This window comes from Diadema setosum, chromosome 12 (assembly GCF_964275005.1).
Source record: "Diadema setosum chromosome 12, eeDiaSeto1, whole genome shotgun sequence".
NCBI lineage: Eukaryota > Metazoa > Echinodermata > Echinoidea > Diadematoida > Diadematidae > Diadema > Diadema setosum.
This window is the reverse complement of record NC_092696.1, coordinates 16807646-16951824: the sequence shown is the minus strand read 5'-3', so window position 1 is coordinate 16951824 and position 144179 is coordinate 16807646. Positions and strand designations below refer to the sequence as shown.

The 144179-nt window shown below is 38.3% G+C and overlaps 3 protein-coding genes, 1 non-coding gene and 1 pseudogene across 4 annotated transcripts; 2 read left to right on the top strand and 3 right to left on the bottom strand.

Annotated features, from left to right (window-relative positions):
* Positions 1-27387: 27387 nt before the first annotated feature.
* LOC140235764 (KICSTOR complex protein ITFG2-like) lies at positions 27388-44518 on the bottom strand. The gene is made up of 14 exons (XM_072315772.1): positions 44403-44518; positions 42289-42384; positions 41639-41680; positions 39457-39543; positions 38434-38569; positions 37677-37765; positions 36266-36328; positions 35456-35595; positions 34234-34328; positions 32537-32602; positions 31476-31564; positions 30418-30535; positions 28938-29108; positions 27388-27687 (listed from the first exon to the last, which is right to left on the bottom strand). The coding sequence occupies exons 1-14, from the start codon at positions 44496-44498 to the stop codon at positions 27614-27616; spliced, it is 1362 nt and encodes a 453-aa protein (XP_072171873.1). The 5' UTR covers positions 44499-44518; the 3' UTR covers positions 27388-27613.
* Positions 44519-44883: 365 nt separating this feature from the next.
* Positions 44884-86125, top strand: LOC140236140 (cytosolic non-specific dipeptidase-like). Its single transcript, XM_072316110.1, has 13 exons — positions 44884-44980; positions 54139-54262; positions 56251-56421; positions 57935-58090; positions 59422-59502; positions 60243-60316; positions 61197-61271; positions 63295-63439; positions 66005-66104; positions 66958-67129; positions 73521-73606; positions 74106-74272; positions 83768-86125. The coding sequence occupies exons 1-13, from the start codon at positions 44949-44951 to the stop codon at positions 83813-83815; spliced, it is 1431 nt and encodes a 476-aa protein (XP_072172211.1). The 5' UTR covers positions 44884-44948; the 3' UTR covers positions 83816-86125.
* Trnas-aga (transfer RNA serine (anticodon AGA)) lies at positions 65796-65868 on the top strand. The gene has a single exon. It is a non-coding gene; the product is annotated as a tRNA-Ser (tRNA).
* Positions 86126-90859: 4734 nt separating the features above from the next.
* Positions 90860-109402, bottom strand: LOC140235763 (galactose-3-O-sulfotransferase 2-like; annotated as a pseudogene).
* Positions 109403-112486: 3084 nt separating this feature from the next.
* Positions 112487-133142, bottom strand: LOC140235762 (galactose-3-O-sulfotransferase 3-like). Its single transcript, XM_072315771.1, has 5 exons — positions 132773-133142; positions 131780-131923; positions 114896-114959; positions 114499-114502; positions 112487-113608 (listed from the first exon to the last, which is right to left on the bottom strand). Exons 1-5 carry the CDS (start codon positions 133140-133142, stop codon positions 112487-112489), a joined length of 1704 nt encoding a protein of 567 aa, XP_072171872.1.
* Positions 133143-144179: the final 11037 nt, after the last annotated feature.

Sequence of the window (144179 nt, the reverse complement as noted above, 5' to 3'; positions counted from 1 at the left end):
TCGTATCCGGACAAGTCGGGACCGGGGCTCCTCCGGATAAGGGATTTGGCCGGATACGGGAGACTCAATGCTTTATACATGTACATATACATACACATGTACTGATGTAGCCCATTGTAGTACCACATGTAGTAATGTGTATACTGCAACCTTTTCATTGTTACACTCAGTAACAGACCCCAAAATAGAGGTGTATGCTCATGTTGGAAGTAATATGTAATTCATGTGTGTTTGTGTAGGAGTTCTCAAGGAGTTGGGAATCCCCCTTTCCTCCCGTAATTATTAAAAAAAAAAATCACGGCGAGATTGCGTACGTATGATAGATAGATCCGGATAAAGGGAGGCCGGATAAGAGAGGTTCAACTGTACTTTGTGTATGTTATATCTTGTCGTCAAATACCGGTATGCCGAGACAGTTTCTTTTTGGATTCACTTTAAAAGCTTCTTCCAATAATGACTTGAGTGTGCGATGCGGACAGCCTTCATTTGACTCATGAACATTACAGCACTGTTGTGTACATTTATCTGTATATAGCGAGACATATGACTGATGATAGAACTATTTTCTTTGTGTTTATACTAATCAAGTTTGTATGCATGTTATGGGAGGTCTTTTTTTCTTTTTGTAGATGTTATGTTAACCTGTTCATTACGGGCACCTGGTGAGCTGTGTATTACGTCTATGAGGATTTCAGAATTTAGTACGGAAGGGGTTAAGAAACAAGAATATAACATGTATCAGGAATGTTGCAACAATCTCCAGTCAAACTGATCTCTACTGCCCTCTACAAGGTACCTTCATGAATGGACTTGACAAATGGACATCACACTCGCCCATTGATACACATTTCAATAGGCACAGCATTCAATTCAATTAATGGTGACTTTTTTCTTTTTGATTTGGTAAGACCTTCCTCAGCAGAAAGTAATCAAACATCAATCAAAATGATATTTTCTTCGATAATTATGTTTCAGTTTTAATTCATCGCCCCAAGAATTAGAATATGATTTTGACATAGAAAAAAAATTGCAAAGTCCATCTTCTGAATATCTTACTCAAAACCAATTTAATAATGTCTGTCACAAGGGCGTTGCCCACGGAAGAATACCATGAACTACGACACAATGCACGGTGGCTCCCTTGAATACTTTTCAACTAAATCATTTTAATTTTGTAATTTATCTTGTCAATCAGAAAACAAGGCAAGGAAAAAAACAAAAATGAACAAAACAAGTATTTCCGAATATCGGAGGTCTCTTACACTACTGAAGCCCGCACACACTACAAAAGCTATACAGTTAACCCAGCCCAAAACCCAGTAATTAATTGGCACAATACTTCAAACCGCGCGCGGAACGTTCCTGTAGTACAGCTGGGGTAGAGCCCTACGACGGCTGAGTGCGAGGTCGGCGAGGTTGGCGAGGTTGGCGAGGTCGTCGCGGACGCGGTGCGTCCGGCGAGATGCAGTACTCTGCAGAGTCCCCCTGTGAGGGTACCAGTCCAACCACGGCGTCTACCGGAGTGCGTCACACCGGCCTTATGGGAAGCGGGGTCAGTGACGTCCGGGACGTTGATGTGGCGTTCGGAGGTCATATACCAGCGGAGACATGGGCTGCCGGTCCGGCGGCGTCACCTTTCACGTCAGATGCGTCCGGAACTGGCGTCTCCTATGCGGCTGTACGAATACAATTAATTTCATCATAAAACCTATCCCACTATCATCAACTATATGTGTGCCGGATCATGAATACTAACCACGGGGCTTCTGGCTAACGGCAGTCATTTTATAATGCTCACTTCTCACCATTACTGTGAGACGTACAGCCGTCTACATATAACAGTGTTATCTTTTTATCCTCACCTCTTTATCCACCTATGAACACACACACACACACACACAAAATGATTATTTTATCAGTTCATGTGCCATAACCCACATATTACAACCAGACAAAAAATCGAGTACAAGACCACTACTACGGAATCCAATGCAAGTGCCTTACTCGACATACAGCCTTATTATTCTCCTATACAAAACAATAAACTGGAATGTAGTGCGTCTCTTAGCACCGCGCACTTTGTATACAAATAATAATATCCCTCTGCGCATTTCCTATACCATTTTGATGCTTTATTAACCACAGCATAATCATTAACAATGTATCACTAACAGTGCCCTCCATTACTCATAAATTTATATTCAATTAACTGAACACACACACACAAAAAAAAACATCTGACAACTACATTCAGGACAATTCTACAACACTCTGTTTTTCATCCCTAACTGTTCAGTACATTTGGCTTGTATACTTAATTCTTACCCATTAATACTAACTGAATGTATTTTTGCACGGGAGTGCTTACTCTAAACCACAAACATTAATTAATGAATTAATAAACTGTGTCAACACTTACGGATATATTGAAGCTTGTTCGTGTTGGTCCGGGGTGCACAGTGGGAAGCCTTGTGATGAGACTAGCCTGCCAGCCTGAATTGCTTGCCAGTGGGAAGTCCTCGGCTCCTCTCTATGTCTCTCTCCCTCTCTCTCTCTCGTGCACAGCTCTGCCCCGTCCGCACGGAAGAGCGCTACTAGCTCCACCACTCTTTTCAAATTATCTGATGTAGACTGCCCAGATTTAGTGTTTGGACCTTCCACAACACCTCGGTCAGCTTACCGCGCCAAAATTTCGTCCAATCCCCAGACCAAATTTCCCCATATCCTAGCAACCCAATAACATTTAAATCAGTGCCTTAGCATTTTACCTCGCACCTACTGCTTCCCCGGTGCACGCCATTCCAGCCTGCTCGACACAGGTGTGCCGCTCGCACAAACAAAATACCAATCCCGTGGAGTCAAAACACGAGTGACAATGTCAAGGAGTACAGTATGATAATACTACTTTGAGGTTACTCTTAAATAATCTCATAATGCAAACATTCTTGGCAGGTCTATATGAAACCTGGCTTTCCCATGATTCAAGCCTTCCATTTGCTCTCGACGGATATGATTTTGTGGTTAACAACAAGCAAAATGGTCGGCAGGAGGATCAGTTGTAGATGGTGTTAATGCAATGCGTGACCACACTGCCTCAAATTATAAAGCGAGTTTGGGAGTGTTCACATTGAAATGCATATGCTGCATAAATTATAGTCATGGACAAGTCCAGCACTCACTGCAGAGTTGCATGGCCACTGCGAACATGGTATTAGTTTTGGGCTGGGGAACTGGGCTTGAAGGCAGCCTGAGAGATGGGATTGAACGTCAGAAGAAGGAAGGCATGCTTGACCGCAGATGTGTGGAAGATTCAATTATGTAGAAGGCAAATTATAGGAAGTAGCTATAGGTGCTTCATTGTAGATTGCCGGCCATGTTCATCCACTGTAGAATCAGGAATCAGGAATAGATTAAGAATATTTCTGTTGGTAACCAAACCATCATGTGTGTCCTGTCACTTTCATTTGGCCTGGCTAAGTTCCCTAGATTTTCCAAATCGAAATGATTTTCAAACTTTAACATATGAACAACTATAAATTAGTTAAACTGAGTAGAGTTTCAGCATTTATAGTGATAGTGATTTAATTTCAACCACAGTATATCCTAGATGTAGTTGTTTGTTTGTTAGTACATGTGTGTGTGTGTGTGTTTATGTGCATAATTGTCGGGTGTAACTCGATGCCTAGGCTACTGAAAATGTGTCAGAGCGATGCGAATGGGGTCGCGCACACATTTCATAGCCCACTGTGTTGACACACGTACAGCTGCGGTAATCTCACGGGGGAAAAAAATAAAAAAGTGAAGGAAAAAATTGCTATTACAGAAAGGCACATTTAGAAAGAAATGAAAACGAATGAGGAAAGAAGAAGAGAAAAATATGCAGGCGATACAATGCTAACATAAACGTAAATATTGTTTTTCTGACATAATACTGTTCTGTATTTTTTTTTCTCCTTGTACTGTAATACAACCCCTCCCCCTCCCCCAGGCGGAGGGGCTATGTCACATCAGACCTGAGGGCGTTTCATCAATTTAGTTAGCGCTAACAAGTTGTCAGTCTCTGACAATATTAGCAAAATCCTTGGTTTTGACTGGCTGAGATGCTCTGGTCACTGATTGTTATAATGCTTATTGTCAGAGACTGACAACTAGTCAGCGCTGACTAAATTGATGAAACACCCCCAGTACATCATCCGCGTGGGCCTACCTGAAAACGTAAGAGGGTAAATTTCATCATCAGGTGCGGTCCACTGCAACCCATTTCAATTCAATAAGTTATTCGTTCTTCAACATAATACAAATGAATTCATTATTATGGGTGAGTACATAGTTATTATAAACGAATACAAACTACATTTTATGAATTAAGGCATGAACTTATTTTGTCACGCAACGAAGAAACAAAACTTATGTCACTCTATGGCAAATTAATTACATGCATCAAACGAAGAACATATAGGGGCTCACTAATTGCTTGATGTGTGCTTCTCAAAGTACAACTTTTCTAAAGAAATAGACTAAAAAAAGACTGGAGCGAGGAAAGAGAAAGAAAACAAATTTCGAAATTACTGTTTTGCACAAAGACTAAAGGAATGAAAACAATTACTATACAACACAACACACCACATAGACAGACGAGCATGGACAATACTTCGACAAGATGCCTATACTTCAGAATAAATATAGATATAGGGAAAGAGATACAGACTGAGCAATACGCGCGATACATAAAAAAAGGAGAACAAGAAGAACAACAACACGAGCAAAAATAAAAAATAAAGAGAAAAAAGCTATTACGATTTTTCGTATGACATCTGTTTGTTTGAGTTTGTCTGATTTATTTTCTTCAATATAATTTTATACATGCGAATCTTTATGGGCAAAAAAAAAAATGCACTTCTAGTTTATTTCTTGATTCTTCGTTATATTGGAGCCAATACGTGAATACACCGTATACTCAACATGTTTGGACCTAGACTATATATATATATATATATATATATATATATATATATATATACATATATATGTAACGAGATGAAAAAAGCGGTTCCGAATAGGATGGGTATTCAACGGGAATAATAAGGAATTAGAGGGTCAGGAAGTAGATAGGGCAAAACACAGGGTAAATGAATAAAGGGTATAAAAGGGAAGGAATCAGGTTCAGAGAGCGGGCTACGGGCAAGGCAGGACATTGTAGGGATCAGACAAAGGGAATAAAGAAGGACATTTGATAGACAGCAGGTGATTTTTAAGGGAATAATGTACCAGCACCACAAATTCACTTCATCTTCTTCTTAGTCATGACACCACAAGATAGATAACAGACGTATATCTCAAGAAGATAAAGAAAGAATTGTAGAAACATTTGAGAATCATAACCATGACTACCTATAGAACTGGCCGACACACTCAGAATAGCGTTCAGATAAGTTGTGGCCACATGTACTATCTTCTATTTGAATTAAAGAGATCACAAAATTGAAATACCAAACATGTCATCTTTTGCTACCCAAAAACTGAATGCAGCAATAATGAATTAGATTGAACGATCGAGGTGCAAAATTGGCCCAGAAAACCTGAACGTGTAGTTTCTGCGTAGAAATTACCAAAGAAATTCTAATCGCTTTAGGGGCACTTTTTTATATCATGCGATTGATATAATTTTGAGGGATCTTATGTGAGGAGGATCCCGTGTGAAGCCGAGATTTGTACAAACGCTGAAAAATTTATAAACGTTATGACGGGAAAGGATACAAATGCTGTCAGGAAATGCACAAATCATCGGTATTACCACTAGTACAATACTATTATGTCTATCAAAACTGCTCATGAACCTTTACCTTTACCAAAACCACAGGTGGCGCTCTATTTGCGGATGATACATTTTTAGAAGTCTATGCACCGAGTTACACTTTTAGACCAAGTTACACTTTAAGACCGTAACACACGCATCTAAAAGATCCCGCTTCATTCATTCATCGCAAAGAGCAGGCTGCATAACCCGGTGAAGTGGTCTGCGTCACATACAACTGGACCTCATGGAAGACCAGCTACATAATGAATATGGGCTAATTAAGCTTACATAATCTATACCTGTGGATGTTGATTTTTCCATTCGTTTAAGAGCAATATACAGTGTTGTCTTACATGCCATCTGTAATTAAGAGAGGAACCAACTGCCAAAGTAGGCCTACCCCCATATCCACTTTTAACCTTTGCTGCGTTCGACATGAACATCCCCTCCCTTAGTTTGTATAATGGTTTCCATTGTGGTAAAAAGATGTCGACTTTTGTTGAAAAAATGAAAAAAAAAGAAGAAGAAACAAATAGGAACAAATAAGGCAGAACAGCCTAGACCATGACCTCCGATTTTTATTTGTGTCATATGTACGTAGCAATACCACGCGGATCACAATATACATCAGCCATAACTAGAAAAAAAACAACAACAAAGAACAATGCTTTCATGGTTCGTTTCTCACTGGCGACGCCGCACCAGTGTGCGCCGCACGCCCGCAACACTCGGTGCCAACGGAAAGAGACTCCTGTGTGCTTGTGTGTGTGTTTGTGTGCGTATGTGCGTGTGTTTGTAAACAGTACACAAGCTATAAGTCATTTCAATGTTGAAAATATTCTCCACGCCCCAACCCCACGTCATAATGATATAACGAGTTGGCGGTGGAAGTTGTCGAAAGATTGCATGATGCGTATGAATTATTGCAGGCCCGGCGATGAATCATTGGTCGGGGAAGGGGTAGCTGAATTAAGAGAAAATACTTGACATGCACAACTAGATCATCCTCCTGCGTATGCGTTCTCTACAGGTAAGTGCCCACTTAGCCAATCAGCGGTGTCAGGTTTGGCGCATTGCGACATGCTTTTGGCGAGTTAAAGGTGCATAGTCACGGTAGTGTAGAGGGCGCTGTTGATATATATCGCCGTGCCTGATTGGTTGCAACTAATATTCTCTAAGCATCCCTTACGCCATCATGACGTAATGGAATGAGTAAGCGCTTTTTAAAGCGCTTACTCATTCCAGTACACAGTATGCTTAAGTATAATGTGTATTATTTGTTCCAACTAATTTACATTGGATCTGAGACGGACCAGTTTGCAAATTGAGATTACAGACGTAAGACGCAAACTCGAGAGGGCTATTAGGATTTTGATTCTGAGAGAGTGATTTTCCGGGATTTTGAATAGCAGTTGATTGTCGTGAAAGGTAAGATTTTATTCCGGTTGTCTCACTTCATAAAATCAACATTTTATATTGCTTTCTTTGTGTTTTGCTGTATATTTTGTTTCACGCTATCCGTCTTTCTCTGTATATCGTAGCTGATTGATATTGCACTCGTTGCACTATAGAACTCTATGTTTTCTTGGATTTTTCTTATGAGGTGCATGTTGTGTAGTTAAGTGCTTGCTTGAGACATTTGCAATGGGATTCTAAGGTACATCATATCAAAAGAACTACAATCTAAACACATCAGGGATAGAGTCCGAGAAAAAAAAAAATCAGTTACTGAAAAGAGACGTACCACTTGACGGCAAGGTAGCAATATATTGCCTTCTATACTCTTCGTCATCAATCTGGAATGACATTGCTCGCTTTTAGTATATTATATCGGGGCAATTCCACAATAATACCATGACACTATCAAATGGAAATAACACAGACGATGTAAAACCTGATAACAAATTTTGCTTGTGTATCTATGCTTATAATGAACAACTTTGAAAAGAAAAGAAAGAAGAAAACCTCGCAATGGTAATTGTGTCATGTACAGTTCACTACCACTGTAACACCGTGACGCAAAATTGACATACCCGGGGTTTTGTGCACCTTGTTTACTGATGAAACATGCCAAACTCTGTGAAGTTAATGAACATTTTAAAGAGTGGATATATTCATGGATGTGCAAGAGACTCACATATAATACCACAGTGAAATTTGATTTAAAAAAAAAAATCTATTGACAGGGAAACTATGACAAAGATTATGAATAGCTACACCGTGACTGTAACACCGTGATTTCAGAAATGTGCGTAGATAGAAAACATAATTATGTAGAATCTTGTCATACTTAAACCCATAATATTTCTCCTTTAGTGGTGTGAGATTTAGTGACCATTTGCAAATAGTTACGACGTCATAGTAAAACACTTTCACATAAAACAAAAACATCAAAATAATTTTTAACAGATTAAGAAAAACAACAAAATAGAATGAAACTGAAGCAACGTATACGCCATGACATGTCATAATGTTTGTTCACACGACAGACAGGTACAATATATGTACACTGCTCTTTAATTAAATATATACTGTAGGTTTTAGGCAAAACTCCCTCTGTCATCTTTGAAAGCTTGTTACATATTTCTGAGTGAAATTTTAGGGTTTATAATAGTTAAAAATACACACAAACTTGAAACTTTCATTTAGATCTACCTTTGATCATGAAGCAAGGTGATCCCATTTAGCAATTTCAGTAATTAGAAAACATGCAGTCATAATCACACACATCGTTCTTTTTGTAAGATGCACTGCTCAATATAGGAATTATCATGATAATGAAAATTACTATTCATATACACATAAACTACACTGAGTGTGGCTCTTTTAATAACATGTTGTAACATTTCGTATACGACACCGCGCACAGGCCAAAAGGGTAGAATTCCAGGGAGATCAACTTTGTGTGGATCGATACATAGATGTTAGCTTCTCGGTATGCCCTCAGTAATTCATTAGGTTACCAAGACAGCTGCAGCAAGACTTCATGAGGTTTATCGTTTTGGGAACACACTGAAACAGCGCGGTTAACACCCAGAGCATGACAAATGACCAGTCTGTGATACCTTGTCACATTGTACGAGTATACTAACATCAGTTTGCATAAAAATTGCCACAGCAGTCCGTGGCATTCACCATTAGACTGTGGCAGCAATTCAAAAGATAAAAAAAAAGGAAAAAAAAATTGATGGCAGAATCAAACATCAACTTCTTCTTGAAAGACAGAAAGATAGAGGACTTTTTACAAACAAATTGAAAAAAAATTCTGATGATTCCATACAATACTCCCCCTTTACATTGTCTGGAGAAAAATAAAGTCAACATCGTAGCCATAATTGCAGTTTGTAGAGTAAAGAAAACATTTTGGACAAAACTTAAATTTTCTTCTATTCGAGTCTACAAAAGAAGAATTACACCACACGATAAAAGAGTTTATTACGATAAAAGAAAATATGAAATATAGGGTATTAACTCAACTGACACTGTTGCCTTAATTAAAAGATCAAAACCTTCAGAAATGTTTGCTCGTGTATTTAATCTAGTAGTGGAGGTGGCACACTGTGAGTGGACTGCTGTCATTTTAACGCTTTCCTTTGAGTGTCGATTGGCAAAGCAAAACCTATTGAGCGTTGTACACACGGCTCAAGATTTTTGGCGCAATAAGGGTTTAAACTGAATAATGACGTCAAAATCAGATGGCCACTTCAATAGTTAGTCAATTGGTAATCTGGTATGTGTTCAGTGCTATTGCAATGATGCAAGTCCCAGTGTTGCAGTCAAGATGTTACTGTTACTTCAACACTGTGAAACATTAAATAAATTCAATTAAAAAAAATGAGTAACTATTATTTGTGTCTTTGTATCCATTAGCTATATGGGATCATGATCTGGATTACAAAATAATTTTTTTTTTTTGCTTGTGATTTCAAACAACTCTTGAAAAACATAAGTTTTTACTGCAACACCATGACATTATTGATCAGGGTACATGAAGTGTTCGCTGAAGCACAAAATAGAAAATCTTGAACTTTGATCAATTCATAATGATGTTCAACCCTAACACTATGAAAACAAATGAAAAGTTTTCACCTCCTTTTTCACTTTGTAATGCTACATCCATTTAACTTTATTTAACATTTTTGAAATATCTATCACAAGTCTAATTATGCTGATTTAATGTGCATAATTTATTTAGCAAAGTTAATCATGTAATTTTCCAGCAAGATGGTCAGTTTTGAAAAATTCAGTCCTTAAGCCATCAGCTTAATTATTTGCCACTTTCATCCTTGCATGTAATGTTAATAATGGTATAAGCTATCAAGACCTAATTAGACATAATTATGTAGGCTTTTCTCTACAATGCCTATTAGAGTAACAAGTGGGCATTATCTGTGTTGTAGGTCCTACACAAAAATAATTATAGATCTATATATGTACATCACACGTAATCATTTGTGAAATGTGCCGTTGGGTATGTTAATGAGAGAATCACTACTTCTTTTACCTATAAAAGGACAGTAGAAAAGATCAGTACTCTAGTATACATTGACCGTCTTAATTATCCGTATAAGTGTAACATGGTTTCACAAAAAAGTATGCATAATCATGATACATGCATGTATGAAAGTACTGAACGCAATACCTCCGGACTACCTTTTTTAATTTGATGTAAATCATACATTTGAACATTATTTTTAAAAATTTTTTTTTTAATCAAACTACCAAAAATATCTGCACAGATCTCACATAAGCTAGTTGGCTCTTTACTGCAGGTGAGTTTCTTGTACCCTCCATTTACCTTTTTCTCAAGCTGGAAAGCTAATAAAAATTGTAAATATGGAAAAAACTTTCACATGAGCAGCTTGACATGCATCACAGTTTTATATTCATTGCAAAGCGCATTAAATGTCCACAGTTTTCAAGTATAAACATGGCACACACTAAAAATATACCGACACTTGAAACCTAACGGGTACTGACATGTTATGATGATACAGTCTAGATAGTGGCAACAGGTAAAGACAGTACACTTAAGATATAACCAGTTTCAAAAGTAGGTTCACAGGTGAATACACAAACAAAATGGATCTCAACACACCATGCCAGACAGTGCAGATATTTCTATTTGTGAAATATAAAAGCAATTACCCCAACCCTAAGGGTGCTTTGACATTACATCTATGAACTCTATTGTTCATTTAGGTGTTACCGAAATTCTTTGAATTCCATATCTGTCTGTATGAGAATTCTTCAATACGACTACAGGCTGTGATTTGTGTCTCATGCAAGGGCATACAGTTGTGACTCTCTGCTCACTTAGAAAAACCTCTTCCACTTCTTTCTCAAGCCTAATGTATTGTGATTCATTCACCGAGGCGGTATAACAAACTCGCATACCAGGCACTCACAAAGGATTGAGACGATTTATTGTGATCATGTATACAGACCTCCCCCACCTTTCTGACTGAAAATATGGACTATTTATGGCTCATAAGAAGGAAAGAATTAGAGTAGTTCCCATCAGAGTGCAAAACAAAATTTTCAAGAAAAGTAGGAAACTCCTTAAAAAAAAATATCTGGGAATGCCAGCATTTTCCCATGTTCTTAAATGAACATTATTTGCATGCACACACAATACTCATACACAGACACACACACACACACACACAAACAAATATGTATTAGTTGTCTATTTTATTTCCTATATTTTTCCTTGTTTTCTCTCTTTTCTCTCTCCTTTTTTCTATCTTTCTTTGTCTTTCCTTGCTCTTCTTTTGTTTCTCTTTCTTTCCCCATTTTTCCAATGTGCTCCTTTCATCTCTTTCTTCCCATCTTTTCCACTTCTGTTTCTTTTCTTTCTCTTTAATCTTTGTGCTTGCTTCCTAAAAAGTAGACGTAGACCTCTTGTTTGTTTGTATAGAGAATTGTTTGCCACCTTTTCATTAAACTGGTGCGATGTCAATATTGTAATAGTCAAGATCTACAAATTTCTGATAATAACGGCTGTCTGGGACCAGACCTTGTGAGCTAATGAAAACCAATCATTTTACCGAAACTGTCCCTGAATAACAACTTGCATGTATTCAATTTCATTTGCAACTTGCATGTAGTGGTGCATGCAACCTACATGGTGTATAATTATACCTACAACTACATGTACATCCAATTCCTAACTTCAAGGAGTCTGAATGACACTCTTTATAATACGGTCTAAAAGTTGTAATGCTTGAAGACATGGTTACTAAAATTAGCTACTCTATCATGCCTTTTAAAATATGGAAATATCTCTTTATAACACACACTGAAATTGTGAATAACTCAATAACAATGTAAACTTTTGTACAATGTTCAATTTCTAACACAGTTCAAAAACTGAACCCAGCATAAATACTTAAATGTCTTTTATATTATCCAACAAGTTATAAATTTTAAGATGCTCTCATAAAGAAAATTTATGATTGCTATAGAAATCAATAGAAACAAACAGAATCAACTGGTATCAAACTCTCCAGTTCCTCACATGCGCACAGACATACAAATGTGTAAATATCACACACACACACACACACACACATACTTTCTCCAATTGGTTTAAAAGGTCAAGTCATGACAGAAGCAGTCAAAGTGAACTTTATACAAGAGAACATGTATGATAGGCCTATAAGCTGAACATAATCCCTAATTCTACAGATCACACATTTGTGGAAACAAAAATCTACAAATTATCAGAAATTCATTTTGACTTTTGCTGGTAAGTTAAAAGGTCTGTAGACTCGAGACCTATATTTTGAGGGAAAAGAAGAAAGAGAGAGAGAATGAAAGAGAAGTGGAAAAGCCCAAAGGAAGCAGTACATCATACCTCAAGTGTTATCTATTGATGACTGGCAAGTAAATTTGAGTTTTTGTTATTTATAATGCCACCACATTATCATAGTGCCTTTTCTCTTATTTCTTATCTTGAAAACCAGGATCTGACTTTCATCCTGTAAAGTTACGGTCATCTGCACTGACATCATCCACTTATCTCCTGAAGTACTTCGCGTTTGGTTACAAAACCGTTTTTCACTGCACAAACGGTAAGTGTAATGGTGTGACTCCGTCTCTCTTTTATAGGCTGCTAGATTGTCATATCATATGTAACCCTTACTGCTGTGCGCAAAGCTATGTAATAGTGTGCAGGGCGGGGAAAAAAATCATTACCGGTAGGTTGAGATGTGATAAGTTTTCGGCTTTTAACATGTCTTTCAGCACTGTACGATGCTTTCTAGCCATGATAGTAGTTGTTTCCTTTACTTTCTATTGTGTATTTGATTACAATGATAAATCATCAGCAAAAACTAGATCATTGATGGAACTCTATGGTCCCTGATGTAATATCAATGTCCATGATCCTCAATGAGGTCTTGCGCTCGCTTGAGTATAGTATCGCAAGTTCACCTCCCCCTTATGCATTCTTGCAGACTACTACCTGAAAACATTGCAAAATTGATCGGGGGGTGGGGTAGCTTTGAGGGCTTCACTATGGACGGATTGTCCTAGCGCATGTTATTCCATCACACTGGTAAAATACAAATGTACCTGGTAAGTACACATACAAAATTTGAGTGTGCATTAAAAAAAAATGAAAAAAAAAATTATGTCAAATCAACCAAATTCATTGAAATTCCCCAACCAACCCCGGAACTTCTAAATAACCTTGAAAGCTAGTGCATTCACTAATGTTTTTACGCAGAATATTTTCAGTTTAAACCAATATTAATTTTGTCCTCCTTTTTGAAATAGGACTTTTGTATATAAATTGTCATTCTTGTAATAGTGCACTTGGTTTGGTGGCAAATTTGAAGTGTTTTCAAGAAGACAAAGAAAACGTGTTGCCTCCTGCCCCAATCTGACATGAACAAAGTTGAAACTACAATCACTGTTTAACTAATACTCACAGCACAAATTAACTTAGCTTACCTCTTCTGGTTCTAGAAAGTTAGAAGATTCAGAAAGATTTCTTAAATTTGTGACCCCCATCTGCCACAAACTTGGGACTACAGTCAATATAGTCTAAAATATGCATAGCACTCAACTACTTTATGATTATGAGAGATTTGTAAGATTATCTAATTTGGAGTCCCCCCTCCCCCCGGGCCCATTTTGTGCAAACATATATATTACAATGCATCGCCCAAGCAATAACACCTCAGATCCCAGATCCCCCTTTGGATGCTATCTGCCAAGTTCAATGAAAATTCATCATGTTTCAAGAAGAAGATGAAAACGTCTTGACACCACTCGTCTATGATGCATGTACTAACTCGTGGTATTAACTTACCGGTAGCTTTATCACTTATGTGCATCCCCCCCCCCCCCAATATTAATGCCCAATAGTTGTTGACTGTGCACAGGCATTTAATAGTGAAAGGAAGCAAACTTATGCTATTGATGTACATAATTTGTTTTTAAAGTATCTCTTCATGAAATGTGTTTTAGAATTTTTTTGTTGACCATGCATCACAAAACCACAGAAAAGTTGCATGCACTGATTTTGTGTTAGGACTGAAAATAGGTGAAATGGGTCAACCCTGCCAGTCTTGAATTTTTGATATTTTCTCAAAGAGCAAGCCTTCTCCAGTATACTAAAGTTGGGATGATCAAACGAACAGGAAACTGTGTTTTTGCAGTTTTTCTCAACACATTTTGGTAGAACATACTGATTAAATACTCTGGTACGTATCTTCTTTTCATCTCTTAACAAACCCTGTCCATACTCTTCACTTTCAACTCTAATAACCTTGGAAAGGGTAATCTAATGCTTCTGATCTGAAAGTTGCCATTCATCATCTTCAGAATGTGTTAATAAAGCATGCTTGATTTCAGCTTAATCTGATCATCACTTTTTTGTTGTTGCCCCAGTAGATTACATCCTGTTTGTGGTTCTATTCATTGCACAGCTAGCATGGCTTGATAAAGATTTAGCACTTGAATAAACCCTTTACATCAGAGCCTCTTTTCTCATTTCACACTTTCCAGAGCATGTGCTTTCTTTCCAATATTTAGATAGGTTAGAAAAGTCAAGTTGAATTGAGTTATACATGTACATCAATTTAAAGTTTAGGATCTGGTCTTTCAGAATCTGCTCTTTTAAAAGGGCATAATTTACCATTTGCAGATGAAACAAAAACCCAGGATTAGAGCTTCAAAATAGTTCTAAAATGTGAGTTAGAGATAGAAACGACCAATGTAAAGATTTGATCCAGTATAATCGATGCTAAGTATTTTTAGATACACAAAATGTGAACAATAGTTAAAATAAAAATGTTTCCAGACTAAACCGTATACAGTTATTGTTTATTAGGAAAAATAGTTATGTCTCCTTATATTCTAGGCTTCATTGTAAGAATTTTACATGCTATGATTGTGAGACAACTGACCTACACATATGCATCAAATGTGATATCTTGAACATTTTTTTAAATCACTGCTCCCAAAGGTAAACCAGACCTTTAACTAAAAATCTATGTCTGGCGACTTTTTGTTTGTTTGTAATGCAGGAGCATTTTGTTCATTTATTATATATTTAATATTTATTTATATATCTGCAGTAGCTGTTTATTGCTTTCTGTGTGTGCGTGTGTTCCTTAATGTTCACTGTATGATGATAGTTTGTGTCTAATAGAGTGAATTCTGTAGTTCCTCTGAGTTTGCAGTTGTGCATGGCTCAGATCAAGGGACCGAAAATGTTACATTTGAACTAAAAAATTGAAACTAACATACAGACTTCAGTAACATCATTTTTGTAATCTCCAAACATTGGGTCATCATATTGGGTCAATTAGCTAAGATTGGAGTCTGCTTCTCACCAATTTACTCATTAAGTAAGTTTTATGATATAAAAACTTGTTTAGATCGATGCAGAAACTAGTTCATAATGTGCAATTTTCATAGTGAATTGAAAGGTGTGTTCCGTACATAACCTGTCACATACATAACTCGGTGTCCACTTTCAAGACCAATTTTGAAGGACACAACAGGTTTAAAATTTATAATTTAGGTTATAAGTGGTTTGCACTTAGGCATTAGCTGCCTGGTATTTGACTTTTGTGAGAAAATATTATGTTGACATAATAATATACAATTGTTATGTACATAACCCTGGACACCAAAAAATTTAGTATATAAATTAACTGTAAAAATATTAAAAAGTTCACTTCATGTTGCAGTGAATTCAATTTGAAGTAAAGATACTATATACATAAACATATGAATGGGAATATCATAAAGAATATGAACTGTTTTCCACAAGTTTTTTTCACTTACCAACTTCAAAAGATTGGTGGACACCAAAAGTTATGTATGTGACATACAAATTGCCTCAAGGCTGTTGGAAATTCAGAAGTGATGTAAAAAAATTAACATGAGAATTCTGTAATATGATACTTAATTTTCATTGAAAGTTTGAAATCAGTTCATATTTCAAAATGTAAAAGTAAAAATTATGGTGTCAAAAAAATCTATGTTCTGCATGTAACACAAAAAATCATGAAAAATGGGCAATTTTTTAACCATAAAAATGCTGTAAAATACCTAAATTCGGAGCAATGAACCTGAAACCTTGTCTGGAGCTACTATAATATATGCTTGCAAAAGTGAAAAGGGTACTTCAAGTCCTGGTCACATTGCATTAGTTTAATTTAGAATTTTCAAAGCACACTTTTGCACATGTGCAGGGTACCCTTGATCTGAGCCATGCACAGCTCCTAGTATCTTTTTTTCTTGACTATCCATTTGATGTTATATGCAATGACTTGTTATCTCTTGTCCAGGTGTGTCCATGATGAATGTGTAACAAAATTCAATTTCCATATCATGTTTCTATACACAATTAGGACAAACAAAGAAATGAAACAAAAATAAACTGGTTCTAGAGAAAAAGATTTTAAAGATTCTTTAATTTTGTTGGCCCTGGGGGACACCAAAGGGGGGCACACTGCGCATGTTGAACAAATTGAGACCTTCTCCCCTTTAGGATGCTACCTGCCAAGGTTGGTGACAAATCATCATGGGTTTTTGAAGAAGAAGATGAAAATGGACAAATTTTACGCACAACGGACAACGCACATCGGACGACGGCAGACGGACGTCGGACGACGGCAGACGGACCAAACGGACGGCAGACGACGGCAGATGGACATCGGACGGTGAGTGATTACAATACATGTTGAGCCTTTGGTGCGGGTGAGCTTATAAAATACTTCTTGCATAATGAACACTGAATAACATTAATATAACTTTCTACAAGAAAATAAACAAATACATACACTTACTTAAGCTTTACCATCAATTTGATCATACATAAAGGTATGATACAATAAACATGTACCTAAATTAGAATGCAGTAATCATGGTACTGAAGATTTACACCATCATGAACAAGCCCGGTATGTACTTATAAATAAAACAAAAATAATCATTCATGAGAGTTAAACAAGAATTGCTTAATATGTAATGAGACATAATACCTTGTCCCTCAGTGACAATGTAAACATTGTCTTTCCGGAAGAGTAACATTTTAGGGTTAGATTTAAATGCATGTGACTAAGGGTGTTATATGGATATTGCATTTAGAAAGATGTATTACATTTCTGTTAAAAAAATCTTCAATCTTGAATGGATATTACTTGTACGTGCAACAGCAATTACACATAAGTTGGGTGTTATATAGGGTGAATACACATGTGATATTAAATTTGGCTTAAAATTTAGACCTATTACATTTGGGTACTAGTACATTAACGTTGGATTATCACATGGTTAAGCTGTATTGCATTAATATGAATGTTTCCTGTAGATCCAGATTAAGATGTACACTTGTACCTAGGCTACAATTTTGTTATGGTTGACATGATTATCAGATTTCAGATAAAAATGTATACCACTTTTATTATGCTTTAATAATGGTAGGCTTACACTATTTACATTCAACACTGCATATCAGCCTATACCCCAAACTCTCTTCTCATTGACCTTTCTTCATGCTTTGTAATAATGCATGGCATGTGGTCCATGTTGTGTTGGAGGGTCACTTTAAATGACTGCCATAGAAAGTTAATTGTCCTCTACGAGCTCTGGATGGTTGCCTTACAGATTGTGAGTTCAATGCCTTCACTGTGCTCAGCACTACCTCAAAAATCCTCATTAGACAGCTAGAATAGGAGGGTATTTGTCTGTTTGAAATTGCCACTACTGAGCTCTAAACTCTTTGTATTTCCAGCTTCCATGTGCTTCTAATATATAATAAGTCTTCATTGCCTTCAACAAAAAGTAATTCTTGAACTCACTTGTTTGTATAGCCTGGAACTGATGGTACTCTTTTTCATGCAAAAACTGTCAATTTTCACTTGTCTCATAACTGCACCGAGAACAGAAAATGCAAGGCAATCAAAGAGATGGTCTAGCGGTGATATCCAGGGAAGACTCAATTGTCTGATATCGGGTAAATTTGGCAGTAAAAGTAAATTTTTGTTGTCTCCACAAACATGTATTGGCATCAAATTGAAAATGCGGCATTGAATCTCTGTAATACATGATTGCAGAATTTCACTTCATTGTTAAAGGCTGATAGAATTGTTTAAAATAATGAGAACCATGAGAGCGAGTTTGCCACTAACAGTTGGGTCAATCCATGTCAATAAATGATCCAATGCTTGTCACCCGACCCCCTCCAATTTTCTTTAAAATTGCACCAAATGTTCCCCAAAGTGTCTGACGGAAAATCCCAAAATCTTTTGCCTCAAGGTCAATTGGTTGCGAAGACACAGCCTCACATAGCAACCAATGCACATTCCCAAATATCATGTAAAAGAGAATTAGGCATTTTTTATTGACTGTTGTACCATGGATTTCTATGCAGCAGTGCTCATTATCTGAAAATTGAGAGAACTTTATAGACTTTGAAAAAAAAAAACTGACTGTGATGCAAAAGAGTAATTTAATTCCATTTGTTGCTTTGATATACATTGTACATCTCCAGCCTGTCAATGAATTCCTGTGCACCTACTGGAGTATCTTGCTTTGGTACTTAGAAACAAACATTGCATCGTCAGCACTATCACAAGCCCTTGCATTACAAGGTAAGTAAACTGACTTGCTCGAAACACAAGTCACATCACAAGATTACACTCTTGCAGTTACTCACAGAATTTAATTGAGAAAGACATAATTCTGATTTTTTTTTTCAATGAATTCAATGTAAGGTCTAAAATGTCCTAATTGCTTAAAAAAAAATTAAATGAAGCCAACACTGTACAGTGCACTCCCGTTATAACGAAATGCTCGGGACCGGCAGTTTTCTTTCGTTATAACGAAATTTCGTTGTAACCGAACAAATACAATATATAATGAAAACAAGGAAACCACGTATATATATCATATTTTGTTTGCTGAATACTCATCATACACTGGAAAGCTATGTGAAATGTCATGGGATAACTGTATTACAATAATAAACGCAAGTTCCTCTCAGAAACTGTGCATGACACAAGGAGCGAACACACAGTGGTGTGAAGCGTTCACCCATGCAGAGACGCTATATTATGCCTGTTCCGCTACGTATTTTCGAAAGCAATTCGCATTTCGTTATAACGGAGCACATTTCTTTTGTTTTTCTTTGTGTGTGGCGCTCGAAAAAGATTTCGTTATAACGGAAATTTCGCTATAACCGTGTTCGTTATAAGCGAACTTTGTACCATAGACTTCAATGGTGATAATTTTGGGACCAGAAGATTTACTTCGTTAAAACGAAATTTCGTTATAACCGTGTTCGTTGAAACGGGAGTGCACTGTAGTGCCCTTAACTTTATGGTCACTGCCTATCAGTTATTAAACCTCATTCCTTCTCTCCCACATGCTACTTCCAAATATAATAGTGTAATTTACAATAACACTATAGTGGACGAAAGAATGTTTTATCAATTGAGTAGTTTTGGGAGAAACATTGAAAAGATGATAATACAGATATTTTCTGACAGATTTATGCACGCTTGCTCTTTCTTATCTGAAGGACATTGTAGGTGATAAATTTCGAATTTCCGCAAAACATTTAGGTACATGTTGAAACTTGGGTACATGAATACTGCATCACGGGATTGCCTTGTATCTCATGGTGGTTCAAAAAATGTTGCTGTATTCGCTCTAAGTACGCATTTTCCTGTTCTTTTATTGAAAAAGCGATTCGCACATTACCCTCATTTCACACATAGAATGTCTGTGTCAACTGATATGTTATCAATCAAAATGTTGCAACTTGGTTTCCTTCACTTCTCCCTTTTAATACTCACAATACACATTATTTTGCATTTTGGCCCATGGATTGGAGTCCTTACTTGTCTGTAATAAATATGTTGTTTGCATCTCATTAAGTGAACTAAAACAACACTTGCCATTCACATGTTCTTTGACATTATAATTCTACTAGATTTTGCTGAAACCTTAAACACATTCACAGTCATTATTGATAGCAGTCTTCAAAATATAGGCTTACCAATAGGATATTCTGATCATTCTCTATATTTGTTTGACGAAAAAAAAGTTTGCTGACAAAGTGCAATTAATTCTATCAATCTTTTTAATAATCTTTACAGATCTGAACGTGAACATCCCAGTGACACCCGTTGTATCCCAGCTCCAGGACATATTATGCATGCAGCTTTTTGATGGCGACAATGACTTTGTTGATACAGTAGAATACATTTTAGCAAGTTTCAATGAAAGCATACGGTTCTTTGTTAACCATGTGAAGGCACTAGAAGACATTACTGGAAAATCATCCCCTCATTACTGGCCTAAATGCAGTTGCTATGAACCTAGAATGATAATCTTCATGAAGCTTCACAAAAAATGTAAAATTACTAAGGGGTACCTCTTGAAGTACTTTGGTAAAAATACCAAGCATGTTGGAAATGGGAATGTTCACAACGGCATGAACGGCAACAAGAAAAAGACAGGCTATCTTTGTGTTGTCTTCTACACGCCATGGGTAAACATAGAAGAGCTAGAACAGAAACATCCTGAATTATTCCACAGCCTGGAAAATTCAAAACGTCATTTGTTCCATCAATTGACGGAGATGGGAAACTGTCAAACTTACCAAGAATTGCAGGATCGTATGAAGAATGCTTTGAAAAACAACAGTACAGCAAAGATGTACATTGGATATACCAAAGAAATGGGACCCTATCTATGTACCACAGAACCCAAGAGACCTGATTGGGACGACATCAAACATCTGTACTCGAAATTGTTCACATTTTATTACATTGGTGTGAATAGGGAGACTGAAAGAGAGTTGACTGATTGGGCAAACAGTGATCCTGCTTTCGAGGGAAGGCTTTTTAATAAGATCAGTGGAAAGAAAAATGGAAGAGGCATACTCTATGCCTTGGTATATCTCGAACGTCCCGTACCCCACACAGAGGTGATTGCTTCAGAAGAATAAACCTCCACAATTCTGGTCACTCACTTGGTCACTCTTAGTAAAAAAGTAGTCATGAATTTGGCTCTATGGTCTAACATGCCTGAAAGAGAATTTTAGTGTCCAGTTGAACAGATTGACCAGTGTTAAAGATGTTAGTGAAGTCACTGTTTTCCCATATCTATTCAAGGTAAACCTTTCAGAGGTACCCAAAAATGTCCCTTTATACCTTCATGTCCTGGTACAAAATATTCATTATACCTAGTATGCAAATACAATGTACAATTGTGTAAGTGTATAATATGTTCTTCAGAAAAGTCATTGCTACACTATGTTGCACGACAATCTTATTTCCATAAAGTTCCATCATGGAAATGATAGAATAGACATTGCTATACAACAGCTGTAGAGTAAAAAGGTGCACATTTAGAGGCAACCCTTTGGAAGGTACCCAAAGCTTTAAAAGCTTCTTCCATTAATGACTCGAGTGTGGGATGCGTACAGCCTTCATTCGACTCATGAACATTACAGCAATGTTGTGTATCTGTAGGGTTGGACCTACTACTAATCGACCGCCTAATGTTTATTTGCTTGATAAGAATATTTAACACAGAAATTCACCTAAAAAACTTGACCTACGTGATTGAGAAAATCCAGCTCTATCAAATGCCGTTGTTCCCTTTTCGATTCGAATTTTCAGTGCAGAAATATCGCCGACGAACTTGCGTGGCCTCGTTTCAGCTCCCCGCGGTAAATCGCGTTTTTAGGATCGACCGCTGATTTTGCATTGACAATGCACGCAAACCGAGTTGTATTGAACACCGTGTTGTACGAAGCTTTTTAGAAGCCTTTTAGAAACTTCCATAGACATTACATTGTGCTGTCATTACGATTCGGTGAAAATATTCATTCGAAATTTTGTCCTTGATTAAAACCATTAATGAACAGTGAATTATCGCGTTTTCCCACACCATCCTAATCTACATTCAAAGCCAATCCATTTTTATGTGCTTTGCGCGCAGAGAAGTGCGTACTAAGTGTTCAGTGCGCGAATTATACGCGGTCGGTTTCAATAAGGGTGGTCGATATGTAGTAGGGCTACTATATATAGTGTGACATATGACTGATGATAAACTATTTACTTTTATGTATGTTATATCTGCCCCCCCCCCCCCCCCCCCCACGGAAGAAAGCAGTAACTGCATAGCTGCTGAGCTGAGATAAATGCGATTTTGTGTTTTTTGCAGATTCTTTAAAAACACAGAAACATTCAAAAATAATTTTGTGGTATGATTATGCACCATACCTAGTTGTCTAACAATACCTAGGAAAAAATGATGTTTCCGTTATTTTTTAAATGTTATTTAGGAAAATGCAGTTACTGCGGTGGCTCACCCTTGATTCTGGGTAGTTTCCCCACGGTAAAAAGCAGTAACTGCAGACAGCCAGGAGTCTGCTGTTTTCCCCATGGAAAAAAGCAGTAACTGCACATGTCACATGACCATAGGAGGAGAATTGTTACCACCACCAGGTTATAAAGTTCTTCTACTTTCTGGTTAGTCTAGATCTATAAGATCTAGGACCTATCGCTAGACCTAGACTAGGTCTTGTAGATTGAATGGCATTCTGTGTAAAAATAAGGTAGACACCTCTCTATGTGCCGTACCCTAATTGAACTTTGGAGTGCCCGGGCTGGCCCCTGACACATGACCCTGGACTAGACAATAAAGTCAAGTCTCTTCGTCTTAGATCCTAGTCGAACTCTGACGTTACACTTAAGCTAGACTACAGATCTATGCCCAATGTTAGTGCTAGACCTAGATCTATTACGTTAGATTAGGCCTACTGACATTTTGTCTAACACTAAACAGTTAACAATAGATTAGAATCTAGATCTACTCTGTAACTTTAGATCTGGTAGACCTATTTTAAACTTTAGGGCCTACATCTAACATTAGACTAACGTTAGTGCATTAATACTAGTGCTCATCTCCCTTCAATATATTTTCAGCTCACCTAGATTTTCTGGTTCTGGCCAAAGCCATGGCTACCATGACTTTTCCTCTGCAATTCATGATAGATTTACAGGCATGCCTGGACCGCAGAAACTGTGTGACAGCATGGTTAGCACTGGCATGATCACTCAGACTGTACCAGACCTGCAATACTGTGCATGCAAGTGATGACTGTGATGTGATGCAATGTTTAGCTAGTTACAGTACTGTATGCTGCAGAATTTATGCGCATGCAGCTGCTGCACGCGTATTCTGCACTCTGAGCGCGCATAGTCTGCCAGGTTTGCTAGTCTCCAGAAAGAAGCTTTTTCTACAACTTGTCATATGATTCCCTGCGGGCAGAGTCAAGTTACTGGTGAAACAATCTTTTTATATCTACTCTCCTAAATTATGGGAGAAACTGCTGTTTACATTGTTAAAAAAAAAATTAGTAGAAAAAATAAATGGTATTAGGGAAAAAAATAAACAGGAAGGACTATACAGAGTCTGAATGATAAAGACTAAATTGTTAGTTACTGCTTTCTTCCGTGGGCTTTGTTAGTTACTGCTTTTTTCCGTGGGGAAACTTGCAAAGTTGAATCAACTGGATGCAGTTACTGCTTTTTGCAAAAGTGAAAAATTGTATTTTTGGTCACTTTCATTTTTCTTTTTGCAAAACTGACCTATTAACATTGGAGAGCCAAGGGCGCCGGAAGCGGGGGGGCAGGGGTGGCACTTGCCCCCCCAAACAAAATGTTGGGGGGGCAAAACGAGTTTTTGCCCCCCCCAAAGTGCCCCCTGTAACAAATAATTAATCACTTATTTAAAGACCAAAATGAACAATAAAGGCATATTTCTTGTCTAAATGTTGTAATTTCATGACTGAAAATGCAAAATTTTCGCCCCTAACGGGGCGAAAATTATAATACACTAACAACATACATTATTGTATCTATACACTAATAGTAACTTAATTATGAGTAAAGTGTATAGATGGTAGCCTCGTGTCCTCGAGTGTGCCCGCTGAAACATACCTTAAGTAAATCTTACATTTTTCATTTTCTTCTTTGCTTTCCAGCAGTATAAGAATATTTTTTATTGTTCGAACGAGCTTTTAATGAGTACATTTCAGATAAATGGCAAAGTGAAAGTGGCTCGCTCGTTCTGCCCGTACTTATAGTAAAATGAAAAGTTTTCATAAGTTATTATCATAGTCCTTCGCAGTGATTCCTTTTACTATGTTTAATTCCTCAGAAATTTAATTCAAAATGCTCTATAAAAGCGACTTTTATACTCTGTTTTTACAAAAATTCCCTACCGCGGGAGGGGGTATCCCCCTCCCACACCCTCCCCCCGCTCGGTCGCTTCGCTCCCTCACCGAGGATCTCACACCATCACATTATTATGTACTCCCATATGTTATAATCATAGTCCTTCTAACTGATTTTTTCAATATGTTAATTCCCTAGAAATTTGCTTTTAAATGCTCTATAAACGCGACTTTTATACTCTGTTTTTACAAAAAGTCCCTACCGTGGGAGGGGGTTTTCCCCCTCCCACACCCTCCCTCCTCTCGGTCGCTTCGCTCCCTCGCCGAGGATCTCACACCATCACATTATTATGTACTCCCGTATGTAATAATCATAATCCTTCGCACTGATTATTTTTTACTATGTTTAATTCCTTAATTTTTTTTTAAATGGTCTATAAACGCGACTCTGTTTTACAAAAGCTCCCTACAGTGTTTGTGTGTGTGTGTGTGTGTGTGTGTGTGTGTGTAGGAGGGGGTATCCCCTTTCCACACCCCCCCCCCCCCCCCCCCCCCCCCCCCGCTCGCTCGCTTCGCTCCCGCGCCGAGGATCTCACATCGTCACATAATGTGCCCCCGTCGAGATTTTGCCCCCCCAAAACCAGAAGTGTTCCGGCGCGCTTGTGGAGAGCATTGGGTAAACTATTCATTTTTGCAAAAAAGTAAACATTCATGAAAATGTCAGTTACTGCTTTTTTCCGTGGGGGGCAGATATCCTGATGATAAACTATTTATTTTGTGTATGTTATATCTTGATGACAAACTATTTACTTTGTGTATGTTATATCTTGATGATAATCTATTTACTTTGTGTATGTTATATCTTTATGATAAACTATTTACTTTGTGTATGTTATATCTTGATGATAAACTATTTACTTTGTGTATGTTATATCTTGTCGTCAAATACCGGTATGCCGAGACAGTTTCTTTTTGGATTCACTTTAAAAGCTTCTTCCAATAATGACTTGAATGTGCGATGCAGACAGCCTTCATTTGACTCATGAACATTACATCACTGTTGTGTACATGTATCTGTATATAGTGAGACATATGACTGATGATAGAACTATTTTCTTTGTGTTTATACTAATCAAGTTTGTATGCATGTTATGGGAGGTCTTTTTTTCTTTTTGTAGATGTTACGTTAACCTGTTCATTACGGGCACCTGGTGAGCTGTGTATTACGTCTATGAGGATTTCAGAATTCAGTATGGAAGGGGTTAAGAAACAAGAATATAACATGTATCTGGAATATTGCAACAATCTCCAGTCAAACTGATCTCTACTGCCCTCTACAAGGTACCTTCATGAATGGACTTGACAAATGGACATCACACTCGCCCATTGATACGCATTTCAATAGGCACAGCATTCAATTCAATTAATGATGACTTTTTTTTTTTTTGATTTGGTAAGACCTTCCTCAGCAGAAAGTAATCAAACATCAATCAAAATGATATTTTCTTCGATAATTATGTTTCAGTTTTAATTCATCGCCACAAGAATTAGAATATGATTTTGACAAAGAAAACCAATTGCAAAGTCCATCTTCTGAATATCTTACTCAAAACCAATTCAATAATGTTGTCAAGGAGTATGATAATTCTACTTTGAGGTTACTCTTAAATAATTCCATATGCAAAAAATTCTCGGCAGGTCTATCTGAAACCTGGCTTTCCCATGATTCAGGCCTTCCATTTGCTCTCGACGGATAGGATTTTGTGGTTAACAACAAGCAAAATGGTCGGCAGGAGGATCAGTTGTAGACGGTTTTAATGCAATGCGTGACCACACTGCCTCAAATTATAAAGCGGGTGTAGGAGTGTTCACATTGAAATGCAGGCTGCATACGTAAGTCACGGACAAGTCCAGCACTCACTGCGGAGTTGCATGGCCACTGTGAACACGGTATTAGCTTTGGGCTTGCGAACTGCGCTTGAAGGCAGCCTGAGAGATGGGATTGAACCTAGGAAGAAGTATGAAGGCATGCTTGACCGAAGATGCTGTGTGGAAGATTTAATCATGTAGAAGGCAAATTATAGGAAGTACATGTAGCTAGGTGCTTCATTGTAGATTGCCATGTTCACCCACTGTAGAATCAGGAATAAATTGTCAATACAACGTAGTTGTGGTGGTAACCAAACTATCATGTGTGTCCTGTCACTTTCATTTGGCCTGGCTAAGTTCCCTAGATTTTTTTAATGATTTTCAGACTTTAACATTTGAACAACTATATATTAGTTAAACTGAGTACAGAGTTTCAGCATTTATAGTGATAGTGATTAAATTTCAACCACACTATATTCTAGATGTAGCTGGGTGTTTGTGTGTATATTTGTATGTGTGTGTGTGTGTGTGTGTGTACGTGTGGGTGTGTATGTGTGTGTGTGTTTATGTGCATAATTCGTCGGCCTCATGCCAAAAGGGCCTTAACACCATAGACTTTGTACACTGTTATGGCCCTTTTGGCATGAGGCCGACGAATTGATCTTCTCTGTTCCCCATATTGTAATCCACCAGTAAAATTCATCCAATCAGTGATTATCACAAACTTTTTTTTACTCACTTGGATACAAACATGCACTTCGGAACGATCGTCCTGAAGCAATGCTTCGCTACTTTACAAGTCAAACTCAATAGCCATTAAGAATGACTGCATGCCTTCTGCACCATGTAAACATGCACTCCACTCGGTGATATTACACAAGTCATGTACTTGTCTCCAAAGCAGAAGATAGCTAACATGAGCGTAGTATAGAAAGGTAACACACTTCCCTGGTTACTGTATACACCACAGCGAGTCAAATTTTTTCGCAAATTGGGACTTACCAACAATTTTGCGAGAAGTGATTTTTGTGATTGTCGAGAACAGTACTGAATGGAGAAATGCATGCATGCACATGGCATTCATGTTGGGATCAGAGTTAATACTTTCCCATGTTTTTACATGCCCGAATAGCACTCAACTCGCAAAATTCCCCATGAAAAAACCTCCTGAAATATTCAGCAGATACAGTACATTTGTGGAGATGTTTTCATCTGCTCCGTCCAACTCAGGATACGGCAGGCTCTCTTTTACCACCGTATATCAAGCGTCGAAACAGCTCCCTCTTCTCAGCTTCTGTGTCTAGGCAGAGGAAAAAAAAAACAGGTTGAAACGAAAAGAAAAATATCAGCTGTGCAACACCATATCATTGCATTTCTTTTCAACAAAAAACTGGCCAAAGGAGAAAAAAGAAAGAAAGAAAGAAAAAAAAGACACTGGTGTACAGCAGCTCTTTTATACATCAATGGTTATTTTTTCTTTCTTTTTTTTTTTTTGAATTGACAAGCGGTTACAGTTTATTGCAGACACAACAGGGCTTCAGAAGTAAATAGCAGATCAAGAATTGTAGATATGTTAAAGTCTCATCTATCGTTGGATGGATGACTTCGAATTTGGTGGCATTTTCATCATGTAATAGCCAATGGATGTAGTGGTCTGTGATGTCACAATGAATCATAAGAAATCTTTCCCATGTGTTGAAAAGATAATATCCAAACAGTTTTATCAACAATAGTCTGCTCTAAGGCTCCCAGACTTCATGTAAGGCCACAAAAACTCCAAAAAGGTTATTTTTTGGTAGCCCGATCAGACAAATTTGTCTTCGTAATTATTCAAAATTAAATGAAAGTTACTTAAATTTGGGCGACCAAAATTTGAAATTCACAGATACAGGCTGTACAGTGCACTCCCATAACAATCAAGGTTATTTTACAAATTAAATGCCAGTTACAATGACATAAGAAAATCAGGCCCCAACATTATCACCTCAATATTTTTAATTTTGTATTTCTTTGGTTAAAACATAATTTTCATTGGACTGCTGGTCCCAAGGACTTCGTTATAATGGAACTGACTGTAGTAGTGCCTCAAACAGGCCACAATACAAAGAGTTTAGTGTTGACGCCTGATTAGCTGGTACGATGTTTATTCAGGAGTGTTTTATGTTTGAAACTGAACACAAGACTGAAGAACATATCATTTACATGTGAGACCTGGCACTGCTTTATCCTCACACAGTTGGGTGTCTTTGAGGCTTGTGAAATTTTTTAGACACTAGGTTTTTTTTTTTTCATGATGCTTTATATCCCAAAATGTACATACAAACAAACAAACAAAACAAGCCTCAAAATCCTACTGAGTAGAAGTTACAGAGCCTAATACTGGATTAAGTTGAGGGAAACCTGCAATCTTGTTGAGACAGTAAAAGATGGTCATGAGTCACGCTTATTTAGCATTTCACTGTTGAGCTCTGCTGCTAAAAAGGTGTTGGAGGCATTTATGGACAAGAAGACAGAAATTCTGAAACTCTTGAGATACATCTGCTCACTCACCTACACCCAGCTCGGACAGCCTCTGTTGCAGCTCTTCATTTAGTGATGCGACGTTGACGAGATTTGCGGACGGAATTCGCGGTAGCTGAACATTCCAGAATATGTAGATCTTGTTGTGGAATGTGGCGTACACTAGGCATGGTGTGTTGATTCCATTGGTACTGTACAGGCCTGCATAAAATGTTACAGGAAAGATGGAATGATCAGTGACGACAATACAAAACGACAGTGGAACTAATCCCTCTATATAAGATATTATAATCTCTCATCAAAGGAGAATGAAAGCTAAAAGTACATGTTGATTGAGTGAATGGAACAATACATTACTAGGAGATAGTCCCTGTGGTATGGAAAATGTTCCCGGATTATTAAAAGAGCATTGCAGAAAAGGAGTAGAAATGAAGGGGTCGGTGCAATATAGTGCTAACCCACACTTTTGTCAAAATCGAGTTACATGCATTTTCATAATCCTTATCCTTCACTCTAACCTCCATGAAAATATCATATTTGAATTCAACCAATAAGATGGTAAAACTGTATGCATTCATGTTTTATCAATGTACAATGTATGGACTTTCCAAAGATTCAACAGCGATTATCTCAAAATGACTATTGTGTGGGTTAGCACTATATTGCACCGACCCCTTCAAATGTATTGTGTGAAAAATGCCTTGCTATCATGAGCTGTTGCACCGACAAGTGCATGCCATTAGGTATTGTATTGTTATGCTTTTAATGTCAGCTAACTTCATTGTTCTTTACATCACAGTGAGGAAAGAAAAAACATCAATGGGTGGAGCCTGGTACATGAGTGCAGGAAAAAAAATATATAAATGCAATGAATAATTAAATCAACCATTAAAAATTCCTGACCTACTTACATCAGCAGACATCATCATACAAACAGGACCTGAATTGGAGGTTGGGGGCCTTTAACCCCTTGAGGATGAGCTAATTTTGCTACAACACATGTTTTCCATATTTGCTCGTGTATTCTCAGGGTTAGTCTTCAGTGGGTTCAATCTTTGCCTGCTACAACATATATTGAGCAACCGAATGAGCTGATGGTCTCCCAACTTAGCATATTTTGCTCAAGGACAACCTTCCATAAACTGATTAACTGATAGCAATATGCCAGGGTACATTGAAAGCATCACAGCAATAGCTTTGTTATAAAATTGACAATCACAGCAAATTTAAAGCTTGTACATTTCTCTATAACTTTGCTCTGCTGCATTTTTGGCATAAAGGCTTCTGATCAAAAGTTTATACGCTGTGAAAGACAGAAATGCTTAATGTTACTCAAAAGCATTAATTATGCATTGCAGTTTCAGAATAATGCATCACATGAAGAGTTAACCCGTTGAAGACGAGTCCTGAGTATACTCGGGCAGGTGTCTATGGGAAATGCATGTTGCAGCAAAATCAGCCCATCCTCAACGGGTTAAGAAATCGTCTAAAATTTTTTGGCTGCACTCACCTGCCGTGAATGCACACACGCTCTCCTTCAGATGGAAGCGGACAGACTGCTGGGTGTGGTCAATGATGTATGTCTGACCGTCCCAGGCGCAGGCTACCACCTCATCCCAGCCGTCACACTGTCAATTCCACCAAACAAAGAGGGGTTTCACATGAGGAAAAATTGTCTTGAGAATAATTCCATTCAATTCAAGTGATCTTTTTTTTTTTGGTGAGATAGTGAGAAACCTCTCATGAAATATGAAAGAGCATGTAATTCCATGAGGATTTCAATGTTTATTTGACAGAAATTGATTTTGAAATGGCCGAGATATCAAAAACAGAGTGATCCTAATAAAGTGTGGGACTCACATCTTATTACGATCATTTTGTTTTACTTTGTTTTTGGATGTTTCAGCTATTCCAAACCCGATTTTCATCAAATAAACTTTGAATTCCTCTTAAAATGGTATGCTCTGTACTATATCATAAGTGTTTTCTTGGTATCTCGCAAAAAGGTTAAAGCCCAATTTTCATTTCCACCAATACTGTACCATCCCTTAAAGGAATGATACACAGGTAGCAAGGAATAAAATGTACACGTCAGTAGTCATTTCAAAGTGAGGCATTATTCATACCAACATATTTGCTGTATACATTCTGTAAAAAAAAATTGGAGCGACCATAACCCACTTAATGTTTCTAGTGAGAACATTGAATTTAATACCAAATCACAAATTTAGATATATGTAACTACTGTGTACACCCTTTCGTGAGAACAATTATATTTTGCGATTTGAGACTTGAAAGACAATTTCTTAAATGACTGAATTCAAGATGGCCAGCCACTGTGAAGGAAAGAGAAATAATAAGTAAAGTAACAAATTCTCTCCTTAAATATAATATACAGCGCATTTGTGTGAATGGAGGCAACATTTTCTCAATCTAATCTCTATGCATGATATAACAAGCAACCCATAAAATATAATTTTATGTAATACACATGGAATATCCTCAACAATGAAGAATGCTAGAAACATGCTCTGAGTGAGTTATCAGTGAGTTGGAGTTTCAGCTTACCATGATGTCCAACTTGGTCAGTGCAAACAGCTGATGGTCAACAAGGAGTGACCACAGGCTCTTGTCCTTTTCAATCAGCATGAGAGTTCCTGAAATGAGAACAGTTTGTAAAGCACAACATCCAATTTATAAGATGTAATCACAGAGAAATACATAAGTCTTTTTTCTAATCAATTTGAATGTCCACGATGGAAAATACATCAGATGTTTCATGTCCATTGTAACACAGAAATGAACTGAGTAATTCCATAGCTGGGAATCTTTCAATAATGATGATGATGATGATAATAATAATAATAATAATAATAATAATAATAATAATAATAATAATAATAATAATAATAATAGTAATAACAATAACAATAATAATAATAATAATAATAATAATAATAATAATAATAATAATAATAATAATAATAATAATAATAACAATAATAATAATAATAATGATAATAACACATCATAAAACTTAATATAATGCACCAAATCCCCTTTGTACAGTGCTGAACATGCAAGCATACTATCAATCTAGATGTCATTTATCAAGGCAAAACATTGAACAATATGTATTTACTAAAATGCAATGAAAAAAACAAACAAACCCTAACCCCTCCTAAAATTCTCCCTCTATATCTTCCCTCCCCTGACCTCTCTCAAAGGAATGTTTATCCAGTATTAACATGTCTCATCCTTCCCATCCTCAATTCCAATAGTCCTCTGCTCACATCAAAATCTGGGATATCAAACGAAAAGAAGAAAAAACCATGCAAAAAAACAACAAGCAATCTACGGAAATGCCATAAGAAATACCCAAAATTAGCGCATGCATAAAGATTTTCACCAATTTTCGCAAAGAGCCAAAATCTGTGAAAGTAAAATGCACACACAGTGGTTTTTTTTTTTCTTTTTTTCCCCTACACAACGCATTGAATGAAAGTGGCAATTCCTGAAAGTTTTATGGCAGGGAAAAGAGCATTTTGCCACTATACTCAAAAGTTTCATACTGCAAAATGTTTCTGGTCTTACAGTAAACACACTTACACACATGCAATGTTTCTTACCATCCAGTGTACACATGGCAAACCTATCCGGCTCTGGCTCAGTCTCTCCCCCTCCTTCCTTTTCACCTGATTTAGTGTAACAGACAAAACATCAAGCATTTTATAGAGCAAATCACAATATTTCTCAGATAACTAGAAACTTATCAATTATTGGCCATTTCCCTTTTCAAGTATAAACTGGAACACATGAATATGCTTCACTAGACAAAAGTCCATTTCACATGATAGCTGTCCCATACGAACAACAATATATGACCCGCTACAACAAAAGGATCCTAAAGTCGCTGATGGCTGAGCCGAGAAAATCGAGCTTGAAGTTGCATCATCAAAATTGGTCAATACAATCGGATTTCTGTTTTTGGCATAATTTTGTAGTCTAATGTTTTGTCCATCATCTGCCGAAATTTTGAAGCTAAATGATTAAAGGAAAGGCAAGAAATCAGCGTTTTTCTGGGCCATGGTTTTCCGACTTCCAACGTAACAGAAACGTGTCCGAAGATTTGGATTTAACGCCACAGCTAGACTCCGCCCCTAGCAACGAGGGAGTGATCTTATTGGTCAGTGCGTGGCATCCTGATTACTGATTGGTTGTGCGTAGACCGCTGGCGCTAAGCTTGAATGAACATCAAGGAGGTCGCTAGGAGCATACCTTCTATTGTTGAGCAGCGAAAACTGTCTCGCCTCCCCTTGATCATGATAGCGTGGGAAGGAAAACTTTGAAGGCGTTTTTCTCGAAACTCTGATTTCCTTAGCCACTTGACATGCGCTAATAAAATCATCGATATCTCCAAAACCGAGTGCTTTTATGAGTTGTGCTATACATGATACAAGTAGAAGAGTAAGGGAATAATGTCATGCCATTTTCAGAAAATTGTCCTACCCCGACTTTTTGTAGCGGGTCACATATATCTATCCAACACTTAGATTTGTCCTGAATCTAGTATCACTTGAGCTTGATGTTTCATTGTTAAAGCTGTTAATACAAATAAAAATTATCACTGTCTGTGAAACCATGAGAATGTTAGTCATCTGTAGTTTTTAAATTTAAAGGGTTATCAAAAGTTCTGGACTTCCGAACTTTTGGAACAATGCAACACATTTTTTTTTTCTGTGATAATGTCATTTCTTAACTGGGTTTAAGTTGAAATAGGATCATTTCCTCTTTTGAGATAGTCTTCTTCATATTCAGAAATGTTCACTCGACTAAAATGATGTGAACACATAATCAAGCTATTTTGCTAACAGTTATTTCATTTTTGTCGTAAAGTGCAATCTATTACACTATTTATAAGTCATGATGTGGCTGGTCTTAGGAAAAATTTCAACATTGTCACTGTTCCCAGGACTCAGAAAACTTTAGCTGCCTTAAAGTGGGAATAGACTATAAAAATTATTATTTCAAAATGCTGCTGCTTTATACAAGTCTTTTAATATTCTCTCAGGGGGAAAAACAAAATTGGCTGTCAAAGCAAATCATCACAGTGCCCCTCTGTGGCAAAAGATGTAAAGCTAAATGCAATCCCATAGATCGGAAAACCTTGACAATCAGTGGTTGTGCCACAACACTGGATAACAGCTCTCGCTGTCGCTACGCTGATTGCTGCAATGTCTGCCCATGAGGGCATTGCAAGTGACAGGAATCGTCTTGACAGAAGAAACCTACGGATGGCCTGCAAAGTCTGGCCAGAGGGATGTACCTTTGGACAGTCCCGCCACTATCTCCGTCGACACGTTCTTGTTCCGTGCACGTCTGTTCGTTATTGGGTGCATGGTTACGTAGACATTCTCCTCACTTTACACCAGGGACGAAATGAGAGACATGAAAAAAACAACACAGATCATGAGTACAACAGTAATATCCAGGTGAAAGAAAAAGTGTGATATTAAGCACACAAAATGTTAATTGTAATACAAATTAAAAAGAAAAAGAAAGAAAAAAGTAGTTTTGGGAAATAAAATAAGACACTTGGTGGTCCAGTGCTTATACTGAAGCATTGCAATTCTCCTTTCTGGTTTTACTGTACACCTGAGGCTAACTTTTTTGAAAAATTTGACCTTCGGGGATAGCAGCAGGTCCCTTGGGCAACATTTTCCTAATTTTGCCCCACCGTAGGGGCCCCAATGAAGGCACCACCACCATTTTTACAAAACTATAACCATCTCTACCCATTGCAAGTCTGGTCAAAGTCCAGCCACCAGCAGTCAAGAAGAAGATGAAATATACATAAGTTTAAGCAAGATAGATGCAGGATGGTGAGCAAATAGATCACTTGAACAATTGTTTTGGCTAGGACGAGCTAAAAAATAGAATACAAGTATGAACACTTTGTATACTGTATATGACAGGTTAACTAATACCCTTCTCTCCCAGCAAAAAGAAAACAGATACAAATACATTCTTCACAAAGTCCAGTCTCAAAAGGTCATGGCAATGAAACATATTATCTGGTTTATTTTTTGCATATTTTGCAAATCACAATTGGGCCGCAAATTAACTGCACATAAAAATATCATGAAGAAACAGGCATAAGTGCACTACACAATAATCTCAAAGTCAAATTAGAAAAAACAGATCTCATGAAAATGTAATGTGACCTCCTCATTTGCAAACATATATGTATGCAAAAGATTTTACAGTAGTGGGATATCACATGTCAGAGAAGTGCCACTTACATTTTAAACCATTGCTCAATAAGACTAATTCCTTAACCCAATGAGGACAGTTTGATTTTGCTACAGCACGTATTTCCCGTGCATAGACGCTTGCCTGAGTATACTAGGGACTCGTCCTCACGGGTTAATACTAAATGTCCATTTTTAAAGTATAATGTATGATAGGTGGTTAACACTAGAGGTCTACACCCCAACAGTATAGATACACATATAACATCTCTTTTGTTCCTGCACTCATCAACATACCCTCCAGGGGTGGTTGCATAATAGTCCTCTCCCCCAGACACCAGCCATGCACATCTCAGCTCAGCATAGTTGCAGCCTGGCTGGGAGACTACCAATTTGGGCGCCCCATCAAGATGGCGGCTGAGAGAGAGTGATCCCACCTGTGGAAGTTGAGATAAGGGGAGAGAATAAGTTATGCAAGCCTCAGGTATTGATGTGTTGATTTGACTTGAAGCCCCTTTCATACTGGCTATTAAACTAACTGACAATGCAGACAAACTCCTAGCGCAGTGCAAGTATGAACAGCCCAAATGGTTGTTCCATACTGCCGTTTCCACTACCAAAGGTAAGTGGATTATCTGTGGACCCATCATAATTACTTCCAGCATTTGACAGGTTTTTTGTTTTTGTTTTTGTTTGTTTTTTTTGGGGATAACTCATTGTTGATGTACAATCACACAAAAAAAGGTTGAATTTTGCATGTACATCTGCTGTTAAAAAAAGTCCAAAATCCCAACTCATATGAAGCATTATGTGAAGAAGAAAGCAATTAAATTTATGTCACCCAAGCAAGATAAAACTTTAAATGAATACAATGTTACATAAAATCAGATGAAGAATTAGACCCTACTGTAGGCTAAGGCATTTGGGAAGTTTGAATGGCAAACTGACAACTCTTACTGACAGCCACGACTGTACAAGGAAGGTGGCTTCAAGCTTTTTTGTTTCTCTTCCAAGTGGGATCCAAAGTTCATAAAATTAAACACTTGTCATCCCAAGCTTCATGACTGATGTAAACTTTGCAAAGGACTTTTCTGATTTGCCTCTCACCTGTCCCCCGAGGTGCCACTTTTGGAGGAGGACGAAGCTTCCCTCACCGGGTGTCAAAGAATCCTGATATGTGAAAACAGGGAGAAAATGTAGTAAAAACAACTGTTGATCATGTTGCAAAGTCACCCCTTATTTATAAATTGTTGGGGACTACCCTGATGAGACCCCTGGGTCCTGTCTTATAAAACTTGTGATAGAAATCAATCAATCACAAATCTCTTGAAAGCTGCAATCAATCGCAACCTGTGATTGATTGATTGCAGTTCTCTGTCTTAATTTCAAAACATAACTTTTTTATTAGATGGATTTGCATTCAATCGTAAAGTTGTGATTGATTTGAATCAATCACAAGTGTTTATAAGATAGGGCCCTGGTCTTTTGTAGTTTCTATGTTTTATGTAAATTGTGGTTTAATATCATTATTATGTTAGGTATTGCATGTTCGTACATCAGTACACTCAAATTCTCTGTCTTCTGTTTGATATTTACAAAGTGTAATGTATTTTTTTTTTTTTAATGAAACAGAATAAAGTCTAAGTTCAAGCTCAAGTTCATAAATCCATTGTGTGAAAAAGCACTTCAGACATATTTTTCTCACTATAACAATTAATGTCTGTGACAATACTGCCTCATCAAAGGCATGCATTAATGGCATTCAATAGTTCATCACTCTTGCCATCATTAATTTTCCACCTCTCTTTCTAAAGACAAGGTAGAGTGACTCTACATCAGTAGGAGGGAAAGTGTAGGAGAAAATCATACTGTTTTGATTTTGCATGTGTCCGTGGAGAAAATTATATGAAGAAATTCTGATATGGCTCAGATCCACCAGAAAAAAATGATTGGCAGACTGCAAGAGGTTGCTGTGCTCCTTGTGTCCCTTCTCCTACAGCAAATATTCCAAGTTTTACTGGTCTACCCTTACCATGTCAATGATTGTTCAAATGCACTTGTTTGGGTATAAATTCTCTTCATTTTTATATTTGATTCAGATGCAAGATGCCAGTCAACAGAAGTCTACTAGAAAATGACCAGAGAAAATCCTCAACTTTAATGTACATCAATTTAGACTGAGGTACAGTTGAATTAATACATTGTATCCATCTGAAGCAGAATTTTCTTTGACTGAGCAAATTTTATGGACATATGCAATGTCAATTTTGGTGAGGTTGACTGTATTTGTCAAAGAAAACAAAATTCATTCAAAAAATCAAGCATGTTCAACGAGTCCGTATCAAATTTGGTTCATAGGAAAGCAGCAATGATTCATGCTATCAAATGGTATGGAATCCTGCAGAGGTCCTTGAGCATTCTTGCAGAGGATTGAATGCCAATAATATCTCTGGTACATCTTCAGTCTTCAGCCTCTAGAACTATCAGAGAACAGCGCCCTCACATGCCAGGCACTCACTTCAGTCGTGGATTGCTTCTCTTCCCACCGGTAGGCTTGGACCACCCTGTCTGTGTAGCCAATCACGAGCTCCAGCTTGCCATCATTGTCTACAACAAAGAAAATATTGGATGCATAGTAAACAATTACAGCAACAGAACAAGAAACAGATCTACACCATACTGCCCTACTTTGGCAAAAGGAAGCAAGTGGCATACCATCCGAATTTGATATTGATGTTTTCATAATTCACATAATGAGCTCTTCTTCCAGGCCAAATTTCATGCAGAAACACTCATCCTACTAAGAGATTTGCGAGATAAGACATCATGATAATCCATTGACGTCGGTGTACATGACAGACACATTTTGCTCTTTTATGAGAAATGTGACTTCTGTCACTTGCTTCCTTTTGCCAAAGTAGGGCAGCATACAGCTTCTCAACATTTTCCAAAGCACGGCCCACATTGGCTCCTACAGACTTCTTTTGAGGCCCAGTTAAGTCAAATATTAATATTTTCAATTTCATTTCTGGCTGACATCAAGGTCCACCTGTGAGAGCTTTGCGGCCCACCAGTGGGTCTTGACCCACTGGTCAAGAAGCGCAGCATTTGTACATGACAGCGAAGTGCTTCCTTACAATATCATGATGGAAATAAATCACACTGACCAAAAACAATATCCAAGTTACATACATGGAACGTTACACCACATTTATAAATTAAGAACAGTTTGTGCAATGAAAACATGTATCTGATTGTAAGAATCAATCACTAACCAATGTCGGCAACCAGCAGGACTCGTGCGTTCGCCGGCAAATGCTGCGTGTGGAAAGGCGTCAGCGTGGTAGGTTTGGCAGGTTTTGCTGGCTCCGTTTCTGCATCCTTCTCGCTCTGTTCCTGGGCACCCTCTGGCTGCAGAGGAAATGACAAGCAAAACATCAATTTTTTTCTTTTTTTTTTTTTTAAAGAGAGAGAGAATGTCCCTGAAGAACACTCTTCAACACTTTTGCCTTGTTACCCTACACAGGGGAAGACAGTTTGTAAGGACTACGTACAATGTGACGACTATAGAAGATATATATCCAAGTATTTTACGTGATGATGCCATCTGTATTCTGAACCTCTATCCTTTCATTTCTGAACAGTTGCCATTTGGATGTCGATATACTTTACACCTTCCTGGTCTTTGTAAAAAAGTGATGACAAGCCAAATAACCTTTTAAACAACACTGAAGTACCTTTTGTTACACACATAGATTTCTATTACTGAGTTTCAGGTAGATGATATGATATAGTAGAATTTTTGGACCCCAGTCAACTTCCAGCGTGATCACGCTTTCTCACTTTCAATTTTCTGAACAATTTTTTTTTTTATAAATGATCCTCTTTCCATCTAAATCTGAAGTTTAGAACACAATTCTGCACAAGTACAGTGGTGCGCACTGTTCCAGCAACATTAGATCATGGGAATCGTTTAAAGATCTAAAATTAGTTTGGTCTGTTTCATGATATCTGGTAATTCTTTCTAATCATTTGTTTTGTCCTATGAGTTTGTGAGAGAGACAGACAGCATGTACACAACAGACCTTTGACTTCAAAGCCGTATGTCCCAAAATACTATTCTTCTAGTAAGGTGGATTTCCTACCAAGTCATTTAGTCAGTAGGAGCATCCAAATTTGATGGGATTTAATATATTCTAAGCCTGTGAACCTCCTCTTTCAAACTCTTATCTCAACCACATTTTGTGTGTATGTGTGTGTGTGTGTGTGTTTTTCTGGTGTCTGTATGGAATCATCACCTTTGCTGCTTGCTGCTCATCCTTGGCTTTTGAATCCACAGAGAAAAGATAACAGAGCCCCTCGGCACACAAAACCACAGCGACATTCTGCAAAGAATCACGCCAACCAAATATATAATGTTAGCAATCAATCAATTAATGTTTGCAGGAAGATACAAATGTGCCAAGTGCAACAAAACATGGTGGTACCCGTATTACTTCTCAATAAGTGTAGTCTACACTGTGTAAGTCTCCAGGATTATTTAGGGGGTAGAAATCAAGTTCCTGCTAAATTTTCGCTTTTCAACATCTTTAAATTCCGTAGAGGTTATCTATGGTACTTTCAATAGTAAACCAGTCTATCAGGTTGCAAGAATTGAGTTCACTTCCACAGAGTGGTTACTATACCACTTACTTAAAGGGATCGTATAGTTTTGGTTGAGACCTAATTTCAGGTTTCTAACATTTATTGGTGAGATAATGAAAAACCTCTTATGAAATATGAAAGAGCATGTAATTCCATGAGGAATTCAATGTTTATTTGATGAAAATTGGTTTTGAAATGGCTGAGATAGAAATACAGAGCGATTCTAATAAGTGTGGGACCCACAATTTATCACGATCGCTTTGTATTCACTTTGTTTTTGGATGTTTCAGTCATTCCAAACCCGATTTTAATCAAATAAACTTTGAATTCCTCTTAAAATGGTATGCTCTGTACTATTTCATAAGCGTTTTCCTGGTATCTTGCAAAAAGTTAAAAGCCCAATTGTCATCTCCAATGCTGTACCATCCCTTTAATCTTGAACTTTAAAAAAAAAAAAAAAAAAAGTCTGAAGTGCAATGACCTGTGAACATTTCAGTGCATTTGACCTGCCAAAAAGTCTGAAAAGTGGGTTTTGAGCTGAGCAATACAAAAAAAAAAAAAAAAAAAAAAAAAAAATCAGAAATCAGATTAAACTCTGAACCCTCACATCCCTGCATGTCTACACACCCACTCCCAACTATCTCAGTTTGGGTTTCTTCATTGTCCACCAATGACGTACAAATGCGAAAGGGTGTATCAAAGCCCTACAGAATTTATAGAATAGTCAACAATAATTCCAGAGTCTGAATTCGACATAAAATAAAACCCAAAACAAAATATTGTTTAATAACCCATTGAGGACGAGTTCTGGGTATACTCGGGCAAGTGCCCATGGGATATGCATTGTTGTAGCAAAATCAGCCCATCCTAACCCCGCGTTCACATTGGTCCCCGCGACGCGGGGACAGCCACAAGAGATCGTATCTTTTTTACGACTGACCGTTCACATTGGTATCTTATCTGTCCCCGAGCTGTGGGGGCATTTTGGGGCTTGGAGCGAGCTCTGTTACTTGAATCCAGGCATAGCGCATGCGCACATTTGATGACCACAGCTGGACGCTATCAATTGCGCCCCAAGGTCACTCTCCCCTCCAAATCTTGTCCCCGTACCCGACTTGTTTCGCGGGGACAAGGGGACAAGTCCCAGCGAGCATTCACATTATGGTTTTTGAGGAGAAAGTCCCACAGCTCGGGACTTTCCCCGCGGCGCGGGGACCAATGTGAACGCGGGGTCAACTGGTTACTGCGAATTACGACGTACCAAGTCTGGGGTTAATTTGATAATCCCTTCACAGTGCTTGCCCCAGACTTTTAAATCCCCACCCCACTTTTTCATTTCCACACACAGGAAATAGAAATGTAGTAGCCTTTATTAACAGAACTGACACTTAATCCCAAAAGCCACTTTTGTCAAATGTAGCTTCCTTATGTGATATGTTTCTATCCATGAACAATCCATGATCTCAAATTATCTTTCCCCTTTAAAGCCAAGATTTTCCTTTTTCAGCATTTGACTTTAATTTTTAAAATCAGGGTCCCGTTTCTTCTTCACTGTAAGGCCCCACGCAGGTACACCCTTTAATATTGCAATCTCTGGGTACATACATTTGTAGCTGAGCTACAAAATGTTATATATACTGGTATATTGATTATGGGAATTAAAGTTGTGTACTATATGATCTCGTCAATCACTTTATACTTTTGACAGTAAAATACTGTGAAACAACTCATTAAATTGGCAAACCGTGTCAGGGAGTTCCTTGGTAGAGCCTTCCAATATATTGCAAGCAAAATCAAAATGTATGAAGATGAATTTTGAGTCACCCTTCAGCTCACCTTTTTGATGTTGCAGACATCTGCAATCTCTGTGCATACAATCTGAGGAAAATAATCACAGGACAAAGGCAACATTAATTAGTTCATCTGTCTCGCTCATTTTGGTATAATTATTGCGAATCAATTTCATATCACTTGAGAAGATTTGAAAGAAACGTCTTTACCACGGATTCAAAATGAATGATCTCAGATTGAAGAAAATGTACACTGTAATAATGTATCTGTATTCATACCAGAGTCCACTGACAAATTTTCAATTTGTTCAATACACACTGAGGTGCTTCCAATTTCTTCAAAGCAGAATGATCTTTATAAAAATATTTTAATACTTCTACTTCAGTAGTTTTCTGTGAATTAGAATAGCTTTCATAAAAAAGTTTAACCTATGCCATTTCTGTTTTGTTTTTTCTATTAATATGGGTCAATCATTTTCAGACCACCTTCTTCATATTATTATTGATTAGGCCTACATTTATTTTGATAATTTCTTTTGACCTAGTCATTACCATATTTCCAAGTGAAATGAAACAACAAGCTGTTCAATTTTTTTTCTTTTGAATACTCATAAACGTAGTTAAACTCAAGATCTTGTGAAATATAAACAAAAAAGGGGGGGGGGGGGGAAGGATTCATTTTGCTCAACAACATACCATTCCCAGGTTTGATGCCACTGCCAAGGGTGTTGTGCATTCTCCTTTGTATACCCACAAGTCTCCATCTACACTCCCCACAAGGAGTTCATGCAGCTGAAATACAGAAAAAGAACTCACAACAAAATATTTGATTCACACTTTTAATTAGATTATACATGCACAGCTTTTACTTGTAATTTAGTAATACTGTCACTGAGAATTGAGAGTTCATTGACTAATAGTGTTTCTATTTGACATGAATTTCATCTTATGAAAATTCCCCCATCCCCCCCCCCCAAAAAAACAAACAAACAAACAAACAAAGGCCAAAGGGGCAGACATAGCCAAACAAATTTCAGACATGCATACAATCTATCAAACTCATGGTAGGTGCCACATTTTTAAAAGTGGGGGGGGGGGGGCCTTCGGGGCACTTCAGACTTCAGCCAACAAGAAGAAAAAAAAATTGTCATGGCAAAAAACAAAAACAAAAACAAAAACAAAGCCTTACTGTGCTTAAACTTTAAGGTTTCTATTATTTTTGTCTAGTGTCAAGTTACTCACTTCCAGGGTATTAACATGGGTAAAATAAGCATTATCACGAAATAGGTCCCCACTCCATGCATTCACCGCCATTCATTTCGTCATAGCCGTAGACTTCTTTCAACCTCCATAGACTTTGCACTTAGTGGAAATGCACACGCAGAACGAGAGGGGACCAATATCACAATTTGGCCGTTACATAAAAGTGAGGGCCCAAAGTGGGGAAAGAGTTCCTTATGTCCCCCCACTAGTTTGCGCAGGATGGGTAGATTAAGTATCATTTTTTTGTTTTGTTTTTTTTTTTTTTTTTTGCTGGTGGTAAACTTAAAATAACAGTTATAGGAAGTCTCCCCATAAATGGCATAACCTTTGTTTATTGTTGCTAAATGTTGGTGAAATGGAATAGTAATTTGTTTATTTTGTGCAAGTTGGTGGGGGGGGGGGGACATAAGGAACTCTTTCCCAAAGTGGTAACACCTTATGTATTCCTTTGTTGTATGGTGCCCCCCCCCCAAAAAAAAAAGAAAAAGAAAAAAAAAAAAGATGTGTGTGTGTGTGTGTGGGGGGGGGGGGTGGTGGTGGTATTTTATTGTACGAGAAACAAAAAGGCAATTTATACTGCAAAGTTTATTCAAGTGTGAATAAAACCTGAAACCCGAGGGCCGAAGGCACGGGAGGGTGGGGGGGGGGGTTGCATGTTGGCGTTGTGTGGGGACGAGTGTGCGCATGTGTGTATGTTGTCTCGCAAACTGTTAAATGGCCTTGTTTGTTTTGTTTGTTTTTTTTTCTTAGAGAAACAGTGAAATATGCCCCGTTTGTGTTTTAAGCAAATGAGGTCTTATGTTCCCGTTTTGCGGGCTTGTGCGAGAATATGTTTTTTATTAAAAAAACGGATTTTGTTTCCTTGGTTTAGAGAGTTACAATGTAAAATTTGATATTAGTGTGCACAATGGTGGTGATATTGCATTTTGTCTTTATGAAGTGAAAGATTGACGTTTATAAATTATTGTGTACAATGTTTGTTTAAAAAGCAGTTTGTCTTTGTATGATGTTTTGTTTTGTTTCTGTGAACATTACTGTTTCTATGATATGAAATGGTACGAAATTCGAATAAAGAATTATAAAAAAAAAAAAGTGGGGGCAGCTTGTTGATGCATGGTGTATGACTATGACTTATAATATCTTAGACGTGCACTCGCTCCCAGTCTTCAGATGGCAGAGAGTCCGAGGTCAATGAATATACATCAAGTAGGTCAGGCACGCACACAACTCACAAGACATGAAACAGACCCTGGGATGCTTGCCTTCAAAGAATCCCCACAGCACGTTTGTCTGGTTGTGTTTACCAATCTTTTTCGTTCTTGGAACCCATGATTTAGCCTAAACAGCTGGACTGCATGCAATACCAATGCCAATGGTTCACAAGGCATGGTATCGGGGCCGGGCCCGGGTAGTTGGCCGATCCCCAGCAGGAGGAGGCGAGAGGTTCCCCGTCTCCAGTGCAGTGCACTTGCAGTCCGTTGGAGTATGACACGATCTGGCAACTTGTAGAAGTGGCAAGAGAGGGGAAGGCATTATCACTAACTTACCGAATCATTATCGACATCTCCTAGAACCAGCGCCTTGGCAAATATATTGCCGGAGAATTCCAGTTCAATTTTTTCGACAAATACGACCGACCTCATGTCGACAACCAGTCACAAATTACCCGCCCTTCATCTCATGCGCGCAGGGCACTGTTGATGTGAACTCGAAAGCCTAATCTAGATATCTATGATAAGCAACAAGAGAAATATGCGATTTATTATTACATCCGCTGGCCATACCCCCATGTTTACGTACAGAAGTTCAGTCATGGTATCAACGACAATGACATAGTGAATATTTGATATGACTGTGTGTATAGATCTCAGATCTATTTCAAAGAAAAGCGTCGTTTATTATTTTTTTTTTATTCATTTAGACTGTTGTATAGAGTGGCTTGTCATAAGTGCTCCCTGCATGTAGACGTGACATGTGACACAAGGCAAACACATTGAGAAAGAAGTCACCTGACTATACCAGTGGTGTACGCACGCCCTTTCTCTCTCTCCCTCTCGATCGGTAGCGGCTAAATTAACTAACTCCAACCAAATATGGCTGACGAATTCTTGGACCGTCTGTTTGCGTGAGTATCGATATCATAGACCCGTTTCAAGAGAAGGTTTGGAGTTTAATACACGAGAGTTGTAATTTTTATGTGGACAACGATAAATGAACTGCCTCGATCTCAACAACGATCGCTACGCTGCACTGCGCACCACTATAGCGGTATACCCACGCTAACACTCTCCAGCTCCACTCTGCGGTCCGCCACCGGCCCGCCCCAGCCGCTGCGGCCAGCGCGACGATCTCCTCTCAAGTCCGCACATGCACACGTGCCACCATATGCTAAAAAATATGTATAGACCTACCTATATATTGTTGATACGCCTCCACTACCTGCAAGGATAGGTTATGCCTCACTTCTGCCCGAAACGTATTTGATTCCATCTTTCCAGCCCCTTAGCCTTACATTGCCATTGGCAGTCTTGACCACCAGCTCAAATACATGATACCAGACGCTTCAATTGACCCATACAAATATTCCTTCTATCCACGTACTGTACTACTGTACTGTATGGATCTGGAACCACCTACATGTACCAACAAACCAAGCAATGCTGTCACTGCGCACCTACTGTTGCTGTTGACACCTTCCAGAAGGCTGCCCTACCAATCATCGGAAGGTTGCAGCCTCCTGTAGGGTCCAGAATGCTGTATTCTGTAAGCCTGGCAGTCTGATTTTTATTTGCACGCACATGACATTTTATTGTAAATAGCTACATCTGTATAGTAGCACTTTCAAGCACTGTCGGCCAATGTCGTCATCGCACAGCCCATCCCAGTTTAGCTTTGATGAGCTGCTACAGGGATTATCTTTCAAGGTTCAAGGTTCAAGATTGTGTTTGTTTGACTTCTCTTTGATGCACAGTTTACACGGTTCCTCTTAGACTTTAGTTCCTCTTTTTTAATTTATATTTTTCTCCTTTTTTCAACTCAAAGATCCTTTTTTAATATCTAGACCACTTTGTTTATTTCTGATGACTTCAGAGCTCTGTCAAAGTTCAATATTTCTTAAGTTTTTCTCTTCCATTTCAGGGCTACACTGTTTTCATGAAGTAATTGCCTTCTCTCCCACATTTAATATTCCACAGGAGTCTTTTTGAGGGCTAGATACAGTGTATATGCGTTTAATAATTATTCTTTTTTCTCAAACAGCTTTGTTCCTACACAAGATTCCTCAGTCAGGATCCACCCCTCCCCCCTTCTTTTTTAATTTTCAATTCAGCATTCCATAGTTTGCATTTATTTGCCATCAATCTCCCTGGCTTTGCCTACTCTTCATTGCCACGCTTCATTGTGTAAACATTGCTTGGAAATTCATATTTTCATCTCTTTGCTCTCTTATCTACATAATTTTTCAACCTTCTCTTTTCCCCACAAGCTCCTCAATCCCTTTCTCCTCCCACCAACTTCTACTTCCCCCCACCCCCCCCCCCCCGGGGGGGGGGGGGGGGAGTGTTTTACAAAGAATTTAAGTCAATCTTAACTTTTAACATCAACTTAAAATTATGGTAGGCAGTGTGTGACTTCAATAATATTCAAACTTTTGTATTGAAAAAGAGTCCAAAATTTTTATTCTTATAAGAATAAACATTTTGGACTCTTTTTCATACAGGCATTGATTAACAAAATAAAGCGAGGGACATTTTAAGTTGTTTTTTTTTTTTTGTCTATAAACTTTGATAACAATTTGAAGTGGATTCTGAAAACTTTAGATGAACCTGAGAAGAGAAACCAATGGCCTGTCATAATTTCAAGTCGACTTCAATTCTGTGTTAAACAGCCCCCTGATTCTCAATCTATTCTTCCTTGCCGCTGTCCCTGTCTTAATTGTATTCTATCCTCCCATCTCCCCCAGTGCAACCTCAACCATAAGATCACTTCATGACATGCATACATGACTGCTGAATTTATTCCAAATTCATGTCTGTGAATCCCAACTCAAAGGGCAATGAATTCATCATATCACTATCAGATGTTTGTCTCTTGGCTGTGCAGTGTGCACACTACTTTCCATCTTGTACCGATCTCCATGGTCATTGTGTGCATGTGCACTATCCACACTGTATCAACTGCTCTGCATACCCAGTATGTGAATTCTGCATACGTGTATTTCTTTTCCTTCCTCTCTGTATTGATATTATTAGGGCAATTCCATGAGATTGGTGTCATGGGGTGAAAAAATAAATTGTTACGTTGAAACTTGCCACCTATTTTATTTTGTTCAGTATACGTCTGGGCATGTGGAACAGCCATTTCTTACACTAATATACCTCCAGAATGGCAGATATTACACTTTAAAGTCAAATTACATTTTCATTGAGAATTACATTGAAAATGTACTTGAATGTTTGAGTTGAATCCATAGAATATAAAAGAATGGTATGTAATTGATTTGTTGATTTTTATGATGTATTGGGTATCAGTTACTAGTTGTCAGTGAGGAAAAAATGATCCGTATTCCCATGAATTGGTAGAATGCATACTGCCAAACTGCTAAAACTAATGTAACGTGAGTAACGAAAATACTCAAATAGTTTCATATCTTAATATTCCCTTGGATTTAAAAAGTGCCAATGGAAATTCTCTTCATACTGCCTCTACCTAATATGAAAAATGGTGAAAGAGTTGTGTCCATGCAGTTGTATTATAATGAGAGAGGTTCAAAAATTGTAACGTGAGTAACAATGTAACGTGAGTAACAAGGGTGTAACGTGAGTAACGACAAAAAAATCACGAAATACAAATATATTTCTACACCAATGACAGCAAAAAATTTTTTGTGTGAATTGAGTAAGCTGAGGGAGCATAAAGAGAGTATGGTCTTGTAAATAACCTTACATGACCTTGCTTGAATTGGTTGTTATCTAATAGGCTAAACAATTGCTATTCAAAGAAAATCTTGATTGGCAAACTAGACAAACCAGATGTGGCTAATAATCATGGAAATTGTATTTTTTTGGTTAGGTTCTAAGCCTTACGTTATATCTTTTCAGATATCAGCTATGGATAACTTTAAATCCCTTTTAGAGCCAGCTTGATCTTTTTTTAATGCTTAAGGTTGTAATTTGTACAATTTTGGGAATTGTTTAGTGGAGCAGTCATAAGACAAATGGGAATTAATGTTGCATCTCGATGCAATTTACAAATGTACGCATAATACAAAATAGATTAACAAAAATCTGTATATATCTGATGTAACTTTGAGCAAGAGTTGGCATTGTCTCTTTTTACAATGCCATTTTTATTTCTAATTTTTTTGAGTGGGGGTTAACAATAACCATTTTCTGGCAGCTGGTAAATACACATACATGTGTGTTTAAGACATAAATTTACAAGAATATTCGGTATTACAGCTTTTTATACATTATTCTCTGGGATTATCAACCCCAAATAATGACAATTGCTTAACTACAATAACTTACTCAAAGTTAGAATTCACCACTACCAGAAGATACAAGAATATTTTTGGGTTAAGAGGTAAATCAGTTTTAAGACTGTACATAGCAGGGCTGCCAAACTAGAGTGAAAATTTGGGGTGAAGTGTAAGCAAGCGACTAATCGAAGTGACAGTGGTGGGGAGGGGGTTGGGGATGGTGTGGAAGGGGGTTGTCTCCCCTCCCCCCTTTTCACTGGAGTGAACTTCATCAAGTTTGCATTTTAACTGGTGGATTTGGTGCATACTCTAGTAAAGATTTCAACACATGCCATAGAGAAAATTTGCCTGTGGGAAAATCTGAAAAGTTTGGGCTTGGGCATAATTGCATGTTCAGATAATCAGGGATTTTAGGGACATTACTTTTTTTTTCTTTTTACATGCTGTTTTGGGGGTTAAGTGTGAGAATTCTTTTATCAGAGATAGTTGATACATGTATTTGATGAATTGCGTGAGTTTAATGCTAATTGCGCGAGAGTTGGCAGCCCTGACATAGAGTGGAAAGTCCACACTTGGAACAGTAGTTGGATGTAATTTGTAGACATACAATTGTATGTACTGTACACATTTCTAAAGTAGTTTACAATTTATGAAATCAAATGTTTCACTCATGATTAAAACGACTTACATTTAAGTTCCTGTGAAAGGGAATAGAAGGATGATATTTTAATTCACTGCATGAACTAGTATCTACTACTTTATATTTTCTTGCATTCGGTTTATAGTGGTTACTCGGATTCTGAAAAGTAAAGTATGTGGAATATAGGACCGTATGATAGTGGGAAAAGTATGAAAGAGTGCCAGTATTGCTTTATTTTAGGGATAAAATATCTGTAGAGGTTAGATACATCAAAAGCATTTACAATGTGTAGTTTCCAGCTAATTCTCGTGGTCAATTATGTGGTAGTGATTATGAGCTAATATGTAACGTGAGTAACGTGTAACGTGAGTAACGACAATTTTGCTATCGCTGTCAAATATTTCCAATGCTCTCAAAATTTTGACCCCCTATATTTGAGTACCCCAACATGAGTTATATAAATCATACAACAGTTGTTTGAAATACTGCCCAGTATGAGGACACTTTTTGAATAAAGGCATGTTGGCTTTTTATGTCGTCCCAAAAAATGTAACGTGAGTAACGAAAGTATTTTGTCTTTATTTCCGGTATGGATGTGGTTAGTAAAATTCTATTAATATTGCATGGTAGACTAAGGACTTGTGCATCTATTGTACAACAGAGAGTATGTCAAACCTTCCAGTATAAAAAATATGACAATTACAATATGCAGAGACGCCTAGAAAGTGTAACGTGAGTAACGTGGAATTGCCCATTACTGGCAACCGGGCAGGCATGTTCATTTACACTCTGCATTTAAATGCAAAATTTGTAGCTGTTAGAGATCTGTTTTATTGCTGTCACACAGGTAAAAGTGTATTTATAGGCACTGTACTTCATCTTAAAATCATACTTGCCAAAAAGCGGTAGAATCCAGGATGCCTAGATGCGAACAGCGTTAGCTTGAATGCTAATGAAATCTTTCAAAAGCGGTAGTCTACCGCCAAATGCGGTAGAGTTGGCAAGTATGTAAAATGAATACTTTTTATCACATATCAGTGGGAAACAGTTACAGTCAATTCAATGATTATCCATGCTAATTGTGCAGTATTTTTTTTTTTTAATGTACATGAATTATCAATAGCAATTTCATTCTACCTTCACCATAGGATGCTCCCTTTGTACATCTCCTTTTCCTACATATTCCAACACGACAGTCATATTTCCTGGCCTGGAGATTTCCTTTGACATATCTAGGCTCCTTACTGCTCCAAGTTATTGCCATCCCCCCCCCCCTTTTTTTTATAGTGGGGTCCATCCAGTGCACCTTCATTTCTTGTTCTCCTATTCATTCACCTCTCTGTGTTCCACTTCATAAAATAGTAATCACCCCCATCCCATCCTTATAGTGCTCTCAAGTAATGGCTACCATCTCTGGCATTGAGGAGGTCCCTCCCTGTACTGTTCCCAACCACTGCAGGGAAAACACTGACCACTTTATTGTGTCTGTACAGTGGAGCCTGACCCCTTGCCTACCCCCAAGCCATGACATTGGCTTTACTGAAGTGTCCAAACACCCAACCATTAGTCTACTTTAGATGAAGATCTTTGGCAATCATGGACCCCAAGCCAATTTGGTACTTTACAATGACAGTTATCATGAGGACCCCAATCCGTGTACTAGACTAGACAGATGTTTATGTGAGCTCTATCCCCTCATGAATGGAGACATTCTGTTCAAAGTCAAAGTTTCATTAATGATAATTGTTTGTTTTATTTAATCCTGTTAATATATTTTGTTTTATAGTTACTAGGCTTGAGCAAATTATTTCAGATAGAGCCCCATTTTTTTTTTTTCAAATCAAAGTATCAACTTTTTTTTTCTCCAAATGTTTCTATTAAACAACTCTTTTTGTCTAAACAGTTGTGATTTATTTTACTGGGGGGAAAACTGTCATTAGGACAATACTGCAACCTGTAACGACAGTGTGAAATTTGTTCTTGGGGCTGAAAGAAAATTGTTAAAGACAGCCTCAATCAATGTGTCATGTGACAGGTCATTTTGGCACAGATTTCCGTTTGGTACAAACAGGAATAGATCTACAGTTGGAAATTTCCTGTCTTTTGTTCTCGTGCATGCATGATGTGCGACACTTAATCACAAAGCAGTACAAAGGTTATCATGCAGCCAGCATTTCATACAGAGCAACATATACATGTCACTCTTCATATTATTGGAAGCTTGTAGTTGCTGGACCTTGATTTTTTGTTATTTAGTAATTACTTTATACTTACCAGTACTTTAATAAAGTTGAGATCCTTGGATTTGGGCTGGCTGTAGGCCCTATAGTGGGGAATACATATATTGGCATTGGTTTGTTGCTTTGTTTGTTTGTCTGTGCGCAAAATAACTCAAAAAGTTGTGAATGGATTTGGATGAAACTTACAGGGAAAGATGAGAATGACGCAAGTAACAGCTGATTAAATTTTGGTAGTGATCCAGGAATTTTTCATGGATTCTATGAGGGATTTTCGAAATTTTGGCAGGTAGGGTGAAATGAACTTGGAAGTCCAAGAGCTCTGCGTATTTCTGCGGTTTTCATATGCACACTAGAGTGCGTGCTCTAGTTTCTGGTCCGGGGCGAGGCGTGCTGCGCAGCGGGCATTGATAACGTAACAAAAGGTTTCTATACAGCGTGTCCCAGAAAAAATGAAACTGGATTTCCATGCAACTTTTTACTATCGAAATCATACATTTTCTCTATGAGATATACATCAATGGAAAGATAAACTCTTCTTCTTTCATTTGATGTACAACTTAATGTTCATTGTTCATGTATGACTGAGTTAGAACGATGAAAAGTGGTGCTATCAAATTTTCATTTGCACGCGCAAATGGTGATTTTAAGTGAATTTTTCAGATTAACAACGTTACGTTTTCGAAAAACACAGTTCATAACCCAAATATTCATATTTTCTTCTTTCATATGAGCCCTTACGCGTCAAATATGAATAACGCATGCTTGAGAAAAATCTGTATGAAAGCATGCTTCATTTCTACCAATTCTACGAATTTTATAAGCGAAAAAAACAAGCATTCAGCTCTCCCGTCTTAGCCTTAGACAATGGGCTCATCTGCACTATTGAATTCACACAAAACAACCGCAATGCTACAGTGAATGTTGTTCGGGGGGGGGGGGGGGGGGGGTATTTACAGAGAAGGAGGTATGAGACGGACAGCCCTTTGTTGTAATTTATTTAGAATAAGCTATGAGATATAATTATTCATGATAATTGAAGACTAATATCGTGACTATTCTCAGGCTGCACGCAGTCCAATGGCTACGGGAAATCAACATTACAACAGTGATACACATTTTGATGACTTTATAACTCAAACTTATTTCACTGTTTTCATTCCTCCCTACATTTCCCTCACGCGTGGTTAGTCCTTCATCACTGACAGGGTTTTGAAGTTTTTGAAGGGGGTGGCGAAGCAGAAAGAGAGGGTACATCACTTTATTTATCACTGAACTTGCGCTTCTGACATTTCAAAGGTACAACTGCAGGGCAGAAAGTTGTCTTTTTTTTTTGGGGGGGGGGGGGGCTCGGACGTTTTTTTTTTTCGGTCCGTTACTCCCACCCTACCTTCCCTAACATTCCGCTGATGAACAGCCTTTGCTCTGTAGTTAGCTGCATGGTCAGGCAAGCTCATGATCATGTGTTAATTCACGACCCTATTCACAACCGAACCGTCTGTAACATTCCCTTGTACCCCCTCCCTTCATGTTTGTGGAAATTCATTGAAGCATGAAGGCCATTGTTATCTGCCAAGTCGGGCAGGAGTCGGGAAAGCTAACTGCTCCTTTTTTACAATCTATCTATCAGGGTAAAATGTAAGGATATTTTCAAATTAAGTTTTCTCGAGCAGGCGTTGATCATTTTTGCGCATGGGATATCCTATGAAAGGAAAAAGAATGGATATTAAATCTATGACTCTATCTTTTGCAAGAGATTGCTGGAAAAGTCTAGAAAATTCATTCAAAGTTGCCATTTGCTCGTGCAAATGAAATTTTAGTAGCACCACTGTCTATTGTTCTAACTCAGTCATGCATGAATTATGAACAACGTGTTGTGCATCGAATGAAAGAAGAGAAGTGTATCTTTCAATCCATGTACAACTCATAAAGCAAATATGTGATTATGATCGCAAAGAATTGCAATGAAACTCGGTTTCGTTTTTTCTGGGACACGCTGTATTGGGAAATTGGGCGATTTTCAGCATGCATACGTATGGATAGAAATCACTGATCTCCACAGAAGAACAAGATCAGTAGTGGAAATGAACTGCTTGGGGGAGGTCTTTGCTCTCAGAGTGCTTTTTCTAGTTTGGATCATGGATTCCTCTGTTTCATGCTTTGGCCCCTGGTTCTGGAAATGCCTACTCCTTAAAATATTTATTTACATCAAGTTTCTGAATCCCATTAAATTTATAAGCATACCAATTTGGAGAACCTCTGCTCTTTGTCTCCTGTATATGCAAGCACCTCCAAACCCAGGACTTTCAGTCTGTCCAACAATGTACTTATTTTCCCACTTTATTTCCAAAAGTGTGATGTAGGTGGGTTAAGGCAGCGAAGTGGGCACTGTTTTGAGAAATTGGCTTTGAATTTTTAATGCAGTCGAGCGGGAATAAGATATAGTTGTAGCAACTGGACACAATGTCTTGATTCAAACCACCACTATGAAAATTTTCATATATCAGATTTTTAAAGTACCAAGTAGGCCTACATGTATCCTCAGACTTACAGCTGTTTGGACAGAGAGATCATGAGAATACATCTTTGGGTCAATAATCAAACTTTCATTTTGAGACCAAATTGTGATTCTTTGCAATTTATTTTTTTCATGGTCATATTGATATCTCTGACTTTGTCAGGGTAATGTGGTGATAGCCACAGTTTTCAATGTACAAAACCAACAATTTGTTATAAGTACAAAATCTTTGTCAATATAACAAACAGGATACCAATCCATAATTGAATGAAAGTAGTGTTTGAGTTTTCATGGAGATTACTTGAAATGTATTAGCAATTATTATGAGGGGGAGGGGTATGTTTCCTTTAAAAAAAATCTAAGAAATTTGTTTGATCTTTTTTTTTGCTGTTTTTTTTTTTCCCACCAGCTATGTGGATGAAAACAAGGATCACTATGTCAAGAGGCTGTCTGATGCTGTGGCAATCCAAAGCGTGTCAGCATGGCCAGATAAGAGAGGAGAAATCACCAAGATGATAGAAGCAGTTGTAGCTGTGAGTACAGACAAGCCAGTTTGAAGTTTCTCTACATTCTGCGCATGAGCAGATATCGGTCACCTGAGAATAACAATAATTATGAGACTTATATTTATATATAAATGCATATTATCCAAATTGATGTAGTTCATGAATGGGTTCCCAGAAACCCATGTAGCGAGGGTCTTTTAGAGAAAGCAATTGCACATATGGTGCTCCAGGAATTCAGTCAGGTTTTTGTCAATCCCCCCTGATTGTTTGGTATGGGTAATGATGTCACTTGATTGTTGTTCAGTGTCATAGAAATGATACATTTTTGTTGTTGATTGCCACATCTCCTTATTGAGGTTGTAACACAGAGAGATCTTTTAAGCAATGTCATGGACAGTGCCTGAATGTTTTGTTCACATTGCAGTGAAAGAACCTTTGAAAAAGGGAGCTTGATATCATGAAAGCCAGCTAGATTACAAAAGTGGGTGGAATATTAGATTTACAAAGTACTGTTTTAATTTGGTGGTTTAAAGTTTAAGGTCACTAGAACCATCACTAACTGCCAACCAATCTTTTACGATGAACTTATGATAGCACTGTAAGTATATGATAGCTTTCAGTAAAAAAAAAAAAAAAAAAAGTCATCAAAATATGAGATACACATAGAAATGATTATAATGGGGATTTTAAAGTTTCACAAGATTCCATAAAACAGGGATGATTGATTCTGCTACAGAAACGAATTACACTGTGAGTTGATGGTGCCATAGCTTCATACATTTGTACAATACATTAGGGTGCGTTCGAGCGCTCTAAAGCGAACCAAAGCGAACTGAACTACAAGCGTACCGTACCGTACCATGCCAATTTTGGAGCGTTCGAGCGCTCTGTGGAGAAAGCGTACTCACAAGTTATTTTTAGAAAGGTCACGCTTGTTTGTAGCAAGAATGTCATTCACCCCTGGCGCTTGAACTACTTACAGCTGTCCAGAACAAAGAGAATGATGTTTTTGCATTGTGACGTATGCGCATGATACGTGCATGCTTTACAACAAACTTTTGGTACGCTCTGGTACGCTTGTGGAGCACATCGGGAAGTGGTCCACTTTTGGCTCGGTACAGTACAGTACGGTACACTTTAGGAGCGTTCGAATGCTCCTCTGGTGCGGGTACGGTACGGTACAGTTCGCTTTAGGAGAGCGCTCAAACGCACCCTTATATTGACCTGAGCACAAGGGCTTAGGAAATTTCCTATTTTTGATATCAGCAGACAGGCATGACATTCTGTAGATTTAAATCGGATTTCAGATTTTTTTTTTTCTCAAATCTATACACATTTTGCTTTTTTCATGTATCAATCTGAAAATTTTGATTTCCAATTCTTTCAATAAACCTCAATATCATCCCTGTCAAGAAAAACCTTTGGCAATTTAAGACATCAAATAAATGCTGTCTTGTAATAACTTAACACTTCAGTAAAGTCAGCTGTTTTTTGTTGCAACTGATTGACAAATTCCCTTCAAAATAGCAATTAAAGCTTGGTTGTCTAGTGGATACAATGCCTGTCCAGCAACCAGGAGATTGTTGGTTTGAGTCCAATCAGAGTGTGTATGCCCATAATTTTTTATCATGGCTACCACTATGAAAAATGCTGATCAATTCGATGCTTATTTATGTCCATGTAGGGCAATTTGTCAATCAGCTGAAATAAAAGCAACTCAACTCAAGCATTTATTAATGTACCTAATTGATTTACCATACCCACTGCTACAAGAATTAGAACCAGCTCTGTCTGTCGGATGGAAGCTCGGTGGTCCAGTGGATAAACAACTGTCCAATACTAATTAATATCAGCAGATTGTTAGTTTGAGTCCAATCTGAGTATGTATGCCCTTTTAAAAAACAAAAAAAAAATCAGAGCTACTACTAAAATACTAAATTACGTTGATGAAGAGTAATTTGTCAATCAGTTGCAACTACTGTTTATGTTGTTGTTTTATTTTTTTTTCCACTTAGGATCTGAGAAGACTGGGGGCAACAGCAGAGCTGCATGACATTGGTAAACAGACCTTATCAGATGACTCCAAAATTCCCCTTCCTAATGTCATCCTTGGTTACCTCGGCAAAGACCCAGCCAAGAAGACCGTCTGTATCTACGGACATCTTGATGTCCAACCAGCCAAGCGGGTATACATTCATGATCCATCTATGTACACGTTTGCCAGGCATGACGTAAAACATATGAAATGTTAAATCTATTCAAATAATATGTGCCCTTTTACTTCTCCCTGAAAGGTGCACTGTACATTTTATTTTCTCTAAATCTCATTTGACAAGTTAGCTGGCTTCCAGGTTTGTGGTGTCAATCTTGTTCCACACTTGTCATTTCTGATTATCCTTCCATAATGTATGATTATTGCATTGTATCTCGAATTTCCTGAACAAAGTGCTGCTGATACAGAGCTTCTTTTCTTTTCTTTTCTTTTTTTTTCAATAAAGAGCTGAGAAGAATGCAGATAATGTCACTTGCAGAACTGAAAAGAATGTTGTGTTTGATGGACTCTCTTGTGGACTTCTTTGTCATTTTGCCATTTGAAGACTGGGAAAAATTTGTATGGATGATCATGAAGTCTCGATGCCTCTCAACAATCATGATGTATAGCAGGGCTCGACACTAACGGTGGCCCGGTAGCCCGGGCCAGCAAAAAAGGTCAGATGTTTGCCTTTGGGCCACCAAAAATAAAAGTTAGTGTGGAGCCCTGTGTATAGTGTTCTCCATTTTGCACAAGTTGATTATCAGCTGCCAGTGTCAGCTCTCATTATTATTACTATCATCATCGTTATCATCATTCATATTACAGCGTTTTGATAGGTTCCACGACCTTTAATACATGTGTTGTCCCTGTACCAGCGTCCCATAGACAACTTTCTACTGGCTCCATCTGGTAGGATTTGTGCGATTGATGAGGCCCATATTGTCGATTAGATGAAAAGACTTTGTGTGTCAAATTTTTATGAAAATCACATTTTTGGAAGTCAGATAATCAACTGATGTCCTGTCTGAGTCCTAGCTGGGTATCGCCAAAAATGAAACCATCATGCCATGTGGTGATGTCTAAAGAAGAGATGATCCCATTTGTTATAGTACTTTATCTGCAATTTTTTTTTTTTGGTCTCCTGAACAGTAGACATTTTTGAGATACGAGGTTTTGTCACTCGAACAGCGATATAGTAGTCCATTGAAGTAGTGATCATTGATACCAGGTATCACACTGAATCACCCAACTTCCATGATGCTGGCCACACTTGGTGATAAAGCATTTTCATCTGCTGCTCCCAAACTGTGGAATCAACTACCCAAAACTCTCCGCAACCAGCAATCTCTCATCACCTTCAAGAAACATCTAAAAAGTCACCTGTTCCATTAATATCAATAATCCACTGGTAAAGCACATTTGAACAAGTACGTTTATGCAAAATGTGCTATATAAATGTATTAAAGATTATTATTATTATTATTGTTTTGTTATTCTTATTATTATCATTATTATTGTTATTACTACTATTATTATCATTATTATTATTATTATTATTATTATTATTATTATTATTATCATTATTATTATTATTATTATTATTATTATTATTATTATTATTATTATTATTATTATTATTATTATTTTTGTCCATTGAAACCCAGGAAGATGGCTGGGACACGGATCCATTTGTGCTCACCGAGGTCGACGGCAAGCTCTATGGACGCGGCTCCACGGATGACAAGGGACCGGTGATGTGCTGGATCAACGTGATTGAGGCGTACCAAGCCCTGGGGAGGGAAATCCCCATCAACATCAAGGTAGTGCTAGCCTTGCTTCCAAGCACTGTGCCTTTTTTTTCATGACCCCAAGGTTTAGCCTCAAATGTTCTGGTAAAGGTAGAAGTCATGCACAACATACATGTAGCTGTAGATGTTGTATAGAGCCTAGCAGTGGTCTGTGATTTAAAGGAGAACTCCGGATGATTTTCAGATTTTTACATTTGAACAACTATCAATTTGTTATACTGAGGACAGAGTTTCAGAATTGATGATAATTGGGGTGAAGAATAAGAATATTTTCCAAATTTAGAACAAATTGGAATGAACAAGGATAATGACATGGCAGAGTCATCATTAGAATGCATGAGTTGGGGCTCAAGAAAGCAGAACAAAAGAAGGTATGCATAGATTATACACAGGTGAACTCGCAGGCAAGCGGTATTGTAATGGAATTACACTGCTACATTTCTGAAATATGTGAGCCTCCCATGTCATCATCCTTGACCCCATTAACCCGTTGAGGACGAGTCCCGAGTATACTCGGGCAGATGTCTATAGGAAATGCGTGCTGTAGCAAAACCAGTCCGTCCTCAACGGGTTAACAGTGCGGAGCTAGGCCGATCCTTGGCCGAGCCCGGCCTCAATTGCGGGGCCGAGCCCCGCAATTTTGTCCATTTACAGTGCCGACTCGCCCCGGGCTTTTAATTCGAACCTTCCAGTATGTTGTTGTAGTGGTGCTCTGCTTGTAAACAAATTCAATTTGGTATAGTCTGGTTTCCAAACCCTTTGCCAACTGGACTCCACGCTTTGCCGAAGGAAAAATCCTTTGCAGGACAAAACCATCTTAAACTATACTAGTTTTCGACCGGCCTCTTCGCTCACTGTAAACGGGGTCCTTGTTCAGTGTAATTTGTTTAAGGTTTTTCAAAGTATTGTTTCTCTGCTGAAGAACCACAATAAATTCCACAAATCTATACATGGAGTTGTCTATTTATGTACTACATGATCTGAAATTATGAAAATTGTCTGGAATGCCCCTTTAACCCTTCACGCACACTGACCATATGGTCTGAGAGCACCAGGCAGACTTCTGAAACACATTATCTATTGGAAAATTGCACATGGCAAAATGAGAGCAGAATACCATTGTGGTCATTCATCATAAACCTGCAAAATGTTGCCAATTGAAATTGTTATTATGATTATGATTATGATTTATTTTATTATTATTATTATTATTATTATTATTATTATTATTATTATTATTATTATTATTATTATCATTATTGTTTTAGTCTAGGTGAGATTTTGCCAGGAGTAATTGTAGTCCGTAAATGATGAAAACGTGTCAAAATTTGCTTTCTGCTCAGTTCTGCTTCGAAGGGATGGAGGAAAGTGGATCAGAAGGCCTTGACGACCTGATCGAATCACAGAAGGACACATTCTTCAAGGTAGGACCTATTCTTCCATGACATGATGAAGCTATTAAAGGTAAAGTTGTCTTACCTCTCTCTTTTTCTCTCTCTCTCTCTCTCATTTCTCATTCTTACATCCTTCAAAAGTTGTTGTCTTCAAACTGGAGGGCCCATAAATGTCAGAATTCCCCCTTTTCTCAAATTAAACGATTTCAAAGATTTTGACAGGACTGGACCGTTGCTGTCTTGGTGCATATAAAACAAAGTTGAGCATGGCGTGGAATAGCACACTCTCTAGCCCATCAAGTTATATGGTAACTTTGCTCCAGAAATTCTCATCTTGCCGTCATCAAATTTGCAATTCTAGGTTTTTACTTTTGTTGTTGTTGTTGTTGTACAGCATATTTTATCATACAGAAAAATAGTAGGAACATTTTGGATTCTTTCAATCTGCACAGAATCAGAAATGCATAAAATGGAAGATTGCCCAGTTGAGATCAAAATACAAATGTTCAAATCTCCAAAAATTTTTTTGCCAATTTAAGAATCAGATATAATCTTGTAATTAAGAGGCTTCTTAAAATTTTGTAACTGAAAAAGCAATTTATCTAATATGATTCACAAAGGTCGAAATGAAAGATTATTTGTTTGTACTTTATCCTGGAATATATTAGCAAAGAATAGTAACAATTGTGATGATATAATTTCAAATACCACAAGAAACAACAGGAATGTGGTTTCTTGGAATTTATGGGTTGAGTGTGCCTTTTTGACAGGATGTCGATTATGTCTGCATTTCTGACAACTACTGGCTGGGAACAGCAAAGCCGTGCATCACATATGGATTGAGGTAATTAAAGAAGAAGAAGGAAAAAATGGTGGTTGGCATAGGAAACTGAATATTCGGGAGCTCCACCTAAAGATGTGACTTGGCATCACCAAACCTGCAATAGTTGGCAAGTAAAATGTAGACAATTTCATGGTACATTTAAAAACTGTTGCATATTTCACATTTCTTCTGGCTCACTGGAAATCTGTACCTTCTAGAACATCTTCATAATTTTTTTCTGCACATTATTGGATTGAATGGTTGGCTTCGTCAGTGATGACTGCTTGGAACAAGATGCGTATATTCTAGTAGTATTCATTCGAGCACGTGTGTGTGTGTTGTAGTTTGTGTGCAGGCCATACATTTGAATGGATCAGGCAGCACACACATTTTCATACTGGGATATCAAATTATTTCCTTTCTGTAAGTTGGATCAAGACAAAGGAGCATAAAGCAATTGCACAGTGTGAATTCAAGAAGCTGCAAATATATGGGTTTTTTTGTACCATTCAGCATGAAAAATTAATCAAAAGTTTCCAATATGAGACTGCTGAGCCTAGGTCAGATAACTATTAAAAAGAAAAAGAGACTTCAATTAACATATTTCATTTAATAATGAAAATTGAGATTGAAGTGATAGGATATCCGAGGTGTGAAATTTCTGAAATGTCTGAATTTTGTATTGCCTTTTGTATGTTCAAACAAACTATGTGGGTTCCTTTATTGTTAGATACGGTATGCAGTTTCCTTGAAATTAGGGTGGCTCCATTCTGAAACAGGCACACCTGCTAGCTTTACAATGGGGTCCTGTGGCGAATATGAAGCTATGATTTTGCCAGACAAAAAAAAAAAAATTGAAATTTGTTATTGACATGTTCTATGAAACTCATCTGATTTTCAGGGGTATCTGTTACTTCTTCATCGAGGTAGAGTGCGCCAAGGCGGACCTGCACTCGGGCGTGTTTGGAGGATCTGTGTAAGTTACCTCGGCGATCTCTGCCATGTCAAATGATCAATATCCCAACCCCGCCATTTATCCTTTCCCCCTCCCCCCCCCCCCAAAAAAAAAAAGAAGAAGAACACACACATACACACACACAAATAAAAAACAAACAAACAATGGTTCAATGACATTTGCTCCTGCGACAATTGCTCCCATCAAATATCTGCATGCTATTTAGAGCCAAACTTGAATTCTACTCACAGACATAATCCTAACCCTAATCCTATTGCTCACATCAAACTAAACGTAAACCCTATCACACCCCTAACTAAACCGTTTGTTTGTTTGTTTGTTTGTTTGGTTTATTTCTGCATTTTCTTTCTCCGAATACAATTGCAAATGAAAACAAAATGATACAGATACATACAAATCAATACAAAGAAAAATCATTTGCGTAACAACATTCAGTCTGAAGTGGCATAATTATGAATCAAAATAACATATTAAGGCATACTGTATCTATTAACAAAGGAGAAATCAATACAGGGGACGGTCATCATAAGCAGAGCTTGACGTGGATGAGGCCCTATCTGAATATGTAAGTCCCTGGAGAAAATAAGACAAGAGCAATACTGTGGCAGGAGCAAATTTCATGTCACCATTGTGACCAAAACGGCAGGGAAATCTATTGCTCTTTGCTCTTGTTAAGAGGCAATCCTGGACCAGTTAAAAGTTAGTTGGACAGAAAAAATGTGAAATATTAGCACAACAATGAAAGTTTTGTCAAAATGAAAGAGAAATTGGGGAAGGTATGAATTTGTGAAGTTTTACTAATTAAAAAAGAAAGAAACAGTACTTGAACAGTTTGTTATGAATATATACAAATGGATGAGTTGGTCTTTACCATCAGGCCTTCTGACCTACGTGTAGACTTGATCTTAATCTAACCTATGTATATGTTCAATAATTTTGGGGAGAGATGCATGATAAAAAACAAATTACCAGCTTCTGATTTGGGTTGGAGAGACAAAATGTTAGTCACCTGAATTTGCACGTCATAAGAAATCTGCACTCTATCATATCTTATCCCATTACTCTGCCTCTTTGCCTCCTGGCACAAATTTCTGGAAAGTGTACGCCAGTGAGCAGATAGTGTATGTAGTCCTGTGAATCCTTGTTGTGTGTAATACCATGGCCTTCCAGGTAGACGGAGGTATACTGTTGTGTGTGATTGAACTGGCTGTTAGTACAGTTGAACCTCTCGTATCCGGACAAGTCGGGACCGGGGCTCATCCGGATAAGGGATTTGGCCGGATACGGGAGACTCAATGCTTTATACATGTACATACAGTGTATGGTTACATACACATGTACTGATGTAGCCCATTGTAGTACCACATGTAGTAATGTGTATACTGCAACCTTTTCACTGTTACATTCAGTAAGAGACCCCAAAATAGAGTTTCGTGTTTGCAAGAATGAAATCATTTTCTTTTATAAATTCTTGAAATGATTTACCTAAATAATTATTAAGAAATGTATCAAGTAGATCTTGAAAATAAACCGTACTCGGCAAAGTCGACTGTAGGTCGCCATTGTTAGATTGAGTTGGGAATCCCCCTTTCCTCCCGTAATTATTACAAAAAAATCACGGCGAGATTGCGTCTGTATAATAGAGAGATCCGGATAAAGGGAGGCCGGATAAGAGAGGTTCAACTGTATTTGCAATTGGTCGAGTTTGGATCAATGAACTCAGGATGCTGATTATTAAAGTACAGTGCACTCCCATTATAACAAACATGGTTAAAACTAAATTATGGTTACAACGAAAAACAATGATTTTTATTGTTTATTTGTTTGGTTATAACGAAAGAAAACTGCCGGTTTCGAGGACTTTGTTACAAGGGTGTATAACGGAGTCCACTGTAGCACAGCCAGTTACAGCACCGATGCTGAACACATAAAAGGGTTTTGTATTTTTGATTGTTTTTTCTTTCATCATTCTCAGTAGCATTGTTTTATTTGTTTGTTTGTTATCTAATCATTCTGTCATCAGGCATGAGGCAATGGTTGACCTGGTGGCACTACTGAACAGTCTCGTGGACAACAAAGGAAAGATTCTTGTACCGGGAGTCTACGACTCGGTCGACGCCCTCACGGAAGAGGAGGAGGCCCTCTATGGTCCGATTGACTTTTCTCTTGTGAGTTTGTATCGTTGTTGGCTTTCGCTGAGATAATAGTACACAAAATATACAAACCATTCAAGGGTCTGGCAAAACCTTTGAGTTAATAAAGAGTCATAGATAGTAACTTTCACAATGGGCAAATTTAGGACCCTACTATATTTGAGTCTTGCCTCCAGGGAAAAGTTACTGTCTATGCTGCTGAATGCTCCAAGTTTGCTTGAGCCAAGAATATCATTGTACATATATTTGTGTTATATATTTATCATGTGTGTCCTTTTATGTTAAATTGCAAAGTCTTCATTGTTTTCGTGCTGAAGTATCTGTTTTCTTGATTCTGAGCTTCGGCGTAGAACTGCAAGAGAAGGAGATCTAGGGCTTCGTCAAAATCGGCTTTCATTTCTTTACGAAAAAATTATGAAATGCAGAAAGTCCATACCTGATCTGTTCCTGTCTGTCTTTGCTGTCATTTCCTTTGTTCTATTTCAACAATTCTTCCATATTTAACAGGTGAAAATGGGGATAGTTGTCAGCCATTTCACCATGGTCGCTACGAGAAGCAGCCATTGTGTTGATTGAGCTGGATTGTATTGCCCGCGCGCTGCGCGCCTTCCAGTGCAAAAATGTAAGAAATTTAGATTTCAGCAGCTTTTTTGTTTTGCTATCGGAATGCTAAATCTAGATATCAATCGCAGAATCAGCAATTGCATGATGATGGTAGATTCCAAAATGTGCTACTTTGTATATTCTGCCAAGTAGGAGATCATCACCCACTCTCATATATTTCTTGTGAAAGTTCCCCCTTTTTAATGCCCTGTGCTGTCATAATGTAGATTGAAAAAAACCCCAAACCTATTCATGAGGATTAAAAAAAAAAAGATACATTTGTGCGATGAACTAGACCATGTTGCATGTACAGCCCGACATCTCTTATCTGTCCTTTCTTTATCCGGATCTCTCTATTCAGTCTCGGTGTGATAATTACAGGGAAAAGGGGGATTTCGAACTCAAACAAAACTCCTACACAAACTCACATGAATTAGATTATTATTCCCAACATAATTAATATATCACATCAAATTTTCATCTAAATAACATGCATTCAGACATTCATTACCCCCAAATGACGGCAAGAACATGGACAAAAAACTTTTAATTAAATCAGGGGCATTGTACAGGCAGTTGTTCATTGAGCAAACTATCTGCATGCATTAAACATTGAGTCTCCCATATCCTCCCAAATCCTTTATCTGGATGAGCGCAAGTCCCGACATGTCGGGATAAGAGAGGTCAGACTGTATGTCCAAGAAAAAAAAAGAAAAAAAGAAGGTGTATGTCATGAGAAAGAAGCAAAATCAGGAAAATTTTATTGTTGTCAGAATATTGACTACTTTTCTCTGTGAATCCTAACTTAATTTATTTTATAGCAGAGTCTCCCTAGATAGACTGGAGTGATCAGAACCAAATGCTAGCTAAAATTCAACAAGGAAAATGGAACTATAGTTGTTCCATTTTCCTTGTTGAATTTTAGCTAGCATTTGGTTCTGATCACTCCAGTCTATCTAGGGAGACTCTGCTCCATCAAAAATGAACAGCATTTGTGATTATTATGTGGCATTTGCACAAGCACTGAAGCCAAAATTTTTGTGCGATCTATCTGTTAACATTCTACTGTAAAGCTGTTATTTTTGCGAATGTGGAGGTCATAGACGTTTTTTGCAAGATTTTTTTTTATTTTTTTATGTGAATTGACACAGAAGCTACTGCAAGTGCATTTTTCCCTTAGCGTAATGGACATTTTCTCATATTGTTAAATTGGCGGTCCAACAGTGATTTGCAAAATTTGCACAAATTAAACACTCATGAAAATAACAGCTTATACAGTGTGTTCGATCAGCATACTGGGGGAGTTTTCAGTGGTAGTTTATATTCAAAGCTAGCTGGAGTTTGGATGCAAGTAGAGTTGACATGTTCTTGGACTAGGGATGGATTTATCTGTGGTAGGTTCTGTGAATTGGCTGATAGACAGGACACTACTTTGACGAATGATGTAGGAACCTAATGAAATACATGTATCAGTTTGATGCACCAGATTGTTAGTAACTTCAGTCCTTCCTATCAACAAAACTATTCCCGCTCCTTTTGTGAATGAATGTAATTGCATCAAATGAATCTGTTCAAATTTATGATATTCTTCTGTCGAGATGTTTTCATTGCAACTGATTGACAAATTGCCCTGCATCGACGTAAATAATAATTTATTTATTAATCAGTTGCAATGAAAAATCGCGACGGAAGAATTTCATGAATTTGAATATTACAGTACCTGCTGTATGCTATAAGGATTAGAACCAACACTTACTGTCAGGTGGAAGCTCGGTGGTCTAGTGGAGATGACGCCTGTCCAGAGATCAGGAGGTCGTAGGTTCGAATCCTGCTCGAGTACATTATGTATGTATGTCCATGATATCTTTTATCATGGCTACTACTGAAACACTGATCAATTCAGTGCTTATTTACGTCAATGTAGGGCAATTTGTCAATCAGTTGCATTTGAATATAATTGATTCATTTTATTGGCAGGATGAATACAAAGGGCAAATTGGAGCCAACCGTCTCCTCCATGACACAAAGGCGAAGATTCTCCAACACAGATGGCGCTATCCATCGCTCTCCATTCACGGTGAGATCCTCGACTTGTGACATTTTTATGTGCAGTGGGCTGGCCTAGGCTTTGCACATTTTACTACATAGGTTTGAGGTATTAACGAGATCTGTCCTTGACTTGATACAGGAAATATCAGCATATACATTTTTGATGTTGTTGTTGTTACAGCATCGATATCGTAATGTGTGAGAAAATACATTTGAGCTGGTTTATTGTAAATTTCTGGGAGACCTCCAAGCCAAGCAGAACTCCCCAAATGCCCAGCCCTGATAAATTAACTTCATGACTTTAGTGCAAAAAAAAAGAAAAAAAAATGAAAAGAGAGAGGAAAAAAAGAGACTTTCAACACTACAATTATAGTACAAACAAAGGGAAAATTTATCTAGTGACCTAATTCTTTCTTGTTGCTAGCTACAATTGTATACATGCACCTGGTTCCAACCCTAGCCAAGATAAGTGGGCATGGGCCATTAATGCAAGTGCAGGGAAAATGTGCAGGTGAGGACTCAAGCTTGTGTCTCCCAATATTATTTGGCACATTTTGGCTTCATGTACCCCAAATCAGACTTCCTTGGTAGCATACATTGAAACCAACAATTTTAGCATGCCTGAAACTATCATGAATTACGTTAGGGGCCAAGATGCATGCAAAGTTCTTGTCTACACAATGTATCAAATGAAAGTGGCAATTGATAAAATTTTCATGCGCGAAAAAGGATGTTGGCTCCAATTCGCATAAGTATCATGCTATGAATGTTTCTGGTTGTATGGTACACCATGTACTTAAAAAATCACACGCCTGCAAGGCACTCGATATATGGCATCATCGTTATCGGCAGCAGCGCTGTTGTCTTTCGGTGTGTTACAGGCATACAGGGAGCATTCAGTGAAGGTGGGGCCAAGACGGTCATCCCGCGGAAGGTCACGGGAAAGTTCTCCATCCGCATCGTCCCGAGCCAGACGCCCGACGGGGTCGCAAAGCTCGTCGTTGCGCATCTGAACAAGGTCCACAAGGAACGTGGCTCGCCGAATTCCATGAAGTAAGGGATAGTTTGTGTGCACAATCTGCCCCCCTGATGGAAGTGTAGAGTAATTCACCAGAACACACCAAGAGAATCCTATTCATATTTTATTGGTCACTGCTGTGGGCTTTGGTTTAGTGTTTCTTTTTTTTATGCCTCCGCCACGAAGTGGTGCCGGAGGCATTATGTTTTCGGGTTGTCCGTCCGTCCGTCCGTCCGTCCGTCCGTCCGTCCTTCCGTCCGTCCGTAATGAATTTTGTGGACAAGGTAACTATCAAAACCTGTTGAGGTATCCTAATAAAACTTGGCATGTATGTGTATTAGGGGGTGAAGTTGTGCCTATCCACTTTTGGGTGCACATGCTCAAGGTCAAAGGTCAAAAGGTCAAGGTCAAATACATAAAATTTCACTATTTCCACCATATCTATTGAATGCCTGAAGATATTTTCTTGAAACTTAGTGTATACATGTATTACCCAATTAAGATTCTCTGGTGAAAGTTTGCGTCATGAAGTCAAAGGTCAAAGGTCAAAAGGTCAGGGTCAAATACATGAAATTTCACTTTTTTCGCCATATCTATTGAATGCCTGAAGATATTTTCTTGAAACTTAGTGTATACATGTATTACCCAATTAAGATTCTCTGGTGAAAGTTTGGGTCATGAGGTCAAAGGTCAAAGGTCAAAAGGTCAAGTAAAAATATCAAAACTTCTTTTTTTTCTCTGTGCCTTGGAAAATTGTTCAAGGTATATTCATGGAACATAGTATATACATGTACTGACTGGAAGTGATTATCTAGAGAATGTAGGGTTCATGGGGTCAAAGGTCAGGGGTCAAAGGTCAAGTGCAACACTTCAAAATTTTACTATTTCCCTCATATTTATGCAATGCCAGCAGGGTTATTATTTTTTTACACTTGGTGTATGCATGTGTAACCTAATAGAAATTCTCTGGAAAGTTTTTTTTTTCTTCTTTTTTTGCCTCAAAGGTCAAAAGGTCAAAGATCAAGTGAAAGTTTTGAACTAACTTTTTCCTCCATATCTCGGAAGTGGCTCAAGTTATCTTGAAACTTAGTACATGTTATGCATGTTCTACCTGAAAGTGATTATCTTATGAATTTTAGGGTCAAGAGCCAGATGAAAATGGTAACAATTTACTATTCAATTCAGAAATTGCACTTTTTCTCCACACCTGTACCTTGAAAATTATTCAATGCCTAAATGTATGAATGGGTCAAAGTCAAGTTAAAGTCCTTAAATCCCTAGATAAATGCTCTCCTATTCATCCAATTAAACCTAGGTCAAGGAAGGTGAACATTCAACACATTTGTGACAAACTTGTCATTTCAATATTTTGCCAATTTTGTGAAAATGTAATCACACATTGTCCACATGTACTATCTAGACCTATTGGGAAAATCATGCATTATGGCGGAGGCATACCAGTCGCCAAAGCGACATTTCTGGTTATTACTTATTTGAAGTGATTGCTCAAGAGGCAGTATGCTATGTCTATTATTAGTGATATCCAAGGGAATCCATCATAAGGGGCTCGCTTACAACAGGGTAACTATTTAAAAGGTGACTTCTGTAGTTTGGATTCATTGTGCACTGTATTTAGTTGCTCTCTCTTTTAGGACATTAACAACGAGGTACTGCATTCAGTGGTCCCCGACCTCTTTAAACTGAGGTCACCCTGTATAGGCTTACACTTCATTGTCTGCATAAAGCACACAATGTACTGCATGTAGTTACGTATATGTTATCTGGTGCATACATTGTGTTCATTTTAATACTACTACAAATAATAATTATAATACATACATACAATTTCTATAGCTCCGTTCTCCACTTTGATTGAATGCTCAAGGCGCTTTACATCAAAGCAAAAAGACTGAAGATACAAGTACATCACCGTAATAGAAGAAGATGAAGAAGCAGAAGAAAACTAGAAATGTCGCTATGGCGACTGATGCCTCCGCCATAATGCATGATTCTCCCAATAGGCGTATAGTACAATGTCTTTACAATGTGTGATCCATGACAGTTTCACATAACTCTGCCCCCCCAAGGAAAAACGCAGTATCTACATCCAGCTCCATTTCTAAACAACCGAGATATTCACCATTTTATATTTTTGCCAAAGCCCCTGGAAAATATGCTCTTTTGAAAAATTCCTTCATTGTGGAATTTTAGTCTATCTAGCTACCAATTTTCCTGGAAAATATCATTTTGTGTTTTTGTTTTGTTTTTCAGTTATTGATGAAAATGTAGATACTTTGGGGAAACCCCACGCAATTGACTGATTTCCCCAAGGAAAAACGCAGTATCTACAATGGAACGAATTTCCCCAAGGAAAAACGCAGTATCTACAGCGGAATGACTAGGATTAATCTTCTGCCATAATTATGTATGCATGTATACATCATTGTTCCTGGGGCCCTGAGGGATGCATCCTCCACCCCCCCCCCCATTTATGCCCTAATTACAGAACAGGCTTCATAAGATTATTAAATAACAGATCGTTCTTGGAACGTTTTGCTTAAAAGTGTATCCCAGACCGATCTTGCTGTAGGCCTAACGTTATGTCGATACGTGTTTAATATGAAGCTTGCCAGGGCTGTAATGTGATGCTACATGGCCTAGCCGCTAACTAGCATCTAGAATACTAGATCTAGATCTGTACAGTCTAGGTTACAGTCTGTCTAGACCAAAATAAATCTAAATCGGATGTCTGGACCTAGATCGATCTAGACTAGGTCTAGTTTTTATATCGTTTATTCTAGGCTGGCTACGTAGCAGGCTACACGAGTCTACTGCCTCAGGCTATACATGCACGATGCTCACAGAAAAAACAAAAATAGCCTAACGTTAGAACTGCAGAAGGTTTAAGCCCTACACGAGCCAGGACTCTTTGATTAGAAAAAAAAAATACATCTAGAACCGGTCTAGAATGAAGTGACATCCGCTCTCTAGGCCTATTCCTTCTGGATTGAACCTAAGTTTAACGTCATGTAAATTTGTAATGTAACTTTTTTTTAGTTGTAAGTTAGAATCTATGTAGCATGCAGCATGGGATCATGCATGCATTTTACGCAACCCAGTCTCACTAGGGTCTAGACACTGTCTAGATCCGATAAGAATTAAAATACAACTTATTCTTAACTGTCTCTATTTTGTCCATTTACCGTGGGTACCTATTTTTCACATGGACCCTAATCTATTGTCAACTATGTAATTTTAAGACAGTATGGTATGGAGTAGATAATTGAACATTGACACTTCACTAGACTTAGGTCTAGGATTCTAAAAAGTGGTTAAGTTTTAGACTTCTTACTACAGGCCTGCCCTAGAGTAGGCCTATTCAAGTCCTACACTAGATCTTTCTTTAGGCTTTCGGAATACAGACCCTGAAAGTTCTGATTAACGTTAAGTCTAACATTAGAAAAGAGACGCAAGACTCAAACGTTACTGTCTAGACAAGTCTAAAATAGGCCTAGGCCTACTTAGACTTAGATCTAAGGGAGGGTGTAACAATCATGTTACATAACCTGACGTTTATCCGATACAACACAAATAGATCTAGATCTATTGCCTTTCGACGAAACTTTCGGATTCGGAGCCTGAGGAATTTTGACAAGGGTCTAGGCATAACAAAGTTACTTCACAACAAGTTAATATTGAAATAGTACGGATAATGTTCATCATTGAGGTAGAATATGAAAGAATAAAGCTGATCGTTTATCACACGAAGCGAAGTAAACACAAATGTATGCATTTGTGTTTAGGATACCTAGGGCCTACCTCGCTTCGTGTGACAAACATGCATTTGTGTTTACTTCGCTTCGTGTGACAAACAATCAGCTTTATTCTTTCAATATTGAAATAGTTTTGAATAACTTACTCATTATCTGCAGATAAATTTTTCTTGAGGGCTAGGCTCACGAGTAATTTTCCCCACGACAGCATTTTGTTTTATTCCAAGTACACACTCCCACTGTATGCTGACTAGCCGGGCCCTGTGCTGACTGTACTGCTGCACAGCAGCAGCTAGCTGCAAGCTGTCAGTGTTGTGTTGTATTGTTTAATGTGCACTCGGTTAGTCTTAATCACACACTGTGTTTTATATTAGGATCACGATCTCATCAAAATATTTACTAATCAGTATTGTTTCGGTTAGATATTTTGAACATTATGTCTTATTATTGAGTAAGTATATCTAAAGAAAGTAATTTACGTTCAAATTACAGAATAACCGGCAAAGTATTCACATATATAAATAACAGTGTCTGGTAATTAAGACTAGCTTTGTAGATACTGCGTTTTTCCTTGGGGAAATATTCATCATGTAGATACTGCGTTTTTCCTTGGGGAAAGTGCAAGTTAAGTGTAGATACTGCGTTTGGCAGTTACGGAAAAGTGGCTTTCTAAACATTTTTTCAAAAATCTGAATATGTCATATGAAGAAGGATTGCCCACTGACTATATTTATGCAAAAAAGTGAAAATCGCCAAAAATGTTAGATACTGCGTTTTTCCTTGGGGGGGCAGAACTGGCAAAATAATGAAATGACTGGTTTGTCAGAAATGTCTTGAACTGGGTTTGCTATAATTTTCTAAGAGTGCAGGTACACATATTTGGGGAATTTTGGGAAAGTTTATGCAATGAGTAATTTCCAAGGTACGAAGAAAGAGTGTGATGACGGTACAAAAGAGATTTTTTTTTTTTTTTTTGGGGGGGGGCATTGAAACCTGGCCTTTGACCCTTAACCTTTGACCTTCTGGCTGGAAATTTCCCAGAGAATCTCCATTAGGTAATGCATGTATTAAGTTTTGAAACTAATGATGCAAGCATTGCATATACTAGTATATGAGGGAAGTAGTAAAATTTTGAGGAGTTGACCTTGACCTTTGACCCCTGACTATTGACCCATGACCCCTAAATTCCCTAGATAATCCCTGCCAGACAGTACATGCATATGTACCAAGTTCCACGAAGATACATTGAAGCATTTGAGAGAAAAGTAATATTGCAACATTTTCACCTAACCTTTGACCTTTTGACCTTTGACCTTATGACATGAAACTCTCTCTGGAGAATCTTTACACAGTAGTACATGTCCACACCAAGTTTCAAGAAAATACCTTTGGGCATTGCATACATATGGGGGAAATTGCAACATTTGTAGCATTTGACCTTGACCTTTTGACCTTTGACCTCTTGCCAATGTCACTAAAATCTACTCAACTAATTGTCCCATCATACATCATCCTTGGACCAAGTTTGGTGAAAGCTGCTTCATCCAGTTTTGAGTTATCACGTAAACAGATAAATTTCAGGATTTGACCTTGATCTTTGACCTTTGACCTCTGTCCGATTTCACTGAAAAACTAATCAAGTAATTGTCCCATCATACATCATCCTCCAACAAAGTTTGGTGAAATTTGCTCCATCCAGTCTTGAGTTATCGCGTAAACGGATACAATTTCATGATTTGACCTTCACCTTTGACCTTTGACCTTCAGCCGATTTCACCCAAAATCTAATCAAATAATTGCCCCATCATACTTCACACTTGGACCAAGTTTGGTAAAATTCCAGTAAATATTACTCAAGTTATTGCGTAAACGAAAGCGGACGGACGTACGTACGGACGTACGGACGTACGGACGTACGGACGGACGGACGGACAACCCGAAAACATAATGCCTCCGGCACCACTTCGTGGCGGAGGCATAAAAAAAAAAGACATGAAAGTCTGTCTTCAAAAGGCACTGGTCTTCAAAATGCACTGCTAAACAAATAGGATTTTAAATTACTCCTGAAAGATGTTATGGAGCTTGAGTTTTTCAGCTCATGAGGAAGTGAATTCCACAGTGTTGCTCGTTCCCCCCAAGATTTCCTAGAAAATGGAATACGTAAGAGACCTGAAGTTGAGGATCGAAGAGTTCATGAAGGTTGGTATCGACGAAACAAACAAACATTGTAATCAGGAACTGTTCCCTCAACAACGTGATAAACCAAAAGAAGTATCTTAAACCGAATACTCTCCTGTACAGGCAACCAATGAAGACTCTTCAGGATAGGGGTGATATGACTGCGTTTACTTGACAAGGAAACAATACGTGCAGTGGTGTTTTGTAGCTTTTGTAATTGGGCAATTTGTGAGTTTGGTAGATTGAAAAACAAACCATTACCGAAATCAAGAAGAAATAAGTGCATGAACAAGTTTTTCCTTGGCAGAGGGAGTCAAATACTTGCAAATAAAACCAATATTGCGCAATTGGTAACAGACTGATTTAGAAATGTTGGTGATTTGATCAGTCATAGCCATGTTTCTTCTTCAATGATGTCTTCAGTATCATCATATTTGGATATCATGATTATGGTTATCATCGTCGTTTGTTTCAGAGCACATCTGTACCATGGTGGGGAGAGCTGGTTGAGTGACTTCAGTCATCCACATTATCAGGCTGGTATCAAGGCTACAAAGCGAGGTAAGATGACCCTTTTTCCAGTGCCGTATATAAAGAGAATCTCGACAACTGCTATTAAAAGTTCACCTTCTTTTGTTTTATGTCGGTTTGTAGATTAATTCATTATTCGCTGTCTTGTGCATTTTCTGCGCCTCCATTTCCATCCCCATCTTTAGTTAAGTTGTATTAAGCATATGTACATATATTTAAAACTTCCTCTGCTATCTTTTAAAGCATTGGCTATTGTTGGAACACACAATGATCCATGGTGTAAACCACGGACAAAGACCATGGGGCGCCAAGTGTTGCATGGAATAGTTCGTTACGAAATCAGTCATCTCGTTACAAAGTAATCATTTCGTTTACGAAATGACTGATTTCATAACAAAATATTCCGTGTGGCACTTGGCGCCCCTGGTCTTTGTCCATGGTTTAAACCATAGACAAGAATGTACCACCTTTGTGAATTTGGGCCATATTGTCTGCACTGCAAATGTTGTTACCTGCTCTCTTTTCACAGTTCACGGAGTTGAGCCTGACATGACAAGAGAGGGTGGTAGCATCCCTGTCACATTGACCCTCCAGAGGGCCACGGGGAAGAATGTGATGCTCCTTCCGGTGGGCGGAGCTGACGATGGGGCACACTCCCAGAACGAGAAATTCAATCTCTCGAACTATTTGCAAGGAGTAAGTAGAGCCACATTGACAGTGGTAGAACACTGCAAAGTTTAAAGGTCCTGTACACCTTTGGGAGCAGTGATTTTAAAAATGTTCAAGATATCACATTTGATGCATATGAGTAGGTCTGTTGTATCACAAAACATCCCACCATATAATTTTTTTTTTTTTTTTGCAATAAAGCCTACCATATAAAGAGATATCAGTATTTTTCTCATTAAACCGTAACTGTAGACGGTTTGTTCGTCCATCCACACAAGCGGCCAAACTTCTCAAAATTTCAGTTCTAAAATTAAAAGTGTTGTGATGTAGCATGAGATGTAGGTGTCCTGTTACATCCACAGCATCTCTTAAAGTAGACATTCAAAGAGATCATTAAATTCTGCAAGTTAGGCATCAGTAGAAAGCTCAGAAGACATAGAAGGCAATGGAATTTTGTTACCTCGCTTTCGCGTTGCTAGAAAGAAGTAAACGCTCACGAAAAACTGCGGTTTTCTGGAGCCTGATAAGGGCCAATTCGTCAGGAAAGATGCCCGTTTCGCCTGACGTCACGCACTGGATTTGCGGACTCTGCCCGGTGAATGTGTGTACAATGTTAACGGAGGTACAACCTGATTCTTTTGCATTTTATTTCCTTATGTAAAAGTCGAATTGAACGAAATATAACTTTTCATGGTTTAATAGTAATGAAGAAACATTTCTCTCTCGATTTTTTGTAATTCTTACAGATATTTTTGTCAATATTCAGGAATTCAAGCTACTTAGGTAATCTTATTTTTCTTACGTTTGTAATGTTAGCACGTTCAAGTTTCGCTGGTCACATGAAGCGTTTAATTGGAAATCATGAGGATGCCCATGACAGGATTGATAATCTAAGACATGGTGATGTTGACAATAACAAGCAGACTTACGAAAAATGGCGAAATATCAAAATAGGAGAGATTTTAAAACGAGGATCGAGATAACAACTTGTGCAGCCCAGTCTCGTAGCTCGCGATTGCTCGCATGCAGTATGTACTTGTATTAATCCGCGGTGAAGTGGCTCTACTGCTCCGATCCGCATTGGTAGCCGCTCGCCGCACCACCATCCTCACTGCCTGCGTGCCTGGCCTGTTACGTGATTAGCCAAGTCATGGAAGTACTTTCATTGGCGTAGGAACAATATGCATAACCACGTGTGTTTGTTTACGTTCGCGCCCGATACGATCACAGAACTCTTATAAGAGTTCTGTGGATACGTTGTACTGTAATACTGTACGACTACACGAGATTCTAACCAGGGAGGTGGGAAGAGAAGGAGTGGAATCTTCGACATCGACAAGGTTTGGTGTTTTCGCAAGTAATTACATCACTGCTTCACCAGTGTGCACACGCTCGTAAAACTTCCGTAAATGACATCTGCTATGATAGCTATCACGCCATTGCGCCTGACTAGTTGCTGACCTCAAACCGGTCAGACCAAGGAGGTACAATACTAGGCTAGCAAGGTCTAATAGCAGGGCGGACATAAGCACTTCCCGATTGCTCGGGCAAGTGAAAATCAAAGTCGTACAAGTGTTCTGAACAAGGAGAAAAATGCGTGCCCGAATCGGGCAGGCAAATAATTTTGAAGCCACCTTCTTTCTCCACATTTTCCCTTCAACAAACCCATGAAATCATGCACACACAAGCCCAAAACTAACAACTGTCATAGCGATGTCACGATTTCAACAACTGTCGAACACTGACTTACTTGAAGAAGCCTGGGTATTGCATTGCGATGCCACATCAACGCTCATCGATATCGAACAAAGTTTTTATTCCAATACGATGTACTATTAGCCTATTTTGGCAGTAGAAAATAGCGGTAGCAGAAAAAACTGCCATTTTCTGCTCGCCGTTAGCTGCCTACAGGTGAGTCGGGTAGTCACTGGTTGTGCGTGCTCCATGTGGATACCGAGCACAGTGCACGCGCAGTCAAAAGTGAACACCAAGTTTACCAAGTAACAATAAAAATTCCACGACGGCAAGGTGCCTGACTTGGGGAAGGGGGGGGGGGTAGAGGGGAGAGAGACCATTTGACAAAAAAGAAACCGCGCGTACTGGCGCATTCTTGGCGGTCATGAACAGTCTGGGGCCTGGAGGAATGAACAGGGAAAATGTTTGACAAGTCGAAGACCCAGCCAGGATTACAAACGTAATGATTCTTTATTTCTCTCATTTAATTTGCCTAAAATAGGGCTATCTCTCCCTCTCTCTCTCTCTTTCTCTTTCTCTCTATTTCCTTTTCTATTTCTTGTAAGAATTGTTTGTACTTACCGATAAAGAAAAATGAAATAAATAAACAGTGTTAAACTTGAAATGCCTTATTTTCCTGCTTTAAAATACTTCTCCATTTTGTACATTATTTCTATTCTGAGTTATGAAAAAAAGAGAAAACATGTTGCTGATTGTTACTCTAAAAGTTGTTTATTCCAAAGGTTCGCTAATCTAAAACTTAAATAAGAAATTTAATCTGGGAACAAATTCAATTCATTTTCAGATTAACAAGCCTTTTCCCCATTTTTACATTAACCAAACTTCAGAATAATGCTGCAAATGTTTGGATTAACAAACCCTCATATTTTTGGAAGAAAAACATTGGCACAGGGATTTTGCGTGTTTCAGATTTGGAATAACGAATTATAGAATACGTACAAATGTATCTCATGTCTTCTTCTTTTTTATTATAATAAGAATAATGAATACCGGACAAACAAAAAATCAAAGATGTCAAACTACGACATAAACTTATGAGAGAGAGAGAGAGAGAGAGAGGGGGGGGGGGGAAGAAAGGTTACTGGTCGTTACTTTAAAAAAATCGTCACTCCCAAGGGTTCAATTATCCAAAAACTGAAACAAAGGGTTCTTAAATCGAAAAGAGAAAAAGATGAAAATTAAGTTTCGTTATTTCGAAGTCCTGTTCACTCAAAAACATTCCATATTCTGAATGTTCGTTTATCCAAAAAACGAAATAAGTATAAATTTCTTGCCGCGTAATTCAATTTCAGATAAACGAACTTTTCGAACCACAAATCAAATTAAACAAACCATAATTAAATTTGTCGGATTAACAAACATCCGCACATGCAATATGCGTGTTTCGAAATAACTACCATCGGGATAGTGAATCTTATTCTTTTTCGGAATAACGAGCACCACGCAAAGAGACGCGATGCCAAACTAAAATTCAAACCTCTTTTTTCTCCTTTTTTTACCACCCGTCTATACACGTTTTCTGAACATTTCCTTATGCCCGACTAAAAAAATAATATTTGCACGTTACTGTGAAAGTTCGTTTATCCGAAAATGAAACAAGCTAGCTCGAGAGTTGATACTCTGAAGGTTTGCTAATTCGACAATGAAAAAAGAAAAAAAAATGTTAATCTGAACGTAAGATTAGCTTTGATTTTCTTATGGTTCGTCAATAATAATAATGATAACAATAAAGAGGTTTTGTAATTCCTTTTTTAGATTCATGTCCGGATAAACGCAGCTATGGAATCACAAACATTCTTGCATGTTTTTGTTTGTTTGTTTGTTTGTGTGTTTTTTTTTGGGGGGGGGGGGGGGCGAATCATATTTCATTGTTACACTTGCGATCATCTACATTCATTAGACAGGGCTCGACACTAACTGTGGCTCGGTGGCCCAGGGCCACCAAAAAACGCACGTCGGGCCGACAATATTTCAGAAATGAAGATTTTGGTGACCCGATCGGGCCACCAAAAAAGTCGGATGTTTGCTTTTACTGTTGGAAATGAACAGCGGTAACAATCGGCTCCGTAAGATGCTAAAATAATTGGAAATGAATATCGGTAAGATTCAGCTCCTTACGATGCAAAAATTAATGTCAGTTATTTGATTTTGCGTTCGGAAATGAATAAGGATAACATTCGGCTCAGGAAGATGCTAAAAGTAAATGCCGAATGATCCCTTGTAACGTTCGGAAATGAATAACAATGATATTCAACTCCGTACGATGATTAGATAAATGTCGGATGTTTGTGTTTACTTTCGAAAGCAAAGAGCAATAACATTCGGCTCCGGAAGATGCTAAAATAAATGTCAGATGATTGTTTTTACGTTTGGAAGTGAATAGCAGTAATATTCTGCTCCATACCATGCTAAAATAACTGTCGGATGTTTTTAAGATTTCGAAATGAATAACAGTAATGTTTAGCTGCGTTCGATGGTAAAATAGTTATTAATGTTTGATGTTTGCTTTGACGTTTGGAAATGAATAACCATAGTATTCAACTCCGTACGATGATAAAATAAATGCCGGATGATTGCTTTTACATTCGAAAGTAAATAGCAATAATATCAGCTCCGGAAGATGCTAAAATAAATGTCGAATGATCCCTTTGACGTTCGAAAATGAATAACAATAATTTTCAACTCCATACGATGATTAAATAAATGTTGGATGTTTGCTTTAACTTTCGAAAGTAAATAGGAATAACATTCGGCTCCAGAGGATGCCAAAATAAATGTCAGATGATTGCTTTTACGTTTGGAAGTGAATAGCAGCAACATTCTGCTCCATAATTATGCTAAAATAAATGTCGGATATTTGCTATAACATTTCGAAATGAATAACAGTAACATTCAGCTGCGTTTGATGGTAAAGTAAATGTCTGATGTCTGCCTTGACGTTAAAAAAAAAATGAAAAACAGTATAACATACGGCTCAGTACGATTTAGAGTCTCGACGATCAGTATGTACGATGAATGACGGCGGCGGTTTAGACAAAAATGTGGAAAAAGAAGTACTTCCTCACGGCTCATTCTTCCACCTCTGTAAGTAGCAATTCGCTTCGTAGAACAGCACACGAAATACACAGATTACGTGTGGCGAACATTACTCGTACAGTATTGAGTTTATGTTCATCCATTATTATTACAAACAAAAACATGCATAGAGAGCGAGTGATCAGCTGCAGGAGTCTTGCGTCGAACGTCGAGGGGGCATGGAGCTGGCGCACATGTTCGAAGTACGTACAATAGTAAATGTTCCCATATACACACGTGATTACGCACAGCTCTCACTAGACCGAGGAAGAAATCAGAGCACGAACACTAATATATTCACACACACGCAAACACACACAACGCAGTGCGAACCACACACCAGCACAGTGCATGAACAGCCGATGCGGACCAGCTGAGAGCGAGACGTACCATCCAGCTTGCTGTGACCGGATCTACTTTTTGAAGGCACGGAACCGAAATGCGGACAAAAACGTCTGAAAGAAATCTCTTTTATGCGCCGCTAGCATTCACAAATTTCATACTTTATGAGGATGAAATGTAAGGAAAAACTGTGAACTACAAGGACACATGCAAGAAAACTGCTAATAAACTAAATAATTGGACTTGCTAGGCTCCTAAACACAACACTGAAAACAATTCACGGTAGTAGTCTATGGAGCGAACGTGTACTTTCAGAGTTAGAATCCAGTGCGTGACGTCATCGGGAAGGGGTATCGGCAGACCGTTCATCGGGGCATTTCGGGTTCACTTTTTCGTCCGATTTCAATAATTAATAAAAAATAGTTGGGATTGTTCTTTTCTTTCGATATTTTGTGTACACCTAGGACAGATGTTCAAATTCAATATTTTCTTGTCAAATTTGTGTTTCGTGCTCTTTGAATTTCTACTTTAATGCCTCCGCCATGAAGTGTTGCCAGAGGCATTATGTTTTGGGATTGTCCATCCAGCTGTCCATAACCAATTTTGTGGACAATGTGTACATACATATTTATAATCACTGTTTGAGGTATCCAAATAAAACTTGGCATATGTATGTATGAGTGGCCAAGGCTGTGCCTATCAACTTTTGGGCACTCCCGCTAAAGGTCAAAGGTGATAGGTCAAGGTCAAATATTATAATTTCACCATTTTGCCCTCATATGTCTACAATGCCTGAAGCATTTTCATGAAACGTAAATATGTATTACAAGGTAAACATTCTTTAAATGAAGTTTTAGGCCATGTTGTTAAAGGCCAAAGGTCAAGTGAAAATGCACATATTTAAAAATGCATAGATTTCACTTATTTCTCAATATCTTGGAATTTGCTCTAGGTGTCTGGGTAACTTGGTACATATACATATACATATGCTGCCTACCAATGATCCTATTGGAAGGCTTTCTGTCACAAAGTCAAAGGTCAAGGGTCAAAGGTCAGGTTAAAGTGCAAAAGTTCTTCTACTAAATGAGGAAATTATACAAACTATTTTCTCCATACAGGGATGTACCTTAGAAACGACTTAACTGTATTCACATAATAAAATTTGTATACTGGACAATGATTATGTGGGGAAAGATTTGGGCCATAGGGTTAAAAGTCCAGAGAAAATGCTGAAATGTCACTGTTTTTGTCTATGTTTTGAAAATGTATTTGAAAAATTTTGTCATGAAATTTGGTGTAAAAAAATGCAGATTGTGATTATTTGCCAACCATGTGAAACCATTATCTCACATTTTCAAGATATTCTATAGAACTTTTGAAAGAATAATGCAAATCAATGTAGGCTTACCAGTTGCTATAGCAACATGTCTAGTTGTGAATATTGTTTAAATGCATCTCTGAATAATTTGGCAGTTTTCTTCAAAAGCTTCCTGGTACCAAGTGAAGTCATGTAAAATGACACAATTCTCGGTGTTTCCAATACCGAGATGCAAATCAACTGCGTTATTATGGGATCAGAAACTCCAACCCGAAGCACCTTCTGATCTGGAGATTCTCCCGCCTGAAACCCCTAGCAAACGGGAGACTCCAAGTTGATGTGCGCGAAGTTCCTTGTGGCCGGGGTCCAGGCTGTATAGGGTTCTAGATGCTCTCTTGTGCTATTTAATGCTTATTTTTCAACATACGATGGCAATAAGTAAGAAATCCTTTCCAACGGGAGACATAGAGCCAGGGCGGGAGAAATTAAATCTCAAGCGGGAGAACGGGAGATTTTGCAAAAATGGGCTTTCGGTGGGAGATCTCCCGTCGAAAGCGGGAGAGTTGGAGTCTCTGTGGGATAGTGTGTGGGACAAACTTGCCCTGGTTTTGGCTGCATACATACTCATGTCACCTTCTGTCTTTATCCTGGGGTATTTTTTGATGAAGATCTCTTCACTTTCCTTTATGTGACCAGCACAGTGAAGCCTTACAGCCAGGAGGTTTTATACATGGAGTAACAATAGTTTTATTCCCTTTGATCTAATGTTTGATGCCGCCACTAAGAAATATAAGAAGTATGTGCTAAACTGGAGCTGCCTCACAGATAGGAAGACAATTGACTAGTGTCTCATTGCACAATCACCAGCCACTTTCAAAGGAAAGAATTGTCTTTGTGATGGTAGTTACTTTTCGCTACCCCTCCTCTAATAAAGGGTAGGTGGTACAGACACGAGGATGCGCGAACAGAAATTGAGCAAAAAATGCTGAAATAAAGCTGAAAATTACTCGACTGGGCATATGCAGGCACTAATCTGATATATCTGTCAATAAAGAATTATACTTGAAGATTATTCCATATTACTTTTAATTGGGGAAATTAAGCCGAAAAGTGATAAAACCAGCTTTCCAGGATGGTACAGTTTTAATAAACATTTTCACATGATACAGCTCTGATTTACACTGTTGTGCAAATTTCTGGACGGAATTGACTTTTGTTTTACATGCTTTATCATTAACCCTATTCTAACTGGGCTATTTGAGACCAAGTTTTTACTGGGGGGGGGTCAATTTGACCCCCCCTTCAGATCTCGGCCGCCGATCGCGCGATCGCCGCAAAATTTTGCCTGTACATAGAGCCGGATGTCAACTACAAGATTATATGGTCATACAATAGAAAAAGTTTGATTTTATATTTTTTAATAAATTAATTATGCAAATTAACGCATGAAATCATATTTTCACCTATAACTCCATTAAAAAGATTGAAGGATTGCTAAATTTTTGTGTCAGAGTTCCTCAAGACATATCAAACAATTTTCTTATAAAAAAATAGCGCAATCAAAGTCAGTTTCTTTTGTTTTGTATTGTTTTGTTAATTTCTTATGTATTTTATTGTTTTTTCGACCTTTTGTTTTCTATTGTTTTTTTGCCAAAATTTGTTGCAGGCACTTTTCCAAGCTGATCTACAATAGAATTGATTAATTTCAATGGTTAAAAGTTGAAATAATCCAATTCATATCAATTAAACAAAAAAACACAATTTGCATTGGATTTGCACACAAAATCATGAATTTGAGCTGTTTTTGGGTTGACATGCATATGCAAAACATTGCGTAACTTCAGAACGGTGTACCCGGACGTCGCAAATTTGGTCTCAAAATATGCGGGAGACTTCAATGAAAAAAGTCACAAAACGCCGCGGCAAAATCTTTGCGCGTTGCGGAATGGTGGCGCGAAATGTCGAGGGGGGGGTCAATTTGACCCCCCCCCAGTTAGAATAGGGTTAAGAGAAATTTCATTTCATTTAATGAATAAATAGGCAAAATATGGCCAACATTATGATTACGTTCAAAATAAATCTTCAGATTGCTCAGCAAGACGGCGGCATCGAACATCGATTATCAAAGGCACAAGTGCACCAGTGGAATTCTTGTGTACATCAATAGAAATCTGACAACTGTATGGATAATTTCAGCCAGTTAGAACTCTATGTATAAAACCTCCCTGCTTACAGTAGTGAACCATGACTCCAGTGACCACAAATCAGTAAAATTTAGAAACTTGCAGCTCTTTCAAAGCTGAATTATAGCCAAGAAAAAAAAGGGGTAACAAGGGATGAAGCAGACAAATAACTCCATGAATTGTATGGGCACTATGACGCGCGCGAGACAACTGGAAGCATCAATGGCACTGAGCAATTATGTAGCTGTTGTACAGTTCTTGTATGATAGATTAAAGGGGACCTCCGGATGATTTTCAAACTTTTACATTTGAACAACTATAAATTAGTTAAACTGAGTACGGAGTTTCAGAATTTACACTGATTGGGATGAGGAATGAGAGTGTTTTCAAAATTCATAACAAATTGCAATGAGCAAGGATGATGACATGGCAGCTTCACCATAAGAATGTACGAGTTGAAGCTCAAGGAAGCAGAACAAAAGAAGAAGGCATGCATAGAGTCTTCACAGGTGAACTTGTCGAGCAAGCAGCATTGTAATGGAATTATACTGCTACATTTCTGAAATATGTGAGGCTCTGATGTCATCAACACTGTTCAGTGTAATTTGTTTAAGATTTTCAGTTTATTGGTTTCTCTGCTCAAGGACCACAATAAATTCCACGAATCTATACATGTAGCTGTCGATTTATGTATTACATGATGTGAAATTATGAAAATCGTCTGGAATGCCCCTTTAATTTCACGTTTTATGCTCCAATGTTATGCACTGGCCTTTTATACAGTATTAAAAGTGTCTGTGTTTGAGAGGCCAGCTTTTCTTCTAATTTTTGTCTCATCCCATTTCGCAGACCAAGCTTCTGGGAGCCTACTTTGAAGAGGTTGCCAAACTGGACTGAGCAAGAAGAGGTCACCACTTGAAAGAGAGATGCATAGAGTCTAAAGCTGCCAGATGTTTGGTAGATGAGATTATTCTCACACTTTGTTTAACACGTTGTGTTTTTCTAAACTTTTCTGAAGGAATAAGGAAAGACACATATGAGTTTAGTAGAACATTTGCTTTCCAGAAAGACTACTCAATTTCTTTGTTTCATGAGAAGCTATAAATTTTGTGAACCATCACTCATTGTATCACTTTTGACAGAAATGATTGATTATCTGAATTTGCTACAAAGCAATTTGTTATGTCAAGTGTTTGGCTATGTAAATCAATCCACAAGACTGTGCAAACTCCCAGACCCAGAACCAGATTAAAAGCAGATACTTTGATATACCTTTCAGTAACTGTTGCATTCCAAATTTAAGGGCTTCTGATAGGTCAATTTCTTTATAGAGCACTTGACATTGTGTGGTTAACAATCAATGATAAGATTTTGTTACAATGCCCCTGTGGAAATTCTGATGTAAAATTCATACATTTGTCTTGTAACAAGACCACCATCTGTTGTTATGCAAATAATTTGTTCTATTCAAATCAATGCTGTACAATGTTCACTTTGGTTACTAGTCAGTAATATGATCCTTCTTTCGCCGCGCCCTGCTACTCCAAACATGTTTGTTCAAAAGGTGTATGCAGATGTTTGTATAACAAACAAGGATGCATTGGGTTTCAAGTTTTATGGAGGCAAAATCTTAGATAGTGAACTTGGGATTCGTGAAACAGGTGAACTTATGTAGTACAGGCGACTGTCGGGAAAATGGAGTTCTCAGGAGGAATAGTCTTCTCTCGATATAATGAAATTTTGTCAAAACTGCAGGAAACATTATTCCTTATAATTCTAGAACCGGAATTTTTACTTGGATGTAACGAAATTCTTGATAACACTGAAGGGAATTTTGTACCATAGACTTAAATGATAATACTTTTAGGGCCTGAATTTTTACTCCACTTTCAAATATTTTTGTTAAAACCCATTGTATCACTTGTCAAAAATGTCAGCCATTCATTCTTTCAATTAACCCTTTTAAACTCACTTTCTCAAAATATGATTGACATTTAGGACAAAATGTTTTTCAAGTGGTAATGACAGGGGTACGTGTGCTTCCCCAGTAGCCGCATTCACTCACAAAAGAGTTCACACACGCTATGCAGGACAAATAATCACAGTTTAAAAGTGAAAAGCGAGCAAAGCAACAATGACTCGAACATGGCTCTGGGCATCCGAATGTGCAGATCTAATGTAGCCAGTTGAATCATGAGATCAAAAAAATTAATTTTCTTTTCACCTACCATTTTCACACACTGCTCATGGCAAATTTTTGCAATGTTAGGAAAAAAAATCAAGCAGGATGGATTTTTGCATTGTGATGAGAATGTGATTTACCTGATTTTTTGTATGTGTTCAACAAGTGAAACCTGCGGTCCTAGCAGGGGTCAGGAGTTTTCCGTGCAACATTATTATTTAGTTTATCAGAGTGAAAGATACAGGCATTGGAGCTGGACTGTTTAGATTTTATTTTCATGCCATTTCATTATGGTTTATAATCTCTTGTACTAAACGAATGGATTGTTCATCTCAGTCTGTTATACAAAATGCAAACATCTGACTACAAAGAAGAAGAAGGAGAAATGCTGACGAAATTCAACTTTCAAAGGGGCTGCAAGTCCATCTATCATCAGGAATGTAAAAATGTGTGCATAAAAGCTCACTTTTTTCTTCTTTATCCATTCAAATTGGTCAAAGACACTTTATTATCCTTTGGCATGATTATTTTGACATTTCCACAGCGAGATGCTCTGACTTGGGCAAATTTAGAGGAATATAAAGTACTTTTTGTAGCATTGTGCATTCTGAGACATGTTTGCCTTTGAGAAAAATAGAAAACTTTTTGAAACTAAAGCAACATATCTAAGATTATAATGGTAAAAGATAACTGCATGTGTTATCAGGGATATATGAATAAAAATTGTTCATTTGTTTTCTATTTCGATGTGTTCTGCAGACTTGATTGTGTTTTGCATGCTTGTTTGTTTGTCAGTTTGTTTGTTTGTTCATTTGTTTGGACTAACTTGTGGCCCAAGGCAAATACATGTACAGGTCCATGTATTTGGGCCAGTGAGATGTTAAATCCGATTTGGAAGTGTAACATTTCATAAGCACAACAGTTAAATGTTGATCAAAGTCATATAAAAATTATGAAAGTTACAAAATTGTGAAGTTGCACTAATTTTTGCACAAGATTTCTTGAATAGTTGTTTACATGTAGGACCTACATGAATGAGCTCACAATTTTCCATTCATAATTTATGAAAATAAACATTCATGAGGATTCAGTTCCTCAGCTGCAAAAGTGAAAAATGTGTCATTCCTCGCTGAATAACAGGGCTGTTTAAGGATATTTTTTGTTTTTTCTGGAATTTAGCAAAACTTTCCAATTTCTTATGAAATAAACTTCCTTGATTTTAATCTAATTCTGGGATTAAATTTTCACTGTTCTGCTTTAACAGTTTTGCTCTTTCTTATCAGACTAACTTTAAACAGGTCCAGAATTCCAATTTCATATAAATGCTTATAAGCAAGCTTTCACGGGATAAATGCATTGCCTAAGAGCATAAACGCTGCTCCTGCTGTGGTCACTTTCCGGTAGCCACAGTGGCTCCTCATCTTGACCATAGAATCTATTCAAATGACCAATGGTATTGGAATCCCAGCATTTTTTGTTGATTAACATATGTAGCAAAACGTCTGTATCTGATTCATTATCCCCAAAGAGGTGCTTGTGGCTTTATAAATGACTGCCATTAGTCCATGGGCCAGGCCAGATATTGGTACCATCTGAGGTGGCAAAACCTTTTTGGTGTCATTTTGTTTGTCGGGCATAGATATGCTTATCAAGCTATGATAGCATTTCCAAATCAGTAGCTTAGTCCTAATAAATGAATTTTTAATCCGTTTGGTTTTGCTGTTATATCCCTTTACTTCTGAATCGAAACTAATCGCTACAGAAAGAAGAGCACTGTCTTCTGTATGTCCACAGGTGTTCTGTTGTAAACGCGGTGCGCTTAGTCTTTATTCAAGGCAGCGAAGGGAATATCCAAGGGTTATGATGTCCACAGCGCTTAGTCTTTATTCAAGACGGCGAAGGGAATATCCAAAGCTAATGATACAGTGTATATCCCCTCATCTAAAAAGCAAAAAAAAAAAAAAAAAATTCCTAATGGATTTTGCCGTATTTTTCAATTATTCATCATTTTCCGGTGAAAACACTACGGTGAAAACGCTAATGCCATGCCACTGTCGCTTTATTTCCATCCAACAATGAAAGATAATGCAGAAACAATGTACCGGTACACTACAATACATTATGATAAATAATATTGTACATGAGCAGAGTGATATTTGTTTAAAACTGATGTATTTGTTGAAAGGGTGGTGTAAAAACAGTATAGATAATTCCTTTTATTAGGAACTTTAGATATGATAACATCCATGAGGAATTGCTGTTTTGTTTTGTTTTGTTTTTTAGATAAAGGGATATACACTGTATCATAGGTTTTGGATATTCCTTTCGCCGTCTTGAATAAAGACTAAACGCACCGCGTTTAGCAGTTAGTCTGGGCAGCATCACCCTTTGGATATTCCCTTCGCCGCCTTGAATAAATACTAAGCGCACCGCGTTTACAACAGAACACCTGTGGACATACCATGAGCTCCATGGACAATGGCATACAGAAGACCGTGCTCTTGTTCCTGTAGCGGTTAGCCTCGATTCAGAAGTGTAGGGATATAAAAACGAGACCAAATTGGTTAAAAATTCATTTATTAGGACTAAGCTACTCATTTGGAAGTGCTATCATAGCTTGATAAGCATATCTATGCCCAACAAACAAAATGCCACCAAAAAGGTATTGCCACCTGAGATGGTACCAATAACCAATTTTTCGCCTCTTGGCCCATGGACTACATTCTTCTTGAGCAGCATGGGCGGCGAATTGGCTCAGTCTGCGTCTGCCTCACGATCCCAAGGACCCGGGTTCAAACCTGAGTCTGGACTGAGCAATGTTGTGTGTAATCATACCGTCCCTTCTGGCAAGAGGCAAAACACTCTATCCCTCGGATAGGACATAAAATGGAGGTCCCATGTCTGAGAGAGTAACAACTCATGCACGCCAAAAAATCCCGCTTCATTCATTCATCGCAAAGAGCAGGGTGTTTGACCCGGTGAAGTGGTCCCACCTCACATCCAACTGGACCCCATGGAAGACCAGCTTAGTGTAGCTGAATATGGGCTATCCAGCCATCTCGATCGATCTTCAGACGGAAAATGAACAAACATGATTAACCAACCGTATGATTTTTTTCTGGTAAAAAATGACCGATGATATTGGAATCGCAGCATTTTTGGTTGATTCATATGTAGCAAAACGTCTGTATCTGAAACTTTATGAACCCAAAGAGGTGCTTATGGCTTATTCTTCTTGAGACGCAAGACTAGTCAACTCTGTAGTTTTTTCTCTGAAAAAGACCATAAGTTACGAGAGCAGCTGCTTATTACTCAGTAAATGTGTATTTTCATTTACCAGGCTCAATTCCCATGTGTTCTGAGTTATGTTTACGAGCGATGTTTATAGACAAAATAAAAAAAAAAAAAAAAAAAAACCACAACTACAACAACCCAAAACATACAGGTATAAGTATGCTTGAAAGTACAAACGTACTGGTAAATATGTCAAATTGTAATGATGAGAGAGAGAGAGAGAGAAAGAGAGAGAGAGAGAGAGATATAGGGAACAGTGTGTGGATTTTCCCTTATGAGTACAATTATGCGCGATGTTTGTAATAAATAGAGTGAAATTAAATTGTCTTCCGAAGTGGACACGGTAATTTGTACCACTGTCATGTGTAGGGATGAGAAACCTTGCAATTCCTAAACTTCCATTTGTTTTTCTGCCCGATTTTGCTGAAACTTACCATTCTGTTTGCTTTTACACCATTAGTGCGGATTGACACAGAAAAACCAATAACGTTATACATTGGACTCCCGTTACAACGAAGACGTCGGGGTCCGGCAATTTTCTTTCGTGTTATCGAAATTTGGTCATATAACCGAACACATAAACGGTGGAAAATACGTAAAGTAGATAACGTTGCGGCCCGAATTTTTTACTTCGTTGTAACCGGGATTGGTTATAACCGTGTTCGTTATAACGGGAGTGCACTGTACACACTTTCCGAAGTCCCTGACGCAGAGAGGGTAAACGTCAACATGACCTCTCGGAAATCTTTCCTCTTTATAAGAGCAATGTACAATACGAACGATCATGCAAACATTGAATTTTGAAGTTTGAATTGAGAAATTGAAATTTTGTCTGGTTTCTGTACACAACCAGTGGAAATTTGGAAAATTGACGTTATGACATCAGCTAACTGATTTGCATACTTTTATAACTGTTCGAGAATTGTTTTGCAAGTATTGGCGGAACTTCACAGTTTCACAACTTACATGCTTTCTGTCAGGTTTTGTTCATATTTTCAATTTTGGGCTTGTATACACTCTGCAGGCTAACTTTTCATTGGTCCGGAGTTGTCCTCTAAAAGAAAGCTTTACGTTTTTGTTTGCTTGTTTGTTTGTTTTTATTCGTTTTTTAGATATTTTGCTTTATAGTTAAAGAGCAAGCAATAAAAACAAATAAAAGCAAAATTCTACAACAATATTATCTGTAATTTCCTTTTTGTTTAAGTATTTTTTCTTTGGTGCGACTTTTGGCAATTCAGCAGACAAGAACAAATGTGACGTCATGACGGCAGCCATATTCTATATCATGTGTGCGCATACGCATATATGAAAATATGAAAATTATTATTTTGAAGTAGAGATTATAGTGGGTGCTATAGCCATATTCCTGTCTATAAGCACGGTGCTGCACGAAAAAACAAAGACAAATACAAAAATGTGCATGGATAAATAATAAAGCCGTAAAAGAGTAGTCCAAATCAATGGACATTAAACCAGAAGCATTCATGATAAAAATATAATGATAATTAATAACTTGATAGTAATGATTAAAAAAGAAAATATGCGTTTCGATTATATTCACGTCGCCACATAATACAGGTTTCTTCTTCATGCGGTATCAAAATGAAATCAGAGAAATATATACGTTCACCGCCTAATCACTATTTGATATGGAAAATATGCTATTCCAGGCCAATGTTATGTATGAATCTATGTAGAATTCTATCCTCGACATTACTCGCAAGATCGAAGAAAGAAAAAAAAAAGCATCATCCAGAGAGACTTCCCCAGGTAATTTATTCACTCCAATCAAAGCAGTAAGTTGAAATGAACGGCGAGCCGATGCTCTTCAACAGGCACAGGTAGAACAACAAACGCTCGGAGATCTGCTGTGATATCATTTTGTACCGGCAAGTGACGTTGTATTATAACAACTTAGTGCTGTCATTGCTTTCAGAAATTCTCGTCACTACAGTTACTGATGCCGAAAACTTCAAATATATCGATACTATCAAGCTATCACATAAAGATTTAATACTTTTGGTACTGGTACCTTAAGGATTGTGTTAATAATTACCCATTTGAACATTCATGTAAGTTATAGTGACAAGAATTGACTTCTGAATCTGAAAGGTTTGTGCTCTAGCTGGACCAGATAAGGGTAGCACTGATGTAGGACCTATCTATCTCTATACAATGAAGAGTAAACCGTTATTTGCTGTCGCTGTAACCACAAGATAATGGAACAAGAATGTTTTGAAGTAGCTACTATTAAGCCAATAGGTCTTTCCTGAAGTTAGGAATATGTAATCATTCTAAAGCATAAAAGATACTTGTATATAATTCATTCAATATACAGTGTACTCTATTATTGATCTACTTTGTCTACATTGCAGGACGTAGCACCATCAAGGTACTGGCTCTCTGAGAAGGGTAGGAGAAAAGTTGAAGAAGCAAGAGTGCAATTGAGATACTGAAGGCATTGATTAAGTTCGCGGCTGCCCTGTTAGGGTCGAGTTGCCTACAAACCTTTGACGGCGCACGATTTCATCAATCACTCTACCACTAAGAAGCTTGCACAAAGTGGATGAATTACGCGACGTTCGCTGAATGATCTTCCTTCTTAGAGTTGTCTCGTTTTGTAGACTGCATTGTTTATGCACAATCTGAAGCATGGATCGGAAATGGTCCAAGTCCGTTTGAAATCGAGGGCCATATTCCACTATTTTTCTCCACAAGGTGTTGTTAAAGTGCTTATAGAGAATGTTGTCCGCCATATTCCACTCTCTAATCTTTTTCCGTTGACTGAATGTTGCCACCGATCCAGAAGATCGTTCGTTTGATCTGACATATAATATATCAGAGAAGTTCCAATCCATGATGTGTTTCAAGAGCAACAAGGACTCATCCAAATATTCGGTGACTAGAACGAGATCAAGTTCCCTGTCCAAAGTGTCCATGATTTCGTGAATCACAGTTTTATCAGTATGAATCCTTTTATCGCTACTGAGATCGTACCACATGCCATTTTTTTTATACAACTTGTAGTATTTACAATGACCGCGCATTTGATTCCAGATTCTGCTGGCATTCTTTAGGAAATTTGCCATCTTGCTAGTCTCGTTGTTGCCCGGAATCCGGCTCCGATTTGGACAGTCGAAAAAGAAAAAGGCAGACTCGTTGCGCCACTGGGTCACGGAGAACTGAAATGAACTTAGCCTCTAATTTGTCTTATGTGATTCTTAATGAACTTCAGATTTGGAAGAAACCGAACGTGTGCCGTTAGGAGGTCGTAGTCGTGATACTGGTCGAAGTGTCCTATTTCTGTGCCTAACGGGGGAAGAATCTGCTTGTTGGACTTAGCAAGGTGTTGACGGAAATGTCCATGAACCCGATCTCCTTTGAAGAGAAGAAAGGAGAGATTGCGAGTGTACCCGAAACGCTCTATCACTTTAGCTACGGTTGTACTTCCTGTTTTATGAGTCTTGACGAAGACTAGCAATGTGTCTGGTACTCTAAGATATTGTCTGACTTTAGGGGGTGGGATTCCTACATACCTTTGGGAACTCCATATCTCTTGGAATGACCAGGATTTGTTTTGGGGAGTCGCACAAACGGTGCTGTATGTGACGCTTGATAGAACCTGCACGTACACGGACACCAAGAAGCTGATGATAATACAGAGGCCAGCTCCAAACTGGAAGAGGAATAATGCGATCAACAAAATGTCAAAACTTTGCATTTTCTTGTAATCAGTTTTGTACATGTTTTTATGCCTCCACCAAGAAATGTCGCTGGAGGCACTGTGTTTTCGGTACGTCCGTCCGTCCGAGATCAGTTTTATGAAAGGCGTAAATTAAGAGCCATTTGAGGCATGTAAATGAAACTTGGCATCTTAAAGGTGCATGGTCCCGGTGTTTTAGTCAAATGCGTACGCGGGGACACGGCGCAAGTTTCCTATAGAGACCTACGCTATCGACTCCTCTTTAGCGCTTACGTTTTGGCCCGCTTCCCCGAGTCCGAAGAATTCCGATTCACTGTAGCCAGCGGTCCGATCACAGTTCGGCTCATGATTCGGCTGAGGGGGGGATGACCGCGATGTCATAATAACAAGCACATATTATGATGGACGTACTCTGGCATTACTACAGACCGCGCGATGCGCAGAGAAGACAACGAAGGCAACACCTACGCTCTTTACTCTTGATGACAACTCAACTTCGGTAATCTTCGTATCAACGCTAACGGGGATCGGCAGTATCATCAACAGCGCCCTCTACAATACCGGGACTATGCACCTTGAATGAATTGACGACGCTGTTCCTATCAAACTTTGGGTGCACACGCTCAAGTTCAAAGTTAAATGGTCAAAGGTCAAAGTCACATCAAAATTTTCCATTGGCCTATCCCTCCTATCTCTCAATGTGTGATTGTATTTTCATGAAAGTGTGTACATGTATTACCAGATAAAGACTCCCTTGATAAAGCTCTTGGGACCAAGGAGTTAGGGTCAAAGGTCAAGTAAAAATACTTGGATTTCACATTTTGTCTATGTCATTGAAATGGCTCAAGTTATCTTCGTGAAGCTTAGTGCATAATACTAATTGACAATGATTCTCTCGGGAATTTTTGGGTTTGGGGGGTCAAAGTCCAAGCATTATAGGTCATGTTTTTCGGGATACAATTAATTAAACCAGGCAAGCAAATGTACATGCATCGATGCCAAATTATTCTGTGGGGAAAGGTTGGGACCATGGGATCAATTCAAGTGAAATTGTTGAAATGTCATATTCCCCCCCCCCCCCATTTTGACACTTTCTTAGAAAATCATTTTATCGTAAAAACCTGACTTTACCTGTGAGTGATGATTTGAAGAAAGTTGTGGACCATGGGGTCAAGGGGCAATGGTACAAGGGTAAGTGAAAATATCAATTCCCGAATACTTGCTTCCTGAAACAATCTAGCCATCCAAATAAAAAATACCAGTCGCTATTTCTAGTTTGAATGAACTTCTAGCAAGGGCGCCGGAAGCGGGGGGGGGGGGGCAGGGATGGCACTTGCCCCCCCCAAAAAACAAACAAACAAACAAACAAGATGTGGGGGGGGGGGCAAAACGAGTTTTTGCGCCCCCCCCCCAGTGCCCCCTGTAACAAATAATTAATCACTGATTTAAAGACCAAAATGAACAACAAAGGCATATTTCTTGTCTAAATGTTGTAATTTCATAATTGAAAAAGCAAACATTTTCGCCCCTAAAGGAGCGAAAATTATAATACACTGACAACATGCATTATTGTATATATTAACTTCAGAGTAAATTTAATGTATAGATGGTATAGCCTCGTGTCCTCGAGTGTGCCCGCTGAAACGTACCTTTAGTAAACCTTACATTTTTCATTTTCTTCTTTGCTTTCTAGCAGTATAAGAATATTTTTATGCCTCCGTCACGAAGTGGTGCCGGAGGCATTATGTTTTCGGGTTGTCCGTCCGTCCGTACGTCCGTACGTCCGTCCGCTTTCGTTTACGCGATAACTTGAGTAATCTTTACTGGAATTTTACCAAACTTGGTCCAAGTATGAAGTATGATGGGGCAATTATTTGATTAGATTTTGGGTGAAATCGGCCAAAGGTCAAAGGTCAAGGTCAAATCATGAAATTGTATCCGTTTACGCGATAACTCAAGACTGGATGGAGCAAATTTCACCAAACTTTGTTGGAGGATGATGTATGATGGGACAATTACTTGATTAGTTTTTCAGTGAAATCGGACAGAGGTCAAAGGTCAAAGATCAAGGTCAAATCCTAAAATTTATCTGTTTACGTGATAACTCAAAACTGGATGAAGCAGCTTTCACCAAACTTGGTCCAAGGATGATGTATGATGGGACAATTAGTTGAGTAGATTTTAGTGACATTGGCAAGAGGTCAAAGGTCAAAAGGTCAAGGTCAAATGCTACAAATGTTGCAATTTCCCCCATATCTATGCAATGCCCAAATGTATTTTCTTGAAAATTGGTGTGGACATGTACTACTGCGTAAAGATTCTCCAGAGAGAGTGTCATGTCATAAGGTCAAAGGTCAAAAGGTCAAAGGTTAGGTGAAAATGTTGCAATATCACTTTTCTTCCAAATGGTTCAATGTATCTTCGTGGAATTTGGTACATATGCATGTACTGTCTGGCAGGGATTATCTAGGGAATTTAGGGGTCATGGGTCAATAGTCAGGGGTCAAAGGTCAAGGTCAACTCCTCAAAATTTTACTATTTCCCTCATATACTAGTATATGCAATGCTTGTATAATTAGTTTCAAAACTTAATACATGCATTACCTAATGGAGATTCTCCGAGAAATTTCCAGCCAGAAGGTCAAAGGTTAAGGGTCAAAGGCCAGGTTTCAATGCCCCCCCCCCCCAAAAAAAAAAAAACCAAACAAAAACAAAACAAAACAAAAATTATAGCAAACCCAGTTCAAGACATTTCTGACAAACATGTCATTTCAATATTTTGCCAGTTATGTGAAACTGTCATGGATCACAAATTGTGAAGACATTGTACTATACGCCTATTGGGAGAATCATGCATTATGGCGGAGGCATCAGTCGCCATAGCGACATTTCTAGTTCATTGTTCGAATGATGCGATCACGTTTAATCTTTTAATGAGTACATTTCACATAAATTGCAAAGTGAAAGTGGCTCGCTCGTTCTGCCCGTACTTATAGTAAAATTAAAAGTTTTCATGTTATTATCATAGTAGTAGGGCAGATATGTAACAAAAATTGCTCACATCCGGCGGAAAGTGTGAAATTTTGCATATAGGGGTATTTTGGGGCGCTGATTTCAAAAATTGCCGGATCCAAGAGATCTGACCACGGGATTGGCCGCCATTTTGAATTCCAATATGGCCGCCATCACAAAACAAATTTAAAGATCCCTACCTTCGGTTCTGAATGACCTGTAGCACCAAAATTTGGTACACAAGAGCGTTTTGACATATGGAATTTGATGACAGATTAATTTGAAGTGTTTGACAAACATCAAATAGTCGCCATTTTGATTTCCAATATGGCCGCCTCGACGAAATGTTCAAAATCCCTATCTCGAGTTCTCAGTGGTGAGTGACGCTGAAATTACTTGCAAACAAGTATTTCAACATACTTAGTTAAAAAACGGATTGATATGATGTGTCTGACAAACGCAATGCCCGCTATTTTTGAGTTCCAATATGGCTGCGAAGACAAACATCACCACTAACATTCACGGGCATGCCAAAAAGAGTTGCAAAAATGAAGCATAATGCACCTGTCACTGACGTCACAATGTAAATACAGCAACGCGCACTCAATGACTTACAAACGCGCGCTCAATCAGGTAGCCTAATTTACAAACCCGAGATAGAGATTTTCAACACTCGAACATGGCAACTATGTAGGAAAATTCAAATTTGCTGCCGTGCAGCTTGTCAGACATATCAAATAAGTCTGTTATTGAAGTCATCATACCACCATGCTTTTATGTATCAAATTTCAATGGCTTATGTCTTTCAGAACTGAAGATAGGGATCTGTGGCGGCGGCCATATTGGAATTCAAAATGGCGGCTGACCCCATGGCCAGATCTCTTGGATCCGGCAATTTTTGAAATCAGCGCCCCAAAATACCCTTATATGGAAATTTTCATACTTTCCGCCGGATGTGATCATCTTTTTCACATATCTGCCCCGCTATAGTCCTTCGCAGTGATTTCTTTTACTATGTTTAATTCCTCAGAAATTTAATTTAAAATGCTCTATAAAAGCGACTTCTATACTCTGTTTTTACAAAAAGTCCCTACCGTGGGAGGGGGTATCCCCCTCCCACACCCCCCCGCTCGGTCGCTTCGCTCCCTCGACGAGGATCGCACCATCACATAATATACCCCCGTATGTTAAGATCATAGTCCTTCCAACTGATTTTTTTTCAGTATGTTAATTCCCTAGATATTTGCGTTGAAATGTCCTATAAACGCGACTTTTATACTCTGTTTTTACAAAAAGTCCCTACCGTAGGAGGGGGTGTCCCCCCTCCCACACCCTCCCCCCACTCGGTCCCTTCGCTCCCTCGCCGAGGATCTCACACCATCACATTATTAATGTACTCCCGTATGTTATGATCATAGTCCTTCCAACTGATTTTTTCAATATGTTAATTCCCTAGAAATTTGCTTTAAATTCTCTATAAACGCGACTTTTGTACTCTGTTTTTACAAAAAGTCCCTACCGTGGGAGGGGGTATCCCCCCTCCCACACCCTCCCCCCGCTCGGTCGCTTCACTCCCTCGCCGAGGATCTCACACCATCACATTATTGTGTACTCCCGTATGTAATAATCATAGTCCTTCGCACTGATTATTTTTTCACTGTGTTTAATTCCTTAGAAATTTGCTTTTAAATGGTCTATAAACGCGACTTTTGTTCCCTGTTTTACAAAAGCTTCCTACAGTGGGGGGGGGGGGGGGAATCCCCCTTTCCACCCCCCCCCCCCCCCGCTCGCTCGCTTCGCTTCCGCGCAGAGGATCTCACATCGTCACATAATGTGCCCCCGTTGAGATTTTGCCCCCCAAAACCAGAAGTGTTCCGGCGCGCTTGACTTCTAGTTCTTGGCTGACGAACTTTGGGATCTGCGCGTTTTGGGAGATCTGCGCGCGTGTGACTGGGTCGTATCCACGATCTGTAGAGATCAGTGGTTTGTACTAACGGGCATGTTGGTGAATGCATTCACGGACATCAGCAACTGTGGTGTTATGATTACTCACGTAATCCCTATAAATTATGCACGCATCACAGCCACATGACGGCAGGCCTGTTATTAATCATATAAATTTTATTTGTATGCAGATCGAGTTAAACTCTATTATGGTTCGCGATATATTTGCAAAACCGTCAACAGTATAAATGACATTTCAGCCTCACGAGTCTCATAAACTCGACATTACACGTGAGGTACCTCCAGGTTGTGCTTTGGGACCTTTTATGTGTAATATTGACATTAACGATATTAGGGCTTGTGAAGTTTACCTTATCTTTTTATATAGGTTTTATTCCTTTTTGTCTCGCCCACCGGAGGTGAAGGCGAGACTAAGGGATCCAAATGGCGTCCGTCCGTCGTCCTACGTCGTCCTTCCGTCGTCCGTCGTCCGTCACAAATGTTAAAGTTTACCTGCAAGACTCTCGTATGATACATAACTTGGCAACTGTTACAGCAATGGCAGCCACACTTGGGTGATAGAAGCACTAGGGGTATCTTCATGTTATGGTGTTGTCGGAAGTGATGTGATGATGTCAAAGGTCATTTCAGGTCATATATTAAAGAGTATGTGGAAGACTCTCTTTTCTATATTCAAGTTTACCTGCAAGACTTAATAAGACTTAATAACTTCACATAAGTTGCTTGGATTACAACCTAACTTGGGTCATAGATGCACTGGGGGTACCTTCATGTTATGGTGCCGTGGGAGGTCACAGGATAAGGGCAAAGGTCATTTGAGGTCATACGTTAAAGTTTACTTGCAAAGACTCTCTTATCACACGTAACTCAGCACATGTTGCTACAATGGCAATCAAACTTGGGTGATGGTAGATGTCTCTTGGGACGTTAAAGGTCATCACAAGGTCAAAGGTCACAAAAAGGGGTCAAGGAACTTTTAGGGCCCAATGTTAAGTTTTTATGGCGAATTTCGATTATGGCTCATTACTTTTGATCCCTTTGTCCGTTTGTGACCAAACTTGGATGGTAAATGTCCCTTGGGGTGTTGAAGGTCACCACAAGGTCAAAGGTCAAAAGCAGGTCAATTAACTTCTGGGAGTTATAAAAATTATTAATTCCTAGTACGCGAATGGGCGAGACACAATTTGGCGCTTGCCTTGTTTACATATTAATATTATTCCTAAACGTTTAGATTCTGAATTAGGTAAAACGGTGTATTAGTTTGAATTCAATAAATCATCTTTGAATGATAGCTGGTATGTTAATCTATTCCATCTATTTCCTCTACTGTTTTCCTTGTTAACAGGATTATGATGATGTAGGCAATGCACTGTCCTTTATTTTTTTGTGTGTGCTATGTTATCTGGTATATAGAGAGTGCAGATTGAGATTGCTGATGTGATTACTAATATGCTGATCTGCTGGGTGTTCTTTATTCCCTTTATGTATTTTTGCATAATTGGTATGTTTTTTTTTTCCTTTTAAAGTACTTTTTGGATTTAATGATAATAATAACAATAATAATAAACGAACCCCGAAACAAACAAACAAACAAACTATTAGGAGAATACTTGGATGTATAGAATCCCAGTTGTGGCTAGTTGAAGCACCCGGCGTAGCCAGGATTTGATCTTATGGGGGGGGGGGGTGGCGGTTAGTGTGTGAGGGATCGAAGCCACCGAGCCCGAGCGAGCGGAGCGAGCAAGGGGGGGGGGGGGGGTCCACCTCCCACAGTGAGAACTTTTTACATTGTCATGTTGTATATGGTGCAATTTGATGCCTTTTTTGCGTGTATTATCAACTTGAAACAGTCCCACTTGGTAGCAGTACATTTTGATGTGTATTACTATCGAACAATTTGCATGTAAAATGGTATCATTTGAATAAACTTCTTGTGTTAATTTTTTTGCAATATCATGAACGTTGTTAAGCCATCAAAAAAAACACACACAAAAAAAAACATGCACACGACGGTGTAGATAAAAGGCCTGAAATTTTCAGACCTGAAATTCAGCGTTCTAGTGCAAACTTTTGGTGCAGCCCCCCCCCCCCCCAACCAGGTGATATAATAGAAAAAGATATGGTTTATTCACGGAAGCGTTAATAGCTATGAATAACGAAATTTAGTTGTTATTCCGCGTGTGCATCATCCGTGTGTATGCACAAAGTCTAATGAGGTAGAGGAGGAGAGTGTGGGAGGGGGATGCCCCGTCCCACTCGACGGAGCGTTACGTTTTTAAAACTGAAATAAAGCGATCTGAAGCACACTTTTTTGTGGAAATTTGGAAATTGTCATTCCCCAAAGTGTACAGAGGGGACCAAGCAATGGGAGGGTGGCAAGATACCTCTCCCATATTCGAGGGACTTTTTTTTTCATTTTTAGAAATAAAATTCAACAATCTGGCGCACACTTCTGTTTGAATATGTGGAAAGTTGTCAAGCAGAGCCCTAGCCTTTTGTCAAGGCCCTCTCGCTGTAATGGGCGAGCGAAGCGAGCCCAGCCGAGCGCGCCAGCGCGAGGGCCTTTTGAGATCTGCTTCACACATTATTATTCATGACACGTGAACCCTTCTGAATACTCATTTTAATGGCTTCCGGTCAACCAATGGAATGGCGCGCTCCCCGCATCCTCAGCCTTGGTGGTCATGCCTGTTCGCATGCATCACTGACCACCCGAGGAGGTCTGCCACGGAACTCTACACACTCTGTGTGTAGAGTTCTGTGAGAGTGTGTAGAGTTCTGTGAGGTCTGCGGCAGCGGCGTGCATGCATTCGCGCTCTATTCAAATCGGGTTCGAGCAGACAGACACGCTGATTGGACCCCGACTTTTGCTCCCGAAATCGGGGAGCAAAAGTCGGTAATTCAAAGGGCTAACAAAAGGATACGAAGCAGATCTCAAAAGGCCCTCGCGCAACCCCACTCAGCTGGGCTCTCTTCACCATACAGCGAGAGGGCCTTGACAAAAGGCTAGCAGAGCCCGAGCGAGTGGAGCGAGCGAGGGGGTGGGGGTGGGAGGGTGTGGCCCCCGGCCCTCTCACGGTGAGAACTTTTTGCTTTTTGATGTTGTAAATAGTGCAGTTTGATGCAAGCTATTGCGTGTTTTATCGACTTAAAAGAGTCCCACTTGTTTAAGGTAGCAGTATATTTTGATGTAGATTACTATTGAACAATTTGCCTATAAAATGGTATCATTTAAATAAACTTCTTGTATTTATTCTTACAATGAATATCATCAACGGTATGTGTTAAGCTATCAAACAGAAAAAGCATGCACACGAGGGTGTAGATGAGGGTTTCTACTTCCACACGAAGGTAATTTTTGCATTTTCAGACCGTAAATTCAGCGACCTAGAGTAAACTTTTGGTGCAGTATTTCGATTTTTGTAGCGCCCCCCCCCCAAAAAAAAAAGATATGATAATGATGGAGATGAATAGGTTTTATTCAGGGAAGTGCTAATAGCTAAATCGCGGGGTTTAGCTCTTATACCGCGTGTGCATCATCCGTGTGTATGTACAAAGTGTAATGAGATAGAGGGGGAGGATGTGAGAGGGGGATGCCCCGACCCACTCGACGGAGCTTTTACGTTATAGAATTGAAATAAAACGATCTGAATCTCACCTTTTGTGAGAAATTCGAAAATTGTTATTCCCCGAAGAGTACGAAGTCTATGGAGGGGACCAAGCAGTGGGAAGTTGGCAAGATACCTCTCCCATATTCGAGGGAGTTTTTTTATTATTATTATTATTCTTAGAACTGAAATTCAACAATCTGGCGCACATTTCTGTTGGAATATGTCGAAATTTGTCAATCAGAGAAGAGGAGCAAGTCTGTGGAAGGAGACAAAGCAGGAGGATGTGGGAGGGGATAAGCCCTATTCTCCCTCCTACATGAGGGAGATTCTGTATTTTCTGATTGCAGCAAAACATTTTGGTGCACACATTTTGTGGCATATTTGGAAAACTGTCTATATCCAAAGTGTAGCCAAAGTCTACTTGTATTTATGCATGGGGAGGGGGAGGGGTTGAGCAGGGAAAAGGTGTAGGGGAGTGCTATCCCCATCCTTCCCGCACAAGGGAGCTTTTGCATTTTTAAAGTTGAAATTGAGATATATCGTATACGCACATTTGATGGAATATTTGGGGAAATTATCCCCCCCCCCCAAAAAAAAAAAAAAAAAATGATGTGGGGGAACTGAGCCAGGAAAGGGCTGATTAAAAGGGGATATAGGGCCTACACCTTGTACATGAGGAAACCTTTGAGTTATCGGAATATGAGTGATAAGTCTTGTGCACTCAGAATTATTTATGTTGGTTTTTTGTTGTAAATCTGAAAAGTGTGCTAAGGCTAGGGAAAAGGGCACAGAGGGGATGGTTTGGGAGGGGTACACAAGCAAGAGAGATTTTGCAATTTTAGAATTGAAATTCAACGATCTGGCACACACTTTGAGTGAAATATTGAAAAATTATGATCTTAAGGCATGATAAAAGGTTGAAAGGAAGATCCGCTTCATGCACATGCATACAGTATACACGGAACTTTTCCTTTTTTTCCCCGCCCCCATCCCTTCCCCCTTGGCTACGCCGGTGAGTTGAAGTGGGAAAGACCACTTTCTGGCAAAATTGCTGGAGGGATACGGTAGTTGAGTTCGCATACTACATTGTCAGAGACACTAGTGCCAGCACACATAAATGAGTTTGGAAAACATTCTGTTAGCAGCTACAATGTGAAAGGTATTTTGAGAATTCGCTAATCTCGTCGAAATATGGGGAAATATTCGGAATTGGGTAATTTATCCAAATCTCAACTAGATTAAGACATAAGTCTCAGAACGAAATTTGTGCATCGTGATCTATCAACATTTATTTTCACCTGACCTAATTTTTAAAACATTTAGGATGCGACCACGTGATAAGTTTATTGAATAAGTGAATAACTGTCCTTTGAAATAGAATTACTTTTCATTTACTTTGTACGCTAAACGCGTTGCTCTCCCGCGATCAAAGAAAAGTGTTATAGTTCATGTTGGTGTAGCCATGGTTAATGATTAATTTGAACATGTGTGATACACTTGCTATATCAGTATGAAACGTTTACTTATTGGCGGCAATGTTTAAGCATAAACAAACACGATTGAATCGTCCCTCCCCCCCCCCCCCCCGACCCTACACAGAGGGCACGGTCGCCATAAACCCGTCTGTAGTTCATAGCGCCACACCCTGTTAACTACAATGTGCCATTATAAATCGGGCTTTGTATTATGTGCACTGAACACCTATAAGGGAAGAGAATGTTTTTGCACATAGGTCTTACAGAATAGATTTAATTTAAACCATAGGGCCTATACTGTATTTTCTTACTGGCTTGTTCCTAAATATTTCAGATTTGCTTTCGGTTCCCTTTATAGCGTTCGCAGTCTGACACATTCATTTCTTCATTTTGTGATTCAAATTTACCTTTCAAAGTTTATGTATCGTTTTTGGATACGTCACAAAATTTTGCACAGCTGAAGGATAACATTTTTGCACCGAATTTTCTCCGGGTCCGAATAAATTCTCTGAAAATCGATTGTTTTGTCACCCCTCAACCGTTAACAGAAATGTTTCTAGGTTATTATCAGGCGGAAAGACCCGAATTATCAACCTCCACAATAATTATGTAAGCTGATGCTTATGTAAGGAGTTAAATTCTAAGGGTTCCGAAAGGGTCACGCGAACTTTAAACTGGGTACAGTGATACTTGCACGCATCATCTGATGATTAATACAGAATGTGACCGCCTTGTGCTAGAAATTAGGTTTATTTGACTGTAATATGCAATAAAACTAAGTCATAATTCGTAAGACCCAGCATACTTGCTATGACATATGAGGAATTCATTGATGTGCCAAGACGATAATAAATAAAGCGAATGAGTGACACGAAAATCGCGTTCAAAGTTCGAGATTTTATGCAAATGTTTTAGCAACGACGTGTGCAGTGAATCGGGGAGTTTTGATACTAAACCAAAACAAGGTAGTAAACCGCGCACGGGTGATAGTCATCACGTGTACCATAATATGGTTTTAAGCATTTGCCCCCCCCCCCCCCCCAATAGAAAAAAAAAATACACCTCTTTCCCACCAGTTCCACGGGCTCTCCCACACACACACACAAAATATATATATATATATATATAATGACTTGGTGGAAGAAAAATTGAAAACTGGATTACTTGTCACATTTTAGGATGTGTCACCTCCCCCCACCCCCCCCCCCGGAAAAATTGTAAGTTTGGAAACTTATCGACATTTGAAACCACAAAAATATGGCAAAAAAATAATGAACCGCTTAACTTTCCTGCACAATGAATGAACTGAAATACTTATGAATATAAAAGGACCATTACTATTTGATTTGGAGATGTAGTATGTGTAATGATTGTAAAATTAATAATTGTTATTGTAACATTAATGTATTTCATATTACATCTATCTCTATTCATATTACCCAATATCAAAAGGCATTGTTTCCATAGAATAATTTCCGTTTTCTTTATCTAGATTGATTGAAGAAAATGATTCCTGCTTGTTTGTATCTGCTCATTAGATCTCTTTTTTCAAATATCGATCAAAATGACTGGAGATAGGGCGATATGGTTTATCCAGTCTTGTTCCTGTTCAAAAGGCCTGGACTTAGGTGATTTATTAACACATTTTTTTTTCAAAAGAAGTTGAATGTACAGCGCGAGTAGTTTTCGTCATAATCGTTAATCACTCACCCATTAATCTGTTTCACTCTAATATCGATTTTCTATATGTGTCCTTGTGAAAGGAAGTGCGTGTGTGCAAGAGGGAGCAAAGTGAGAACCGTATCTTGGTTGGTATCCTTTTTGTCAGAGGCACTGTAATGATTATCTGAATATTCTGTCCACCGAGATATGAAAAAAACAACACATCGACACAAACACACACACACTCACATCCTATCCAAACTGACATGAAAAAGACAAATTGCATCGAAACACACACACACACACACACACATGTATTAATTGCATTCCTCTATATTGAATCTTTTTGAATAGTGTATGTAAAGTGTATAGCGTTGTCAGCAGAAAAGAAAGTGGGATTTAATGTAGTTAAAAATGTCAAGGAGTCACGGAATTGCCTCTCTAAATTGTTTTCTGTTGAATTAGATAGCCATACGTTGTCTCCGTAAGGTGCCATCCGAACATGCATAATACTTTTCATCAGCTGTATATAAAATCCTTCATTGATCAAAAACAACCAAATAAGAAAAGTGTGCTGATCCTATTCAACATACATTTTCATTTTATGCATCATAATGTAAATGCCCATTAAAACTTATCAACGTGAGGTAAGTTTTATTTAGAAGAATACTGATCTACTCTTTTTAGGTTCACGCTCGATCACTTTTCGTTGTCTTTTTTCTTTATAATACTTATGTAATTAAATCATCACGTATGGTGTCATTTTAATGAATTTCCGGTGAATCAGTTTGATCCTTAATCAAATCAGCCATATCCTTATTTTATCGTTTCACCTTTTCGTTCACAGAATTGTGTGATTTGTCTTTGTTTATGGGAACTGAAGACATCTTTTTTCTCTGTAAACTACAATTTCTTAAATCAATGTTACTGTTTAGTATAATATATGTCATCTTTGTGACAGATCCAAAACAAACGACGCATGTAGGCCTAAATAAAATTCGTATCATTTTGAAGCTTCCCACCTCTACTTGATTAAAGAATAACTTACCTGTCGAAGAGGCTAATATTCAGCATTTTTTTTTTTTTTTGGCTATATCATGATCCGCTTTCCTTCAGTCTTAATTTATTCAATTTTCTTCATTAAGCAGGTAACGTATATTGTTTTAAAGCTGACCAGTCAAAATAGGTCTAGAGTCTTAACACAACTTTGTGGTTTCCAAATATATTGTTTTCGCCTAAAAAGCCCAAAGTACTTATCCCATACTGATGAATTTCGGACTTTCAAATGATATTCAGGAATGTATATTTCATTCGAAAGGTAAAGAGAAATATTTACTAATTATTATACTGATATATGTACACATATCTTGGTACGATATCGTGTTCATATGTTGATTTTTTTCTTTAAATCATGTGTTCTTCCCTTAAAGTTGAGCTTGTAAGTTCCAAATATCATTTACTAGTATATCTGTAATAAAAGTGTAGAAATGCATCCACTCAATAATGATTGATTGTAAACCCTGAAAACATAATTGTTATTATTCACCAGTATATATTTTTTTTTTTCAACGAAACTTGTGTAAATGATGTTCTAAAACTTATTTCTGTTTTCATTAAAAAAAGCACTGCATGTCTGTAGACCATTCGAAAATCATTGAGGTTTAAACCCTCATAGGGTGCTGTTCGTTATTCCGAAGGTTCGCTATTCCGAAGGGTCGTTAATCCGAAACACGCAATTCCCTGTACCTAGAGGTTCGTTAATCCGAAAATGAGAAAGGGTTCGTTAATCCGAAAATTTGTTTCGTTATTCCGAAGGTTCGTTATTCCGAAGATTGGTTAATCCAAAAATGAGATTCGGAGCAATGAACATTCGGAATAACGAATCTTAGGAATAAAGAGCCTTCGGAATAACGAACCTTCGGAATAACGAGCTGTAACCTCATCATCATCATCGTATAGTCAAAAAGTAAAATGAAGAGTAATAAAAATGAGAATTGTCTTCGCTGATTTTTTTTTTTTTTTTTTTTATGAACTCCGCTACACTATACGTGAAGTAGAGAAGAGTATGGCCCTTTGAATTGCTCGATTTACAGCCGCAAAATAGTATCTGAAATACTGAGACGCATCTTGAAATATTCAGCAGCTGCATTATTTCAAATTTGTGGTGCAAGTTTGTGATGCATGGGCAGAGGCTATATCCGCCTCGATCGTGCTCGAAGGATCAAAACAAGTACAGTGTAGTCAGTTGTAACTCCATCTCTCGAACCTCCTTGCTTGTACTGAGTGCTTCCCGGAACAATTGCTTAACATGCATCCTTGGCCAAAAAATTATTTTGGACATGTGAAAACCATCTTTCAGAGAAAATGGGTCATTAATTAGTGGTATAATGCATCTCAAAGTTTCCAAACACACTGTGTCTGGGAGATTCAGGAACCGCTGTGGTTCCGTAACCCACTACAAACAATAGGGTTTGCTGTAGTCTTGCCTCCCAGACCCATTGTGTTTAGAAACTATGCGTACAACCATATAAAGAAAATAAGAGAATTTCACAAAACTTTACTTTTTGAATTAAGTGCACATTTCTTCGACTTGTTACTGACATATGTTAAGGGTAATATTATTCCCCCTGCCTTCTGAAAGAGAGAAGTCAAGTGTTCTTTTGTTATGCGAGAAAAGTGAGAATATGTTGAATTTTCTATATTCTTTCTTTATATCGTTGTACTCATGTGACATCACAAGCTATAATAGTCTTCTCATCCAGGCTTGAGTGAGCAGAAACTTAAAAAATTCATAACTTTTGAACGGATTGTCCGATTTTCCTCAAACTCTCAATGATGTGCTCTACTAATATTTCTGCATTCACTCAAGCCACAGGTCTATGAAGGTGAACTTGTCCTTTAATACACCGAAGAATTTGTTTAAAAAAATAACATAAAAATCATCCCCATGTCAATAAGAATACACTCCCGTTGATTTAGTACATGTACTATTTTTACCGTGGTCTGAATAATTTCACAAGAAGTGTCTTGTAATGTTACCCCTTCACCATTACCCCCCCCCCAAAAAAAAAAACCAAAACAAAACCAAAACAAAACAAAACAAAACAGTTTCCAGCTCTACACTTCAGCAGAATTTATCTACCTGTACAAATATGCCAGCTTAGAAAAGGAGTCAAATCTTAAGGATTCCAAAATGGTCACACGAACTTTCAACATCACAAGATACCAAGGATCTTGCACACTTCATCCGTTATTCAAGACAGAAAGTGGCCGGCTTGTGCTGGGAATAAGTTTGTTTTCGTTTGTTTGCTGTAGTTTAAAACTATGTAAAGCCATTTTCCTGCTATCCGTTAAACCAAGTACACTTGGCAGCTTGGTATGAGTTCATAGATTATTCCAAACGGTAGTAAATAAAGCGAATACGTGACATAAGAATCGAGTTCAAAGTTCGAGATTTAATGAAATAAAAAACGACAACGACGTGTGCAGTTATATGAGGAGTTTTAAATTGAGCATCACGGATGTTGGAGTCATGTGTGCTGGAGGGAGGGAAACATTTGAAAATGTTTCTGCTAATAATAAAAATAAAGCTCTTTCCCACCGGATTCCCACAAAAAAGAAACAATTGCTTCCTAAAAGGAAATTGAAGAATGAATTAGGTTTACTTGCCTCATGATAAAATGTGTTCCCGCCACCTCCCCCACCCCCAGAAAGATCGTTAGTTTGGAAATCTATCGACATTTTATTTCACACTTTGAGATCCCTAATCCGCCAAAAACCAAATAATGAATGCCTGCCCTTTTCACCGCGGAATGAATTTTCTCAAAAAAAAAAAATATGAAAGAAATGTTGATATTTGGTTTGGGTATGTAGTATGTAGGCTATATTCTGCTTGTCTTCTCATATAGGTGATGACTTTCTTTATATTTATGTTTGCCCTTATTTCAAAGGAAGACAGCAAAGTCTCCTTGCACAGAGAAGGTCTCCATGAGTGTAAGGCCTAGGAAAACACTGTTGCTCACGTAACATAGAAGAAACAGCTGGAGTATAATGATGGCCTTTGCTAGAGGTCAACCGAAGAAAGATCCAAATTTTTGGTAAACCATCATGTGGTCATATGAGACGCCAAGTTGGAGTTATATGTATTTGGTCATAGGGATGCTGCATACGTCTGGTGGATGAAACGAGAAGCATACGAGCCAAAGAATTATGTGCCCACCATCAAGCATGGTGGTGGAAACATCCACATGGGCTGCTTCTCTTCCAGTGGCAAAGAGAATCTGCTAAAGAATTCGGTGTCCACCATCAAACATGGTGGTGGAAACATGTGCTATAGGGATGCTTCTCTTCAAGTGGCACAGGGAACCTCGTCAGGGTTGAAGTTAGTCGTGAGGAGAGCGGATTATGTCAGGATCCTTGATGGAAATAGAAAGGAGTCCGCTGGGAAACTCCGACTCCGGCACAAGTGGAAGCAAAGGCGCCGGAAGCGGGGGGGGGGGGGGGGGGGCAAAACGAGTTTTTGTCCCCCCGTGTCCCCTGTAACTAATAATTAATCAATAATTAAAAGACCAACATCAACAATAAAGTCACTTTTCTTGTCTAAAAGTTGTCAATTTCATAACTGAAAATGCGACATTTTATGATACACTAACAATATACATTATTATATCAGTACACTAATACTAACTTATGAGTATATTTAGTGTTGTTGTCACTTGCAGGTCATATAACTCATAATCAATCTTGACAAAATGCATTCCTTTCATTACAAAATATTAAAAAAAAAATAATGAAAATTAACGTGGGTATTAATAATTTTGTGAACAACTGTATATGTAATGGCATCCAATCCTGTCCATGAAGGTCGGCTTATTGCTTATGATAATAACTGTCTACTTTCTCTCTTGCATGTAAACGTAAGATTGTAATACACTGTCATAACAACGATTGTAGTCGTTATTTTTCGATCACGGGCTCCTCCCTTAAAGTGGGGTTTATAAGTCCCAAGAGTGTATTTCTAATAGAAGTGTATGTAGAGAAGTATCCACTACATAATTTAATCAATCGTAAACCCTGATGACATTATGTTCACCAGAATATATTGTTTCAACAACTCTTGTGTATGATGCATGAAAACAGCTGTACTGTTTCAAATTTGTGATGCAAGTTTGTGATGCCCGTGTAAGAGCCATATCACCTCGATCGTGCTCGAAGGATCAAAACAAATATGTAGCACATAATGATGAAGATTTTTGTTCCATGTTAGTTACAGAAACAAGGCTGCGACGTATTTTTTTTAAATTAAAACAAGAATTATTAGACGTAAACACTTCAAAGCAACAGAATGATATCCGACAAGAGTTTTTGTACGTATGCCTCGATTAAATTCTTTTGCGTGCTATCATTTTAATCCCCTTGGTATCCGCGGCGTTATTAGCCTATACACGTAGGCCTACAGTATAATTCGTTCCATGTGGCAAAAGTAAATGAACTACAAATTGAGCAGAAACTAGTAAGAATTCAACATATTCAAGGAAACGAACTTCTTGTACTTACCCATCTTACCTTTTCTCGCCCCATGCCGGAAACTAAAAATAACTGGGAAATCAGGGGATTCAGGGAATTCTTCTCGGCAGCAGAATACGAGACGTCTATATATGTTCCAGAGATGGCTCTGCGTGCAACGCGTGGCAAACAGAGGCGCGCTTTGACATGATATAATGAGTTTTGCACTCTTTGATATAAGGCCTGAAGCGATGGGCAGTTAAATGTCACTTTCTTCCTTCCTCTCTCTCTTTCCACTTATCTCTCTTTCTCTCTCATGTTATATACTGTATGCAGCTTCCATGTATGACAACTTTGCAGTGAAATAACAACTCTTAATAAATTGCACGATTATTGCGAACTACAGGTGGAACATAACGATCAATATTGTGCAAGAAGGAGTGTTCAGGAGGTGAGAATTATAGTTGACTAGTAGAAGTTGACATTAGTACACCAGCCAAACATCAAAAAAGGCTCTAGGAAAAGATTCGACGGCATTTTTTTTTTTAATGCTCTGCTCTCATGCGGAAAGTCTTGCGAAAATACTGAGTAAAAGCGTACGGGCGGATGTCAAGCGTATTTTTGCCGAAAAATGTCATTTTTAGTGCAAAATCAAGAAGTATGTAAAAAATTACAATTTTTAATTTTTGCTTGCATTCAATGAATATTTGAAAGATCATGAGTTTCAATTGTCCCTATTAATGAAATTGCAATCTTAAATGTGTTTTCTTAGCATTTAAAAAAAAAGAAGTTATTTTGTACAGCCACATATGGGACTAAAATTTTGTACAGACATGAGTATGGATTTCGTAAGAAATACAGTGCAAAATTATCAGTAATTAGTTTCATTAATAAATTATTACATTCAAATGATACAGGTGAAATAACCCTTGGTATATTGGCTTGTGCCGAAAGGGTGGGTTGGGTGGTGGCCCGTCGCGTTAATGGAAACACCACCTTTCGTCCAAAGCCCCCCCCCCCCCGGTTTTGCCGAAAGGGTGCGTTGGGAGCGTTGGGTCGCGTCGCGTTGACTGGAACCCCACCCTTCGTCCAAAGCGCCCCCCCCCCCGGTTTTGCCGAAAGGGTGCGTTGGTACTTTTTCTCATGTAATATTAAAAGACGAGTTTTTAATTTATATTTAACCTTCAAACAACCATTTCAAAGAGGCTATATTAAACCAAATAACAATTAGACCAAACAGTAATTGGACGAAATGATGACTAGAGCAACTGGTTATTAGACCAACTGATATTAAACAGTCTATTAGACCAACTGGCTGTAGACCAAGTGGTAATAGAGTGTAAACCGATCCGGACGATAGCCTCTTTGAAATGGTTGTTTGAAGGTTAAATATAAATTCCAAACTCGTCTTTTAATATTACATGAGAAAAAGTACCAACGCACCCTTTCGGCAAAACCGGGGGGGGGGGGGGGGCTTTGGACGAAGGGTGGGGTTCCAGTCAACGCGACGCTCCCCAACGCTCCCAACGCACCCTTTCGGCAAAACCGGGGGGGGGGGGCTTTGGACGAAGGGTGGTGTTCCCATTAACGCGAAGCGCCACTACCCAACCCACCCTTTCGGCACAAGCCTGGTGTATTTACAGATTTCAAAAGTCTGGAGAAGTAGCTACAGAAGTCACTCAAATTGTATATTTTTAGCACAGAAAATTGCCGGAAGAGCAATTACATTTTCCCCCTTAAGAACAAGTTCTGAGCCATTATTCACCAGTCCAGGAGTGTTAGATGTATTTGATATGAAATAGCTTGCAGTATCAACCTGTTCATATGATCTACACAATGGACATTTACCACATTCTTTAACGCATTAGTGTGAGCTACTGAATCATGCATCCAGGACTAGAGGCAAAAATCATTTCATGCTTAGTAGACTCCCGAAATGTAAAACGAAACTTGGTAAATTTTATATATCTTTAGTTGGGTCAAAGTTCTGGAATAGTTTGCCCCAAAATATTCACGAAGAAAGAACAAAATCTTCATTTCGAAGAAATCTAAAAAATAATTCGTTAAATAAAGTTTAGTGATGAAAAGAATACTTAATTGTTTAGTTTAATGTACTTTAATAGGTAAGTATACTATTTTAGAAGGGTAGACCTTGCAATAAGCATTTGGAATGTAGGTATAATGAGAAAACCATTCTCGACTAGCACTTGTGCTCACTTTTGGTTCCCTCTTTAAGAACATCGTCTTCTGTTCTTTTTTTCTTGTTAAGAACCTTTGTCTATGCATATATCTCTATATTACATACTTATTCATTTTTTCTTTTCAGTTATCAATAGGCCTATATCATTGTGAAATTATATCAAATTACTAGTACACCGCAAACATTCTTATGTAAGATATAAGTATATGTAAAATGTATGCATGTATAGCTGTAAGTGCATTGCATAATATGAATTTATTCTTACCAAAAAAAAAAATCAAGTTATTATATCTTATCTTATGTCATTTCGTGTTATTGTGTTATCATATTCACATGTACATCTACAAATATGTTGTTAATAAACTCAACTCCACCAAAACAGGGGGCAATGTTGATGGCTCCCCTTCCAAAAGCTCGTGATGGGGGTCAAAATCCTAACCAATTTCCTTCCGTAATGGGGGGTATTTCTAGGAACATGGAACAAGCATAAAAAATTATGTGTATGGTTCACTGTCAGAGGGGGGGGGGGGGGAAGGGAGGGGGATGTTCGACCCTCCTTTGACTGTAACATCACATACTGTATTACCAACATGTAACAGCACATGCTAGTGACCATAGGAGGGCGTCGCTTGAATGATGAACATATGTAAATAATGCGATTCTATCATAGCAAATATAGAGTCGACACACCAAATTTGACATTTATAACTATTCTAACAACTCTAACTGTTACTTCTTTCTTTCTTTTTTTTTTTTTTGAGGAGTTAATTATTTCGATTTTGCATGAATATCTTAAGAAAGGATTGAAATATTACAGCTTAATGAAAATCCTGGCAAAGAATTTAACCCAAACCTCACGACAACTAAAGCGTGCCACGCATAACCATTCAAGTACAATGCCCAATGTAGCAAAGAGTTCTAGATGGACTTTGAATTACAATTTGAAGTTGGCATACTGATCATGACTGAAAACGTTGGCGATCGACTATAGTTTGTGCGCTCGGGAAATTGAGGGACTGGCACGACTCTGATTTGCTGACCACGTGAGCCATGTAATATGATTTACGTTTGACGGCATTGGTCAGACCACATTGTTCATAATGTGCCTGGAGTAGGTCTCGGAAGAACGCAAGGTCCCGCTGAAAACTTGGACCATACTCGGCGACCTTTCTCCAGAGAGTTTTATTGTAATGATCGTATAGAAGGACATCCGCAGAGTTCCACTCTCGAATCCGTCTTCGCTGCTCTTCGGACAGATCTGAGGTGTGGACGCGTACGTTCGTCTTAATGTACATGATATCACTAAAGTCGATATTTAGCAATCTTTTCAGGAGAATCAAAGACTCGTCCAGGTGCTCAGTTACCAGGACTAGATCTACTGTCTCATCCAACGTACTCAACGTGTCTTCAACAAGTTGTTTGTCAGTGTGCAGTGGTTTCGAGCTGAGGTCGAACCACATGCCGTTTCTTGTATAGTATTTGCACTGACCTCTGTGTTTGCTTTTCCAATTATGGAGGGGATCTGCGAGGAACTCCTCCACCTTGGCCGAGTCGTTCTCGCCCGGGTACTTTTTGGCGCAGCTGAAGAAGAAGAAGGCTGATTCCCACTGCTTGCTGGGCTCGCGAAGAACCGTGATATACTTCGTGTCATTCTTCATGAGGCGTTTCAAGAAGTCAAGATTGGGCAAGAGGCGGACGTGCGTCGTCAGGACGTCGTAGTCTCGGTAATTGTCGTAGTCGCCGATCTTCACACCGACCGGGGGTAAAACCTGACTCACATTTCTCGGAATATGCTGCCGGAAGTGGCCATGCGCCTTGTCACCTTTGAAGAGGAGAAAGGAGAGATTGTTTGCAAGACCGTAGCGATTTAGAACGTTGGTCACAGTAGTACTACCGGTCTTGTGGGTCTTCACGTAGACCACGGGGCGAGGAATTGGTCGCACCTTCCTGAACCGTGGAATGCCCACTTTCAACGGACCTCCATTTACCCATACCTGCACACGGGTGGAGCTCTCCAAGACTTGGAGGTAGGCAAGGGTCCCAAGCATGCACACAACTATAAGCACTTTGATGGAGTTCCGCTGCAAAGTGGGGAAAAGTAGAACAAAATATATTATTGAAAATGGTCCTGCCGTGGATGGCATATACGCCTAAATGAACATTTTCCACATCGGCCTCAAGCCTTGTTGTAGAAAATTGTGAGGAATTTGCTGTAGAGCACCGACTCACATGTAGAAAGGTGGAAGTTGTGTTTATGTCAATTTCCTTTTTCTAAAGTCTCTTGACAGACATCACATTCAATGAATATCGAATGTATATCTGCACTGTGTCGAGATATGTATGTATCAAATTTACGAATGTACCCTGAATGTGCGTGGATTTGTGTACTTCTGTTCTGTTCTGTTAGTCTGTACCTCTACTTCCTGTCCGTTTGTCTCGCTCTCACTCTCTCTCTCTCTCTCTCTCTCTCCTGAAACTTCCCTTGTGAAACTAACCCCTTTCCCTCTGCCACTCTCGGTGAAACGCCGTTGGATATCTCGGTGATAATTCACCGGGGAACCTCGGGTGAAATTTTCAGTGCCGTCTTTTCACACCTACGACAATGCTCTCGGTGAATTTTGATATGCAACTTTCCCCTATACGTGTTTTCGGCTCGCACCGCGGCCGATCCTAGCAGAAGTGTGTAATAATAGCGCGATATTTCGCGCGCTAATTTGAACGTACTGTATACAGAGCGTAGTGGTTGGTTCGTACTCGTAATTCTCTACCTCTATCGATCGTAATTCGCATATTCGGAGGGCCTTCATTTTTTTTTTTTTTTTTGGTTGCTCAAAGTGTTGAAATTCGCGACATTAGCCGTTCATTACTGTGTAAAATAAAAGAAAGAAAGAATGGAATTTGCTATCACTGTACACCCAGCACTTGACAAGCACAAGGTACAGTACGATAATACTCCAGAGGCGGACCGTACCAGACTGGAAGAGGAAGAAGAAGAAGACACGGAAACTCGATCGAGTACACTCTAATCAGCTCGATTTATTTGTGCAACACGATGCAATACCACAATGCCGTCGCGGCTGTGAACGTCACACGAACGACATACTACTGTAGTCGTGTGTATGTTTACATGGGTATACACCAACTACGTGTGGATTAACTTGTATGGGCGCTTGCTTGCGAAAAACACAATTTGCATATTTCGCCCGGTGTTTCACCGAGACGACCTTTCACGCTGGGCGTTCCCGGTGAACCACCAGTGGTTTCCCGTTGAACTATCGGTGTTTACCCAGGACGCTTCTAGGGTAAGAATTGCCCAAAATTTAATCGGTGTTTCACCTGGGCTTCCCCTTAGGTTTCAACCGAGTTACCTTTCACACTGCGGGGTTCCCCGGGTGCCCCCGGGTGCCCCCGGGTGCCCCCGGGGAAGATTTCCTTCAGCGGGAAAGGGGTATTTAAAGCTACCCTGACACTTGCACGAATTTGGGTTTGCGCATGGTTTGAGCATTGACACGTTTCATTTCCTGCCAATGCGAGAAACGTTCGTGGCAACCTGCGGGAGGGTGCTGGCCAGTGCCGTCAATGCGTGGAATATTTTTTCGATCTGTTCAAATTTTTTTTGGCACGACAAAATATTTGGACAAGATTCGCGAACCCTTCGTGAACTATGCACAACTTATGCGCAAAGTAGACGTACCAGTACGTCCTAATTCGTGTCCATCAACCACTGGGGTAGCCAAGGCGGGCGGCGAAATTATTTTTCCCACATAAGTTCCGGACCCCCCCCCCCCCCCAAGCTTTGGACCGGGGAAAAATATTTAAAAATTGCGTGTATACTGTATGCATGTGCAAGAAGCGGGTCTCCCTTTCAACCTTTCATCAAGTAAGATCATATTTTTTTTTTTTAATATTTCACTCAAAGAGTACACCAGATCGTTGAATTTCAATAAAAAAAATGCAAAATCTCTCTTGCTTGGGAGGGGGATACCCCTCCCAAGCCTTCCCCCTCTGTGCCCCTTTGCCTGTCCTTAGCACACTTTTCAGATTTTAAAACAATTCTGAATAATTCTGAGTGCACAAGACTAATCACTTATATTCGCAAAGCTCAAAAGTTCTCTCATGTACAAGGAGAATATCCCCCTTTAATCAACCCTTTCCTCGCTCAGATCCCCCAGATCAAATGTTTCCTTTTTAAAATAATTTCCCAAATATTCCATCATGCGTATATCATTATACGAGATCAACTTCATCTTTAGCAAAGCAAAAGCTTCCTCGTACGGGAAGGGTGGTGATAGCACTCTCCCACGCCTTCTCCCTGCTCGCCCCCCCCCCCCCCCTGCATACAAGTAGACTGTGGCTACGCTTTGAACATAGGCAGTTTTCCAGATATGAAACAAAATGTGTGCACCAAAATGTTTAATTGCAAACAGAAACATCGAATACAGAATTTCCCTCGTGTAGGAGGGGGAATAGGGCCTATCCCCTCCCACATCCTCCTGCTTTGTCTCCTTCCACACAACTTGCTACACTTCTCTGATGATTGACAAATTTCCTGATATTCCAACAAAAGTGTGCGCCAGATTGTTGAATTTCAGTTCTAAAACTGAAAAAAAAAGCTCCCTCGAATATGGGAGAGGTATCTTGCCACCCTCCCATCGCTTGGTCCCTTCTCTAGACTTAGTACACTTTGGGGAATAACAATTTCCGCAAAGGTGTGCTTCAGATCGCTTTATTTCAATTCTAAAAACGCAAAAGCTCCGTCGAGCGGGAGGGGAAATCTCCCACACCCTCCCCGTAAGCTCTACCTCACTAGACTTTGTGCAGACACACACATGACGCACATTCAGTGATTTAGCTATTAACACTTCAATGAAAAAGCCCTATTTGTTTCCATTATTATGGGGTTGGGGGGTGGGCTGGAAAAAACTCTAAGTATTGCGACAAAAGTTTGCACCAGGTCGCTGAAATTCAGGTCTGAAAATGCAAAATCACCTTCGTGTGGAAGGAGAATTTAATGCCCCCTATGTACACCCTCATGTGCATGCTTTTTCTGTTTGATTGCTCAACAGACAGCGTTCATGATATTCATTGTAAGAATTAATACAAGAAGTTTATTTAAGTTAATTATTGTTCAATATTAATTTACATCAAAATATACTGCTACTTTTAAACAAGTCGGACTGTTTTCAAGTCGATAAAACACGCAAAAATGCCTAAAATTGCACCATTTACAACATCAAAATGCAAAAAAGTTCTCACCGTGGGAGGGGGACACCACCCCCTCCCTCCCACTCCCCGACCCTCGTTCGCTCCGCTCGCTCGGGCTCTGTCGCGTTCATATTCAGTGTAAGAATTAATACAAGTAATTCATTTAAATTATACCATTCTATAGGCAAATTGTTCAATAATGGTTTACATCAAAATATACTGCTACTTTCAACAAGTGGGGCTGTTTCAAGTCGATAAAACACGGAAAAAAACATGCCTTAAAGTGCACCATTTACAACATCAAAATGGAGAAAGTTCTCCCCGTGGGAGGGGGACACCACCCTCCCCCACCTCGCCCGCTCCGCTCGCTCGGGCTCGGTCGCGTTCATATTCAGTGTAAGAATTAATACAAGTAATTCATTTAAATTATACCATTCTATTGGCAAATTGTTCAATAATGGTTTACATCAAAATATACTGCTACTTTCAACAAGTGGGGCTGTTTCAAGTCGATAAAACACGGAAAAAAACATGCCTTAAAGTGCACCATTTACAACATCAAAATGGAGAAAGTTCTCCCCGTGGGAGGGGGACACCACCCTCCCCCACCTTCCCCCCACCTCGCCCGCTCCGCTCGCTCGGGCTCGGTCGCGTTCATATTCAGTGTAAGAATTAATACAAGAAGTTTATTTAAATGATACAATTTTATAGGCAATTAATTATTGTTCAATAATGATTTATATCAAAATATACTGCTACCTAGAAACAAGTTGGACTGTTTCAAGTCGATAAAACACGCAAAAAATTGCACCATTTACAACTAAAATGCAAAAAGTTCTAATATTCACCATATTTTCACTTTTCTCGGGTAATAAAAGAACACTTGACTTGCCTCTTTCAGAAGGTAGGGTGAATGATATTGCCCTTAACGGTATGTCAGTGACAAGTCGAGGAAATGTACACTTTAAAAAAGAATTAAAATTTTGAAATTCTCTTTTTATTTTCCTTATATCGTTCTACGCATGTGACATCATACACTGTAGTAGTCTTCTCATCCAGCAGTGACTGTGCAAATACTTTGAAAATTTGTAACTTTTGAATGGATTGTCCGATTTTCCCCAAACTTTCACTGATGTATTCTCCTGATTTTGTTGTATTCACTCAATCCACACTTACTTAGTATATGAAGGTGGACTTGTCCTTTAAGTGATCAAGAGTAGAGGTCACAATACAGGCTACTTATTAGGAGGGAGGTCTTTTCCCACCTCCCTCCTACTAGTAATCTGTTCATGGCACCAACCTGCTCCTCCTCTGACAGAACCTCTATACAGTTCAACGTCAATCCTTTCAAGGCCGAAGACAAGAGAAGGAAGAGAGTTGATGGGTCAAGGAATTCTAAGAACGTTTCGGGATACACGATAATGTTGTTTGTTGAATTTATCATGTATCATTGCATTAAAGAAATGAGAGAAAAGAATGGTTAGATGAATACTCCGAGTAAGGTAAGGCCAGATTGTGGACTCAAGCTGGGGCGCAACTAGGATTACTCTTCGTAGGTTCGTAGATATTCCGATTGTTTGTTTATCGTAAAATGATGCATGGGTTCGCTATTCCGAAGGTTTGTAATTCCGAAAATTAGATAAGGTTCCTTATTCTGAAGGTTCGTCTTAATCCGAAGGTTCGACAACCCGATAATAACATACGTTTCACATGTTATTTCACTTGTGAAATAAACTTTTTTAGTGACACGTTAGAGACAGTGATATCATTAGATTTATAAAAAAAAAAAACAACAACAGTAGGATGTTAAGCATTGAAAAGTGAATGAAAACGCCTACAGCCCTACAGTCCTTAGCTCTAAAACAGCTTTGAACGTGTTTAAATGTTGTTACATTTCTTATCACTATTAGTGAGATACAATGAGTTACATGTACTTGGAAGTAGAAGCGAGTCTCATGATTTAAGTTTAAAAACAAAAGAAAACATACTGAAAGCAGTGTCCTGGCAATGACTGCGATTAAGAAATAATGCGTAAATGCGCCGTAAACATGACATATCATTGCGTTTCATTGAGAATACGAATTTCTTGAAATATTCGTAAATTCGAAATGATTAAACTCGGCCAACGTGCCACCAAATACCACTCCCTGGCACGCCATAATGCGGTGCAGCGCGCAAGCCAAAATTCGTGCAAGTGTTATCAGGGTAGCTGATGACGTCTTATACCCAATGCTCAAACTACATTCTTTGACCCCACATTTAATGAAGAATTTATTAGATTGTACTTGATTTGAAAGAAGGGAAAAGTCCGGGTTGTGATGGAATTGATGATTATCTGTTTTAAAAAAAATCCTCAAATAGTACACTCTAAAAACGCAAATGTTGAATCAACATTTAAAAGGGCCGAGGAGTGACAGCATTTTTTAAAGTGTTGCATCCAACTTTTAAGATAACATTTTAAATGTTGAATCTAGCAGGAAAACCAACACTTTGAAAATGTTGTCACTCCTCGGCCCTTTTAAATGCTAATTCAACATTTGTGTTTTTAGAGTGTAGATCATTTAGCACAATATTATAAATTTATCTCTTATACAACTGACCAAATAACATGAGGATTGCAAAAGTGATTATTTATTTTTTTTTGAAAGGGAGGATGATGTAAATGATTATTGACCCATATCTTTGTTAACTTTGATTTCTAAATTTTTGAAAGAAGAGTAATTATATTCGTACTGTGAAATTTCTTTCGTGTAGTGATATACAGGTGTATTTTCAAATTCTCAATGTGGTCTTACTACACTACTCACTCAAAAATGTTAGAAACCTGAAGTTAGGTCTCAACCAAAACTATGCGATCCCTTTAAATTTAAGTTTCAAAAATGTTTGCTTTCGAGATATAACGCTTTATACTTATATAATTTTTTTATGTTCGAAAATGGCTATTTTTGATTATTATTTTTTGGTTATATATAAATTAATTCCTGATGATATTTATTACAAATTACGCCTCAAGTAACCCACGTCTTCCAAGCCCTGCCTTTTAGTGGGCCGCTTTTTTTTTCTATTCTAAAATTTACTTTTTTTTTGTCAATCTTTCAAATGGACTGTATTATCTTGGCTATTCAATGAAAGTGTATGCATTAGTTTATTAATGTATTTTCTAGAAAATGATAAAACAATGATTGTATAATGTATAATTTGTATTTTTACGTTTGTTTTTTTTTTTTTTTGTGAACGAATGGAATGGAAACAAATATCTATTGAACTGAATTGAACTGAACTGACAATAAGGATTGACATTTAAAATTAATCTCCCGGCTCTTTTTTGCATCTTCTGGAGTTGAGAAAGAGAGGTACGGTTGGCGGATTGCCATATTACATCGCTGTTATCAAAATGACGTAACACAATAGAATAATCTGTCAATTTCAGTTCATTCATATTATCTACTTGCCTTAACCGACCCATATAGCTGATAATTTAACTTAACTAGGTACCTATAGCTGTTCATTATGACGATTTTACAATAAGTTATTATCAACAATGACTCTTAGGTATCTAAAAATTTTCACCTGAAGTAATAATTGTTTTTCTGTAAGTTTGACGTTCAGATGTTGTTACCTTTAAACATATTATTTTACCAAGTAATAAACAGTTTTATCAAAACTGTTTTTTAAATTATTGTCAGGCATCCATGTTTCCAAATTTGTGAACGATTATGCAAAACATTTTCCACAACTTTCGGGTTATTATGTGAGTAACAGATGACCGTGGCATTCGAAAAATAAACACAAAATTGATATCATTGATAATTATATACTGGTAATAACAACAAGAATACACCACGGATCCCTGTGCACTCCTGTGACAAAAAAAAAACCAAAAACAAAAACAAAAAAACTTTCTTCCGAGATTCTGTAAAAAAGGTGTTTATTCTCCGGATCGACAGGTAACTCTTGAACCACTCTAATTCTGTACCAGTGACACTCATGTTTTCAAGTTTGGATAAAAGGACAAGGTGATCAACCACGTCGAAGCTTTTTAGCAAATCGACAAAAATGGCGCCAACGTATATTTACCTTTATCAATAGAGCGGTGCTAGTCGTGCGTGAGAGCAAGTGCAGTAACAGTGGAGTGCGTGGGACGGAACACTGTCTGGTTTGGGATATTTGGAAGGAATGCAATTTTAAATAATCGCGTAATTGCTGTTGGACAACTCCTTTCAATCGTTAGATGCACGAGACAATGAAGGAATAGCCTAGGTCTATGATTATTACAGTCCAACTTATCTCCCTTATGTATTGGTATGATTTTAGCTACTTTCCTTTTATCAGCCACTACCAGTTCAGCTGAGGATTTATTTATTGCATAGATGAGAGGCTCTCTTATTTCTGAAAATGACTCTTTCAATATGTACATAGATTTCCCATCTAATCCAAAAGATTTTTTTTTTGCTTTCATATAGACTTAACATCACTTCAAAACATTTCAGACATAAAACAAAAACTGAATTACGTATCAAACCTTTTCCCTACTTTAAAATTCCTAAGAATAATTTGTCATTTTGTGCTTCATATCTTCACTTCTTACCACATTTGTCAAATTGTTACTATAAACAATCCTATAATCTCCGAATTTACATTATTTCTGCATTCAATCAAATATGAATTCATTGCAAATTTCGAAGACACAAAGTATAGAAAATGCAGTGATTAAAATGATAGCAAAACATTACACAAGTAAGATTACCATAAGAAATAGTATTTTACAATGAGAATATACAAAACATAGAAACAAGTTAAATGTACAATAATATTTTCGACGGTACTGTCGAAAATCATTCAACAACTTATGATCACGATTCTTATTTCCACAACAAACATCGAATGCACCCATCGGGATGCACCCTCATTTCCCCCTATGAAAGCTCAAGTGCACTTCTTCATATTCTTACAGGTATGCAGTAGATCTATTTCTCTGTCTTTTATGAATTGATGCTTGTTCTTATTACACGCCAGAATCTTTAAGGAAAATATCACTCCAATCCATACCGCATGCGCGTTTCCGATTTTTCGGGAAATGGCGGGTATATTTTCGGAGCTCAGCTCGGGGGACAATATGGGGTCTTTTGTCATTTTCCCCGAAACATTTTTAATTAGGGACAGTTTACAAATCTTTCCCAGACAATCCTGAAATAGCTAGAAAGCGATATTATTCAGACATTATTCAGATATTATCTCGAAAGCGATATTATTCAGACATACTAGAATCAAATAAGGACAGTAAAACCAAACTGTGGCGAACTATCAATGACCTTATTAAGAATAAAAAGAAAGAACTCCCGACCGTTATTTCCGAAAATGACCAAGATATTAACGACCCTGAAATCATTGCAAATTGTTTTAATAAGTTCTTTACCAACATAGGCCCCAATCTCGCCTCAACAATACTTCCAAACGCTGGAAATTTTACAGATTACCTTCCAGAAAGTAATAATAATTCTTTATTCTTTACTCCCACGAATGAAAATGAAATACTGAATATTGTTCGATCTTTTAAGTCGAGTAGATCTTGTGGCCACGATGGATTAAGTATGCATTTACTAAAACAAATAATACATTTTTTAGTAACCCCCATAGTACATATTTGTAACTTATCATTATCTACCGGGATCTTCCCAAATTCTTTAAAGATTGCGAAAGTAATCCCTATTCACAAAAAAGATGATGCGTCCCAAATAAAGAATTATCGTCCAATTTCATAATATAACCCGTCATTTCCAAAATCCTTGAAAAGATTGCACATGAACGTTTGTATAAGTTTCTGGTTGATAACCACATTTTAAATCCTAACCAATTTGGTTTTCGCAAAGGTTTTTCTACAGATTTTGCAATCATTCAAACTTGTGACAAAATTATCGATTCTATTGCGAACAAACAGCACGTGATAGGAGTTTTTATGGACCTGAGCAAGGCCTTTGATACAATAGACCATGGAATTTTATTAAAAAAGCTACATAATTATGGCATAAGAGGAATAGTTCTTTCCTGGTTCCGAGATTATTTATCCCAACGCCAGCAATACGTAGCATTTCATTCAAGTACCTCGCTTAAGTCATATATTACTTGCGGTGTACCACAGGGATCCATTTTAGGACCTCTACTTTTTCTTATATATATCAACGATATCATAAATTCCTCAACCCTTCTCACCTATGTATTATTCGCGGACGATACCAGTGTCTTCTACTCTCACAACTGTTTAAACACACTAGTTGATATACTTAATTTTGAGCTTGCAAAAATTTCTACATGGTTTAAATGCAATAAATTATCACTAAATATAGATAAAACGTGTTTTATAAACTTCAATACTTCATATTTGCAACCGATAATGCCTAATAACATTATTATTGATGGTATGCCCATTATTGGAAAAAAATCAACCAAGTTCTTAGGGGTAACCCTTGACTCCAACTTAAATTGGAATAACCACATTGACAATATAACCACATTAATATCCAAAGCCATTGGAATACTTCGGAGATTAAAATATTTTGTAACGGAAAAAGTACTCATTATGTTATACAATGCATTAATCTTACCGTACATTAATTATTGTAATGTTGTCTGGGGAAACTGTAATAAAACCAAAGTAAATGTTATTTTTCTTTTACAGAAAAAGGCAATAAGAATATGTACCAACTCACATTATCTAGAACATACTGATCCATTATTCCTTAGACTAAAAGTTCTTAAAGTTGACGATATACACAAATTTCAAACAGCAATATTTATGTTCAAATACACGCAAAATCTACTCCCACTCTTCCACAACGCATTTTCCCTTAACAGGGATGTCCATGCTTACCCCACGCGCCATCGTAATGATTTCCATTTGAATAACCCTAAACTCCTATTAGCTCAAAAATCAATTCGGCATAACGGGCCTGATATTTGGAATTCACTCCCTCTCCACATAAAACAGTGCACATCTCTCTATTCCTTTAAGGCAAATACAAAGAAATATTTCTTGGCACAATATCATACGGTACAGTAATCATTAAACATGTACCTCTTATACTCAACAACAAGGCAATATTTGGTCCACCCCCTTTTCCTTTTCTTTTACTTTGCTGCTTGACCCTTCGCCCATATTATAACATATCCAATCATTTTCTTAGAAGTGCTGACCATCAACACTTTCGCGCTTCATCACCTGCACACGCACTCACAGGCACCACTCCTGTTTACCAAGTAATTGTATAAAACTGGATTTACACGCACTTTAACATGGCCCATCTGTATTAGTGTTCAAGTACTACAATAAAAAATGGTAATTTAACTCTGGCTGTCCGTCTGTTCAAGCACGGCTTATAACGGCGGCCCTCTGCATCATATGTATATATTATATATTGTACTGTGAATTAAGTCATTATTGGCCATATAAACATTTTGTATGTTATTTAACGTTTCATTTGTCTTTACATACAAAATATGACTTACTATGTAATGTGTCAATAATTTTCAGAATTGTATTTGTGTAATTGAACCTGCCTTTGTTATTTTTGTTATTCTGAAAGAAAATATGAAATGCAGAAAATAAAATCTTTTCAAACAAAAAACAAGCTAGATCCCGAAAAGGAAAAAAAAAAAGACATCTGAAACAGGGTGCATGTTTTGCATTAAAGCATGCCAGGCTCCAGCTTTCCTTTCGTAGGACATTTTCCACCACACGCGTTGCACGTATGTCATGGGAGATTGTATGCAGCTTGTGAAGTGTAATATCACGAATAAGTACACTAGCAGACGACTAATAGCGCTAGTACTGTATAGACCTTATGCATTGACGTCATCACTCGCTTGACAACCTCTCGCGACGCCATCTTAGAGGGCAAGCGAAGTCCTTGACATCGCAGAGGCGTGCAGCTAGTTATGTGCTTTTCCTATGCGCGCTAGCGGCGATCGCCTCACTCGCCGCCAGTCCCAAGGCTAGCGGCAGGTTTTTTTTTACCATCAAACAAGTTTGACATGACATGACACATTATGCAGCAATATTTGGGTAATTTTCTCACATTGTGCAATCGAAATACTCACAGCAATTACAGAATTCCTAGGTTATATCGCAGAAATTTGTATCCATAGCGCAACATCGCCGTTCGCTGAATGTATGTCGCCATTTTGAATTTCATTAGCCAATCACATGCGAGGTACGTGTTTTAGTAAAAAACACGTAGAAATCTACCTCGCATGTGATTGGCTAACGGATTCGTAGGTTGATGAGCTGTTACGACCGCTGGTAGTTGCATCTTTTTTCATGAAAATTGTGCCAAAATGTTGGATATATCATTAACCTGGTGAGTGCAATGCATACATCAAATGTCGATTTTGCTATACAAGCTTGAATTTCCCGATCTAGGGCTGTAGATTACATGCAATAGAAAAGACAGTAAAAGAAACACCGATGTTGTGTGTAAATGCCCATTGCCTCGCGTGTAAAAGCACGCTCTAGCAACGCATCGCTTGCCCTCTGAGGGAGGGCGCCCTTCAGTTAGTAAGACCGTGTGACGTCATATGCATAAGGTCTATTGCTTGTTTTTGCATGGAGCTACAACACATAGCATTTTTAACAGTGTATACACACAATACACTGCACAACACACATGCGTTCCACAAACTACACTTGTAGGTGTACTATTTCGTGGAAAATGTCCGAAGTTGCGAAGAACTTCGACGAGGACCCAGAGTCCCTTCAGGGCTGCCTCCGTGTGGTAGGTCCTACTGAGTAGTACATTCAGGTCGGTAGCTTGCCCGGTACAATGTAGTTAGTTGAAAGTCATACACTATTATGTAGGCCCCTATCAAAATCTCCAACTCATTTTCGAACACCAGTGAACCTTTTTCTTCTTAACTTCTTCTTTTTCCTCTTTCTCTTCTTCTGGTTGAGTCTGCCTCCTTCAATAGCTGAAGATTCTTGCAGACTCAGTCCCACACGTACATTAACTTACATTAACTTGCAATCATTAACATGAACATTCGTAACTTCACTAGTCCCACGCTCACAATTACAAGTGTGTTTGTGTGTGTGTGTGTGTCTCCTGTCCCTTTGCTTTGAATGATGAGGTAAGGATGACGTCTTCAAATCAATCAAACACATGCACTTAACAGAATACGATGCATAGAAAATGAATTTTGAAAACAAGTCTTGGTCAGAGTATTCATTGTGATGTTTTTGGACAAATCTGTCCTACATCATTGCTCTGCCATCATGCCTGCTGTTCCCATACCTGACACATGCTACATGATTATATAGTAATAGGTACAAAAATGATGACCACGTTTTTGTACAGTTGACCAAAATGTGGTCCATTTATGAACCATGCATGTACGTAGTACGGTGTGAAAGACACCTCTGCGATCTAAGTAACAGTTAGTAGGTATACGTGGTCCATATGGAAGGCCAATGCTCTAGCTGTCTGTGGGTGCATACATATCAATGACCACCTCTACCTATTTATTGTGTGTGTGTTTATGTGTGTGTTTGCGTGTGCGTGTGTGTGCGTGTGACGGTGAGTGCATAAGGTTACAGAAATTGATTTCACTTCAGAAAGAATTATCTTTTCAGAAAAAGACAAATAGACCCAAAAAAAAGACAAAGAGAAAATCAAAAATTTTAAAGAAATATCAGATATCTGTAAATGTGTTACAAGAATAAACAAGAAATGATCAAGTTCTCTCTGAAATACAAGTTAAATGGTCATTACACACATTACTAATTTCATGTACTGTATCTCATTTTTCATTATCAGACATTTCCACCTGTAGAAATCCCTACCTGGACCCTGAGTGGAGGAAAAGTGCTGCAGGAAGTGCACCTTCTCTGGTACATTCAGCAAGAGAACGTCCCTCAATGTATTCCTGTCCATGCAGGTGCTGAAATTGTGGACACTCTTCACCTCAGCACTCTTTCTTTATTAGGCGTCATTTTGTTAGCTTCCCTTCCAAAAGCATGTGATGGGGGCGCCAAATCCCTTAAATGGGGGGGGGGGGGGGGATTTTGATGTCTTCCCCCTCAAAAATCCCGTGATAGGGGATCAAAATCCTAAACCATTTCCCTCCTTAAAGGGGGCATTTCTAAGAATCTGGAACAGGCATAATTATGTGTATTGACCGCATGAGTGGGGAGAGGGGGGTCGCAACAGCATGTGAAATCTGATGAGATGATAATGTCGAAACCTCACAAATGCTCCAGTTCAATTGCAGAGATTATAACCATTGCAAAGAGCATGGTTGTTAGTATTTGGAAGCTAAGCCCCACATCAATTCATTTTGAATTGAAGAGTAATATTCTGCGTCTGATACGTTCTTATGAATGGACAGGGAAGAACCATGTAACAACGTAATTTTCTTTTCCATTATTATGATATAGATACGTCTCACGAATTTGAAATACAATAACATACCTTGAAATCACACTGATCACTGTGAACACTGCTTTTTCGTCATTGTCGATCTCTGACCCAAAATATATGATAATTGCACACAAACCATGACACACAGTGCGAAACAATAAGTAGACACCCACTTCAAGTAATGGATTGGGACAATCCATGTAATAGCGTTATTTTCTTTTCCATGCTATATGTGACCCTGCATCACAAAACAAACAGAAAGCCAACAGACATGAAATTTTAGTTAAGAGCATATTCTGAAAGAGCAGACTTTAAGCTTTAAAATGATGTATAACTCAAATCAAATGGACTCTTCTAACCTATCTAAATAATGAAAAGAAAGCACACACTCAGGAAAAGTGTGAACTGAGAAAAGAGGCTCTGAAGTACAGTGTCTATTTAAGCGCTAAATCTTTACCAAGCTGTGCTGGCTGTGCGATGAATGGGACAAAAAACAGGAAGTAAACTGGAATATCAACAATGAAGGGATAATCAGATTAATGAGCATGCCTTATCAACACATTCTGTCCATAATCAATGCCAACTTTCAAAGCAGTAGCATCATCCTTTCAAAAGTTATTAGAGTTGAAAGAGAAGAGTGTGTACAAGGTCTTTCAGAAATGAAAAGGGGACTCTAAAGACACCTAATTTTACCAAAAATGTTCGAGATAAACTGCAAAAAAAAAAAAAACACTTTCCTGCCCGTTTTATAATCCCAAATTTTAGCATAATGTAGGAGAAGACTTGCTCTTTCAGGAAAATATGAAAAAGTCAAGATTAGCAAGGTTGACCCATTTCACCTGTTTTTGGTCCTCACGCAAAATCAGTGTGTGCGATTTTTTGTTCGTTTTGTGATGCACGGTCACACATGCACGTACGTCTCACGAATTTAAAATGCAATAACATTACTTGAATTCACACTGATCACTGTGAACTCAGCTTCTTTTTCGTCATTGTGGAACTCTGACCCAAAATATATAATTGCATGCACTCATATCATGACACACAGTGCGAAACAAAAACGTAACAATAAGTATACAAACCCACTTGTAACTTTGGCATATTCGATAACTCCATACTGTTGGATGTCGCCTTAGAGTCCAGCCATGTAACAACGGAAGAAAGATGGTAATTTTATCAGCGACACTTTGAGAAAATTAAGCTGTGCACGTAATAACGTCGATAGGCGATTTGCACCTCAGTATAGTGGTTGAAGTTTACTGAGTACTACTGTTGAGTGGACTAATTTTTCGCGCTTGGCCGGGTAAAAAGAGTTTCCCGTGTTTTTAATTCCGCGGAATCAAGACATCGACTACGGGAACGCATGGCATGCAAAAATATTCGCATGCTTTTATTTTTGCGCTAGCCTTTGGTTGCGCGAAATGCGCGAAAATTTCAACACCGCGAATATTTCCACTTTTACAGGTGGCGGAGGACAGAGGGCGCTCGTATCTCACGACTTTCTGAGAACGCGGCGCCTAAACCCTAATTAGGGTTTTGTTTGTTTGTTTGTTTGTTTGTTTGTTTGTTTGTTGTTGTCTTTTTTTTTTGCTATGCTACAAGTGTATGGGGGATTCCTCCTCAGAGATTTCGGCTATTTCGGCTATGAAGCGGACTGCAGTCGGCAAATCTGGCACGCATATTGCATTGCTCGGGATGCCACCTACGCGACAGCGTAATCGGATTTTCCAATTTAGGTTTTGTTGATAAAGATAAGTGATTGTTGGTGCAAATTTATGTACGGAATTACTATTTTGGCCTAAAATGTTCTTGTTAGCATGGGAATGATTTTTTGAGGTTTTATGACAGTAGAAAAACTGCTCCAACAAAGTTCAAACACTGTGCACATGAAAAACGATTTAATATAATCAAATCGATTCTCTTGTATTAGGCCTATATTGTCTTTGCGATCTCTTCTGTTCCTCTTTATTTTGAGAAAAAGTCTACAACCCTCTGTGACCCTGACCTTGACATTGAGAATTTGCACAAATGCACAAGCAAACGGAGTACTAGCCATTGGTCAAGGCCCTTTCGCTGTATGATGACTATAACAGTCGAGCAAAGGGAGCCAAGCCGGGCGTGACAGCGCGAGGTCCTTTTGACTGAGATCTGCTTCACGTATTATTGTTCATGGACCCTAATCGACCGGAATCTTGCAGAACCCAGCCGATGTTACTGCCTATCTCCTTTTTTCCACTGGATACGCGAAAAATCACCTTTAGGGATTCAATGTTACATCTTTGACACAATTTGTCCAAAGAATTTATCACCAGCAAAAAAAAAATGACACTTTGGCTGTTTAAAGTACTAATTATTCTTAATTTTAAAACTTGCTTATTTCTGCCAGTTAACGAGCAGCTAAATTTCCGCGATCGTAATCAAGCAGGACCAAAGAGTACAGAAGCTAGCGCTAAAAGAGCTTAATCTGGCGATTTTGCGTAGTATACATTGTACGCTCATGGTCGAAATACAGGCGCTATTTGGGTCCAAAAAACAACAACAAAACAACCGCTGGATGATCGCTAGAGGGCGTATACTACGAGACCCTAGCAATGCCGTATTATATACACCAATATTAAATAAGCCAGTTCAGAGATATATGTGCACACGGGTACAAATGACCCCCTTTTTTTTCTCAGTTGGTTTGGCATTTCACTCGATTCGAAGCTACATAATACGTCAAATACTGTTGGTTCACTCGAATAAAGTCCATGAAATGCAAGTCTGAGGCATATAATGGTGTAGGTTCACTCGAATAAAGTCTATGAAATGCAAGTCTGAGGCATATGGTGTAGGTTCATGGACCTTGTTGTGATTTATTGTACCGTACGAATATATGTGTTTGTTGCTGAAACCAATCTAGTCAAAACTGATTCGTTTGCAATGTCTCGGATCCGCTTCCTGATTCAAACTTATGAGAAATATATTTCTTCATTTTAGTGATCAGGTCTAATCACAACAATCTGCATACTTTGGGTACACATGCATTCCCTATATGCCTGTTTGGAATATCACTTTGCAAATAACCTCTGTAACTCTGCTCTGTAAACACGTGGTAAAGAACCTGTTTTCTTCTTCTTTTTTTAATCTCACATCTTCAACACAGAATATCTGTGTATTAAATCTACACCAACTTTGGTCAACAATGCTGCAAAGTAATTCAACTCTCCTCCATGTTCATATTGAACAAATCTTTATACTGTAACACCGTGTCATCTGGCATGGTAATAATATATGTATAACACATAATACTAAGACCTGCAAATTCACCCTTACATTTCTTGTTTACAGCAACACCAACAAATAGAATGTCTTCGAAGTGGACATTCCAGAGTTATCATTAAAGTTTGGAAAGTAACAAATGCAACTCTTCAAACACTATAATATTATGTACATTCTTCGTCAAAGTTCAACCTTGTTACATCCATACCAATAACTGAAAAGTTGACTACTTTTCTGAATATGAATGTTAATATTGAACCATTCATTGTGTTATTAACTTGTGTGACAGGTAGGCACTACCTATATGGAACGAAGACCACTGTTAAGTCTTAGTATTGCTCAATCAGTCTGTTCGGTGTAGTTACTATTCTGCCAGATCTTGTGTGGTATGTCTGTATCTCTCTTCCATTATTACATTGCACAGTGTTTGTCTGTGACTGTCTGTCATTGTCATCACGTCTGTGATTCTGTTGTGGTAGTGAAGTTCTCATGCCTCCATCTTTTTGGCATCTCATCTTCGAAGCGGACCTGTTGTAGTGGGGTGAGGCTGCGTAAAGAAAGGTGTCTCCGATTTCTGCGTAAAACACTCCCATTGGGTGTATGCATGGATCTTGTATGATCTTGGTTCTGGTCATTTCTCTATCACAGTTTCTGGGCATTTCTCTATCACAGTTTCTGGTGTCCAAGTCCCTGCCTTGTAGTCAAGTGTAGTCACTTTCTGGCCCACCATCAAAGGTGGTAGTGCGTGCACACCTCTTCCGTCATACTCTTCCTTCTGTTTTTCTTGGCGCTTCTGAAGCTTCCCTGTGATTTCTTCATCACATGGTGTGTTGCTTGTCATCATGGGCAAGTTACTCCTGAATTTTCTGCTCTGCAGAAGTATGGCAGGTGAAGGCAAGTTTCTTACTGTGGAGTTGTTCGCACGCATAGCATTTCATTGTAATCGATCTTGTCCATTCTATTTCACCTTAGTGAGTGTCAGTTTGACTGTTTGGATGATTCTTTCAATCGAACCGTTGCTTTGGGTGTAGTGCGGACTGGACGTCACATGTTGAAATCCAAGGCTTCTGAATGACCTGAAATCCTGGCTCGCGAACTGTCGATCATTGTCACTCCTGACTCTCATCGGAGTGCCATGTTCGCTGAAAATTCCTTTCAATGCCTCGACCACTTTATCGCTGGAACATGTACCATCATTTTCCAAATGAAGAGGAACTTCGACCAGTAGTCGGCTACGATGAGATGATCGTCTCCATTCAAGCTGAAGAGATCAGCACTAACATATTCCCATGGCGATGTGGTAGATTGTGTTGGAGGAGTGGGTCCTTGGGGGTGCGTGATGAAATTCATTGCACGTAGGACGTGAGCTGATCATACCTTCGATGTCTTTTGAGATTTCGTCCCAGTACACGTAGTTCCTTGCCCTGAGCTGCGTCTTTGGTCTTGTCACACTTTGCTGTCCCTCGTGTAGCTTGTGAAGTACTGAAATACTGTACTGGTTTGGGTATGACAACCCTTCACCTTTCAAGATGGTCCCATTTTCCACAGTAAGCGAATCTCTGCTAGACCAGTACTGTCGGACCAGTACTGTCGTTCTTCCTTTGGCACCTCATTTGTAGTCTCTGGCCAACATTTATGAATCACTTCTTTGAGTGTTCTCAGTTCTGGGGGGCATTTCATGAAGCATTTTGTCTGACAAAGTTGTCGGACAAATTTGCTTTCAGCCAATCAGATGCAAGGATTTCAGTACCTTTTAACAGTTTGTAAGAAAAATATCCGACCGAACTGCTTCATGAAATGCCCCCCCCCCCCCCACAGTTCTCTGTTTCCTCCTGGAGCTATTTCAATCTATCTGGTGCAACAGGGATCACGTGGATCTTCTCACCAAACTCGATGCTTGGGTGTTCCACTGGATTGAGTCGCTACAAGCCATCAACAAGAGTCACTTCCCAACCTGGTCTGTATACCAGATCAAAGTCATATGGTTGGAAGCGCAGAAGAATTCGCTGCAATCTTGGAAGTGTGTTCGCCAGATTCTTCCGGTGGCTATTTTCCAGAGGTTTGTGGTCCGATTCCACCATAAACCTCGAACCATAGACGTATGTGTGAAATCTCGTGCATCCGAAGACAACCGCGGGTATTTCACGCTCCTTTTTGGCGTACCTACTTTCAGTGTCTGTTAGCGGCTTGCTGGCAAAGGCTACAGTTTCCCTTCTTGCAGGAGTACTGCTACCATTCCTCGAGAGGATGCGTCAACCTGGATGGTTGAGTTTTTTATGGGGTCAAAGTAGGTGAGAGTGCAAAGTGACTATACTACTCTCTTGAGTTCTTTAAACGTCTTTCTGTGTGATGCACACCACTGAAAGTCACTGTCCTTTCTGGCGAGGGCCCGTAGCGTCTCTGTCTTGTTCGACAAACTTGTTGTAAATGGAGCTAAATACTGAACCATTCCCAGAAATTGCTGAGGTTCACGAATGTTGGTTGGTTCTGGCAGGTTGACGATGTCCCTCCCTTTTGCTGGCTCTGGGTGGATGCCGTCTTTGTCGTAGACACATCCGAAGAAGGTGATTTGCGGTTTCTTGATGCTGCACTTCTTAGCATTGAATACCAGACAGTACTTCCTGCTGACTGTCATCAAGTTTTGCAAAGCTTTGTCGTGCTCCGCTTCATCGCGTCCGAAGGCAACAATGTCGTCAACAATGCCTATGGTTCCAGGGCATTGTTCAAGGATCTGGTCCATTCTTTCCTGGAACACGTCCTGCGCGACCTTGATCCCAAAATGGCAAGCGTCTGAAATTGTACGTTCCAAACGGCGAGTTCAGGTAGCCAAGAAATTGGACTCTTCATCCAGTACGATGCTCCAATATCCACTCCTGGCATCCAAGTTGGAAAACGCCTATGCAGGAGATAGTTTGTGAGTGGTCTCTTCTATTGTAGGTGTCATGTGGTAAGTGCACTTGCAGGCCCTGTTTAGGTCCTTCGGGTTCAGTTCAGTTCAGTTCGATTTTATTTCTGCATTTCTTTTTTTCAAGGACATCATATGTGAAAATGACAACGCACGTATCTGTCAACAGAATAGGTACCTCCCCCCCCCCACAATATTACATGCATAGTATCATAATCATAATCTTTAGAGTGTAAACTTATCAACAATGAGATCAAAGGAATCGACGATACAGGTGTTTCCAAATAAAGAGAAAAAATGTGCAGGAGCCTGCCGTCTTTAAGCGCATGCTTGATAGTGATGGCAGCCTCGGAGTCTCGACAAAGAAATGAACACATGATAATACATAAACAAGGTGGGCAATTTCCAATTTAAATGTTTTGTGCTAGCTTTGTGGAGTCCGCAAAGGGACGCCAGTAGGGAAAAAGACAGAAAAAAGGAAAAGCAACATGTTCAGAGCAATGAACTAAGTGCGTAAGTGCAAGGAAGTGTGCTTTTATTAGTACTTCAAATCAATTAGAACGTATTGTATAGATGTTAGTGGTCGTATGAATACTAGTACCACTGCGTATTAAGTGATTGTGAGCATGCAGATGTTTATGTTAAGTATGTATGTGTGGTTAGTGTGTGTGTGTGTGAATGTGTGTGTGTGTGTGTGTGTACATCACGCGTGTACATGAGAGTGTGTGGGTTGATACATACTGAGTAGTCTGAACATTTGAAGAAAGCCCATGTTCGTTTGTTATAAAATCAGTGTTTGTATCTTTTTAAAAAAATGAATGAATAAATAATTTAAAGGGAAGTAAACTCAATAAATCAAGATTTAAAAAAAAAAAACTGTTTCGTCTCTTTTGATATGCATGATATTTTGAAATAAGATATGTTTAAAAGATGCCTTAAGGAATTTAGGAGGGAACAAAACCTCAAATAATTGGGTGAAGCGTTCCATACATCCGGTCCGTAATGCCTGATTGATCTTTTAGGTAAAAAAAAAAAAAGTTCGGGATTATTTAAATGATCATCTGGTGAATGACGCGTCGGATAAATGTGTATATTTGAATTAACATTCTACATTTAATATACCTGTTTGTAAAATGTGAATATCTCGTATTCGTAATGTACTTATATGGTTGAATAATGGTTCTGTATGAGATAGATAATTATTCTTAGTGATTATACGAATCGCTCGTTTTTGAAGTAATAATAAGGAGTTTATCTTTGATGTGCTGCAATTTCTCCCAAACGATATCACAATATGTGACCCTGCACCACAAAACAAACACAAAGTCGCCAGACATGAATTTTTAGTTAAGACCATGAAAGAGCAGACTTTAACCTTTAAAATGATCTATAACTCAAATCAAATGGACTCTCCTATCCTATCTAAATATTGGAAAGAAAGCACAAACTCGGGAAAAGTGTGAACTGAGAAAAGAGGCTCTGAAGTACAGTGTCTATTCAAGCGCTTAATCTTTACCAAGCCGTGCAGGTTTTGCGATGAATGGGACAAAAAACAGGAAGTAAACCACCCGAGTAACAACAATGAAGGGATTATCAGATTAAAGTGAAATTAAGCATGCCTCATTAACACATTCTGTCCATAATTTATGTCAACTTTCAAAGCAGTAGCAATATCCTTTCAAAATTTATTAGAGTTGAAAGTGAAGAGTGTGTACAAGTTTTTTCAGAAATGAAAAAGCGACTCTAAAGACACACCTAATCACACTATTCTACCAAAAATGTTCGAGGTAAACTGCTACAAAACACACTTTCCCGCCCGTTTTTTGACCGCAAATTTGAACATAATGTAATAGAAGACTTGCTCTTTCAGAAAATATGAAAAAGTGAAGTTCGGCTAGGTTGACCCATTTCACTTATTTTCAGTCCTCACGCAAAATCAGTGTGTGCGACTTTATGTTCGTTTTGTAGCATGTCACATATGAAATAATACACAGAACTAATGAATTGTATAAAATCAAAAGAGATCGTTCAGTAAGAAGACCTTTCAACTTGTGAAGTATGTCAATATTTCTTGATACGGATCTTTGTTAAATATATGCTCATTCCAGTTTAGATTACAACCAGTGGTAAGTCCAAGAAATTTTGTGCAATATTTGTCGGCAAGAGGATGTCCATCAATGAATATATTACAATTTCCCGGTCGCTTGTTTACTGTTTTGGAGTAAATATAATTTGTTTTATCAATATTGAGGGATGCTTTATTTGATTTAAACCATTTGGAAACTTCAACCAGTTCATAATTTAATTGGTTGTTTAGAGTTTCTATTTTTTTTAATGAGAATTAAGAATACTTGTCTCATCAGCAAAAACAAGCAAAAAAAAAAAAATTTAGAAGACTTTATAATATTAATTGAGGGATGCTTTATTTGATTTAAACCATTTGGAAACTTCAACCAGTTCATAATCTAATTGGTTGTTTAGAGTTTCTATTTTTTTTTTAATGAGAATTAAGAATACTTGTCTCATCAGCAAAAACAAGCCAAAAAAAAAAAAAAACTGTAGAAGACTTTATAATATCATCAACATAGATAATAAATAACAATGTGCCCAAAATGGAACCTGTCACTGAAACATAACATATTGCTAGCGGTAATGCAGATAATCCATAAACCATGCAAATGCTTGTCCTCGTATACCATAATCTTAATTTGTATGTTATTAATATGCTATGATCAATTGTGTTAAATGCTTTTGATAAGTCCATAAATACCGCTATTACATGTTCTCTCGTTGAAAAAGGCCTCAATTTTATTATCATACAAACTTAAAATTACATAATCTGTTGAATGCTTTTTCCTAAAACCAAACTAGTTCGGGATCAATATATCATTACTATAAAAAGAAAAAAATTAAGACGTTTGTGGATATATATATATATATATATATTTTTTTTTTTGGGGGGGGGGGGATATATTTGGGAAAATGTAAATTGGTCTACCCCCCACACCCCTAAAAGTATCTTAAGGCGCGACCAAAGTTGTGCAGAGGTGGAGAAATACTGGTCTGGTCTGTTAGTTTCTCTCTGTACTGATCGGGGGTTAGGTAATCTCATAGACATCAATCATCATCAAATTTCCAAGAGTTACAAAAGGAATTAATATTGCTTCACAACAGCAAAAAAAAAAAAAAAAAAAATAATAATAATAATAATAAAAATTATAATAAAATACGGGAGAATGAAAATTTTACATGGATCACACCAATGCTGCTAACAGCATTTTATTCAACGACCTGCCTTCCCGTACGTCTAAAACAGAGACTTATCACACACAAGTTACTATCCTCGGAACACAATCGAACATTTCACTTTTCACTTTATAACTCTCTAATATGAGACCGTGATACCACTATCTTTACAACTTCTATATGGGAAGGGGAGGGGTTGTTGGTAGAGAGAAATGATGTTAGTGTAGGTGTGGCCACTTATCTCGACGTCGGCATGGTCGACTAGTGAAGGGGTCTTCGTCTACATTTCGATCTCGTCCAAGGGGCTGCCTCATTAGACACATCATCACCATCACTGTCCACTTTGTATCAGTCTGACAGGGAATTGAGGCGTCTCCAGGTTCTGGCACCAGTTGACTATTTGGAGTCTGTGTCTCTCCAAATTGGCGGAAACCAAAGTTCTGTCTTGTAGTAATGGACAGGTTCTCCTCATGTGCTGCTATACTCACTGATTCAGTCAGGATCCCCATCACATTCACAGCGCATGTTGGTGGTGTATTCAGCGTCGATAGAGATTAGTTGATTCATTTGGAGGGGGCATGTTTATCAAGGAAGGGAAGCTCGTGACTTTATCTCAGATGTGGTCTCCAACTCTCCTTGCCCCTTCTCTATTCTATATCTCCTCTATCTTCTATCTTTTTTTCCGGTCTCCCTGTAATGATCTCTGCCATTCCCCTAATCTGTGGCTGTTCTAATTTTCTGACCTTTTCTGGTCTCCATCTAATGATCTCTGCTCAAACATGGTCTTTTATCCAAATACGATTTGTATCATTCCCTAAAAGTACTGATCATTGGCTAAATCTTACTTCGGGGTGTGGTGTTCACTTGAAACTAATTTCTTACTGGTCAGATGTTCCATTAGCTCCTCCCATTTGTTTCTGTGGAAACTCTGTTCCATTATTCAACTCAATTTCTGATTACCTCGCCCTCTGTTTATTAGTTTCTTTATTTCTTCCTTCTCTGTAACCACTGGTCAAAACTTTATTGTTTCTTGGATAACAAAATGATAAAGCAAATGAATACTAGTGTCCTTATGACACCCAACTTCATCGTTGTTCTGGGTCGTTGTCACTGAATTTGTCTTTGGAATTCCTGTCTAAACCACTCCACTAAACTGCTAAACAAAATTAAAACAACAGGGAGAAATTCTGGCAGGAAAACGACCTTTCAGCCCAGAGGGTCATTAACGTTTGGTGATCAGAACGCAAAACACGTCATTCCCCGTAATGTGGAATGGGAATTTGGGGATGGAGAGTGCAGAGAACTGACCACAAGCGGGAGAAATTGGCGGGAGCCAATGTCAAACTCATACATTCCTAAGACCAAAGACTTTTCTTTGGAGAGGAGAATTGACAAAAACAAAAGAAGTCTAACTGGAAGCAAAATAAAGGGTTTCATAAACTCAAAGAAGGGAAAGGGTTTAGCATATTGACGTCACGGATGACTTGGAAAGCATGAATGGAGTGCTTTCGTTTCTTTTCATTTCTTTTCTTCTCTCTAGAATTTTGTGCTGGTAGCCATCATAGGCTACGTACATTCAACAAATTTCTTATAACATTACTTTTTACTCCTTGCTTATATAGTTTATTCCGGGTGGATTTAGATCTCATAATGCCTTTAGTAATCCAGGGATGCTTTTGTCCTTCTTTTTTTCTTACTTTTACCAAAGGCACATTTTCATTATAACAAAACTAAAGTTTCTGTGTAAAAGAATAAATCATACGCTTTATTACCATTTATCTCGTTCAAAACTTCATTTCATTCTTCAGTGGTAAGATCAAAGTTCAAAAAGTTAATATTTTGTTGAGTTTCATTTCTGTAAATATCGCCTTGAATTTGTTTTTTATTGACATTTAATAGAATAGATATTAAAAAAGGTTAATGTTCAGAAATGTCATAACACAAAATACCACTTATAGCACTTTTATTTACAAAAATGAAAATATATTATCAAATAAAATTTTTGACGCGAGGATAAAGAGCATAAGAAGATAATAAACTACAAAACTTCAACGTGTAACAATTATCACTGTTAATAGATTTATATTGGAGTCTTCCATCATATTAACTTCTTTATCTTCACAAAAAACGGTATTTAAACATTCATCAAATGTATATAAAATAATACCGTTTTATGGTTAGGGGGTTAATAGATATAGTTTTCCCGGTCAATTTCATACTTTCTTCACTCCAATTCAGTAATGTGCATTGAAATTCACACAGCGTACGCACGCGAAAATATTCGGGCATTCAAATACAAAATCAGAGCGACCGATTTCATTTATGGGAAATCTGTTTCGTTTTCGTCAAATCAAATTTCCGCTTGGGCGTTCATTTTCCTAATGCGAGCATTGCATTTCCTACTCGTGCATTCAAATTCGCGCGGTAGTCATGTGATAGTCCCGATGAGGACCTGGTTGTTTGGAGCGTTCAATTTCATTTTCAGGCGATCAACTTCCTACTTCATGCAATCAATTTACGAGGAAAATGGAGTAGACTTTTTAAGAGAGGAGAAACGGTATGCACAACCGATGAAGGCTTGCATATAGTGTAATTATGATTGTTTAAAGGTTCTACATTGTTCTCTGTTCATGTATTCTTAGTTTTTCATATCAATAAATTTTAAATTGTAAGGTCTAATCAGCAGTACATCTTAACAATAAAATAACAATGATGATACTGCATATGCTGCCAACGCCCCAACACTTACCACATAATGACAGTGCATCAATATTTAAGGAAAAAAACTGGCACACAGTGATCTCACATAGTCTCGCAAAAGTAAACTAACAAAATAGCAATAAACGACAAAGAAGACGATTACAACGTTCATGTTTTCTGTTTTCAGTATCAATGTAGCCATTTTTGTTTTTCACCGAAGGTGTCAACCAACCTTCCGTATTATGCTGGTCTGTAGGCCTATATACAGTGGCTAAAGTTTGTTTGTTTGTTTGTTTCATTTTCCATCTAAGAAGGTGGTTGGATAGCAAATATTCAGATGCACTATCTGGTCTTCCATGGGGTCCAGTTGGATGTAAGGTGGGACCACTTCACCGGGTTAAACACCCTGCTCTTTGTTCGTGAACCCCGAGTTCGAATTTTTCAATGAACAGGTGGACCTCTAAAGTAAAATAAATAATCTTCATCATAAATCCCCAAAAATTCAAAGCCAAATGAAAACGACACGTATATACGGCCCAAACCAACTAAATTCAAGATTTCTTTTAGATTGAATGCAGTTATTTGGAAAATGGTTGCCTGTTCACGAATTTGAATGACCGACGAGATTCCGTCGCCAGCTTGACATGAATTTGAATTCTCATTGCTGAAATACGTGCTCCGACAGTGAACCTGAATGCTCCGATAGTGAATTCGAATGACCGGATTTTGAATTTGCTGATTCACTGCTGCGAGCGTGGAATGCGTGAAATCGAATGCTCGGAAAAGGAACTTGAATCACAAAACTATAAAATTGACCAGGAAAACCTATAATACCTACAATAACATTTTTGAATTAAATGTTTATGATTTCAGTAAAATAATCTTCAGCACCATCAATAAGTAAACCCGGTCTTCAATAATTAAAGTTTAACAGTGCTGTGAATATAAAGAGCTACCCCTCATCCTTTACCATGCAGGCTATCAGAACGGTACATTTTGTAATTTTCTATATTGAATAATGGTGGGGAGTCATCAAGGAGCCATGTTTCTGTAATATCTATTATCCATGATTATATCACTGTTATTATCGATCACTGTTATTATCTGTTATTATCGATATATCACTGTAATTGATATTTTGTATTATCCAAAGTTTAAAAAGATATATGGTATCTTATTATCTCTCGATTAAAAAAAAAAGCATACGATTCTTTTGAACATGGTTTCATGATAGAAGTTCTGAAATCTTTTAATTTTGGTAGGAATTTTTGTAATCGTATTCAAACAATGTACACTCCTTTAGAGAGCTGTCTGATGAATAAAGAGGTATCCACATGTTATTTTCCATTACACAGAGGGGTCCGTCAAGGAGATCCTTTGTCCCCATATCTATTTATAATGGCCATTGAAACTCTTGCCATTAAGTTCAGGACCAGTGTTGATATTCAGAGGATTAAACTTAAGGACAATTTAGAGACTGAATTGTCTATTATGCAGATGATGTGACAATGTGTCCCACTTCATTTAATTCTTTGGAACCGGTATTGGAATTATTATCCAAATTTGAACAGGTTTCATCTACGTCTACTAATGTTAATAAAACGCAGGCTATGTGGATAGGTTCACAACGTCACAGGGATTATTGTGTTTGTTTGTTTGTTTGTTTGTTTTTGGAAGTATTGCAGCATTTTTTTGGGGGAACTGCTGCAAAACCAAGATCGAAACACTCTTGCTTTTACCAAAAAGAAAAAAAGAAGAAATGGAATATTATGTAATGTGTTCATTACAGTCTAACTATTTTGATTACACCATTCCCATTTTCACAGATAGGAAATATAAACAGTCAAGATATCCTCACATTCCAAACAAGTTTTAAGTTTATTGCCACAAATTCAGTTAAAACATACAGAGAGACAATCAATTAAAATATACATATACAAACCAAAATCATTTCAGGTAAAGTACCTACTCATCATTAAAAAGTGTGTGATGGAGATTGACATAACAGTTTGAGTAATAGTGGTGGGAATCAGCAGTAGGCCATTGACCTTTCGAGGTTGATTCCCTTTATATGTTTACAATGCTGGAAGCTATACTTCATCATACCCTAGATCACGAATCATATTGAAAATCAGATTTGCAATGAATAAGGACAAGGAAAAGAACATCCAAAAAGAAAGGAACCTAGACATACAAAACCACAACCACAACAACAACAACAACTGTAGGGGACTGGGGCAAATGGGCAAAGTTGTAGTTATAATCAAACAACGATTTGTGCATACAGTGTTCTGTAAGGGTCTGTTTAAGGGCACGCAAATCTGTACATGTCATTTAATGTTTAGATTTTATACACATTTACTTCCATCTGCCTCTCCTTTTCAAACATGTTTCGCCTGGCGATGTAATGCAAGCATAGCATATTACATTCATACTCCACGCGATGATCATCCGACTTCATTTCAATAACCCTAAAACTATTCGAATCGAATCAATTAGACTTTAATGATTCTCCTGACGTGTCCAACTCGTAATATTCATGACATGAATGTTGCATTCAACGCAGAACTTGATTAGGTGCATTCTTGGTTTTTAGCCAATAAACTCACTATCAATTTTGAAAAAAACAAATTTTATGATTCAAGTAAATTCAATTCAATGTTTTATTTATTTCCATCGTCAAAAAAATAAGAATAAAACATGATTCAAAGCGGTACAAATTGTCTTTCATTCATGTGATTCGCTGGACAGTTTCTTCGAATACAATATAAAGTGTATACACGAATTAAAAAAGAAACAATGCACACTTTGTAATGGTAACAAAACAAAAAAGTAAGTAATCATAACGACAAAAAAAAAAAAAACACTGTTCCACTAAAAAGTCAGGCTTGTAAGACGTGGAATACTGGAATGAAAACAACAACAGCACCAATATGTTATACCAATAAGATTAATAAGATAATTAATAAGATGTTAACCTATTCATTTATATATCACTGTACATTTGCTCATTGATATAATGATGCTGATAATACACACATACTATAAACAGTGCTTACTATTATTTTAGAATGCAAACATATAAGATATAACATAGCAAAATTATGGCAAAGACACTATTTCGACGTGCATGCCAGGAAAATGTGACAAAAAGAGAAGATATACACGCGGCCGCACAAAACAATAACGACAACAATAACAACACGCAACACAGAAAATCAAATGAAAAATACACACATACAGTTACTGGACAACGAAGAACGAGGAAAGAGGAGCAGGGGAGAATGGAGAGAAAAAAAAAAGAAAAGGAAGGGAATGGAAAAGGTCTGTGGACATGCTACACAATCTCAAGGACAAGTAAAATATTGGGGATTTTTCATAAACGGAACTAACTGGTATATGTGGGAGGCAAATATTTTTTAAAGTTTATATTTGAATGTGATTAACTTAACAGATTCTTTTAAATTATTATTTAAGCTATTCCAAAATCTTGGTCAAGTATAAGCAAATGTATTTTGAGTGTGTACAGTTCTCACTCGGGGAAGATGAAAATATATGAGACCTTCAACGTATTGTTTGGGACAGGTTCACATATTAGTATCACATTTCATAATTTCTATGATATTAGAATTATCAGTTTGCAGATTGATAATATGATGTCCATTCAACATATGATTCTACAGGCAAAATTTGTGTGAAATGACACAAAATAAAAGCTTACGTCTTTGGAAAAAGCTGTTTTTATTTCAATTATTTCTATTATATTTATTTGATACTTATGTCGGATAAAAAATAAAGGAAATGATAAGACCATTTCAATGTGATTCGTAACTATAATTGCTACACGTTTTCGTCTTTCAGCAAATTGTTGCCAAGAAAACCCCAATTTCATTCATTATTATACTAACTGAAATTGGAACAGAAAAACATGCTAAATCTGACAGACATGATTGTCAGTTTATGGTTAGCATGGCAACAAGCAATATCAGACATTATCTAAATTATATTTAAAAATGTTTGCAATGAAATTTTACGAAAAGTAACCAAATTTGGTTGAAATTGGGTATAGCGCGTATAGGAGTGATCTTTATAGGGTTTAGATGCAAGTATATGAATGATTCTGAAAGCATTGATTAAGTTCGCGGCTGCCCTGTTAGCGTTTGACGGCGCACAATTTCCTTCATCACCCGTCTGCCACTAAGAAGCTGGCACAGCATGGATGAATTACGCGATATCTGCTGAATGATCCTCCCTCTTTTTATTGTCTCGTTTTCTAGACTGCACTCTCTATACACTGTTTGAAGCATTGATCGGAAATGGCCCAAGTCCGTTTGAAATCGCTGGCCATATTCCGCTATTTTACTCCACAAGGTGTCGTTAAAGTGCTTGTAGAGAATGTTGTCTGCCATATTCCACTCTCTAATCTTTTCCCGTTGACTCAATGTTGCCAGTGATCCAGAAACTCGTTCGTTTGATCTGACATATAAGATATCAGTGAAGTTCCAATTCATGATGTATTTCAAGAGCAACAAGGACTCGTCCAAATGTTCGACGACTAGAACAAGATCAAGTTCCCTGTCTAAAGTGCCTATGATTTCGTGAATCACAGTTTTATCAGAATGAATCCTTTTATCGCCACTGAGATCGTACCACATGCCATTTTTTGTATAGCATTTACAATGACCGTACATTTGATTCCAGCTGCTGCTGGCATTCTTGAAGAAATTTGCTATCTTGCTAGTCGCGCCGTTGCCTGAAAACCGTTTTTGACAGCCGAAAAAGAAAAATGCAGACTCCCATTGCGCCACTGGGTCGCGGATGATTGAGACGAACTTAGCTCCCTGTCTCATGTGGTTCTTGATGAACTTCAGATTCGGAAGAAACAGGACGTGTGACGTCAGGAGATCGTAGTCTTGATATCGGTCG

Bases quoted from the DNA above. Each gene is read 5' to 3' on its own strand.
- LOC140236140 (XM_072316110.1), top strand. From the start codon at position 44,949: ATGGCTGACGAATTCTTGGACCGTCTGTTTGC. The intron at 61,272-63,294 runs GTAAGTTACCTC...TTCTGTCATCAG, and splicing joins GGCGTGTTTGGAGGATCTGT to GCATGAGGCAATGGTTGACC. The intron at 67,130-73,520 runs GTAAGGGATAGT...CGTTTGTTTCAG, and splicing joins GGCTCGCCGAATTCCATGAA to AGCACATCTGTACCATGGTG.
- LOC140235762 (XM_072315771.1), bottom strand. From the start codon at position 133,142: ATGGACCAGATCCTTGAACAATGCCCTGGAACCATAGGCATTGTTGAC. The intron at 131,924-132,772 runs GTGACTTTCAGT...CCATCTTGAAAG, and splicing joins GGCCCTCGCCAGAAAGGACA to GTGAAGGGTTGTCATACCCA. The intron at 114,960-131,779 runs GTATGATCAGCT...TTCCCGCTGAAG, and splicing joins AATCTCAAAAGACATCGAAG to GAAATCTTCCCCGGGGGCAC.
- LOC140235764 (XM_072315772.1), bottom strand. From the start codon at position 44,498: ATGAGGTCGGTCGTATTTGTCGAAAAAATTGAACTGGAATTCTCCGGC. The intron at 39,544-41,638 runs GTGAGCTGAAGG...GATTCTTTGCAG, and splicing joins ATGTCTGCAACATCAAAAAG to AATGTCGCTGTGGTTTTGTG. The intron at 27,688-28,937 runs GTGAGTGAGCAG...TCCTCTGCCTAG, and splicing joins GCTGTCCGAGCTGGGTGTAG to ACACAGAAGCTGAGAAGAGG.